The sequence below is a fragment of the Glycine max genome, chromosome 14 (genome assembly GCF_000004515.6).
Source record: "Glycine max cultivar Williams 82 chromosome 14, Glycine_max_v4.0, whole genome shotgun sequence".
Taxonomy (NCBI): domain Eukaryota; kingdom Viridiplantae; phylum Streptophyta; class Magnoliopsida; order Fabales; family Fabaceae; genus Glycine; species Glycine max.
Window position 1 is genome coordinate 9,072,365 of NC_038250.2, and position 144,179 is coordinate 9,216,543.

Sequence of the window (144,179 nt, forward strand, 5' to 3'; positions counted from 1 at the left end):
TGCAAGACTTGTACAAAGAGAAAACCTTCTCTACTTGCCATATATGTAGCACCTCATCGATGATGCAAAGAATGGGAGCTTTCGAGCTCAAAATCAACTTAAGATGGCGGGGATTGAGATTGTTAGTTCCGGTGATGGCTGAGAAAGAGGGTAGTAGCAAAACATACATTGTATGGGTTTAATGACGAGGATCGTTTGGATTGTGAATGGGTTGGAAGAGACCTTAAAAACTGGTTCTTTTAATTTGATTCAAAAATGAGAATATAGGCAATTTGATTTTGTTTGATTCATGATAATGCACGTGCTTGTAATTAATTAGTCACTAGAAGTCTTGAAGTAAGATACACACATTTGATAACAGTTTCTTTTACTCCTGAAGTGATTTTTTTTATATAAAAAAAGTGAAATAATTAATAGTCTTATGTATGTTTTTTTATTAGTGTAATGTATTTTTTTCACTTTATTATCTAGAAAATATTTATTTAATTTTATTATATGATATTTTTACTTTTGATATTTATCATTAGTTTTAGACTATTAAATAATTACATAATAAATAAATAAAATGTTACATCATCACACTTAAATAATCATCACACTTAAATAATGATATGATAGTGTATGATATCTTCTTTTAAGAGATTTAAATTAATAATAGGTAAAAAAAAGTAAACATTTAAAAATATCATATAGTAAAATTATATGAAAAATTAGATAGTAAACTAAAAAAATAAGTATGTTACAAATATGAAACGGCATGGCTTATAGACCCAACAACTGTAGTAATTGACATACCTCAAACATATACTTGTACTCGACAAACCTGAAAGTAGAATGCTAAGGCCCCATTTGCTTCACGGTTTATTTTTTTCAATTCTGAGAATATTTTTTCCCAAAAATGTAATGAAAATGTTATTCACGAATACTTTAAAAAATGTATTGTATATTTAACAATGATTATTCTATTATCTCATAACAAACTTAAAAATAAATTTTCTCAATCTCACATTCCCAAGAATAAAAAATAATCCATGAAACAAAAACCTTGAGTATTAATGTCAACAAAATTGTATGTGTTAAAAGACTAATTCTTTCGAATATTAAAATTTATTTAAGGAATTAACTTTTTCAAAATGCTAAGTGATAAATACACAAACTTAAAAATGGAAGTTTGACTATGCTTTTGTAAAAAAAAAAAAATTATTTATTAATTATATTATATTATTAAAAAGTGTGTTAGAAAAGGTATTTTAGAATACCTCATTATTCTCTCTTCACTTGTGGTGCAGTTTTGACACTGGGTGCTTGTGGCTGAATAGACTAATAGGGTAATTCAAATTTCAAACCAACAAGCCACCGAGGCAAGTAGGGAATACATGACGATAATAACATAAAAACAAATTTCATAAATAATTGAAAAAAATTAATATTAAATTTTTTAATTTTTTAATTTTTTAATTTCGCGTTGGATTCACTTTGTATGTGATTTTTATAATGTTCATCACTTTTTTCATTCAGAATTCAATTGAATTCTATAAGTGAATATAATAAAATAATTTTTACTCTCCAATTAGTCAAAAAGATTAAAAATCATGTCCCATAAATAGAAAAGTATCATTATTTTAAAATAATTATTTTGACTCACTTTAAAATCATAAAAGACTAAAATAAAGTTTCTAAAGCATAAATAATCAAATTGAACAAAAATTAAAACATAAACTACCATGTAAATTTTTCAATCTTAAATACAATTTTTTTTACAATACTTGCTTCAGCTAAGAACTATCTCCTTTTTTTAATTTGTTTTTAAGAACGATTTTTTTTTGTTTATTTATCCACTAATTAAAATATTTAAGGCTTGAATTTCGTAGGATCCACAAAACTCAAAACTCACGTGTCTTTCTTTCTTCTGTTGAACCGTACAACTATAAGAGAAAACCCAGATTGAAGAAAAACGGAACATAGACCTTCTGCCGCAGCGGTGGGAGAGAGAAAAATACACGAATTTTATGGAACTCACTTAACAAGTGAAATGCAAATAACACGTGTCTTCAGAAAATAATTCAAATCATTCCAAATTAGACACATGAATTTAAAACATGCCGACCCACCGATAAATTAGAAAAATATGGTAATGTGCAATTGCTCTGCAAAAACTAGCTAATCAAATCAAATATGCTGATGCATGAGCCAGTTCCAAAGTAACCACACCGATTGCAAATCTATGCAATAACATTAATAACATATATGCAGTTCATTCCAATGATGAACAACCACCCCAATTACCAGTTGCATTTCTGAATGTCTGTTGCTACATTGACATTTATTTTGCAACCTATGTGGTGATATGAAGATGATGCTAACCTAGGAGAGAACACCATTCTATTAACTAACTATTGAGGTAAGTGGGCTTAATATCATAATATTTTATTAAGTTAAATATGTTTTAATTCCTTAAATTTATAATATTTTAAATTTTGGTTTCTCAATTAAAAATAGGTTCCTTTTAATCCTAAATTTATAAAAATATTGTTTTTAGTCCATCAATTTAATTACGAAAGACTAAATTTTTTTTTTAGTCTTTTAAATTCATTCTAGGGACTAAAAGTAATATTTTCTGAATTTGACATATTAAAAAGAATAAATTTTTATTTGGAGAACTGAAATAAAAATATCTCAAATTTAAGAAACTAAAAGCAAATTTAAGTCTGTTTCATTTAGAGGGAGGCCTCGTATCATATTAATTGTGCAGTTGTAAGCTTAAAATTATACAATGAGAGCATTGACATTTTGAGTAGGGGTACCATTGGAACTACATATGATATTATGCTTTAATTGACAGCACACCCTTCGTAGCAATCTATCTTGATCGAGTAGCCTCTATATTTTTCTTGAGTTAATTACTAGTAGTTACAGAAATGAATATGACAACGCTAAAAACAATCAAGTTATATACTATCTCCATTCTTATTTGTATATAAAAAAAAAAAAAAAGTTATAGTTTAATCTTATAAAAACAAATGGAGGTAATACTAATTAATACTAACATTGGAAATTAATGTACAAGAACATTGGAAAGGATCATGCCCAAATTGCGAGGGAAGACATCAATCCAGCCCCAAGGAAAAGCAGACAGTAACATATTATCTGAAGCCTAAAGTTACAAGGCATTTTCTTGCTAAGAAAATCTGCAGCTATTAAGTCCACTAAAGCCATATACACTAAAATCCCAGCTGATAAGGAGTCCAAGATGCCTTCAGTGATGAGTGCTCCTGGACTGTAAGGGTTAAAAACTGAAGCAACACCAAGTGGCGTTGTTAGTGCAAAAAAACATGACATTATTGTTGCTGATAAGGTTTTGAATTGAGTTTGGGAGATGCAACCACCTAGTACAAATCCCTCAAAGAACTGATGGAAGGATAATGCCACAATCAGGGCTTTCATGGTACAAGGGCTTTGTGAAACTCCTAGAGATAACCCAATTATCATCGAATGTGATACAATCCCAAGTTCCAATACCTACATACAAGTTGGATATCAGAAATTTGCATAATTTTTTATTTGTGTGCTATTATTAATCAACAATACTTTAAGCAATCTTCACGCTTCCTTTTTATTTCAAAAGTCTTACGGGCAATAGATACTAAATGAGAAGTGCTAAGAATATATCTTTATTTGGTTTAAATTTAAAAACGACAATAATGAGTCCATTTTCGAAGCCTCAAACAAAATTAGTTCAGCCCAACGATAATTGATTCTGTTTGACACGGCTTTGTCCATCCATTTTCCATTGTTTTCAAAAAGTAAACAAAAACGGGTGGACGTACTTTAGCACTCGATCCCCTTAAAGACCAAGCGATGCTTGCACGTAATGACCAATGAATAATTGGTGACAATGAATATGTTTGGTTTTTCTGTTTGGGGTGTTCCAAACTTAATTTAAATAGTAAACTCAATTTTGTAACATATTAACTTAATTATTCTTAAATATATGTTTGCACATTAAAATTTTGGTTGAAAAACCAATTTTGTAGAAACAAGATATTGGTTGATATTGTAAATTGGTGATGGAAAGTAGGTTATTTATAATTCTAAAAAAACATATGCAAATAAATTTCCAAATATCAATAAGAAAATCTGACGTAACATACAGTCTCTCTTCATCACCCAATCACACTCAACTTCAACAAATATTCAGAGAAACTATAACGAGTCCAATCATTATTGAACAGTTTTCATAAAATCACAAAAATTATTAAAATTAATGTATGATTTGGTTACGCAGTATGGTATGAAAGAAGAACAATTGAGAAATTTATTTGAATTAAAAATTATGTTTGATAAAATTAACTGAAAGTTAAGAAAGTTAGTTGAAAAATTAAAAATTAGTCAATTGAATCATAAGTATATAAGTATTTAATAATATTATATGTTAAAGTAGCTAAAAAATATAAAATTAAATAAATAATAAAATAATAAAATTCACCAAAAATAAAAAAGATTATAAAAGAAATCTAATAAATATTTAAGAAAAGATTAAATATAAAAAAGTTAATGTTTTAGAATGATTAAAAACACTAAAATTACTATAAAAAATTGATCACCAAACAATCAAATTAGAAATTGACTTAAATATCTTACTAAAGAGTATGAAACTCACATTAAATAGTAAAAAAAAAATATTTTTCATCAATTTCATCAAAACCAAAAACTAATGGTAAGAAATTAAGTTTGTTTGAGTAGATATTAATAAAATTAATCTTAGTTGAAATTAATTTTAAAATAATATGATTAATGTTTAGATATTTTATTAAAAAAATTAGATTATAAATAAAATTTAGTATAAAATTTTAGATTAATATGAAAAACTATTCAAAGTTATTGATTCAATCTAAAATCATTTTTGAAATTTTCTTCTATAATTAAATATATAAAAATATATCGAAAATTAATTTTACACTCAAAAATTAATTTTTTAATATCAAATCAAACACTCCATGACATGACATAAGCAAAACAAGGGATATCATATTACCTGTGAAACGACGACGTGACGAACAACAGTATTTTCCACATCATCGCGGTGGTGAGAGTGGGAGTCTCTTCCCTCTTGCCCAACATCCACGATTCACGTTTCCAACAACGTCGCCTCGTCACTACCCTCATAATCAACAACCTTCCCATGCTCCACGCGTCCACGCGCCTCTCTGTACTCGTAATATTCCGTCGCCACAAAGTCAACGAAAAGAGTGAACAACGTCGACACCATGGCGAAGAAACCGGTGAAGGGAAACTTCGCCCACGCGCGCGAGTCTGTCCCCAAGCACGGATCCTTAAGCGCATCCCACGAGTCCCTCAGCATGTGCACGAACCCCGTCGCCAAAATCACCCCCGCCGCGAACGCCTTCGCCGCCGCGAAAACGTCGGCGTCCGACAGCAGAAACCGCCGCGATTTTCCAACCAGTGGGATCGCGATTCCCCTGAACCGCGGCATTGCTCCAACTCCGTTCTATCACAGCTCGAGCTCGTAAAGGATTCGCGTACAGACTTCAAATTAAGCGATTCTGTTTCAATAAAATAAAGTAAAATTAGAGTTGTTAACTTCATGCAGGGAAATGATCTGATCTGAATTTAATTTGTTTAGACTTTAGAATCCCTTTCAAGTGGATATATAAGATTGATTTAGTATCAGAAAAAAAAAATGAAGAGAGAAGAAAGAGTTCCTAATTTTTCAACTAATATTTCTAATAAAAATTAACAAATCAATATTTGCATCTACATGATTTTGAATAACAGTCTACAATCATAACTGTGTCTGTAACATCAAAACAAAATATTTTAACTTTCCGTATCATAATTACAATTGTGACCGTATTAGTCACATTTTTTGTTGTAATTGTAAGTAATATAAAATCATGTTTTTTCACTCACCATAATACAACTCCGTTTTAAGACCATGTTTGCCGATAAATATAAATCGCTTTGGAATTGTAAAAGTTGAATTAGAACTTCAATTCTCTAAGATTAACGACAAACGAACCCGAGAAGACGCGCGGGAGGGAGCAGAGATCCTGAGAATTGAAGAAGAATATAAGAATTGCAATTGAAGATGTAAATAATTGTTGAAAGCAGTGGAAAACGGGAAAAAAATAGAGCGAGAAGAAACCTCAATTAGAAACATGGAGAACACGGTGAACCAAAATAGAAATATTAAATCTGTTGTCTTATTTTCTATTTTTTGAGTTATAATTTAGTTTCGGGAAAAGGGAATTACGAAGATGTAGACTGTGTGGGCACTGAAATGAAGAAGAATAAAATGAGAAATGAGAATGTCGTCGTTAGGAAAGAACGAACGGAAGCAGAGAGATCAGAAAGTGGGCAAAATGACGTAAAAGGGGCGGTTTTAGAAACTTTTTCCCTCCAAGGATCTCTTTGCAAATTTATTCTAAAGGGGGTTCTTTTTTTAAAGGTGTTCCACTATTGGTACTGGTAGAACATACATGTACTAATTCTGTCATTGGGAAAAGCGGTTACCAATCAAAAGATTCCGCTGCTGACACTGGCGGGATACACATGTCATCCATTCATGTCATCCATCCATGTCATCCATCCAGCCAATGACCCATGCAGCATGCATCCAGGTTGCACTGATTCTGCCAATGGGCCTGGCGTTTTTGCTCATTGATACCACCAGTAGGACTGGCGTGTTCCAAATTGTAGAGGAAATAGGGATTCAGCGCAGTGTAGCAGGGGTTCATGCATGCTGTATGCTTTGTAGTTTTTGTAGGGTTTCAGGTATAGGGTTATGGTTGTAGAAGAAAAAAATTGAAGATGGTTCAAGGGTCTCAGAATGCTTTTTATTTATTTTACTGTAGAAGAAAAAATTGGAGGGGTTCAAAAGCTTTTTTTTTTAGGGGAAGGCAGTTTGCCTTTAAATAGGAGTGGTTACACCTACATTATCTACCATACCATTGCTTGAGGTTATTGAGAGCTTCAATCAGGTATCACTTAAATTTTCATATTATTATCATTGAATTTAAATTTTCATATTATTATTATTGAATTGTAAATTTTCATATTATTATTATTGAATTGTAGATAGTAATTGTTTTACTTAGTAATTATTTTAGTTACTATTAGATAGATGCATTTAATTTTTCGAAGTATTTTATAGTGTAAAAATGATGTAATGTTATTTGTTATAGATAGTAGTAGGTAGATGTGTTTAAAAAAAGTAGATAATATTAGGGAGGCGTGTTTAATTTGTGTATGACTAGTGTTTTAATAAATTAATTTTATTTGTTATAAAAAAGTGTAGATAATATTAGATAAGTGCGTTTATAAAATATTATAGGTATTTAATTTTTGATACATTGTAGTGTTAAAATAATATTTGAGTTTAAATTTTCATAATGTTATCTGTTATAAAAGAAATTATACATAGTATAACGTAGGTGCGTTAAAAAAATATTTGTGTTAAAATTTTCATAATTATTTGTAATGTAAAAATAAATTAATGTCATTTGTTTTAAAAAAAATTATAGATAATATTAGGTTACATCCATTTAAAAAAGAGTATTTGTTTTTAATTTTTTGTAGTTATTTGTAGTGTAAAAATAAATTAATGTCATTTGTTATAAAAAAAAATTATGTGTATAATTTTTTTTAGTTATTTATAATATAAAATTAATTCAATCTTATTTGTCATAAAAAATTTATAGATAGTACTAAGTTATGTGCATTTAAAAAATAGTATATGTTTTTAATTTTTTGTATTTATTTCTAGTGTAAAAATAAATTAATGTCATTTGTTATAAAAAAATTATCGATAGTATTATGTAGGTGCGTTTAAAAAATATTATCTATGTTTAATCTTTCGTAATTATTTTTTGTCATGATATAATTTTTTAGATTTTTTAATTGAGATGTTGAAATTACAATCCTGAGTGTATTTTGACAAGCCTTAGGACCAGAATTTGGTATTAATATAATCTTTATTTAAATATATTTGAAAATGAATAAGTAGGAAGACTTTTTTCTTTAGAAGACAATATTAATTTTTTAAACTAAACACATAATTTTTGTGGTGCAGTATTAATGGTTTCTTCTTCGTCATGTTCGTCAAATATGTCAATTAATTCTGGCTGCGTTGATGGTGACCTGTTGTGGATGCAAGATAAGCATGTTTCACAACATATTTGGAATGAGGAAGAAGATAAAAAACTGCATATTAGAAGAGTTGTCCCCACATATCAAGGTCAAGAAGAAATACCATAAGAGATTATTCCTCTATTTCGTTAATCTGGTTTTTACTGGATTATAAAGATGAGATATTTAAAAATAAATGCGGCATTAATCAATGCCTTGATAGAAAGATGGAAGCCGGAAACATATAACCTTCACATGAGATGCGGAGAGTGTACTATTACTCTTCAAGATGTCTCTGTTTTATTAGGTCTCTGTGCTGATGTGTTGCCATTAATTGGTCCAACAAACCTTAGTTAGGCTGATTTATGTGAAGAATTGTTAGGAGTCAGACCAGAAGAAGGTGAAATTCAAGGAGTATGATTAAATTAAGTTGGTTGGCTCACCATTTTCCAGATTTAAATAACGATGGCGGTAATTTAGAACAGGTAGAAAGGTTTACCCGTGCATGGATCCTTCAATTCATTGGAGGTGTCTTATTTGTTGACAAAAGCAATAACAAAGTTTCGGTAAGATACCTCCAATTTTTACGGGACTTTAGAGAGTGCAGCACGTATTCTTGGGGATCTGCCGTACTTGGTTATTTATATAGAGAGATGTGTAGCGCCACCAATTATACAACTAAATCAATTGGAGGTATGTGCATCTTACTACAAATGTGGGCATGAGAACGATGTACAACTCTGACTCCAAGAAGGACTCCTCCCATAATAGAAAACAAACCACTTGAGCTAATGATGATTTGATACTTTTTCGTCGCAAACTAGATATTATGAAACGACTTGAGGTAAAAACATTTAAATTTATTGGTTAAATAATAATTTGGCATTTCATATTTCATTGAAATTAATCAAAATTGGAACTATGTGCAGTTTTTCTGGGAGCCATACTCAGCAAATGTTATGTCAGTGTTGCCTCCAATTTGTTTAGTTGGAAGTGTTGCATGGTGCGCGGTGGTGCCACTAATTTGTTTCCAAAGTTATTGAGTGGCACCAACCCGATAGAGTTTTGAGACAATTTGGCATGCAACAACCAATTCCAAGTTCTCCTTCACAACCATTTAATATTCATGGCATATCTTTGAGAGGAAAATATGAGGAAAATTGGGGACAACTGTTAGGCCCAATGACCAATCAATGGAACAATCGGGCTGATTTTAGGGTCGACGTTTATCCACGACAAGAATGTCTGAGTTTTAACTCTGACTATATGGTGTGGTTTAAGCGTAAAAGAAAGATGTTTGTTGACCCGAAAAATGCAAACATGGCAGAAGAAATCCTGATAGACAGGCACGAAGATGAGATCGTCCATGCGGCACATCCTCACGACATCACCGCCATCAAGACGATTGATTTTCTATTTTAGTATTTAAATTTTTTTGTGTTTTTATTTTAAATTTTAGACTTGTATTATCATTTGTTTTATGAATGTTAACCAATTGATCAAGTTTATGGCGCACACAGAACTATAATAATAACTAATTTAAAAAACAAACTTATCATCGATAGGTTCCATTTCATTCAAGTAGACAAATAAAATACATAATTCAATTAATTTAAGAACTTCCACATTCAGATTGCATTAGACATCGACGTCTGTTGTGTCCTTCTCTTCCATATCTACTACATTTTTTGTCGGTGCTCAGATGCTTCCAGCCAATCCATCTCATTCCTTATCCTTGTTGATTTTGGCTCACCTTTCGCACGAATTGTACTTGGATATGGGATAAGTGTCCATGGCTCATCAGAAGGAGGAATAGCCGCTTCATTCCCAAGAGGCCGCCATTGCACGGAATAAGCTTTTAGGATATGCTCATTTGTGTAAACAACGTCTACATATTGAAAATAATTCATGCTCACGTAACCATGAACAGCAATAATGTGTGAACATGGATAGTGAAAAGCAGAATACTTTCTGCATTGACAATAATGGTCATTCAAGTTAATTGGCCACTTTTGTCCGCCACATTGCGTTCTAGGATTGAAGGTTTCCTCTACTTCAAACCTTGTCGAGTGAATATCATAAACGCGGACGATGTGCGAACAAGCTTGTTCTTGATTTTTTTGAAGTTCTTTAAAAACCTTAGAACAATATACTTGTCCTTCATTTAATTGTCTTTGGGCTTGGCGACCACGATCAACAAAGTATTTTCGACACCTACTATATGTGGATTTTCCCAAAGCTGTTATCGGTAGGTTGCGACAATCCTTCAATACCTTATCAACACATTCTGAGAGGTTGGTCGTCATGTGACCATATCTACATCCTTCTTTATCATAAGTCATGCTCCATTTTTCCTTTGAAATGCGATCAATCCATGTACATATGGCTGGACTCAATTGACTAAACTTTTCTAAATTATGGTCAAAGGTATGTTTGCAAGGAGTGTAGGCTGCATCAAAAGGTTTTGTTAGCAACAACAATTTGAAGTATATGTCAAACATAATTAACATCATATTATAAATTAAATCTTACCCAATTTCTTCAACATTTCTTTTTATTTGGCATTATTGAATTTTCGATTGAAATTGCTTGCTATGTGTCGGATGCAGTAAACATGATAACTGTGGGGAGGTTGCCAACCAAGATGTTCGTTAGCAACAACAGACTTTATACTCGCGTGACAATCAGATATGAGACAAATACCATTTTTATTTGTCACGTGTTCACGCAAGTGTGCCAAAAACCATGATCACGCTGTTAACGTTTCACCTTCGACTATGGCGAATGCTAGAGGAAGAACACCACCATTTCCATCTTGTGATGTGGCCATCAACAGGGTCCCACGGTATTTCCTGTATAAATGTGTGTTGTCAACTTGTATGATTGGCTTACAATAATTAAAAGTCTTTTTACATTGACCGAAAGTCCAAAATACTCTATCAAACTGATGGTGTTCACAACTCACCGTGTTGCCAACAATAAAATCGTCATGCAATATTTGAAAATAGGATCCAGGAGAGTGATTTTGCATGTGTTTTAGTCACGACGAAAGTTTCGCATATGACTCTTCCCAATCGCCATATTCAATTGCAATCGCTTTTTGTTTTACCATCCATGCTTTTTTGTATGAAACCTTATAGGAAAATGCATTGTTTATCCTTTCTTGAATCAAAGAAACTTTTATTGATGGATCTTCTCTAATCATGTCTATTAATAAAATAACAAAATTTAAATAACCAAAAAATGCAAAAGTAGGATAATATGAACATAAAACACGTACCTACTACACAAGTGACAATGAAATCTGAATCAAACTTCTCATGATCTTGTGTTACAGTCATATTCAGACATTGTGTCACTTTCCATGAATCGGTTTTTTTAGATAAAATTGCCCTTATATAAAATGGCTATGGACACTCTACGCTTTTATTTGGGTAACAAACGATATATTTGTGTGATTTGGTTTCAAGAACTTTAAAACTTTGATGCACCTTCATAACATATTGTTTGAGTTCATTTTGAAAGCATCTTTACTATCAAAATCCATACCAACATATAATTCTTGCCCAACATTAAAAGTAGATGGCATCTCCAAATCGCAAATATCCTCCTCATCGGGATGACTCCAATTGATATTGTTATAATGGAAAACATCATTCTAAAATGGATTTTGAATTCCATCTACACCAAATATGTAACAAAATAAAATTCATGTCAATTTCAGTAAAAATTTTATTTATCATTAAATACAAATGTTATAAAATGATTCATGTATTTAACTCTTTTTAAAATTGAAATAAATATATCTTGTCTTGGTTGAACAATGGTAACAGGTTGAACCATGTCTGTGACTTCATCGTCTGTATGAGATATGTCATCAACACTATCATCTTCATCTAAAGAGTCTTCAACATATGAATTAGACACAAGATAATCATCATCATCATCTTCATCTTCATCCTCATGTAAATTGCTTACATTTCTTGGCGGTTCCGTCTCATTATTAGATAAATTATGTCCACATATCTAACAGAATTTGCATAATGAAACGCAGAACCACCAGCAACATCATTTTCTATGTATAATTCTAAAACTGACATTTGTTCTTGTTGTCGAAAACATTCGATCATAGTTTCAACATCTTCGTCATCACAAATTTGTAATGCAATATATTTTCCTGAAACTAAAAATCTGCTGCTTATACAAGAAATAATTTCATTATTTGTTAACCTTACCTTTTCTCCTATTTTTTTTTCAACGCATTATAACTCATTCCACGATTAGTTTGAATTGTCTTTTTTACTGCCTTCAAATGTTATACCGGTATTCTCTTTATATACCCTGAAATACAAGACTGCTATAACAGAATTCATCTTATACCAAAATATACCTACAAAAAAAAATTATAAATAATTAATCAAATAATTAATCATACTAACAAAAATTCAACTCCGAATCAATTTTATTAACTCCAAAATTAAATACTCTAAATCTAAAAAATAACACACTACGGATTATAAGTTAATTCTAAAAAAATATATATAAATCTAATAAATACTACAGATCAAATAATCTTCAATTAAAATGGTAAACATACCAAAAAATAACAAATCTTCAATTAAAATCATTTATCTATATCTAATAAATACTACAGATTAAAACAAATGACATTGAATTATTTTTATATTAGAAATAACTAAAAAAATTATACACATATATTTTTTAAATGCACCTACCTAATACTATCTATAATTTATTTTTTTAAAACAAATGACATTAATTTATTTTTACAAAGTACAAAAAATTAAAAACAAATAGTATTTTTTACATGAACGTAACCTAATATTATCTAAAATTATTTTTATAACAAATGACATTAATTTTTTTTACACTACAAATAAGTAAAAAAAATTAAAAACGGATTGTATTTTTTAAACGGACATAACCTAATATTATCTATAATTGTTTTGTAATAAATTACATTAATTTATTTTTACACTAGAAATAATTAACAAAGTTTAAACACAAATATTTTTTTAATGCACCTATCTAATACTATCTATCATTTATTTTATAACAAATAACATTACCAAAATTTAAACTACAACTATTTTTTTAACACTAGATATATGTATAAAAATTTAAACACACTATTTTATAAACGCACTTATCTAATACTATCTATAATTTTTTAATAACAAATAAAATTAATTTATTTTTACACTAGTCATAACTACGACAAATTAAACACACATATGTAATATTATCTACTTTTTTTTAAACACATCTACCTACTCTTGACTGTATCAAATAACATCTATCTAACATCTATCTAATACTATCTAATATAACATTAGATTATTTTTACACTATAAAATACTTCGAAAAATTAAATACATCTATCTAATACTATCTAATATTTTCTTGAATTCACTTATATTTTATTTTAAATATAATTACTTACTAAAATAATTACAAATAATTAAATATCAATAATAATTATATTACCTGATTGAAAATTTAAGTAATATAATTACTAACTCAATTCATTACTAACTAAAGCAATTACTAACTAAAATTGAATAATAATAATAATATAAAAATTTACGTCATACCTAATTGAAACTTTGAATAACACCACCACCAGACCACCAGTCAAATTTTGTTTCAAACATCACAAACTTTAACTCCAAAAGCTCAAAACACAATCAGAAGAGAAGAGAAGAATGCGGTATTATAGGTGCAAAGACTCGTAGTATTTAAAGCCTTACAACGTAAAAAAATAAATTAAAGCCTGTTATTTCTGAAACCCTATTTAATTTTTTCTTCATTATTTCTGAAAAGCCTATGAACCCTAACAAAAAGACACGACCATGCATGAACTGAAACCTACCTTCATGGCACACTGGAGTAGCTTGCACCAATACCGCCAGTTTCAATGGCGGAACCAGTTTTTTTTTCTTTTCCTTCACAAATCTCGCCAGACCAACTGGCGGATCCACGTGGATCAGCAGCAACAATTCCACCACTTTGACTGACGGAAACTACATGATGATGGATGCACTGATGGATGCATGGGTAAAAAAGCATGTGGGCATAGGATATCTCGCCAATGGGAGTGGCGGAACCCCATGCATGAAGAAGCCGTTTTTGGTGTTGGCGGAATACTTGAACCCGCTATTGGTACTGGCGGGATCCCTTAAAAAAAAAAAGACTCCCTCCGAAAATTTTTTGCAAAGAGACCCTCTAAGAAAAAAAGTTTCTAAAACCACCCCTCTGAGGTCATTTTACCCACAAAGTGCACTTCAATGGTTACAACTTGTTACAAGGTAAAAAAAGGTGTTGATATGATGTGATATGTTATAATATTTAATAATTTTTTATAAATAAATAAAATAATATTTTAAATTCAACTAACAATAATATACTATAATTTATTTTTTTAATCATTCAATTATATATTTAATTAATATGTATAATTTTTACTTGACGGAAAAATATTATTATTAAAAATAACTTGTCTGAAAGAGGGAGATTGAATTGGTTATGTATGATTTTAATTTTCTTTAATAAGGTCTAATCCATCAACTGATGCATTAAATCAAGATAATTTTTTTTATAATATGTCAGGCGCACAGAATGTGCCTCTAATCCACCGTTTTCGGCAATCTTGGTTGATACAATAAAAGCAATGGACCAGAAATTTGTGCATTTATACATAGGGATATCTCATATCTGACCCTTTTTCTCAAATAAAATAATGTTTCATGGCACATCTCAATTTTCTGTAGACACCATAATTTGCATTTTTGGCAATTTGTTGAGATCTTGGAATAATCTTTAGAAGTTTTTGTTTTGAGTCGAGTAGTTTAGTATTAGTTATATTTAAAATTTATTATTCTTTTTTAAAGATATTTCACAAAAAATCAAATTCACGTCTTCTTTCATAAATTCAGCATATTGTTAACTTATTTACACTTATTTCATCTTATCATATAGTTATCTCATAACATGAAAGAACATCAACACACTTTCCTTTGTTTTATTTATAAATCATTTCCTTTGCCTTTTGCATTATAGAATACTTTTAACTTGATAATGAGAATTGATTTTGTCTACAGTCAAACTTGACGGTCTCATGGTAGAAATAAACCCAAATAATTTTAGAACTACTCATCCAAACGCACACAAAACCCAGTTATTTTGAGTTAAGACAATCAACTTTATTTGCATGTGCTAGCCTCATCACAATGTTATACACAATATACAATTTATTTTTGGATAAACTTATCCCTAAGTATTTCTGGGAGAAAAAAAAAATCTGTAAACAAAAATTAGTTAATACGTAAAATAGTTTCTAGAAATTATCTCATATTAGTTTCTCTAAAAAAAGTAATTAATTTATGTATAAATTAATTTTAATTTACAGAGAATTTTATTTTATTTTATTTTTTCCTCTTAAAGTGTTTATGAAAAAGTTGCAAATGATAGCTTCGAGCTAATGCGTAACTTAGCTATAATTATTTGATTCAAGATAATTCATTTGACTTATTGTAAAAACAACAATCTTTATAGTAAAATCATAAAAAGGAAATGGAAGTTATTTTTTGTAATTAATTTTATATTTAAATTGATTAATAGAAAAACAATAAATAAAAAATAATCTCTGAAATTATACTTGTTTGATAGAAAACTTTTTTTTCTTTGTAACTCTTTACACAGAAACATGAATATTTTACCAAGCAAAGGATTCAATGTCCTTTGACCAAATCAAAATTTAGAGCATGATTCGAATGCAACTCAACGAACGGCAAATGTTCATATGGCTACAAACTCCAATGTATTGAAGAAATATAATCTCAAAAACATAGAGAAATAAGCATTATTAGTAACTACGTCGTCAAATACGTATAACATAGAGGCCCAGAAAACCAATACCTGAGGTCCCAAAATGTCTCAACCCTACATGGCTTAAAGTATTAAAGAAAATTTCTGTGCAAACCGTTCATAGATAAAATTAGATTTTGATTTTCAAAAATCGTCATAAAGCAATATCTGCTACACTCCATTGCTTAATAACATTGACCACCCATTAGTTTCAATCAGCTGCTCTATAATCTTCTTTAACGCTGGAGCACTAACAACGCAATCTTTTTTAGCAAAGCAGGATGAACCCTCTTCAGCTGCCTTACAAAGCTGTGGATCTAAAGGAACTTTACCAAGAAAGGTTACCCCCATATCATTGCACATTTTCACTGCTCCACCACCACTACTATCAAATACTTCAGTGCAAGCAAGCAAATTCAGCATTTCTGGCGCTTTTTCTCTCATGTATTCCCAAACCCACTGTGTAACATCTTTCTGCTCACCATTATCAGTCAACTTCATAAACTTGAAATCTGTGATGGGCAGGCACAGGCCACTCATATTCTCTACAACCCCAAGAACTTTCACGCCAACTTTCTTGCAAAAATTCACTTCTTTTCTCACATCAATAAGAGAGATTTGTTGAGGAGTAGTGACTATGATTGCACCATCTATTCCAGTGGCATCAAGGCATTGAACAAGGGAAATGTGTTCATCTGAGGTTCCCGGTGGAGCATCCACAATTAGAAAATCAAGTTCACCCCAGTAGACATCTTTTAGAAACTGCTTGATAAGTCCATTTTTGCGAGGACCTCTCCATATAACAGCTTCATCTGGATTGGGAAGCATGAACCCAACTGACATGACCCCAAGGTTGGACTCCACATAGACAGGGGACCAACCAAGGTTGCTCTGATGTATCTCTTGACCTTCTAGGCCAAGCATCTTTGGAATGCTTGGACCACAGATATCAACGTCAAGAAGACCTACCTGAAAATCCCTTGCTGCTAAAGCAAATGCCAGCTGGGCAGAGAACGTGCTCTTGCCAACTCCCCCTTTTCCTGATAAGACCAATATCTTATGTTTCACAGTAGCCATTCTTTCTGCAATGGCAACCAGATCTGCAGAAAAAAATGTAGAAGACAAGGTCACCAAAAATTTTATATATGAAGGCAATTCAAATTAGAAAAACATTTTAAATTCTAAAATGCTTTAACATGCCCTACCAACCCAAGAATACTACAGGAAACAAAAAAATAAAAGAGCAAGAAAGCAAATGTTTTTGCCATTAACAAAAAATCTTTTATCATTGTTAACCAATAAAGGGAAAATAAGGGGAGCTAGAAAGAAGGCAGTACGGAAATTACATCATAAGCTAGCTAATTGCACAAGCCTTATGTCAATGAGAGCATGAGAAGAACACCAAACAGTGAAATACGATTCAACTGATACTTGTTACTTGTCAGTGCCATACGATATATATCTAAAAAAAATATTTTGTGAACTCCAAGGGATCAGATTTGATTAATTACCATATGATGTGTATTGATTAATACTCGGAAAACAAAAAGAATATCTTGATCTCATCTAGTATATTAAATAAATTTTGTGCTGTTGTATGACTCCCTATTTCTTAGTTTTGGCTATGAAGAATAAACCAGTACTGTTGAGACACTCAAGAAATAATGGAACATACTGAGCCACACCTAGGTTTGATTCAAACAGAAATCAGAAAAACATATAAAGAGCTATGGCAGAAAACACTTGGATGCAGAGCAGTTGCAGAATGCTCTTCAATGCAGTGCTGCAAACATCTTGACTGTGGAGGAAATGATTTGCTCACTTCCCTGGCTAATCAAACCACATAAACAAAGCTGGGGAGAAATCATACTACTAGCATTGTCTACTAAATAGGCACGCTAGGGTCACAACATACTGAGAAACAGTCCCAAATTCTAGAATCATTAGCTGTGGCATCACAGCATGCTTATATAGATCGTAAGGATTATTTACTGTTGTGTGTTGTCATATCAGACCACATGAAATACTCTTATTTATAATGAAGGAGGTTTACAAAATAAGGAAACTAAATAATGAGTAATAAGGAAAATAATTCCATACTAAACTGTTGTAATTAAAACATATCAAATCATATATTTCACATAGATAAATAATGCCATTTTGAAGAAGTTGATGGTTTCTGGGAAGAAGCATAAAATAATAAGATAAAGATGAAGAGTACCAGGGTCAGGGCCTTTGGGGGCAGTGGCACAAATTTGCTGATTCGGGCACCCTTCACATGCATCGGATTTTCCAGCAGATTCAGACTGAGGACCTGGGCAATCTGTAAATGCCACAGCAAAGCAAAACAATCATATTCATTGGTATATATAAAACCATAGAAGCAAAGTGAAATTCCAGAAACAAAACAAAAGTGAATACATACGCTCGTTGGCATTCTCAGGGATGTCTGCATTCTCCATGGAAGCTCCTCTGTTGTGTTGAAGAAAAAAGTGTAACTATCTGAAGAAAGAACGTGTCACAAATAAAGATGGGCAAAGGCGGCAGTGCTGTCAAATAGCATAGCGGGTTTTAGTGAAAATGCAATTGCAATGGCGTTGCATTGCGGACTCTGCAAAAATCGCAATCGCGGTGCCTTACGCGTCACGGAATCATATTGTGTCGCGGATGTTGCGTCGTTGGTTTACGACAAGCTTGAATCTAAAGAGAAATTGTGTCGACGGCATTTACGGTTCTTTGGTTCATTATTCTGAAAGAAATGAAACCAGGTCAAGTGCGGACTGCGGATTTGGATCGCGTCTTCACGACACTTTATAGTAGTTTTGGGCTTGAGTACAATGTTTTTTTTTGCTTTGTTAAGACTCATGTGCAGTAGTCCTGTGGGGTTTTAAAATTTTACTCTATTGGTTTTTAAAACATCAGAGTCAAATTTTATGTTTTTATTCTATTCTTTTTACTTTTTACTTATGGACTTGGGCTCTCTTCTAATAGGCCCGACAGTAAAATTTTCACTTCTACTTCATGCAAATTTTCAGTTTTCAGGATCATTTTAGAATCTCTTGGCATTTTCACTTCTACTTCATGTAACTTTTTATTATTATATGGCTTACTGAGACTTGTTTAGCTAATTAACTTTTAGCTTATTTTGATCATGTGCCTCAATAGGACTTGTTTAGTAATTAGCTTTTTAGCTGTTTTTAGCTTTTTTTTAATTATATTGAGGAAGGGACAGAGGAGAATGAACATATTTGTCTTGACCAATTTAACTTTTGAGATAATATTATGCTAATCTTTGTCCAGCTTATTCTTATTTGATAGCATGCTTCTTTATACATTTTCAATTGTTATATATATTCTATTTCAACCGCTATGCGGCTTCCGCTATTTGCCTGCAATGCTATCCACTATATTCTATAGCAGATTTTCAGCTTTTCGCAATTTTCCATGATCCACACTATTGACAACACTGATGGGCGGTGTAAGGGTTTCTTGGCAAACAACAAACTTGCAATGACAAGCAAAGAGTAAGGTCACAGAATCAAAGGACAGGTCAAACTCAAACAAAATGAGTTTGTCAAACCAGTGTATTAAACAATAAAACTAGCTCTGATTTAAGTTGGCATTGTAATCAAGTTTAGGACATTTTTGCCCTGTTCTGGCAATTCAGATGGATTAGGTTAAGAATCCCCAGAACAGTAAAAGGATGGGTTATAAGTTGATTGTATAAAAAAAATGTGATATTTCTGTAGGTGATGTTTATGAAAAATCTGAGGAATTTAAAATACTATGGAACTCAATTGTTAACAATTGAATACCCTACCTTTGTAAAAAAATTCATTGATTCATTCAGAAAAAGTAATTAGATTTCTCTCATTTACAAAATTTCTTGTTCGGACAAAGTAACTAAGGTTGTGTTTGGAATTTGGATAGAGAATTTTAAAATTCTAAAGAACTCAAATGCATAGAAATTTAAATGCATCAATTAAATTCCTTGAATTTTTAAAACACTTAGTTTAGGTAAAGCAATTTAAATTCCTAGTGCTTTAAATTCTTTTTTTTTTTTGGATATAACACATCAGCTACCAGCCTGTGGTATGTGCTATGATACATGGAGGCCAAGAAAGGCTCAAGAAGGGTGGCAAGTTACAGATGATAAGCTTTGGTGCTGGCTTTAAATGCAACAGCTGTTTGTGGGAGGTAAAGAAGGATCTGGGGGACACAAATCTGAGGGACAACAGCATTGATAATTGCACGTTTGAAATTACTTGATGCTTTAGAAACACAATTGGGTAAGATACTACCTTCTATAAATCACATTGAAGAGACCAGTTAAATAGTTACAAAAACAAATGGAAATAAAATAGTGAAGGAAAGATTAGCAGCCAATTAGGAACCTCCTTGCCATAGAAACCAGAACAGATAAAAAATAAGATGATAATCAACGATTTATACTTCATGTTAGCTCAGGCATTTCATCGAATAGGTCATAGGCAAGTATGCAAGTTGGTTAAACACTTAATCCCCAAAGTCCTCACAACCAGCCCAACACAAGGCATCCACAATCATTCAACATGATGTATTGTAGGGAGACTCGACCATCAATACAAACTAATATTATCAAGTCTCATTTTTCAGACCAGTAAAATAATAATAAGTGAGAAGCACAAGTCACAAATAAATATTATCAAGACTACTCAAACGGGGACTGCATGTTTAGTCTTTGCACTAAACATATTGTGAACATCACTTCAATAGTAGGACAAGTGAACAAGACCAATTAGTTAAAAAAATTCAAACACCACAGCAAGGTTCATATTGCTGTGATGGAAAGCAAACTTGACTGAAGAAAAAGAAAAAAAAAAAAAAAACAAAGAGAATGCCAGCCCGGTTCAAATCTAAAATTGATTTGTTTTTTTAAATAAAATCCATGTGAAACAACAATTGCATAGGCAAAAGCATTCAAAATTCTTTGAACACAAGAATGATAGAAACAAACATTGAAACCAACTACAAATTAGACCGACAAAATCTTATGAAACCACAAATTCAAACAAGAGAACAAATTATTAGCAATAGATCAAGAGAAGAAATCCTAAATCTAACAAGGGGATGAGAGAATATTAATATTAGAGCATCAGAGAGGGAGATGAACCTGAGATTTGAGAATAAGTAATGGGAGCTGAACAAGAGAGGAACTAGAGAAGACAATAGACGAACAAGAGTGAGATGCCTGAGAGCTCCAGCAGAGAAAAATGTCCAAACTCTCCTTTTTTTATTTAGAATTTTAAATTCTTTGTTTTTAGTTAATTGATAATTCTCACTAAATTTTTCTGAACTTTAAATAACAAGAAATTTTAAATTCTTTGTTTTTAGTTAATTGATAATTCTTTGTTTTCAATTAACACTAGAAGGATGATTATCAAATTCTTTGCATATTTTGTGGAGATGCACAGGTGAACTACTGCTCTGCATATGCTTAGGTTTATCTCATTGAAAAAAATCCTAAAAATAAAAAATAAAAAAAAACTGTTTATGTGCCTAGAGGGGCATGAATTGGATCCTAATTGAAAGAAAGTTATTGACAGTGAATCTTAGAGCGGAATCAGTTGAAGAAACATCATATCGTATCCTATCGAAAGACAAAACAAAAACAGACTGAAAAAGCATACAACGACATTGATACATATCATACCACAGAAAGTATAAAAGCAAACATTCTAAGAAGAAAAAGCTTTAGATGGAAAACCTGTGGTGACGCGGTTGGGCAACTACACAAGGCACAGCGTCGTGTTTGGCTCTTAGGGTTTGTGTTTTTATTAAGAGCTTTGTTATATATCCTCCGATATGCAAGAGACTGGAAAAACCTGCGACTCAATTAAAAATTGACATCTGTCAACGTTTTAAATTTTTATTTTTCTTTCCGAAATGACCCCTTTGCACAGCATCAGTTGACCACGCTCCCTAATTTCTCAATCTATGGTGTTTGCATTTGACGATGATGGTGCTGGTTATTGCCTTTGTGGCCGCAAGTTGAAGTCAATCGTGACTTTGCTCTTGGCCATGCCTTTTCTCAACGTCAATAACACGACCTGGGCTTGCACTTGCTTCAATTTCCATTGTTTGAATATGAAACACTGACATCGAACACGACACGGATACTGAACACCTGTAAAACACATTAAACTTAATCTGGACATGAACATTGATGATCGTGTAACAAACACAATAAAAGATTGAAATGTCCGTATTTCTTAATTTGAGACCGTTGGTGATAGTCTCAAATAAAATCAATTAGAGTTCTCACACTTTAAATGATTCCAAAGTTTTTCATTGTTATAATTGTTTCTTGATTACCAGTTTTATTTGTCCCTCTATCCTGAAATATTTTTAGATATTTAAAACAAAAATAACAACATGCATGTAGAACTGAAGATAAGAAAATGAAATTTTTTTACGGGTTTTCTATTTTTGTCTAGTTAATTTTATTTTTCTCTCTCACTTTTATCCACTTTCTATTTTTGTCTAGTTAATTTTATTTTTTTCTCTCACTTTTATCCACTCTCTCACCAATAGAGGTTACCCAATTAGCCAAATTGTAATTTTCTATCCCTTCAAACGTGGAAAACTACTCACTCTCTTTTTTATGCACATATAATATAAAATAATTTTTAGGGCTTTTTAATTTCTGCAATCACTCACCGCTTCTCTTTTCTTCGTTCTAGGGTTCCGATCTGCCGTTCCATTTGGTTTTCTGTTGTCCGAATTCTTGTTCCGTTCCTTTTCTCCTTAAAAATTGTTTTCTGGGTATCGATTTGTTTGAGGCTATTTTTTTGAGAATTTTTTTTTTAAATATCTTTTTTTCGGATATTTTTGAGTTGAGATCTGGGGGGCTCGAAAGGGGTGGGAGCATCATTGAAGCAATTCGGTGTCACAAAGCCCATATCAATGGCTAGCCCAACGGTTACTGATTTGCAGAGTTAGAAAAGTTACTTTCATTGTTTTGTTTATATAAAAATAACACACTTTTTTTTTGTTTTTCTAAGGGTCTGTTTATCATGTTTCTCACTGTTTCGGGGTTCTTCACCGACTTAGAGAGGTAAAGGGAGAGATACAGTTTTGTGTTGATGGTTCTTTGTTGTAATGATTGTTTGCAATGTTGAGTTGTTGTAATTGATTGTTTGATGACAAAGAACTTGTGTGATAACCAGACCTAGGAGTTATAGGGATAAAATATGGAACTATGTGTTTGAATTGATCGTGTTGTTGTTTATTTCTCCTGTGAGGAGATTAGTCTAATTTAGTGGTTAATACACACTTATTATTTATCATTAGCGGAAATACAATGTTGTCACACTTGTTTGTCTACATTTTTATTATGCTAATGCGTCAAAAATTAATATACTATAATAATTGTTAATTACAATTTCTAAATTTTGTTCAATGAATGACATTCCAAATGAAAAAATTAAAAACAAATTGAATAACACAACTAAAAATCAAAATAATTAATTGTCATAAAAAAATCACAATAATCTACACTTTGAAAAAATATGTTCTTTCTTCCTTTTTTCATAAATTATCTTCTCATTGATAAGGGTTGTTTTCAATTGCATATCTCATGAAAAATATGTTAAATTAATTAAAACAGTAATTAGTCATAAATAAAGAAAAATAAAATATAGAAAAATGTGTAAGTTGAAATAAAAAAAATTAAAAATAAATATATAAAGTGATAAGAAAGACGAATTGTGAAAGAAAAAATGTGTTATGTATCAAAAAAAATTGTCATTCAAAGAAAAAATTATAGAAAGAATGAAGAATGCAACAATATTAAAAAGAAAAAAGAATATAAATACGACTCAAGAGAGAAGAAAACTAGAAACAACCATGATTGAATGGGAACTTTGAGGAACAATTAAAACTACAATTGATTAATATTGACAGCAATTGACAGCAAGACAAAGTAAAAAAAAAAAAACTATTAACAAATGATAAATGATAAAAAGTGTGTATTAACCTCACCCTAATCAATTCAAACACATAGTTCCATATTTTATCCCTACAACTCCTAAGTTGGAGTCATCACATAAGTTCTTGTTATCAAACAATCAATTACAACAAAACAACATCGCAAACAATCATTACAACGAAGAATCATCAAAACAAAACTCTCTCTATCTCTCCATTTACCTCTCCAAGTCGATGAAAAACCTCTTCCCTTTTGGCAACTTCCTCCTTGCTCTCGTAAAGTCCAAAAACATCTAGAAAATTGCACGCAAAGCAAAGAATTTTCCAGAGAAATAAATAAACAAACCCTTAAAAAAATGTGTTATTATTATATAAAGGAAACTAACCTTCTCTAACTCACGAGTCCTCTACAAATCAGTAACTGTTGGGCCAGCCATTAATATGGGCTTTGTGACACCGAATTTTGCTTCGACGATGCTCCCACCCCTTCCGAGCCCCCCATGATCTCAACGCACAACTATTCGAAAAAAAGATATTTTAAGAAAAAAATTCTCAAAAAAATAGCATTAAATAAACTGACGCTCATAAAACAAATTTTAAGGAGAAAGAAAAACAGAAAGGAACAGATCGAGAATTTAGACATGGTCCGCACTGGAAAACTGAATTGAATGGCAAATTGGAATCCTAGAACGAAGAAAAAGAGAAGCGGTGCGAGTAATAGCAGAAATTAAAAAGCCCTAGAAATTATTTTTATAGATAGTGTGCATAAAAAAGAGTGTGTAATTTTGTATGTTTGAAGTGGTGAACAGTTACGATTAGGTAACCTGTGTTGGTAATAGGGTGAGTAGAAGTGAGAGAAGGGGATCAAATTGATTAGATGAAAGGAGATCATATTAAAGATTTTTCATTTTTTTTATTCCCCATTTGTACATGCTTGTTATTATTTTTGTTTTAAAAATGCTAAGATATTTGAGGGTAAAATGGACAAATAAAAATGGAGATCAAATAGTGGTGATAACTGTCTATATCGCCTTTATCTATTGTTATAGATTTGTTAATAATTCTTAGTTCTTTTTTTACTTTATATTACGTTAATTGCTCTTCAAAGTTCTCATTCAATTATTATTGCTTCTAATTTTCTTCTCTCCCCGAGTCATATTGGTAATTGGGTGAGTAGAAATGAAAAAAGGGGATCAAATTGATTAGATGAAAGGAGATCAAAGATTTTTCATTTTTTTCATTCCCCATCATGCTTGTTATTATTTTTGTTTTAAAAATGCTAAGATATTTGAGGGTAAAATGGACAAATAAAAGTGGAGACCAAATAGTGGTGATAACCGTCTATATCACCTTTATCTATTGTTATAGATTTGTTAATAGTTTTTAGTTCTTTTTTCACTTTATCTTACGTTAATCGACTGTAGTTGTAATTGTTTTCCAAAGTTCTCATTCAATTATTATTGCTTCTAATTTTCTTCTCTCCCCGAGTCATATTGGTGTTTTTTTTTATTTCAATGTTGTTGCATTCTTCATTTTTTTATAATTTTGATTAAAGACGTTTCCCTCAATTACAAGAATTTTCGTACGCAAGACATTTTTTTCTTTCACATCCTTCTCCTTTGGTCCTTCTCATCACTTTATGTATTTATTCTCATTTTTTTATTCCAACTCATTCTTACACATCTTTTTATAATTTATTTTCTTAGTTTGTTACTAATTATTGTTTTAATTAATTTAATAGGTTTTTCATGAAATATTGGAAACTATCATTGTCAATGAGGAGACACTTTATGAAAAAAGAAGGAGACAGAATATTTTTTCAAAGTCAAAATTATTATGATTTTTCTATGACAGTTAATTATTTTTATATTTAGTTTTGTTATCCAGATTGTTTTTAATTTTTTCATTTAGAGTGTGTCATTTATTGAACAAAATTAAAAAATTATAATTAAAAATTATTATAGTATATTATTTTTTTTATGCAATTGCATGATAGAAATGCGAGCAGACAGACACGATAATGCCGGTAATTCCGCTAGTAATAATAAGTAGGGAGGGAAATAGGTTTGAGAACAACATATGGTCTATCCTATATAAGGTGCAAATTAGATAAGACTTTTTGAGAAAATAAGTTAGACCAAGACTTTTGATAAAATCTATTTAGTTAAATAAGCCAGATTATATATTATTAAAAAAATCTTTTAAGCCTAATATGACTTATCTATTTAAAAAATTATAATTATTATTAAATTAAATTTGTTATAATTTATTAAAATCTTACATTTATTTATCTTTTTAAATATTAATCATTTGATCTAAATAAAAAGTTAACTTGTTTTTTTCATTTATGTAAAAAGTCAAGTTAAAGTTATAATTAAAGTTTATTGAAAAATAAATTTATGTCATATTTAAATATCTTATTGCAAGATATATTTTTAAATTACATTGTTAATGTTATATTAAACCTTAAAAATATATTTATCTCATATAAATAAGTTAAATTTGATTCCTATAAAGTTTTACATACATATTTTTATCTTTATTTTAGTGTTAAATTATCATAAAATCGTTCTTTAAAATAGACTTATAGGTCAAGTCAAACTAAAACTGTTAATAAAGTCTTTGACATGTAAATAGGTCAAGCTCAAGCTTTGAACCCACATCAAACTCAGGCCTAGCAATGTCTAACTCGAATGGGTCTATTTCTTCCCCAGTTTTTATTTAACTCAAATTGAAAAATAAACATGGCTACAAATAATAATAATAATAATAATAATAATAATAATAATAATAATAATAATAAATCGTTTTGGATCAAATTTTTGGAGTTTTTTGTTTGACCCGAAACTGCTAACATCATCATCCCAAAATCAACTCGTAACTAGGGCAGTGCAAAAACTCTAAATGTATAAAACCAATCCATATCCAATCCAATGTAATTCACTTTAAATCCATTTAAATGGTTTGGTTTCATATCCAAATCCAATTTTTCAGATTTTAAATCCAATCCAATTAATTGGATATGGATTGGATATTTCTTTAGAATTTTAAATCCAATTCAATTTTTCAGACGATGACGGTTAGGTTTTTTGGCCAACTTCGGTAGGAGCTATTTTTTGGTCAATGTCGTCTAGAGTTATTTTCGTCGATGTCAACTGATGATGTTTTTAAGGTGTCATTAGTTGAGACAGTTTTTCGATTAAATGTCGATAATGGTTTTTTTTTTGCTGATGTTGGTCGAGACTATTTTTTGGTCGATGTCGTCAAAAGTTTTTTCGGCCGACATATGTTGAGGCTATTTTTGGGTCAATGTTAGCAAGGGCTTTTTTTGCTAATGTTTGTCGAAATTATTTTTTGATCGATATCGAGTAGGTTTTTTGGCCGACATCGACTATGTTTTTTTTTGTCAATGTCAGACGAGACTATTTTTTTGCCGATGTTGATTAGGATTTTTTTGTCCGACATCGGCCAAGAAACATCATCAACCGACATCGACAAACAAAACCTAGATGATGTCGGCCAAAATATTCTCCCAATTGATGTTGATAAAAAAAAATCTTAGTTGATGTCAACAAAAAATATCCCAAGTCGACACCGGCCAAAAGAAATAGTCATGCTGATGTTGGTCAATAAACCCTAGCCGGCACCAACAAAAAAATAGTTTCAACCAATGTCAGCAAAAAAACTTGGCCAACGTCGACCAAAAACTAGTCCCAGCTAATGTTGGCCAAAAAATATCAACGACCGACGTCGACAAAAAAGAACCTAATCGATGTCATCCACAAAAACTCTAACCAACATCGACTAAAAAATAGTCACATTCAACGCTGACCAAAAACCCTAGTCAATGTCAACAAAAAAGTATTACCAACTAACATTGACTAAAAATCATAGTCGACCTCAACCAATAAATAACCCTAACTGAGATTGATCAAAAACATCCTTGATCGGTGTCGACCAAAAAATGAAACTAGCAAGGTACTTTAATGTTACACTTTGCATGTGAATTCCTTTTGGTTTTGTTTTGAATTTTTGTGTATAAATTGTTGATTTTGGTTTTGGGCATAGGTAGCATTAAGGCTGGTGAAAGGCATGCATTATGTTGTTGGTTGCATAGGATATATCCGAGTGAAGCTAATGGCTCATTTGATGGATGGATGGACTCTTGGATTTTGATGTTGCTTTTAAAATTTAAAAAATATAGTTTCGTTATTTTTTATAGAATAATTCTCTAAACAACGAGGATTAGATGGATGAATTGTTCTAAATCACATTTGGTTTGATTTACTACTTTAAGGATATGTAGTTGTTATTGTGCTTCAACCTTCAGACTTTTAAATTGTTTATTTTTTTGAGTGTTTATATTACATTTTATTTTAGTAACTTGAGTATGATTAAGATAGAACCATACAAATTGGTATTTGAAGTATATGGTTAATTCCTTTTAATGATCTTTAAATTAACGCATTTGGTATTTGAAGTAATTCTTATCAAGTTCAAGTAGGCAGGTGCCAAGTTTTCCCTTTTAGCATTTAAGAGTATAGAGGAAATATGACAATTAAGAGTATATACATACAACGTTGCAATTAAAACCAACCACCCCTTTGGGCAAAGATCATTATTTACATGTATAATAATAAATGTGTTTTTTTTATATATAGAAGATCATTATTTACATGTATAATAATAAATGTGTTTTAGATAGTCGCACAATTTGTTGCGTACTTGCTTCATTTGTTTGACAATACTTACATGCCAAAAGAATCAGAATCAAAATCAGAATATTAGACATATCAAGTTGTCTGCATATTCTTGGAGAGTTCCACAGTGCACTCTAGTATATAATGCCGCAAAACTCAAACTGTTTCCACCCGGCAGGCATGCATTCATTAAAAATCAATACATAATATTTCACCTCAATGGATTATAGGTTTCAAGGGATGAGCTCTAAGTTTTGAAAAATCCATACTAGAATCCAGATCTTCATCTAGTTCACCAACAACACTTCTGCAATGACCAAAGGAAAACCATACAAATTTTAGGGTATGTAAATAGTGCAACGATATGAAATCTTAATGATACACAAAATGAAAAAGGATGGAGTAAGGGACTTACATGTTGTCACCCCTATTGATGTACAGACCAAAAACAAGTTGTACACCTTCCTGTAGTTATAAACAAGAATGATGATGGCATTAGGAAGACATAAAAATTGTGAAAGGCTAAAAGGAATTTTCAAGAAAAAATCTGTAGTTAAAACAAAATTCAAGTGAAGCAAAGATTCAAAGTCACAATTATGGTGGGGAGAGATGGTATAGCAAAATTAACAAATTAAGAATTGATTCATTCCTGGTACAACAATCTATAATTCGAAGCCAGGGATTTGACTTTTCTAAAGTGAGCACTCTCACTTTAGAGGAAGTAAACATCTCTTTACAGTCTGATGTTTTAATGGCAAAGATTAACACTTGCCATTGTAATTTTTTTTCTTTCAAAAAACATATATATAAAGATTATCCCTCTCCCCAGTCCCTAACCATTCCATATTCCACCTGTTACATGATTAGCAAATCCCCAATGAGGATTAGGGCGTCAGGAGACAACCAAGCAACAGACTTTGTGACCCCAAAACCAAAAGGCTTTTGTTCATTTTACTCTCATTGTTAATCCAACAATCCCTCTTCCATTTCGTTTTTCTTCACATTTCTTGCACTTTAATTCCCTTACACACAAAGTTGCTTGTACTCAAGGATCCATTTATGAAGAATAAGATCGAAGCTATGTATAATACAAAATAGAGAAGTATAGCTACAACCATTATTGAGGTAGAGATAAATATTGCAAAGATAATTTTCAAGATAGAAGTAGCAATAATAACAGAAAACGATCTATCTATCAAATGAACAAAAATATCACTGCAAACATTGATCTAATGCAAAGACAATAAATTTCCTTCAATCAAACGGATGGAATTTTACAACCAGCTATACTCTGGTATAGAATATTGGGGCTTTAAAGGAACAATAAGAGAAAAAAGTGAATAACACTGTAACAAAAATGAAAATACTAAAATGGATGTGTGGTCACACAAAAAAGAACAAGACACAAAATGATTATATACAAAGAAGTTTCGTATGACACCTATTAAGGAAAAGAGGACAAAACATTAGTTAAGGACTAATGTGGTTTGGACATGTGCAAATAAGGCTACTAGAGACACTGATGAAGAGAGTGTACCGCATGATATACAGCCATGTGAAAAGTGGTAAAGGGACACCTAGAAGGACATTGGAGGAAACTACTAAAAGGAGTCTCATGATGAGTATATCCTTGAGAATTGGGTTTTTAACCAAACCCAATGGTGTACTCACTGTAGTGTAATCCATGTAATAGACCTTTCCTAGTAACATAAGGTTATTGTTGTTGGGATTACAAAACCAGTTTTGCAACAACTGGTCTTTCTTAACCATGGACAGATGCTTCTCAGTCTCAAATATATCTAACATCTAGCGTAGTCGACATGGATTTTGCCCATCACCTTATGCAGAATCTAATGTTACATGGTAGCTTGCTTGTCATCTTATAGAGAGAACAAGTGGGCAAGAGGAATAAGTTTTATGTGTTTTGTATTTAATAATTTAAGCTTTATGTGGTAAAGATGTGCTGACTTTACCCTCAAAAGTGAGAATGCCCATTTTAGAGGAGCCATGTCCGAGAGCTAAATATAAATATTAAGTTCATTTAAGTCATGACTCATTCATATTTGAAGGAATGTTTATGTAATTGCATCATTTCAACATACCTTTGTAGAATAAACTCGTTCATGGGACTCATCAAGAATTATATTTGTTGCCTGGTCAAAACCTTTCAAGACTCACTCAATAAAAAAACATTGTAATTAGAACTTAGAGCAATGACACTAACTAACACACTACAAATTGTCAATAGCTAATTATGTTCACATACAAAAGCTTACCAATATATTCCGTCCATCATTTGTAATGACTGAAATTGTCTCTGTCAACAACCAAAAAATTCGGTAAAGGATAACAACTACTAACTATTAGAATAATATGACTCATGTGAATTAAGAGTTTAAACTTGATTTAATAAAATAAAGGGACCTATTGGAAAATATGGAAAGTTAGTAAACTTCTGATAACTAACTTGTGGAGGTTTGTTAAACTTATGGGAAGTTAGTAAACTTCCGATAACTAATTTGATGGGAGTTGGTTAATAAAAAGCAAAGGGTTATATCTCTACTATAAGCGTTTTTCCTCTAATTACCATCAAGAACGTGAGAGGAAAATAACAAAAAGGAAAGAGATAGATTGGGACAAAGAAAATTGAAGAACTTATGTCTTTCATGAATCAAGGTAAGTTCTACTTATTTTCAAACTGTATGAAGGAATCATATCCTTACAGTATGTTATAGATTCATTGAACATAAACGTATGGAATCTATAACCAACATGTGGTATCAGAGCCTTTGGTTATTGAATTTATGATTCTCCATGAATGATGTTTCTTCCATACATTGTATGAATCTGATTCTAATTGGAAAATTATTCAATCCATTTTATTTTCCGTTGTGCATATTATAATTGTTTTCAAGTATGGAATGCCCTGAATCCAATTTTTGAATGTCTTGAATTGAAATTTAATATCTCTCTCTTACGTCAATTTCAATTCAAAATTGGATCAAGTAATTTGGATTAAATGTATGATAGATTTATAATCACCAAAGTGGTCAAATCTTTATGTTTTGTTTAATTCCAAATTAGTGAAGATTGTATTTCAATTACCCATAGAATAGATGCTAAATTATAGATTATTGGTTTATGGGTTAATTGAAGTTCATTATTATAAGACATTTGGTAATTGAAATTCATTGTTATAAGGCATTTATGGATCGCCCAAAGGTTGATTAGTTGTTCTTATAATTTATGGATATGACTGTTGGTAGTATGTATGCATTATTAGTTTTATTTATATATCCAAAGATAATAAGTATTTCTTATTAATGCATATGTCTTACCGTATTAATGTATCACCCAAAGGAGAACAATAGTATACATAGAATGTTTGTTTGTTGTTTGAATCTGTATTGTATGTTTAATTTATGACTCAAAGTATCAATGTTAAGCATGTGTTAATTGCAGTATCCCTTTTTGTATCTTTGCATTCTCTTGGTATGTTTGTTCCGGTTTTTAATGGATTAAATTTCTCTGATTGGAGCGAATAAGTCCAATTTCACTTATGTGTGATGGATCTTGATTTGACTCTTCAAGTTGAAAAACCTGCTGCTATTACTGATGCTAGTAGCAATGAAGAGAAAAACTCATTATAAGGCCTGAGAAAAGTCAAACATAATTTGTTTGATGCTTATGCACATGAGCATAGCAAATAACATTAAGTCTGCTCTTCCCAAAACTAAAAGTGCAAAAGAATTTATGAAATCTATGGAAGAGTGCTCCCAAACTGCTGATAAGTCTCTTGCTAGGACATTAATGAATACTTTAACCACCATGAAGTTTGATGGTTCTCGTACTATGCATGAATATGCCATTGAGTTGACAAATATTGCAGCAAAACTTAAGAAATCAATATATGGACTTGAACAACTTTCCAAAAATGGTATATTAAGTTCAATGATACTATTACGTCCATTGGATTTAAGGAAAACACTGTTGATCGGGGTATATATCTGAAGGTCAGTGGGATCAAATTTATATTTCTTGTTATGTATGTTGATGACATCTTGCTTGCAACTAATGATCTTGGTCTATTAAGTGAGACTAAGAAGTTTCTCTCTAACAACTTTGAAATGAAAGATACAGGTGAGGTAGGCTATGTGATAGGAATAGAAATATTCTGTGATAGATCACAAGGACTATTAGACTTGTCTTAGAAATCATATATTAATAAAGTTTTAGAGAGATTCAAAATGCATAAATGTTCAGCATCACCCATTCCAATATAGAAAGGAAACAAATTTAGTCTCTGCAATGTCCAAAGAATGATCTGAAACGGAAACAAATGGAAAATATCCTTTATGCATCTATTGTTGGGAGTCTGATGTATGCTCAAACATGCACAAGGCCAGATATTAGCTTTGTAGTTGGTATACTTGGTAGATACCAAAGTAATCCATGATTTGATTGTTGGAAAGCTACAAAGAAAGTCTTAAGATACTTGCAAGGGAAAAAGGATCACATACTTACTTATAGGAGATCTGGTCATCTTGAGGTGATTGGATATACAGATTCAGACATGGAGGCTGAATTTGTGGCATGCTTTGAGGCCACAATTTAGACTAATTGGTTGCGGAATTTTATTTCAGGACTTGGAGTAGTTAACAGTATTGCCAAGCCGCTGAAAATTTATTGTGATAATACCGCAATTGTCTTCTTTTCTAAAAACGATAAGTATTCTAAAGGTGTTAAGCATATGAAATTGAAATACTTTGTCGTTAAAGAAGAAGTTCAAAAACATAGAGTGTCAATAGAACATATTAGCACTAATGTAATGATTGTTGACCCTTTAACAAAAGGGTTACTGCCCAAAGTATTTACTGGCCATGTAGTGAATACGGGCATTATGTTTGCTAGTGAATGTTGAATGTTATTATTATTAGTGATGTCTATTTGACACTTTGAGCTCATTATTGTGTAAGTTTCTGAAATTTGTGTTTTCCACTTTATGTGTATATGCATGCAAATTATGATGTGGAAAACATATTATGTTTTTTAAAGAATGACTTTTGTTTGAACCCATTATGAACTTCTCATTTTACAATCATATTAAAGAGAATGATAATATAGTAGTACATGGAAGGGAATATGTTGATTAAATGACATGTAACCGCCATGACTCTTATTGTTCTTATCTTTAATTATGATTAATGATGGAGCCAATTAATCTAAAGTCTTTTAATGTGCATTATGATTTATGTAATTATTAAATCATGAAGTGTTATGGCATCACATGAGTCAAGTGAGAGAATGTTAGAATAATGTGACTCATGTGAATTAAGGGCCTAAACTTGATTTAATAAAATAAAGGGGCCTATTGGCAAATATGGGAAGTTAGTAAACTTCTGATAACTAACTTGTGGAGGTTTGTTAAACTTATGGGAAGTTAGTAAACTTTCGATAACTAACTTGATGGAAGTTGGTTAATAAAAGGCAAAGGGTTCTATCTTTGCCATAAGCGTTTTTCCTCTAATTACCATCAAGAACGTGAAAGGAAAATAACAGAAAGAAAAAAGATAGATTGAGACAAAGAAGATTGAAGAACTTATGTCTTTCATGGATCAAGGTAAGTTATATTTATTTTCAAACTGTATGAGAGAATCATAGATTCTAAGATCCTTACAGTATGTTATAGATTCATTGAACATAAACGTATGGAATCTATAACCAACACTAACATGGTTTAAAGTATATCTATGGATGACAGAAACACAATTTGATAGTTCACCTTTTATATTTTGAATGGAAAAAATAGTTGTAGCCTGTCATATTAGAATATATAATATATGTGACCTAAAAAATTGAGTATAAAATATAGTTCATTCATTATCATAGTCATATTGAAGTATATAAAATAAAAGATAAAATAAAAATATCTAATTTCATCCTAAATTTTGGTAAAATAAAATGATCCATTTTGTATCTCTTTGCTTTTTAATTGTCTCCTTAATTAAATAAATATAATAACTTTTAAAAATAAATCATTGGTTGGTATCTAGGTATTTACATAATACACATTTTTAATTTGATTCTTATAAAAAAATAATTTAATTTTTAGATGTTTAATTATTTTCAATTTAGTTATATTATTGTTTTTCATCGTTATAGTATTATTTGTTAGAATTTTCACTCAATAAAATATGATAAATGAATTAATAGTGATTTGAAATATAAAATATAATATTTCTGATTTCTATACTTGAGAATTATTTTCATTCAATTTTCATCATCGTAAATAATTATTATCACTATAAACAAATGTCATTTATTATCATTGTACTAACAATTTATATGTAGTATGACACTTAATTAAAAATTTAAAAGTATTTTCAGAAATCAAAATGGCATTACATAGTTAAGTTCATGAACCAAAGTGTTAGGAAATGATTAAGTTTAGGGACTAAAATGAAAACAAATTTTTAAGTTCATAAATCAAATTCACAATTCAACTTTTAGACACGTGGTAACAATGTGTATGACACGTGACAACCGTCCGTCATCATGTCATTACGGAAAGAGCCAAGTAGATACATCTATTTGAGTTAACGGAAAAAATTAACGGTATAACTAATTTGTTATACTTTTTGCAATTCAGGGATAAAATTTAATTTTTTTTATCTTTCAATGACCTAACTATTAGCACTTAACAAATTCAAGGACGAAAATAAAATATTTGCCTTTTTTTCCTTCTTTGCACTTTTTACCCTCAACCTTTTAATTTTTGGTGAGTTTTATCTCTAATAAATTAATTTAGCGTATTTTATCTCCAATCTTTTAGAATCATGCAAATTATATCCTCTATCATTTTACTTATAACATAATTATACTTTTTATCCTCAATTTTTTTATTTATTTCTATGTCACATTTTGCACCCAACTTTTTGGCCAATTTTACTACTAACTTTTATTTTTGACAAATTTTACTCCCAATTTTTGTATTGATTAATAGATAAATGATGAAGGATAAAATTCATAAGTTTTTTAAAAGTTTGGATAAAATACGTCAAATTAATTTTTTAGAAGTAAAATTCATGAAAAAAATTAAGGATTAAAAATGCATTAAGCCTTTCTTTTAAATCATTTTGGAATAGATTTTTGGTCTTTATTAGTTTGACCCGAATCCACAAAAGTCTAACACCCGAGATAGATGTCTCCAACACTTGTCTAAAAAATCAAACTAATTCAATGTTTTTAAAATTGGACCAGTTAAGATATTGATTTAAGATTTAATATTTTAGTTGTAATTGAACTATGATCAAATTGATATTAATAAAATAATAAATATAAAGATAATAATTAATAGTAATTTAATACATTAAATGAATATAATATTATAAATTTATAAATCTAAAACCTAAATTAAACATATAGAGATAATATATCATGTCATTCGTGATTATGCACAAAAAGGTATTTTTGACATAAAGTTTGTCGATATAGATCATCAATAAGCAAATATTTGTACTAAGTCTTTGTCTGAAGATCACTTTGTCTGCATAAGAGAATATTTAAATATGGTTAGTTTATCACATTGTTTCAATCTTTAACTTGTTGGCTCTAACATGTGTTCAAGCGTACATACAAAAAAGGAAGTGTGTTCATAAAGATAAAAACATTGTGTATTCTCTTAAAAAATGTGCATCACCCTTTTTGCCATGATTGAAAAATTGTTTTCGAAAAATATTAAATGTGATTTGAACCGTTATTTTGCTCTTTTTAAACATATAAAAGGCTAGGGCAAGTATTCAAGAGGTTCTTTTGAAATCTTCAATTCTCAAAACTATTTATGCGTGTTTTTCTTGCATTCAACAACTCAAACTTTAAAAAATTCAACCTTCTCTTACAAAATTTTCATCTTTGTGAAACAATGGCACCAAAGAGAAGTGAAGTTGTTGTGATTCCAGGAATTAACTTTGAAGAAGAGGCCAAGAATGTCTTTCCCTTGGGCTCTTTCATCCCTAGACGACGGGTGAACTTCCAAACCCTAGAAGAAGAAGGTTTCCCCATCAAAGGTCTTTTTGATCGTGTTGTATGGACCAACATCCTTAAGAACTTCAGTTTAATGCATTATGGTCCATATGCCTTGTTATGGGGAACTGCAAGACAAAATCGTGCAAGCATAAGAGGAACTATTAGAGGGAAGGAAGTGGTGATCTCCTCATCAACTATTGGTGTTGTGTCTGGTTGCGCTAAAGAAGAGTCTTTGATGAAGACTGGGAGAAGGAAATAACCTAGAAGACTATGAATATCATGCTTTATGGTACCCCATGATCCGTTACAAATGACAAGAAGGCGATGATAAACTTTCTTAGAATTGCATATTTGACCTATATATGTAGATTGATCCATAGTTTCCTTTTTAACTTGGTGATGCCTAGACTGGGGTCACGAGACTATGTAAGTGACAGAGTCAAATTTTGCATGTACAAAGTCATGGTAGAATAAAAGATGAATATGCATGAGATCATCTTCTTCTATTGGATGCAAGCCTTTAACCCAAAAGTGAAGAAGAACCATGTTCCTTTTGGAATGATGTTTACTCAGATTATGAGAAACGCTAAAATGAACGTGTTTGACATGGAAGCGTCTGTTGGAGCTTCCTAGTTAAAATGAGTGACCTTTGTGAATATGAGCATTGTTGAAAAATTCCCAGAATATACCTAGAAACACATAAAGAAGAAAGTCAAGAAGGAACCCAATGAGGAACCACAATCTGTGGTAGGTTAGACAATAAGAACACAAGATAAACTTGTTGACCTTAAATCTAAAGTTGCATTTCTATAGACACGGGGGGAGTAAGCCTAGCCTTCAAACCAACCAACCTAGACCCAAACTTCTCACCAAAAGAAAAGACAATCCACCTTCATCTAAACCTAACCCTTTTGTCTTAACCAAAAAGCCTAAAAGACAACCACCCTTAGATATTAAACCTTCAAACCTTAGAGCCACCCTAAAGAGGGAGGCTCCAGACTCTATGTCTGAACCTGAATCTAAAACATCCAACAAACAACCAATCATCAAAATTAAACATCCTTAGCCAACACTTTTTTCTCCTCTAAAACCTTTACTAGCCTCACCTCCAAAAGACCAAGAATTTGATGATGCAATTCTTAAAACCTTTACTCCTCAATCCTCTCCTAAGCCCTTCCACCTCAATAACAACCTCACCTTATATCTCAACCCAAACCTGCTTTATCCTTTGTCAACAAAAAGGCAACTGCAACCTTTGCCATGGCAAGGAAGCAATCCTTGGTTGAAGCATGTAAGAAGGCCAAGATAGATGAACAACTTGAGAAGAAAGAAGTCTTTTGAGCTGGAAGAGGGAGTGTTTGTGTATGTTAAAACAGTCTTTGAAGAGGAACACAAGAAAAAGATAGAGGAAAATGTCAAACTTGTTGCCTTAGCAGGCAAGCTATCTTAAGAAATTCTAGACGAAGTCATTCTAGAATCTTTGAAGACATTGTATGTTGAGAAAGAGTGAGGCATAGTGCTGAGAAGGCTACCATAATGGAAGTAGATGTCCAGAAGTTTTCATTGTTGAATCAATATAGGCACAATTTGAAATCAAGATGAAGAATGATCAGATGGAAGAACTGGAGAGAGTTTAATCTGCAGTAGAACTCGCAACATAAATTCTCTCTCTAGTTATTGCTCAACTACAAGTTGAAATAGACACTGCCACTATTCCTAAAGATATGGACCCTCTTGAAAGGGAAGCTCTTGAGGCGGTCATGCTTCAGTCAGTCATTGAAGCATCTCTTGTGGAAGTAAATGATGATATCATTGAGATAGATTTGTGCGCCGCTCTCGTTCCTCTTAAGCCGATATTTGATGTTGATGAATAGCTTTTTGCTGATCAATCTAATACAATTGATAAAGACAAGATAAGATGACAGAAAGAGATCTATGGAGGTTTAGAATTTGTTTCTTTAGCGATAATGAAAGAGCATCTATAAGCAAGGAAACAAATGATGATGTTTGAAGAACCCTTACGGGTTTTGAAAATCTTCCACAAGCTCAACTACAAATTGATGAAGCCAACAAAACAAGAAGCCACATCATGGATCTTACCTTCAAGACCACATGATCAGACACAACCAAATGTTCAAGTGCATCCCTACCTTCACACCAGAGTGTATCATGGTTTCAGAGGATACAAAGTTCTCAAGTGGCAGACTTGCAATACAGTTTAGAAGGAAAATGTTGATATTGGGACTTACATTCTTCATCCAGAGATGCAACAATTAGAGCTAGAAAAGCTCAACCTCACCAACATTGCGAAGTATGCGTCTAATGTTCCAAACGATAGCAAGATAGAATCATGATCTGATACAACATTAAAGATGACATTTAAGAATTTATTTAATACTTTGTCAGAGATCTATTTTATAGAGACATTCTCCTAGGATCTATCAAATCTTATGAAGAATAAATGAATTCAAGCTCTAAAATTCCTCAATTGCCATAAAAAAAAGAGCTTTGCTACACATACTTGCTTTGATATAAAAGGAAGTGATTTCCTGTTGTAGTATTCAACACGCTAGCGACGAAGAGTGATTTCTCAGCATGAAGAAGTACGTGTATTTAATGCATGCATTTAATATCCCAACGACTATAATCTTCAGATACAAGCTTAAAAGAGGAGATATGTCTGTTTAGAGACAGCATATACCTGATTGAATGAGGCCTATATATACTAGAAGCTTTGAAGACATGAAGCATGACTTTGAAGCACTCATTATTTCATTCTTTGTGTAAAAAGCTCTTTAAGTTAATTCTTGTAAAGTTTAGAAAAACTCAAAATACTTTGTTCATCTTGAGAGAAAAGACTAAGTGTTGAAATTATTTATCCGTCTGTAAGACAATAGATTGTTAGTCATTGTGTAATCAAACCAACAAATCTTTTGATTTGTGTTAGAGCCAACAATGACTTGGTAAATTAAGCAATACCGGTTGTAACAAGCTTAATGTAAAGCTTGAGTTAAGGAGTTAGAAGTGACAGTGATAAATACTTGTTGAAATTAATGAATTTGGTGGTTTGCCAAGAACTAAACATAGTCTCGTAGTTGAGAGGAACCAATATAAATCTTTTGTGTCTTATTCTATTTATTCTTTTTATGTTATTTGAACTAACTTAGGTTTTGAATTTGATCTTTACTTTTGAAAAACTCTATTAATTTTACAAAAGATCTAAAACTGTCGTCTAATCTATCTTGAGAAAAATTGTTATTTATTTTTCTTAAGTGTTACTTCATCATACGATAACTTTGTTATTTTAGAGAAAAAAAAGTTTTAAATTTAATAAAAAAACACAATTTAACCCTATTTCTTGTAATATTTGCCTTTACAAGTAGCTTAGCATGAAAACTTCAATTCATTGAGTGTTAGAAAACTCTTTAGAATAGACTAGGAACCCAATTGAGGAACCGAACCCCTTCTTCAAGTTAATCCGCCTATGTGTGTGACTCTTTTAGAGTTATTTCTCATTGTCATCATTTATTTTCTTAAGCTATAATGATTAAGATTAGTTACTTATTATAATCATTAAATATATCTTATGATAATAAATGATAAGAACTAGAAATAATTCTAAAAGAGTTCTTCTAGAATAAGTGGATTCCTCCTCTCTCTATATATATAGAGAGGGATTTTCTATTTCTATTTATCAATTTAAAATAAATGCTTGAATTTTGTTTTTTAAAAAAAAGTAGGCAACGTAAGTCATGACAACTCTAAACCAACACTACATCCAACCTAAAGTAACGCCAGCCTTATCAAACAAGACAATAACGGCAGTTACAATGTTTGTCTAATTGGTGATACACATTAGATTTATTAAGTTTGATTCGACCAAAATAGTGTTGACGCCAAGTCAATGCCAAATTTTCATTTACACTGGCTTTAGGCCTGTACCAAATAATCTTTTTTAGCGAATAATAATAGTCATCTAAAAGCTCTTTATTGTTGTTACAAATGGAAATAAAAAAGAAACAATATCATAAACATTATCGATAATTTTTTTTTTATTATTATTAGCTTTCTCTATAATTTAATTATTTTTTTCACCGAGGCTTTTTAAATAATAAGTACCTAGATAATACACAAAGGCTAAGATAAGAAAATAAATGAGTTTATGAGTATATATAAAAATACATGAAAAATTATCTATGGATATAAAAAACTAAATGCTTGTCATATATTTGGGTGGCATGGTGGCTTAACCTACTAGGCCACCCTACCTAACCTAGCGAGCCACAGACGTTTGGGACTGGTTAGCCCACTAAGCTATTATTGTTTTTTAAATGTGTTATTACTTTTAGTTCTAGTATTGCTATGATTATAAGAGGGGTGCCTTTTTTTTGGAAGGGTAATGATCAGGTGGTTGAGGACAGAAAAGGGCGAATTAGAGGCACAACATAGAGAAAGAAGCGATTTTATATTGTTCGCACAATTCCTTGCAAGTATAGCATTAGCAAGCGCACAGTGTAGGGGAGTACAAATTAAAGCGATGAAAGCATCTCAAATATTGGATCTCTTAACTCTGTGACTTTAGTCTTGAGTCGTTGTTCCTGTAATGGATCCATGGTTCAAGGTTGTTGAATCTTTGGCTCATTTGTGTTGTGCCTTTACTTGTGGGGCAATTGCTTCACTTCCTAAATTGCTTCCGAAATTATCATTTCGGAAGTAACATAAGAAATGCAAAATGTAGGAAGCAATTCCAAAAGTACAAAAAAAAAAAAAACACCCTACTTGTGGTCGAGTGATTTGGCTTGAGCTTTTTTTATTATTACTGGCAAGCCAACCAATCACTCACAAACAGGGTGGACTAAAACTTTCAAGTTTCAACCCACTAACCGGGGCTTGCCCTAGCCTATTTTTGGCAGGTGAGATGAGCCAAAATAGGTTGAGTTAACCCTTTTGGTCATTAACAAATGTTATTTTTGCACCTATTATTTTTATACTAATGCATGTCCTTTTTAGTTTTTGTAATTTTTTTTTTCAAAACTACCTTGTTTTCATAAACAACTTTCTTGAAGTCAATTTCAACATACCTTTCCACTTGATAGAGTTTCAGGGCTTATAGATTTCAAACCAACAACACAATTATAACAATAGTGTGATGATGCAATATATGAAAACAATTGTATGTTAATTACGTGAATGTTGAATCTTAGATCACATAAAGATCAGTGTGTGGAGCGTTTTAAAAAAAAAAACATTTGGCAAAGCAATCATAGATCTGTAGAAAAAATAATTTTCATTCAAGGTAGGAGTTGTCCAAACCTTGTGCAGAGGGCCATTGTACACGTTGTAGAAGAAGTCAATACTCAGCACTGTTGTCTCATGACATTGGTTTTTAAGCCATTGTTAAAGCTATCTCCAATGGAGATTTCTTTCTAGTTGCTTAAGATGAAGAAACCGTTTCTTGAAAACTTTTATCACGGTAGAGAATCTACGTGACACACTCCGTTCCTTCACCTCAAGATATGTTTCTTATATAAGATATGTTTCTTAGGGAAGTTTTTTTTTTTTTTTATTAAAAATAATTGAATCTCTCAAAAGCTCAATTGAAGAGAGAAATTGGTTATGACTTTTTTTTAAGCGTTGTCTATCAATGGTCATGTCCGCCATTGTTACGTTTGAATTAATTATTTTATTTGAATCATAATTAGGTGGGGGAAAAAATATGAAAATGAGTTTTTTTGAAACTTTTTTATTATTAGAGTAAAATTATATATATATATATATATATATATATATATATATATATATTATGAATGATAAGTCATTATTGGAACCAAAAAAATAATTTCATGTGTTAAGAAATCCACTTGAAAAACTTGCATTAGAAATTCTTAAGGATCATCCACATAAGCGTTTTTACCCTATGTGGCCCTTTTCCAGTCCCATATTTTCTTCCACTTAGAACTAGGATTGCTAGACAGTTTTTCTGCTATTTTCTAAATCTTAACTTTATCTTGTATGAATCTTTAATAGTTTTTATGCATTGTAGAGGCAATTGGTTTTCGAGTCCGTTGAGATTCACTTCCAAAACATATCTTCTGGAAGTATTAAAATTTTGTCACATTCCGAAATCATTTCCAAGTATATTTTTAAATGTATTAAAATTTTAACACTTATAGAAAGTAATTTATAAATTGAGTATATTTTTTAAAAAAAAAATTGTAAAAAAATGCATAAGAGAGGTGCATTGATAAAAAAGGGAGGTGTGACTAACAATTACCTTTGCCACCCTGTCACACTTACAATAAGTTAAAAAAAAAAGGAAAATGAAAAAAATCACAACCTCATTTACTAATGGAGAAATATAAAAAGAATAATAAGGACTAAATGACATTAGCATAGCTACTCATAATACTTCTATTCATGCAAGTCTGGATATTATAATGATCACAAAAATTTAAAGGATGTAAAATATCCTAGTGGATTTTGCTTTAGCAATACTTAAACTATAATATTAGTATAAATAGAAAGTATTAGATTAGGCTTTTGTAACACATAAGTATTTAGTATGATCACTAAAATATGTTCTCTGTTTTTTTTTCCTTCACACTCAATCCCTAAAATACCAACAACTCATTTTGTTTTCCTTCAAAGTGGAAGATAAATACTTATACCTGCATGGTATTCCTACATTGCTTCCTCCAGCCAAGTTCTAGTATTATAATTAGGGTCATGATAATAACCAGTGTCCTAAGAACATTAGTTAAAAAAATTAAAAGAAAAAATATTTATTAAATAAATCATAAAAGAATGTAAAAAAAAAATCATATGTAACATAATTTTTTGCTTTTCAATAAAAATATTTTTACTTCAAATTTTTTAACCAATATCCTTAATTAAGGGTTTTGCAGACCAATACCCTTAGGATATTAGATAAAAAACTAAAAAAAATTATTTATTGTATAAAATATAAGAGAACAATAAAGTACAATTTTACACATTCTAATAAAAAAATATTTCTCTTTTTAATTTCTTAATAAATATCCTAAAAATACTATCTAGCATATGCCAAAACTAAATATAGCAAGGCCATGTTTCATGTTTGACTAGGATGTATGTTACGATAACAAGGTAAGCAAAGTAACATCAAGAAAGGTAGCTAGTATTATACTTGCATTCTAATTTTGTGACAACTAACAGCGCGTTGTAAGCATGGGAGAAAGCAATACACTGACCGACACTAACCTCATACGTAAGTTCATGTGCAAATAAATGTATGAAGAAAATGGCAATTTGGACCAAAATAGACAACGTACTTTTTCTATAATAAAGTTTAAGTGAGTTGAGTTTTAGAAATTTATGAAGATATTATAAAGAATTGAAGATATTAATCCAATTCATTCTACACATGTTAATTAAGTCACCAAATAAGGAATTGCATAATACGGGAAATTAAAGTTGGTTTGTAGATTTGTTTTTGCATTTTAAAAATGGCCAAACTCATATTCAACTTGAGAAGGAGATGTTGATTTTGATCTCACAAGCTGAAAGAAACAAAGTTGTTAATGTGGACAGTAGGCAAAAAGCTTAACGTGCATTTAATCTCAATTTGGTAAGGTCAATCAAAATAGAAATTTCCATAAAAGTATATCATTATGTTGATTGAATGAATAAAAGACGTAAATGAGAGTATATCTACAAACTTTATTTATACAACTTATTTGAAAGGTAGTTAGCAGTAAAAAAAAAAAAACATTTCCAACAATCAAACTAACAAATTTTAATTAACTAAGACAATAACCTAGCTAATTACTTGTGCTTTTAAAATATTTCCGTGAAGAGAGTAATTTGATAAGATCCACCTTTGCTGTATTTTTGTCAAACGATCCGAACTAGTACAAAGTTGTATAGGCAAGAACCCATTGACTTTAATCAAAAGCATTGTGATTGTAATTAATATGAAATAATACGCAAAGGGAAGTAGACCGACATAAATGTCTACGGTCATCATCAAATGAGTTGTATTACCTATATAATATTTTTTTATAAATTATTAATATCTTTAATATACATTTTTCTTTTTTATCTATATCCCTTTTTTATTGCATACAAAATAATACAAAAGTAATCTATAAACAATTTTTTTCATTAAGTAATTATGACCCATGAGTAAGTAAAGAGAGACATGAAAGAATAATTTATTATTTTTAAGTAAATATTAAATTTTTATTTTCATCATCTTCAATGTCCAATCAAATGATTAAATACAAATTATTAATATCTTAAAGTTAAGATTAAATAATTTAAATAATATTTAAATTTAATCTTTGATAAAAATATTTATTAATCAAACTTTAATTATCTTTTTATGCACCTCCCGATCTAGATTAATTAGAATTTGTTTTTCTTTTTTTCTTGATGAGCAGAAGGTTTAAAACCGAAAAATCATGTCAAAGGCCTATTCCATACATAACAATAACAATAGCTTGAAATTGAATTCACGGGTGTCTTTTTTATTGAAGTCAAGGCTGAAATGAATATCCCGAAACCCAACAACAACTGCCTCACGTTGCACAAATCTACCCTCCTATTTTGTCCCTTTGCAGCAGACCCATCATATGCCACCACGTGTTTCTCGAGATGCGAATCTCCCTCCCCCACAATTAAAACTCCAAAATCCACGACCATACCATGCCATTAAACACAAATCCCCTAGATAAGGGTAAAAGGCTATTTTAGTATCCGAAAGTGTATATAGTCTCTCAAAATATAAAACTTCAAAAATAATCTTTGAATGGTAAAATTGTAAATTTGATCTTTTATTTTATCTTTAATTTTGGATTTTGTTTCTTCTATAAAATTATTTATGAATTTTGTTCTCCTAACTCATAATTGGACGTTGACTATTACACAATATTAATCACCACATGTTACGTTTTTATTTAATAACGACTATCACATGTCATGTTTTGATTGATCAATAAAAATAATAATGTATTTCATTTTTCATGAAGTTGACATCCAATCAAACACGTGACGGTCATCGTTCAATAAAAATGTGACAGTAACCATCTACATTAATTTTTGTAATGGTAAGCTGGAGACCAATATTGCGTGATTTAATTAAATATGAGAATACAATTTATAAATAATTTTATTAGAAGACAAAATATGAAATTGATCATAAAATAAAAGACCAAAAATACAATTTTAACTTTTTAAAAATATAATTCATCAATTATCATAGTCTAATTGTAAATTTACACCCAAGTGACCCAACCCAATACTTAGCTAACCATCATAAAAAAAAACCCACAAGTACATACACTACACCACAGAATCAAACAAAACAAAACCCCTTCCCTTCCACATACACTCTTCTCCAATCTCACCCCAAAAAAACTTGCAACAAACCAAAAACCATGCTTGATGAATCAGTCTCATCCACCCCAACATTCTTGGGCAGCCTGTACAGCTGGTTCACCCCCACTGTCTTCTTCCTCCTCCTCCAACTAGTCATTGGCACCATTTTCATCATCTCAAACCTTGCCAACACCCACAAACACCAACAACAAGAACCACAACAAGCACATGACTTTCCACACCACCATCTTCCCAGATCCCCTTCCATGCTCCAAAGACTCAAATCCATCAACTTTTACCCTTCTTCCCCTTTCAGATCCCAAGACCTTCAAAACCCTCATTTTCACAACGCTCATGAAAATGAACAACCTCAACTTGCTAGATCTCCCTCCGTTCTCCAGAGACTCAAATCCATCAACCTCTACAGTTACTTCCCTACCGAACCCTTCACTTCCAAACTCACACCCGACCAGCACGTGCCGGAGAAACCGTACGTGCGAGAACAAAACCAACCGCAACAAGTGGTGGAAACGGACGAGGAAAAAGAAGAGGGTTATGATGACTATGTTGTCGAAGATGACAACAACATCATTATGAGCACGCACAATTACAATTATAACCTCGGAGTCTCCGAAGAGGGTGGTGCTGGTTCTTCCTCGCTGGACGAGATTTACTGCAAGCTGCAGCAGCAGGGGCAAGAGGGTCATTTCGAGCGGACGCACTCCGACACGAAGCCGGCGTCCGGGGAGGTTCCGGTGAAGCTTCCGAGGAAGATGAAGAAGTCGGCGAGCAGCAAGTCGGCGTTCTCGCACTTCAAGGAGGACGACATCGTGGAGACTCGCCGGCCGGCCACCGTGAGGGAGGCCAAGGTAACCGGCGGCGCCGCCGAGGACGACGCCGAGGTGGACGCCAAGGCCGACGACTTCATCAACAAGTTCAAGCAACAGCTGAAGCTCCAGAGGCTGGATTCCATCATCAGGTACAAGGAAATGATTGGCAGAGGGTCTGCTAAGTAAGTACTAGTTATTAACAATTATTATTATTATCATAATACTATTTTTGTTTTACTATGTTATTGATAACAATTATCTACTAGTTTTATGGATGAGTAATCTAATTTTCATTGGATAACTTAATTGGTCACGTCTAGCAGGATTATCCGTTTATTACATTTTAGTGTAATATTTTATTTTTTTGTTAGTTTTTAATTAGGTTTTTTTGTTTCTTTTTTTGTAAAATTAGTGAGCTTTTTTGGGGGGTTGGTTATGTGAAGTAGGGTGCTGAGTGTGGCTTGTTCATTTTCAGCCACTACTTGTGGGATGTTGGGAATTAGTTGTAAGTTGTTGCTTTATGTTGATGACTCCTTAGTCCTTATTGTTTCTATTTCTATATAACATAATATATTCTTGCTCCACTAGATTTGGGTAATGGGGAGTGGGGAAACTTCTTTGACTTGGCTCATTAATTTATTCAAGATCTAGCTCAGATTAACATGGACATGAGGGAGTGACATGTGGGAGTTATATCAAAAGATTCAAAATTAATTTAATTTTAGTTTGTTTGGATTAAGGTGATGATCTAACATTATGTTTGAAATAGTAATTGGCGTAATCTTATAAGTAAATGTTTATATGTTTAATTTTATGTTGAGAAGTTAGTTTTAAGTTTAAAATTGGTTTTTATGTTGAGAAATAGTAATTGGCGTAATCTTATAAGTAAATGATTATATGTTTAATTTTATGTTGAGAAATTAGTTTTTAGTTTAAAATTTGTTTTAACTTTGAAAATACTTGTGTAAATAACACTCACTCAAGGACAAAAATGATCATGATGTGTTGGTAGTCTCATTATCAAACATATAGACCAAGGTTCTTCAAATCCTGTTACGACTATGTTTGGAAATATTATGATGCTAGGGTGGTGAACATATGTTGAGGAAGGAGTTCGTGTGTATTTTTTGAGTTAAACGAACTCCTGGGAAAGTTGAAACTGGTTTCCAATTATGCATTTAGTGTTTTTTTATTATTTTTAGTGAAAATTAAGTAAAATTGAAGTTGGGAAAAAATACTTCATGAAAAATAGCTAAACCACAATGACAGATACTTGTACTTACTATAACTCAAAAAAAAAAAATGCTCTGTACTTGCAACATGCCAACTAAAAAAAATGACACACAAGGAATCATGGGATTTTTTATTTCAAATTTCATTGACAATAGTGTGTTCTTGGCTTCTTGTTATGCTTTGTGTGTACCTATCGATACCTGATGGAGTAATTAGGATAAGAGAAAGTGGAAGGAAAATTCTGATTACCCTTGGTAACTTTCTATGGGAAGAGAGATTTTTTATATTTTTTATGGGAGCGGCAGAGAAAGTGAAAGTAAAAAGTTGGAGTTTTATGAAGGTGAAGAGAGAGAAAGGAAAAAAGTTGTGCCAGTTGGGTTGCACAGACTGAGAAAGCATATTTAATTTACGCCATTAATGGAGTGTTGGGTTGTTTGCTCGTGGGAACGTGGACTGTGAAATCGTGCCTATATTTCGGGCTTAAATGTTGTTTTTCACGTGCCATCTTTTGTGTCTTTTCTCTGGATGTACATTTTATCAATGTTCTGTTACTAGTAATTTTTAAATGATTTCTTTTCAAAGAAAGAAACAAGTATTTTTAAATGATTATGCCGCAAGAGAATTGTCATTGGTTCTTTTTTGGGTTAAATGATTTTGTGTCTTTTTTCTTATTATTTACACATTAATTTTTTTTATATTTTAATTATTTAACCTATAATCTACAAAGGGGAAGTAGAAGACCATGAAAAAATTGCACTGATACTAAGTTAGATCCTAACGTAGCTAAAATCTACACGGGGAAGTAGACAAAATCCTAAATTTGCGCCGTTAGTTGGGGTGGGTAAACGGGTTGGCTTGTTCCGCGTAAAGTCTGTCCACATTAGTAGCGGATGAGGTTAGTCCGTCCTGATGACCCTGTCCTGTGGACCCCACGGGTCAAACGAGTCAGTTCGCGGACCTAATTTTAAAAGAATTTTAATTATAATAAAAAATACAATACAATCAAATTAAGTTCAATACAAATGTAAATAAAATTTCAATAATTAGTCAATTACATCAATAAAATAAATAATATCTTAATAAAAGAAAATTCAAGCAATAAATCTAAAATATGAAATTTAAACATCTCCAATAACAAATGATTCTATATTTGAAGTAGCTTGAGCCTTTTCTATCTCCACATTTAAGAGTACAACAACAATGAATTAGTCCCAACAAAAATAGGATAAAAACAAATTCTAGAGGAAGAAGAGATGTACTTTGCGTGGTGGTGGGTCGAGGTTGTGTCGCTATGGGGTGTCGCGTGACTGCGTAAGTGAGAGTCGTGTTTTGTTTTCCTTGTAAGGGAAGAAGTCACATGACTTGCGCACGTGCGTGACTCCATGATGGAGAAAAACCGTGAGCAGAAAAAGTGTTCTTAGTCTGCTACAATCATAACTGCTGAATATGATGTGAGTTATTTTTTATAATAAAAATATATTGAAATATCTTTAAAAATATTTATTTAACAATTATTTTTAGCTTAAATGATAAGAATTGATATTTTTATTATTTATGACTTGCAGATATGAAAATGATAGATTAAATGAAAAAAAGATCGAAAAAATATAAAAAAGAAAGATTTCTAGCATGTTATTACATATCTTTAAATATTTTATTTTTATCTTTAAATCTTTATCTTATCTAATATATTTCTTTATTTGTTATTTTAAAAGAAAAGTTTAAAGTGAAAAAGAAAAAATCAAACTTAATATAATTGGGTCAGGGTCACACAAATCAAACATAATGTGGGCTACGGGCAACCCGCGAATTTCGTGGGTCAAACCCGCATAGTCCGCGGGTTAAGCAGGGCAGGTTAAAAAATATGACATAATCATGGACCGTTTAAAAAAATTGATTCGTAACCCCTGCAGACCGCAAGTCCTGCGGGCCAGTCCATGAACCTGTACCTATTTACCCACCCCTAATCATTAGAAGAACCCCAGGTAACTTTTGAATATTACTCATGAAATATTAACATTGATAATTACAATAATAATTGTTAGGAATTTTGAATATGAGAAAATAAATTATAGGATAAGATATACTTTTTAATCTTTTATAAATTTAACTATATGCAGGTTGATTTTTTTATCTTTAAAAAATTTAACTTAATCTTTTATATTTTTAAAGTGAATCAAAATAATTTAATGGTCGTTTCCAATTTTGAAAAATGATTTAAATTATTTTTTATTGATTCAAGACATAAAATTTATTTCATTAAATTCATATACATAAAAAATTATATAACTAAATTGATGTTCAAGTTAAAAATGACCATAAATATGATAAAAAAATGTGTGAAAAATTAGTCGAATGAGCAATAAAAAATAAAAAAATTTAATATATATTCTTTTCTGGTTGTTTGACATATATGTTTTAAGTCTTGTGTATCAAAATTGGAAATAATTATTGTGTCGGAATGAATAATTTGACTAACTTTAAATATATAAAGGACTATTTTGATGATTTTAAAAAATATATAAAGAACTGAGTTGAATTTTTAAAAAAATATAGAATTAAATTAAATTTAATAAAAAAATATAAGATTAAAAGTGTAGTTTTGTCCAAGATTATACAATAACGTGTAAACACAACTATTCAATAACAAATTAACATTTATAAACAAGTTTGTCCTTTTTTTACTATTATTTATTTTAATTAATTACTCATATTGTTATTGTACAGAAACTAAATTTTTTAAATTTAATTAGGAATTCAATTTTCATGTAAAGATTCTTTTTATAGGATAAATTAATTAAAAATTATTTTAAATATGATTTTTAAAATAATTATTATAAAAAATAAACTTATTATACATGTGATGAAATGATGGAAACCTTTTATATAGTCGTTTGTCTCATAATTTTAGTTAAATTATGGATATGTATTACACTTTTTATTGTACAATTGTAGTTTTTCTAATCTGTTAGATAGTACCACCTAATGGTATGATAAATGACATAAATCGTGACATGTCGGTGACTTTGTGTTGTGATGTGTCATGAAAAAATGAAAGAAGTTTTCAAAGTGGTCCTAGTTGGTTTCAAACCCCACATCTTAGATTCTAATAAGAACTCTTAACTGTTAAACTAATGATATTTTTTTGGTATGTGTATGAAATTAAAACATATGTAACTTAACAGAGATTAAAATTGCACATATATTTATTATTATTAAATAAAAGTATTTACTATATATATATATATATATATATATATATATATATATATATATATATATATTAAAATATTAATAATATTATCTATAAATTAAAACTAATAATATTATCATTATAAATGATTAGTGCATTAATAGATAAAATAATAATTTAATAAAATTAATTACTAAAAAGATGATATAAATATAAATTTTAGTAATTAAAATATGCAAATAAGATGTTCAACATCACATGGATCTCACGTGCCTCAACATTAATATTATTAATATTAGTTTATACTTCTACACAAATATATTATTAAAATAATAATGCTAATATTATAATATATTTTAGGATTATTGTTTCATTAATATTTTTCTTCACCAAGTATATTAATGACATTTCTTCTTCTCACTCTTTCATCCCAAAGTTCTAATTTTGATATTATCGATGTACTCGGAAATTTTAATAAGCATAAAAAGTTGATAATTAAGTACTTTTATTTACATCTTAGAATTTTAAAAACTCATACATGATTGTTCGGCTATTGCTATATTCACTTTGTTTTTTTTTTTTTTTATATAAGTACACTATCCTTTCCTTTCTTAAAACCAAATTACTTTAAGTAGTTTTTCTTTTCAAACCTTTTTCTCTCCCTTGAACACTTTCTCTATCATAGCAAAATACTAGATTGAATGACCCATATCAATTATATGTTTATCCACTTCAGTTGCTTCACTATTGTACAATTTTCCCTTTATATAAGATTTTTAATGGTCCTAGTGTTTTGCTTGAATTTTTTGATTTTTTTAACACTATCAAAAGTTTTTTCTAGAACACAAACTAGTGTTTCAAAAAGTACTTTTATGAGCAAAACTTTATTTTTCAACATTCTGAAAAATATTTTTTGGAATACAATAATAGTATTCTAGAAAGTACTTTTTGGAATATTAAAAATAAAACATTGTTCTGTGTCCCCTGTTGAGGCCAACATCCTTATTGTTTGGATGGGTTGTGTTCTGTGTCCCCTGTTGAGGCCCAAAAGGGAGAAGAACGGTTGTAGTTAAGGTTCAATGGGGATCTCCTTGCTCTAGTTAAGTTTTTTTAACATAAACAATTATGTTTTAGTAATAAAAATTTAATTTTTAATAAATAATATTTTATAAAAAATATATTACTTCTATGAAAATTATTTAGCTTGGAATATGTATATGGTAAGTTATACTTAAACTATAGTTTTATAATTTTTTAATACTACTATTTTTTTTATACAATCCTACAATTTAATGCATACTATTAAAATAGATATATTAATCAAGAAATCAAGTTGACATAGTCTTATAACATATTATATGTTCTTAATCAAATCAAGCTTAAGTTTTAAAAAATGACTTTATCAAAATTTTGGATTGGATAAAAATAAAGATAAACCTATTTCAACTAATTGTACAAACACCCCCAATATATTATATTAAATGTTCCTTAACCAATGTTTGTAGGACAATGAATTTTCTCATATTATATTTAATCGCTTAAAAATTATTTTAGTAAATCTCTTAAAATAAATATTAAAAAGTTGGTAAATTTTATCTATATGATAATTTATGATTAATTGACAGTAAAAAAAAAGTTTTTCGTACAAAATTTAAATAAATAATTAACTATGTACATACCTGTTTCAAAACAATACCCATATATTGCACGAACTTCTAATAATACTGTTTAGAGGTCAAAAGATAATTTAACATTTTGTGACAATAGATTCATATCATCTAAAATGTTTTTTAAAGTTAAATTTACAATGTTGTGAATCCTAATGTCGTATATTTAGTGGTTGAACGTTGAAATGGCATCAAAACCAATTTCAACTTCCCAAGTCTTGAGAGAGACTACTGAATTGAAGAATCAAATCAAGTCAAGGGCTTTTCACATCAGAAAATTATTATTATTTTTTTTAATAACTTTAACTTTTCTAAAATCTTTGATTTGCCTCCCAACTAATTTATTTGCGTTTTACTACTGCATGGTTATATCTTTTTACTTTCTACGTTTTAAATAATGCATCACATCAGTGAGAAGCAATACATTAATACTTCATTGTTCAGAAAAACAAAACATTTTCACAATGTTCCGGATCTAACTTTCAACCACAGAAATGAAGAAATAATGTCATTCGCATTGATTTTTCCCATGTATGATAATTTATTCAACTTAAAAGTGGATTGATGGTTACCCATGATGTTCCTTCAATCGGATATATAAGTAGTGGCTGTGTGTATGGATTTGAACTTGTGCACAGACCGTTTATATTTCAGTCTAAGCAGATACAGATTAGTTAAAATGTTGGTCTATTTAAATTCAGATTTATTTGGCTCAGTTCGTTGAATATTGTATTTCAAACAAGTTTGGTTAATGAAAAAAATAACATTTTTGAGCACATGAGCTGCCCCAAACTTATAAGGGTAGAAGTTAACGATATGTTCCTGGAAAGTGGGGACGTCGTCCCGTCACATTCACCAACAAAATCATGAGGTTCCGTGAAGTCAAGAAAAAATGTAATGTTCTTGTCCCATACTTGCACCCAAGATGATGAACTTTCCATCTCAACTTTTCCTAACAGGACAAGAATGCAGGTTCTGCCCTAAGGCTTGCTAATTGCTAATGCTATCCAAGATAAGACAAATCACCATAACATGCAGATGGCCCAGCAAAAGAACACAATTGACAATTCACTCTAACCATCAATCAGACTTCAGATTTTAGAGCTGCACAAAAATGTGCACAAATTCTCACCCTAAGTCAGCAGTAGAGTTACTACAAAGGCAATTATCTAAATTCTGAAGTTCAAGACACTAATCTAAAGTCCTTGACAAATGTACAAGACATATTACTCGGCAGCCAACTATCTAGCTGATAACAAACATCATAGAACTTCTAGTTGATCTATAAATCATGGATACCAGCAAACACATTAGGCTACCTTCCTGCACCAGCACAACACATTATTATGTTTATTCAAGCTCATGCAGCGTAAATAAACATAATTGACCATGGCACAAGTCCACTAGCAAGAGTAATCAAGCATTGATCATACAAATCAAATTACAACAACAAAGTTCGAATCTAAATCAATGAACCATAGAACAAAGATACTAAATGCCATGCACTGTTCTAATTTTCCTATCACCCTCACAAAATCTCTCATATTTGATGGCCATTTGATCCATATACCCAAAGAGAAGATTTTTACTTGGGCATGCAAGTTTACAAAATCTTAGTAGCTAATTCTCTAGTTCTGTCACTAGAACCTGGGCATTCTCTAGTTCTCGATGACTATCGTTGACACACTTTGACTATGCCTTAACCTATAATAAAAGAAATTAAGTCTAATCTCTGTTCGTACTTAACCATGGACATGTTCATGCTTGTGTCTTGCAAACAATAAGAATGTCCTATGACCGATTTCATTTACTCATCTGGTTGTAAACTGGACATTTCCACAGCATAGTAATAGTACTTTCATGGAAATATCATAGTATGCTAGTCCATTAAGGATGTAGGAAATATGCCTCCTACTCAACCATCAAAAGTCAGCTAACTATCAATCCATCCATCCATAAAAGGCTAAATTTAACCATCAATAATACAGCACAATGATAGAGACATGTACATGAAAGAAACGAGCAGGAAATGACTGCAAGTAGTCACAACACCACAGATAATAAGTTAACAAAAAGGCACAGGGTTTCTAAGACAATAGGTTACACTTTTCAGTGTTATTACACATGAAAAGTATATTCAGATGTCATGAACCAACTTATCCCCAAAACATAATCTGTAAGATGAAGACACATGAATCATGAAAAGTATATTCAGATGTCATGAACCAACTTATCCCCAAAACATAATCTGTAAGATGAAGACACATGAATGGCTATATATTACAACTTTAAAATGCCCCTTCACTTAAGAGCCCTTTGGGCTAGAAAAATGGATAATGCACAAGTCAACCTACCTTCTCGTTAGAATAATGGGAGCAGCAAGAATTGAACTCTAGACACTTGGTCATAGAGGCTCTAATACCATTGTAAACCTACACAATTTCAAAAGCTTCAAGTTATTAGCAAAGACGCATGAATGATTTTATATTACATCTCTTATATAAGACAAACAAGCCAGTAGGTCCCACTCCACAAGCTTGTTGCCATGTCTCAGCACAAGTTTGTTTCCTAGTTTTTTCATTGGTATTTCCTGTTCTAATTTTCAAAAGTTTGTAAATGAGTACGTACAAAGCTAGCCTTTTTTTTTTCTTTTCCCTTTTAAGTTCAACAAAGCCATGCATTTTGAGTTTGCAAGTTTCAAGAGAACTTAGATTGTGGCAAAGTTGCGAAATCTATGCACCAGATTTAAATGAAAATGCCTCTGCTTTCCTCAAAATATAAGTTCCAAATTCCAAGTTATAAAATATTGGCTGTTTTCTGTCCAGAATCCATACATATATATTCTTAGCTCCACTAACACATAGAAAAATGAAAAAAATTAAAAAAAATTCAATACTATACAAATGCAAATTTGAATTAAGTTGGAGATTCAAAAGTAGTTAGTTTTGAGGGTATATAATTTGCGTGAGAAAATATAGTTAAAGTTTCAAATTGGCATTTCATACCTACTTGCAAGTGCAAATATCAGGTCACCTCCATCCGTAAAGATAAATTGAAAAAAAAGACCTTTTTATAAATAACAAACTTTATTTCATAATAGAAGCTACAATTTGCTACCATCTAGTTGTACAACAACAAAGAGTTATACTAAACTGATTGGAGAACTAAACAAGAAGCAGGAAATGACATTCATCTAGAGAATTTGAAATTAACGTAAGGTACATTTCTTGCTCCAAATGACAATGTATTCAAAGACATAATACAAATGGTTATATAATAATATAGAGACCCTTGGGCTCATAATGAAACTGCCAAAGGCCAAAGCAGGATAAACCGTTCTTACATTCTCAAGCATGAAGTGCTGAGCATTACTAAACCACATATGACAAGTGTCAGTAGTTTCTTTCTTACCCATTTCCAAAAGGAGATTAGCCAATCCCCTGCCAAGACAATGAGTAACCGTTGCAAATCAATTATTCTCTCTTCAAAACCAAGGACACCTACGGGACAAAACTTATATGCAGTTTCTTGGATGCGTTTGGTTTTTTCCTCCAATCAGATTTGAAGTTTTATGTTGGTAATCCACATAATAATGATAGAAAAACTCCAATTCTGATAGGAGAACAACACCAAGAGCACCTATGCAACTATATATAACTTTCATCCCTACCTACCAATGCACCTCCATCAAACCATCAATGACAGCAAAACCACAGGAAGCTCCACTCAAATCCCCTTCATCCATGAGTGTTAACAGCCTCCCAAACCAAGTTCTTGGGAACCGGCTTGGAACCATCTCTTGCCTGCAAAGCAGCATTCCTCAGAGTCTGAATCGTCAGCACATTGGCCTTCCAGAACGACACACAATTATAAGGAAGATTATGCTTCTTGCAAAGATCCTTAACCAATGGCGCAATCTTCCTCAAATGGCACCGTGGCAGCCGGGGAAACAGATGGTGCTCCACCTGAAACTGCAAGCCGCCGTGAAACCAGTCCATCCAAGGAGAGCAGTCCACACCAAGAGTCCCTTTGGTCTGCTTCTCGAACCAATCGCCGCCGCTCGGTGGCCCTAGGTACACCTCCGAGGAGAAATGGTTCAAACAGAACTGCACATGCTGAATACCCGTAACAGAAAAGCTCACAAAAACAAACAAAACCCTCTCCCACCAATTGGGCAAGAAGGAAACCAACAAAGGGTACCAAACCCAGAACGCAAGCAGCCCCAAAAGCTCACTCCATCTGTTCTCCACCTTCCTCTTAGACAATAACAAGAAAAAAGACTGTGCAAACAAGTTAATCCTAGCGAAACACATCACGGGGTAAAAAGTCCAGTGCTGATAACTAACCAAAAACCTAGAGAAGGAATCGAAATTCATCTTTCTTTCATAGAATCTGGAAGTGAGGGAGTTGAAAAAGCTAGAGGAGACGACGAAGAAGGGCAAATGCTGGAGATCGGGGTCGAAGTCGAGGCTGTTGCATGCAATGTGGTGGGCGTTGTGGTTCCACTTCCACCAGCCGATGCTGATTCCGGAGAGGACATTGCCGGAGAGAATCTGGATTGCTCTGTTGAGGCGGGGGTTGAGCATGACATTGTAATGGCCGGAGTCGTGGCCTATCCAGCCGCTCTGAATCCAGAGGAAGCCTACTAATGCTCCGGACAGCACGTGCACGCACGTGCTGTCAGAGAGCAGGACTCCACAGAGGGAGAGAGGGAAAAGGACGAGTATAAGGGAGAGGAGGATGGAAGTGGTGTGGCCCTTGCGGTTGAAGAGGTTGAGAGAGGAGAGGTCGGAGAAGAGCTTGCGGTAGTCGGAGGAGGCGGGGGAGACGGAGTGGTCCGAGAGGAGGTGGGGGGTGGCGAAGGCGGGGAGGAGGAGGGAGGCGGAGTTCGGGGGGTGCAAGGCGAGGAAGGCGTCAGTGGCGTCGGTGCCGGCGAGGCTGAGGAGGGGGAGGGGGCCGCCGGGGTGGCGGTGGAGCCAGGAGGAGACGTCGTAGACCTTGCCGTGGATGGAGATCCAGGCGTCGTGGCGCGTGTTGTGCTTGCGGAGCTCATCGGAGGAAATGTAGGATGTGGGAGGGTCCATTGAGTGAGAATGGAATAGAAGTGGTGAGGTGAGTGGGTGAGTGAGTGAGGGAAAGGGTAGGCTTTATGTAACAACACTTGCTAAGACACACTATCGTCGTGTCCCGGGAAGAAAAGCTCACTTCAAATTGTGCCTTAACTAACCATTTTTATTTTTCAAATTTTTAAATAAGCTAAGTCTTTATCATTATTGTCAGCAATGGTCGATACTGGTGTTAGTTAACAAGAAACATATTCATGTATTACAGGAACATAGAGTTTGATGTGACAGTCATCAATAATACACAAATATTTTTTTAGTTTTAAGATATCTTTTCAGCCTAATGAGTTAGAATGATTCAATTTACCTAAACATTTATAAAAAAAAAAAAATCTTGATCCTATTAATTCCGAAATCGATTTTCTTAATAAAGTTTTTAAATTTAAGTTTTGGGGATAAAAAAATATATTTGAAAGAAAAGATTATATTAGAATGTTTGGTAGGAAAAAAAATATTTTCCAAAAATCATAAATTTAGAAACCTAATTTTTCATGTATTATATATATATATATATATTTTTAAAAAATAATATTCTTTGGAAATGATGTTTCATGGAAAAGTTTCTTAACCAATTTTTCAGGAAAACTTTTCCATAGGAAGAGAAGAATTTTATTTTCCTAAGTTTTTTTTTATAGTAAAACATCATGGTATTTTTTTTATTAAAAGATATAATATGTTAAATAATTAAAATAATCAATAAAAATATGCATAATTTTTTAATTATTAGAAAATTTATCTAAAGATTCAAAATCATCAATCAAATAAATTTTATTTATTCTTAATAAATATGAGAATCAAGTTAAAATATTTTTTTTCCAAATAAATTGAATTAGCCAGTGGGCAATTAATGAGTAACTTGTCCCAAACATTTACGGAAAATATAAAATAATTGAGTGGAAGATTCATGTTTTATGTACTCCTATCCTCTTAGGAATCTTCCTCCCTTACTCCTTCTGTTTTATTTCTTTTTTTAACGTTTTAGCAAGATTTTTTTATTGTGATTTTTTATGATATTAATTAAGCATTAATTTTTTTCTCTATTGTAATCTTACATATTTATTGTGGAATCGGAAAACAAAAAAAAATATGAATGTAAGAAAATCTAATTAGATTAATGCTTATATAAGAAAAGGAATATATTAAAAAGTGTTAAAATATTAAAGTCAAACAAAATAGAGGAAAATAGATATATTTAATACCTTAAAAATGAAAAATGCCTTCAATATTTATCATATAAAGAAAGTAAAAAACAATAATATAAAACCTTTTTTCCTACAAAAGAATAAATACAAAGATGTTATATAACGATTTAAATTTATTATTGCTTACAATGGAGAGGAGTGGCATCTCTAATTTTTATTATATTTGAGTTCAAAAGGAATGATTTGTATATTTTCTTTTATATTTTATTACTTAGGGAAAATATAAAGAAAATTTCACAAAAAGTTTTATGCTTTTAGTTTTTTTAACGTATATCTTTTTTTAATAATTAAATATGAATGTTTCTTTCAGTAAAATTCAAAATGTAATTTATGACATTGTGAGAGACTAATCCTTTATTCAAATTTTCATTGTGTTGTAATAGCAATACACAATTATTAGCTTTATATATAAAGTAATTATTGTTTATTATAATTATGTATTATTTTATATTATTTGAGTTATATTGTATCAAAATTAAATAATTACACGTACATATCAAAATGATTATTTTTATGGATTTTAAAAATATAATTTTAATGTATATTAATATGATACTAAATCATCATTTTATGTTTAATGATAATGTTTGCCTTTTTTCAAAAAAAAGTATGATATTAAATCATTTTATATCAATATAAAATTCTTTAGATATAATTTATACAATAAAATATTTGAATTTGAGGATATATTTTTAAAAAACTGTCAAATAAGAATATCACTACAATCATGTGATTATTCATCCTGCTTTCAAATAAAAGAAAAAGAAAAAGAAAAGTTTGATTCATCCCATCCCATGTGTCCTTTGAAAGCGAAAAGAAGAGTGATTATTACCCAATCAAAAGAAAACTTGTGGCACAGAGCGATTTGAAAACGACACGTTTGGCAGAGTGGGGCTCTCTGCGTGTAACAAAAAGATTCTTTTCTCGTAAAGCTAGCAAACTCAGCCAGCCACAATCAATCCAACACGAAAAATTATCAGTGTTTTAAACTTTAAAAAGTTTAAACAAAGTTCTGTATTTTGATCCAAAATGAATATAACTGATAATATATACTCATTTTATGAGAAAGAATTTGACTTTACGAGAAAAAAATATGAGTTTGATTTTTTTTTTTGTTTGGAAGAGATGAATAAATAAAATAAAATAAAATAATAATTTAAAAAAAATTAAATTTATTAAATAAAAAAAATAATATTAATATTACATTTAAAGTGAAACTTACTAAAAATATTAATAAAAAAATCAATATCATATTAAAAAGCTAAAATAATACTTATTTAATTACATTTAGGCTTCTAACTTTCATTCTCTTTCTTCTCCTTTTGGTACCAAGAAGATAACCTCATAACTCCTGCACACTAGTTGGTCATTGTGTTACTTGCTCATTCTCTCTTGTTATTCCGATAATATTGCAAGATATTAATAATCATAAATAATAAATTTATTTAATTTTTTTTCTAGTATTATTTTTAGACATTTTTATATGACACTATTTGTTTTAAACATTATATTATTTCTAAATTTTTTTAGTATTATATTTTAAGATAATGATAATGATACTTGTTTTTTGCAATGGTTTTTAAGAATATTTCTTTTGGTATTACATTGTTTCAATCATTATATTGTTTATATTATGTATTCTATTATTTTAGCATTATACTTCAAAATATTTTAATCATTATACTGATCAACATAATAAGAATATGATGTTTGTCAAAATGTATATTATTTTTCTTTTATTTTAAATTTGATTGATAATAGAATATACAACATAAAAAATAAATAAAATAAAACTAAAAAAGCTTAATTATCAATTTAGTTTTTTTAATTATTTTAAAATATTCAATTGTGTCCCTTTATTTTTAGACACTTTAATCAGGTCCTTTAATTTTAAAAAAATACTTCAATCCATTCATTTCGTCCAATTTGGAGATGACATCATTAGATTTTGCAAATTTTAGTGATTTTTGTTCACAAACAATGACAGTTAAAAACCCATGTCTGATAACGGATTAAATTAAGAAAATATTTTTTCAAAACAATTTTAGCACCACGTTGATTTAAGGGATTGATTGTATAGTAATTGTAATAGATTTTAAATGATAAAAAATGGTGGAGGATTTTTTTTCCCTTTTTCAAAAGTAAAATAGTTTGACAGTTTTTTTTTTTACATTACCATTAAATCACAAATTATCACTATTTATAATAAGTTTTTTGAGTTTGATAATAACCATCTTAAAAGATCACATCAAATTGATTTTTAATTAGTCGAGACTGTAAAATATTTTACATTAACAATTAAATTCTTCTAAGTAAATATAAGCACGTAGTACTCAATTTAAAAAGTGAGGTCAAACTCTAGTTTTCAAACTCCACTTTTTTTGTCTTTTTTCTTTTTTTATTAAAAACTACTTATTTCAACCACTCCACGATCACATCTTAAAAACAAAAAAAATATAATATATTCCATATTTCTAAAACTAAAAATAGAACTGCAAATAAGAAAAACAGGAACAAAAGCAAAATGCAATGCGTGTCGTTTTAAATTTAAGTTAAAATAAAAATCCCAACGACAGACACTGATAACATGTACATAAAACAACTGTCAGCGGAGAAAATTATTAGCTGTAATAACAGGCTGTCCCCTGAAAAATAATAGCATCTCTCTATCATAGTAGCAAACAAGTAAAAATAAAAAATGTGCCTATGATAAGAGGAAGTTAAAGCTCAGTGAGATTGAATGGTTGTTAGCATCTTGCAAGATAAACCAACATTGGAATGTCAGATACTCTTAGAGCATCTTTAACACTAGTATCTTTGAACATTGTTTTATACAAACATAAAATTAATAGATATTACATATTAATAATATGATAAAAAAAATTAATCTGTCATAAAAAATATAAATAACGAAGGATTAATTAAGATTTTAGTTTGTCATCTTTTTTTTTTTGTTAGATTCTAACTTTTAATTCTTCAAAATTTATTTATTAACTTTTAGCTCTTTATTAATTTTTTTATAGCATTTTTAGTTCCTAATTTTTTTGGATCATTTTTAGCTTTTTATTTATTTTTATTGTTTAAAATTAGTCTAAATATATAAAAATGGGAAATTAAAAATGAATAAAACAAGAATTAATTTTGAGGAATAAAAATAAATGAGAGAGTAAAAATAGACAAAAAAAAAAACTTGAAAGACTAAACATATTGATGAAAAACTTTTGAATAATAAGAAAAAATCAAGAGATTAAAAGCTTAATTAACGAAAAGGAAAAGGTTAGAACTGTGTAACGTGTTTTCTAAGGCATAAAGTTTGAATGGCCCACTAGTTTGTTGAGTCAGTTGCATATGAAGGCGAAAAACAAAAAGTGAATGATGCAATGTAGTATCTAATAAAATCTGTTAGAATATGCCACATGCAGATGCTTCGCCAAAGGCATTTTTTATGCAAAATATCTTCATGCATTATCCGTGAGATTGTACCGTTACATAGGATGCTTCAGTTATTCATCATATGATATCATTTACTATCTTTTACCAAAAATAAATATGTAGAGAGTACTTGGTACGCCACGAATGTTTGGTTATAGTGAAAAATAATATTATTTAATTAAAATAAAAAATTATAATTTAAATTATGTACTTAATTACCAATTCCTAATCATATGGGATTTTTAACAGATTACGCAAGACGTGAACAATTAAAAGAACTACAAACCACGTTTTGTAGTGGAATGGGCGAATGGCCGAATTCATTGTCTAGATGGACCACCTTATCTGTAGTTCAGTATCCTTATGATTGTCTTTGATGTTTTTTTTTTTTTTTTATTATTATTACTAAATCTCCGATGTCAATAGTTCCTCCATTCAATTTTATCTATTATTTTATTTATCCTTTTAAGGTTATAACACATTTTTTTTATAGATAAGGTTATAATTAAAAACATAATAAAAAAATTTTTGAAAGAAAAAAACATAATAAACTGATTTATATTATTTTTTAATTTTCTATTATTTTGTTTTATGTCTCTGATTGTATAAAATTTAATATTTCTTCCACCTTTATTTGTCTTATATTTAGGATATATGTATAAAACATTTAAAATTAATGATACTATAGAAAAAAATAATCAATATCATTTTGAAATTTAAAGAGAGTAAATAAATTAAGAGTATTTATTCTCAAAAGATGAATAACAAATGAAGATATTAATTATTATCTACATTGTCCAAATTTAATTATATGTAAAAAATAGGAATGATAAAAGTAAAAGGGAAACAGAGTAAAAAGAATGTGTTGTTTGGATTAACAAAATAAAAAGAAGTGGATAAATTTTTTTCAATTGTGTGGATGAGTGGAAGAAAGGATGTAATTAAATAAATTGTATAACAAAGGTTTTAACAAATTAAAAATAAATAAATTTAACTCAAAATTTAAAATTTTTACTGTATTTTTTTTCCTTGATATAAAGTTATTTATTATTTTTATGTTAAATAGATTTCTTTAATTTTTTTTCAAAAAGCAACAAACACTTATCCCTCTTTTAGAAGGATTTTTTTGGTAAGACTAATTGATTTTTTTTGTTTCTCTCAAATAAATAATAAAAATCTGATATTTCCATGTGATCCTTTTTATTTTTTTATTTTCTCTCATTTTTTCCATCTGATTTTTTATGTTTTTATTTGATTAGGTTTTTATTTGATTAGGTTGTGACCTTAATTGTACCTTAACTTCAAATAGACCTTCTAGGATACGAAAAAGGTCCTGAATCAAGTGGTTTCGAAAGAAAAGAGGTAAGAGGCATTTGCATTTATTTTGTTTCTTAGGTTTAAATACCTTTTTGGTTCCAACAATTTTGTGAAATTTTGTTTTTCATCCTTGTAAATTTTTTACCACTTTAGTCCTTGCCATTTAGCATTGTTACACTTATAGTCCTTGTTGTCTTCCTCTGGTAAAAAAATATGATGTGACATAGTTACATAACAAAATCACAATGTCACATTAATATTGGTTGTTTTGTAAGTAGATGTGGCTCAGTTCATTTTCATAATTTTAATGTAATATGAAAAATAAAAATATTCAGATTAATACATTAGAAATTAGAATTTTCAAATTGACAATGAAGAGGCAAAGCTTGTGTTTGGGTTTTGAAGAGTATGAAATTAGGATTTTTGCTAAGAATCATTCATCCCTCTCTTTGAAGTGTGAAGACTACATTTGAGACACAATTCATGAACCTACGTTTCTGGTGCAGTGCGTGGCCAGACACCACGCAAAGGACGTGAGTAAATTTAAGAGATTTTGTTTCGTGAATCATGTGTTTTTACTATTCTTTTATTTTATTTATCTGTGTTTGGGGCACTTGGAATTTTTGTTGTGGTTTTGTTCATTTATGGTTTCTTGTAAGGACCACATGCATATATTGTTGGTGAGTGTGTTTGATACTTGTGAAGAACGATTCTATGCGTTGAAGGTGGATGACACATGTGTATTGACTTTTGTTCTTGTATTTTTGTGTGTTTAGGTTTTGAATCATATGATGTCTTTCTTTGTCATTTTCATCAAAGGGGTATTTTTCGCAAGGATGGTTAGGATGTGGTGTATGACAATGGTACTAAAACTGCTAAGGAATTTACTGATCTGAACAAGTGGAGTTATTTTGAAGTTTTTGGTATTGTGAAGGACTTAAAATGTGATATTGAAGTTAGACTATGGTGGACAAACGATGGTCCTAAGTCTATTGCTGGATATAGAGCCATCAAGTTGGATATAGATGCAACTGAGCTTGGGAAATATTTTGTTGAACATTAATGTCCTGCTGATATTTATGTGGAACATGTAGTTAGAGATGTTAGCTAGTCTAAAAACAAACTTCCTTGAAGTGTTGAGGGTGCAATTGGTTCTCAAACTACCCAAGGTGGTGGGAGTGACAAGGGTACTACTGAAGTTAAGGTCTTTGAAAATGATGGTCTAGTTAGGAGTGAGTCTGATGATAGTGATGAGGCAAATGATGTATACCTTGATGATAGTGAGGATGAAAGGGATCTGGGTTTGGATGATGATGCAACCCTTGTCTATTAGGAAAGAATATAAATGTGAATGCAACAACTGTGAACTTGACTCCATAAGAAATTATTGAGAAGTTGAGTAATAGTTTGCAAGTTGATCCTACATTCACTAAAGACATGGACCAATTTGACTATGAAAGTGAAGAATTGACCAATTTTGATGGTTCAAGTGTTGAAGAGGAAAGAGACAAGAATGATAAATTTCCTAAGTTCTTAAAAGAAGAATTAGAAATCAACTTCAAATTTCAATTGAGAATGGAGTTTAGCATGTTGGCTGAATTTAAAGATGCAATAAGGAGTATTCGATTCTTAATGGAAGAGATGTTAATTTCCCCAAAAATGACAAAACTAGAGTCAGAGGGTTGTGTAAGTTAAAAGGTTGTCCATTTAAGGCATTGGTCAGTCAAGTGGATGACACCACCACATTCAAAATGAAGACATTTTATAGGAAGCACACGTGTGGGAGGGTCTTCAATAACAAGACTACAAATTCAAAGTGGATGGCTAAGAAGGTTGCTAAAAAGTTATTAACAACTAAAAGAGTAACGCTCGATGACATTGTTAATGGAATGAGGAGGGCCTACTCTATCAGAGTCATTGCATCTTGAGGTTAGAGAGCAAAGAAAATGGTTGAAGATGAGATTGAAGGAGACGCAACAAAGCAGTATAGCTTGTTGTGGAGGTACAATCAGGTGTTGACATTAGATTTCAAACATGTCCATGTGGAGCATATAACCCTTACATGGTCTCGAATGTTTCAGATTTTGTATATATGTCTAGATGGATGTAAGAAAGGTTTTGTAGAGGATTGTTGACTATTTATTGGAGTGGATGGTTTCCATTTGAAGACTAAATATGGGATATACTATTGATTACTATTGGAAAGAACCCTAATTTCCAACATTATCCAACTGCCTTTGTTGTGGTTGAGACTGAGACCAAGGACTCTTGGAGATGGTTTCTTACATGCATGTTGGAGGACATTGGTATAGAAAAAAAGGTGAGTCTTTATCAGTGACCAACAAAAAATGAGTTTCTAATTTTGTGAGTTTGATCTTTATTGTTTTGTTGAAATGGTTGAATATTTTGATTTAATTTTTTGTTTTGTTTTTAGGGCCTAGCCAATGTGTGTCAAGAGATGTTTGACAATGTCTAATACAAGGTGTGTGTTAGATACTTATACACAAATTTCAAGAAAAACTTTGGAGGAGGAACCTTGGTAAGAAATCTGATGATGGGTACTACAAAAGCAACTTATTATCAAGCATTTGAATAAAAATACTTGGAACTGAAGAAGGTCACTGTGAAGGCACGAAAGTGACTAGAAGGTAAATGTAAAAAAACTTGGTGTAAGCATGTTTTCTCTTATTATCTTAAGTGTGATGTGTTAATGAACAACCTTTCAAATGCCTTTAATATCATTATCTTAGTTGCTAGGGACAAACCTATAATTTCAATGCGTGAATGGATCATAAAGTATTTGATGTCTAGGATTGTTAGCCAGAGAGGAACATATGCAAACTATGAACATAGAATAATGCCTAGATAAAAAAGATTGGATGTTGAAGTTCATGCAAGTGGATACTAGCATGCTAGTCATGCAACAAAGCACACTTTTGAGATGACAAACATACAATTTAAGCATAGATTTGTGATTGATTTAAAAAAGATGAGATGTTCTTGCAATTTGCAAGAATTGGTAGGAATACCATGTAGGCATGTTGTGGTTGTCATTTCTTTGAAAATGCAAACACCAATGGACTATGTGGAGTAGTGTTATTCAAAGGAGATGTTTGATGTGTGCTATAAACATAATGTTACTCCTCTTAATGGACAATATATGTGGCCTTCTTCTAATATGGAGATGCCAACACCAAAATACAAAAAGGTCTAGGGAGACCAAAAAAACTTAGAAGAAGGGAGTTTGATGAGAATCCAAATCCAACAAAGTTGAGCAGAAAAAAATACACAATACAGGTGCACTAGATGTGATGTGTACGAACATAATAGTAAGGGTTGCTCTAATCTTAATATCAATCCAAAATCACAATTAAGAAATTTATCATTGTTTAACTACTGATTATGTTAATCTTATTGTTTTTGTAGATTATATTACTGATTATCATATATGTTGATTTTCAGAAGAAGCCTAAAATTTATTATATATGTTGATTTTCAAAAGAAGCCTAAAATAGGAACAATGAACACAAGTTAGAAATGTTCCTAATGTTGGAGATGGCAATATTGAAGCTGGTGGAGATGTCAATGCTAAACATGCTGAAGCATCAAAGGAAACCGTGACTGGTGACACCAACCCAAATTCAACCGAGAGGATTTTAACTTAAGAATCACTAACAACCAATAACGAAAGTAATGCAAACAAATCTACAGTTATGAAGATCATGAGCAATGACAAGAAGAATGGAAACAAGGGCATTAGCAAAGGCGACAAAGGGAAAGAAAAAGGGAAGTGACATACAATTTAATTAGGGTAGAATATATTTGGTTGTAATAATTGCATTATCTTAGGATTATGGGGTTATTGGTTGCTATGTTATTGAATTTTTGGGCAACGACTTTGGTTTATGTTTAATTAAGTTTGAAAGTTTAGTATTTCTAATGGCCAATGACAATTTGGTTCAATTTCTTTATTTTGTTTATATCTACAATTTTGTGTACTACTGTGTAATGGTCAATGACAATTTCGTCTATATTATGGTTTGATACATGGGACTTGCCAATGTTGTCTACAGTTTGGTGTGCTATTGTTTATGTCTACAATTCATACATGATGTTTATAAGTTGCAAAAGCAAAATTTTGTAGTTAAAGCTCTAAAAACATTGTGGAAGCTTAGAGACTCGTTACAAAAAGAACTATTAATAAAAAAATCTATTATATAACTGATATAATTGATTAAGACCATTTTGTAATCGATTAAACCGCTAAAAACATATATGGATTTCCATCTAAGATCAATGTAATCGATTACCAATACCTTGTAATCAATTAATTTGATCTTACAAAGTCATTTAAGAAAATCAGAAACATTGTAACAAATTACTAGAATCTATAATCGATTACCAAATCTTATAATCGATTACAGAGAATTTACAAAGACTCTTTCTAATATGAAAAACAATGTAATTAATTACCATAATGTTATAATTGATTAATTCGATAAATTTCACTTTGAATGAGTAGTAAACCTCTTTGAATCAATCTCGACTTGTGTAATTGGTTACACACATGTTGTAATTGATTAACAAGTTCATAAATTGTTCAATGAACTTCTAATTTTCAAAGATAACTAATCCAAACACAAAGGTGATAAAACTAAACAAGATTGATATAAACTAAACACTTATGGCTAGCCAAATAATTAATACAATGTCATACCTATTAAATGCATTTTGACATGTAAAATTATCAAAATCAAAACTAAACTAAAAAGAGATAGAAACTTCAATCTTTAACAAACACATAATTGTTGTTGCCTTACTTTAAGTACCTCTTGTACTGAATTTTTAACTAATGTTTATGGAAGCAGTTCATACATTAACGTTCACCAGATTTTTAACCAACTTTATGGCTCCAAATTTCCAACCAATTTAAATGACAAATACTATGACCATCCAAATGACAACTTTCATTCATTAATTCATCACTTAGAACCACACAAAGACACATTTGAGATTCAATAGTCATTACAGTGGCAACATACTTTATCATTTTTCTTTAAAAAAAACTACAACAATACATAAATGTATTACCACTAAATTTCCTAATTACATACATTCCAAAAAAACCCATGAAATAAACAACAACAAATTATGCTTTCATCTCTCCTTTCCAATTTTTAGCTTCATCTTCTCAATTTTCTTCAAATACATGTCCATCATTAGTAGTGAACACCTACATCTTCCATCCATAAATATTATGCTTTGTTCTCTCCTATTTTCTTCTTTACTAGAGACAATTGTGTTGCCCAGTTGATCATCCTAGAAAAAAATCTTACAACTTCTATTGCCCTAAAACATTGCAAAATCAGAACAATTTAGCACACTAAAATCAACAGGCAAACACCTGTTTGAAAATATGAGATTTAAAAAAACTTGCTACATTTTGACTTTTTAAAAAACTGATTTCAAGCACTTAAAATAAGAAACATGAGAAGGTGAAATTAATTCAAAAATAAGAGACATTAAAAAATGGATTTCAAGCATATAAAGAATAAACAACATCAGAACATGGAATTAGTTGTCTCTATAAACCCACTTTCCAATTTGCACATTTCCAGAATCTCCTATTTTGATTATCAAGCATGTTTGCAATGTAGAGGTGTATGGGTTTTCAAACCCACAAAGTGGGATAGACAACCTTGAATTCGCAGACCCATCACCGACTCACCACCACCTAATCCCATACACAACCACATTGCCACACTCACCACTATAACCTTGCCAAAACCCATCAACCCCAATCAAAACACCAAATGTCTACCGTCACTGCCGCACCACTACCACCACTAATCATCTGCCATCTTCATCTTCCAAACCCTCACTACCACATCCATTGTCTATTCTCATGAATACAGAGAGGTAGAAAGTTTCTCATAGGGGTTCATTGAATGGGGAAGGCCAAGATTCTTCATCTTCTCAGGGTAGTGCAAAGGTCAAAATCCCCCACCTCCACCCCTTGCATTCTGGGATCCTGAGCATCGAAAGAAAGATGTATAATTCTTTGATTAAGAAATCAGAGGTTTTGACTACCAAATATTTAAAATCTACTTTGTTTTGATAAGGATGATACAAAATATGACTGATTTGTTGACCCTATGCTTTTTCCCACCCTCTTATTAAGATTGTGTATCCATTTACGACCCTTTAGTATTTTTCCATTTCATAAGACCGAGGTAACAAATCTCAATCATGTCAATATTTCCAAGATATTTTACATCATTCTCAAGGTCTAATTTTGTCAACAATAGGGTCTAAATATTTGGTAGTCAAAATTTCTGATATTTGTTGATCAAAGAATTATACCTCTTTAGAATCCTAGAATGCAAGAGGTCAAGGTGGGGCATTCTGACCTTTTTTAAATCATGATTTTGATGGGTGACCCTCTAGCTTTCTTCATTGTTTAGTATCATTATTGCCGTTCAAGTTTTTGGGATCCCTATAGGGGCAAATCATAGACGTGTTGTGATTTGAGAACCGCTTGTCTTTGGGTGGATGAGTAACCTTACTTAATTCAGTCTTAACAACTTTACCTTTGTATTATTTTTCTTTTTCAAAGCTCCAAGTGGAAAGTGGTATGTAAGTCAAAAGCTGAAGGTGGTTTAATTGTGAAGAGTCTGGAGTCTTCTAACAAAAGTTTATTGGCCAAGTGCTGTTAGCGTTTTCGAAATGACCAAGATGCAATTTGGTTCAAATGGTTAAGTTTCTGGTATGGTAGATTGTCTTCTGGTGGCAAGATTTATGGCTTCCTGATGCTCATGATGGGTCATTTAAAAATTCTATTGGTGATGGTCAAGATACCTTATTTTTTCATGATTGATAAATAAAAATGCACAAGTTTAATAGGTCTCGTATGATGCACAAGTTTTTCAAACCCTTGGCTACAACAATAAAATAACAAAGGGTGAAGATCTTGAAGTTGTACCATATACACAAGTACTTCTCTCTTTGCACACTATTATGGTGATTTTTTTTTGAGTGATTTACCCTTTTGGATCTCTTTTAGAAACTTATTATCAAAATGAGTTTGTTTTTAAAACATATTACTAGCATGATCTATTTTTTGACCAAGGACTAGATGAATCAACAATCTTGACTTGCTATTTTATTTCCACATAATTATTTGCAAGAAAATAAAAGAGAATGTGGACGTAGCATCCACGTAAACCAACAATTTTAATTTACTAGTTCATTAATTAGTTTTTTCAACTTGATGCAACTAACAATTTCAATTTACTAGTTCCTTGGGCTGTGCAGGAACACTAACCAACAATTTCATTTTGCTGTTTCACACCTTACAAGACACGTGTCAATGGCTACGCGAACCAACGAATACATTTTAATGTTTCAAACGCAATTTTGAAGTGTTGAAAACGCAAATTAATATTGCTGGTTTACGTGGATGTCACATTCCCATTTCCCTTTATTTATTTTTTTTGCAAATAATTACGTAGAGTAAGTCAAAATTGTTGGTTTACCTATTCCTTGGTAAAAAACGGTCCAATGTCAATATCGCCTAAGCCACCGAAAAACGCCACAAGCCCACAAGCCAACCGGAAATGGAACACGGCAACACATTTCTCTCTCTAGCTTTTTTTTTTCCAGGAAAGCAGACAAGCCCTGTTGTTTTTTCACCACACTATATATATATATATATATATATATATAACACATCTTTTTTAATTGTTAAAATCCATATGGGTGTTATTTAAGTTAAAATAAAAAATTGTTAGCAATGTTACCCCCGCCTTAAGGTCTTGCATCGGATCCATCTATTTTTTTAACCATGGATCACACAACCTAAAATAACTTGTGTATAATGCAGACCTAATACACTTGTGCATGGTAGAAATGGCCCTCAGACTGAATATTTTAAGTTACACGTAATCAAATGAAAAGGAAATAAATGAAAAATTGGATTATTTTTTAAGAGTAATATGAAGGGAAAATGGGCAGGTACAAAACTTCGACGTAACCCTCATACATAAACTTTTTTAAACGTTTTATGTGGGGTCAAAAGATGTCAGTCAATAAGAACTTTAAAAAGAACACCATCAAATTGATCCTTTTGGAAGATCATTAACATAACACAGTAACCTACCAATTTGATGTAAAAAATGAACATTGAATGAAAGTTTTGATGTATTTATTATTAGATCAAAGTACAGAAGCTTATATCTTTTGGTGACCACAGACCAAACTCCCCAAAGTGGATAGCGAGTGTCCCCCCGTCCATTTCCTAGTCTCTTTCCTAATAGTGGGAATGAGCTTCCATCCCATTCCCTTGCTTCCTCTCTTCTATCCCCATCCATTCATATTCTATATTTTATTTGGAGGCAGAAGAAGCATACGAGAAGCAAGTTTGAACCTAGACCATAGTTGCACTTTTATAGTCTTTTCTGAACAAAATTCTGAAATATGATATTGAGTTGAGTTCATGTTTATCCCAAAAGAATATAGAGGTAATGAAAAGGAAAGAATTATGGTGGACATAGAGGAAATGGACATAATGTTATGGCCATAAGTAAATTTTTACACGGCAGTCTGTATAGTCTGAAATCTGCAAAATTACAAACGTAGACCAATTGTTTTGATTTATACCCTTTTTAATTAATTACTGGCTAGCCGTGGCTACTCACCTGTGATAACCAACATTCAATCAGCAGTGCTTCATATATCATATCCACCAGATGAGCCAGGTTCATGCTTGTTATGTCCAATTATTCATTTCATCACTCATCTGTAGTAACTGCAAGAGCATAAACTTTTAACAGTAGTCATAAGAGTTTAAATTCAGATTGACAACCCGGCATGTGGCTATGATGATGCAACAATACTTGTCAGATGGGTACCATTGAAGTTTAATTGTGAGAAACTTAGCATTGTCAATATTCTTTTGGCGGTGGCTATGATGATGCAACAATACTTGTCAGATGGGTACTATTGAGGTTTAATTGTGAGAAACTTAGCATTGTCAATATTCTTTTAACTCTTGCAAATGCTAATTATCGGCTCTCAGGTGGGCACTTGGAATGTTAGAAATGGGATGAGGTTCGTCCATCTTTTCTTGGTGATCTATTTATGAAGGCTGTGTCTTTATTTGTAAGAAAGATGGTTTCAAAAGAAATACTGGATCTACACATATTTGCACAAACTACAACCGGGAATGAATAGGTTTATGTACTCTTCCAAATCGTGCCTGCTTCGATGTATCTTTGTCTTTGTCAATATGAATCTTGATGAATTCCAAAACTAAGCTGGTCAACTCATCTTGATGATAAGTATATTCATGATCAGCTCCTTCTATGAAGCACAATTCATGATTAGATATGAACTTAGCGAACTCTAAAGCATCTTCTGCAGGTACAATTTCATCCATGGATCCATGAATTGTCAACACACTGTATCAACGTTGATGAAGTGACTAGCAGTGGTAAGTGGTAACAGTTAAACATGAGGCAACTGATTTTGCTAAATTTTCAATGATGCCTGTTATTAGATGTAATAACAAACTGTACCTGCAATCTTGGGGAATCAATAAGCAGGCAAGATGGGTTATAGTAGATAGGCGGTCCATCAAACTTTCTTCAGTAACACGGTACATAATCTTCCCTATCATAAGAAAAGGAATATGTGAATGGAATTGTTTTAAGTATATTGACAACAATTAAAATACAAGTGCTGGCCAACGACACTTTTTAGTAGCTTTTTGGTAGCCACTATGATGCAATGTCAAGTGGAAACCAGAGAGGCAGATAAGTGATGACCATGGAACATAATGCAACACATTAATAAAGAGATGTGATTCAACACAAAAACAAGATTATTAGAATCACAAGGAGCAGTCACATCTAATAGCTCTCACCTTCATTTTTAACGTAAACTAAAAAGTGTTTGTGGCAACAAAAGGACAAAGAAGCATGAAAAAATTGGCCAAGACATGTTGATTAAAAACCATAGAAGAATAGAACTCAGAAGATTATTCACATTTTGTTGCTCACCTCTTTTATTCTTAACATCTATATATCCATCTTGTTTGATCCTTTGTATAAATTTTTTGCCCAAACGACCTTCCATGCCTCTCGCTAGATTGAACCGGCCAGATATATTGACTACAATATGAATATCCTTATATTTTGAGGCATATAAGAGCACCACATTACCCCCTGCAGAAACCATAATAGTCAGTGATTTACAAGAGGAATTGAGTATTGTGAAAGATTTATATAAGAAAATTCTATTACATTCACATAGAACTTAAGTTTCAGTTTACCATCTATTGGCAAAAACTTGAGTCCCACATTGACTAGAGATAGTTCCAAGATAGAATAAATAAGTAAGGGTAACTCTCACCCTGTAAGCTAACTTTTGGAATTGAGTTAAGTCCAAATTTCGCATTGAACAATGTCATCATATGTTTTCTCCACAGAAATGAAAAACCAAATAAAGATTTAAACCTTTCTCTCTTTGCATTTTCCACAGACCACAGATCTTCTCAGCCAACACAGTTTCAAAAAATTACCTTGAGATATGTAAGGCCTGCAGTCTTACCTCTATTCTACCCACTCAATATAAAATACTTCTGACAATATTAATAACCTTACAGAATAACTGAAATTAAAAATTATGCAACCAAATCTGTAACATTGGACAGAAGAGAAAACAATTTCAAACTGCCACTGAAGAATTCCACATATGTTGTCTGTTCAGTCCACAAATAACTTCAGTTACATATAATAAAGATAATTGTAATCTGACCTTTACTGTGACCAACAATTGCTTTAATTGCATATTTCTGCTCACAGAAGTGTTGAACTACAGCTCGCAGATCTTCAGCCTCTCTGTAGTAGTTACCATACTGAAATGAACCTTCACTTTCCCTAGAAGACAATGATATGAGTGGTTAGCAATAGCAAACATAACGACAATTCAATAAACTATTTTTCTTTTAGTATTAGAAAAATACTTACACCCTTAGGTTACCTAAAAAGTAGAATCACTTCTACATTCATATTTATAATAGATTGGTCCCTTTTGAATATGGCTTCATAAGTTTCAGTCTCTAGTTATTTTAGAAAAAATAAAGCCATGAATGGAAGACAGTATATTGTTTATGTGAAATAAGACATAATACAATATTACAGCAAAGTGCAATTTATGCTATTATTTGGTGCATTTGTCTGTATTCTAGCAGAACACTTGTATCTTCAAGTAAGTTTCTTTGACAAAGCAGTTGATTTGGGATAAGATTAGTTGTTTAGATTCTATTTGGCAAGCATGTGATGATTTAAGACGTTTTCTTTTCTCCAACATATTGTTTGGTTGGAGGGAATTGAGGAGAGAGGAGAGAATTAGAGGACCAAAATCCCTGACCCTCCTTTGAAATTTTGTTGAGGGATTGGGCAGCTCATGTCTCTGTTGTTTGTGTTTGCTAGAGATGTAAGAACTAATAGAGCCATTCATGTACCTTTACTTAACTGCTTAGGCTTTTAGGGGAGTTGGTCTATGACAGCATTCTGCATTTTAGTCAAGGAGGATCCCTTATCCTCCAAAATCATTACAAGTTTCTTCTCTTTGTTTAATCAAATTTTTTCTTCAAAAAATAAAGTTCCAAGATTCATACTCACAGGGATGGATCCAGAAATATATTAGAGGGGGGACTAGATTATTTTTTTTCTTCCTTTGTAATTTTTAAAATTTTAACTTTTAATAGATCATTTTTTAAAAATTATTTACTATTTTTACACATAAAATCAAAATAAATTTTTATTTTTAATGATAATAATCTTAACCATTATCATAATAACAAAAAACAAACAACTACTTTTACACAACTTTACACTAGTTATCACCTTAACTATTGTTGTAATAACAACAAACAACTAATTTTTCACAATTTTATATATCTAACCTTAACAATTAATTTTACCCTAACTTAAAAACTACATATGTATATACATAAGGGGCACCAAGAGAGGGGCTAGGACCCCTTCCTGCGCCCCTCTAAATCCGTTACTGCATACTAATATGAACATGCCAAAAATTTCAAACTTAAGTTACTAAATATTCTTAGACTTCATGACACCATACAGATAAAAAAATAAATAATTAAATAGAAAAGACGAATCATATACAAACAAATCAGTTTGACTCAGCTCCGGACCAAAGATTAGTCCATAGCTGGTCCAAAGAACCGAAACTTGTGAGACTCTCGGGTTCCACCGGGGAGCCAAATGCCCAATATTCATATTCATTTAATAAATTAGTAATGCATTAATTTATTTTATCGTTCATTTTCCTTCTCAAAGAAGCTAACCCATTTCCTGCAAAGTCAAAGCGGAAAGCACTGAATCCATCTTTTCCTAGAGCAGCAGCAAGGTTCACCATGGGAATCCTTTCCTACAGATAATAAAACCATTACACCCTTTAGTTCAACAGTACACTGTCAGCATTCTTATACTGTTATCAATCACAAATTGGCATGACATGTATGTTAAGCAACCAGCTTCGCTAAATTTACAGTTATGAAAATTCATGAGCATAATTTATTGTTCTTATTATTTTTATTTTTTTGGAAATAGTATTATCTTAAGTAAGTTTATTAAGGGAAACAACAATTGGCATGAAAGATGTGAAGAGCAGCAATAACCTTGGAAGATTGGAAGCCATGGCACACGATAACAAGCGAAATTGAAGCCGCGTTATGTAAGATCCCCACGAGATTTTCGCCATGGTTGTTGCGTATCGTAACTTTCCTTTCTCTTTCAGCACCACAATCGGCCATCATATTACACCTTCGAATTAAACAACAAGATCTCGTACCGTCTCGCGATTTGCAGGAAGGAATTCCGATACTCAATCACTTGGGTGAAAATCTCTGCGAACCCTAATTTGAAGACAAAATTTTGCATAATCTTCGAAGCACTCAAGGACAAGTAAAGGGTGCTACGTACTCCAAAAACATTTTTGAGTAAAAATAAAATAATAGTTACTTTTAATTAATTGAACGATAATATAAAATTATAGGTTTAAGAAAAATATTAATTACAAGGAGGGTCATCACATATAATCACTACTTAGGGGAGTGTATTGGATTAAGATTTCAAAGGATTTTAAAAGACTTTTTTATGATTAAAAAGTTTTGTGGTATTCAATCAAGACTTTTATAAAATATAAACTGGTATTCAATTAAGACAATAAAGATTTTTTTTTCAGGGCAACAAAATCTGTTGATATTCAATTGAGATTTCTTACCACTTTTAAAATGTCTTTTGGTATTCAAAAGTAAATAGATTTTGATGGATTCTTTTGTGGAATGGATTTTGAGAGACTTTTTAGTTAGAAATACACATAAAATACTCCTCCAACAATCTCACCCAAACCCTTGAGACTTTTCATAATCTTCCAAAGACTTTTTCTTCTTCTGCCGAACAAGACACAAACCATTACCAGGTTCATTCTCTTACAACTTTTCAATCAATTTTACCTATTTTTTTAATGGCAATCGATAGTCAATATTGTTCATACTATATGTATATTACGCAAATCAAAAGAAAATGGTACTGTATATGCTTCAAGATTTCGTATTCATATTGTTTTCAACGTCCAGGCAATGAATATGCATCAAAAGAATGGCAATTGATATGCATCAAGATTTCATATTGCTTTTTTTTAGTACTGTATATGCAAATCAAAATAAAAAACTCTTTTTTTTTTTTTTCTGTTTCTTCAACTTGTTTTTTTACAACGTCCATTATTATTATTATTATTTTCTTGTGTTATTATTAAAATGTTAATTATTAATGTGTTATTATTATTTTTTTGACAGCGTGTTATTATTATTATTATTGTGTTAATAATTTTTTAATTGTTATTGTGTTATTATTATTGTTATTTTGTTAATAGTTTTTTTTTTTAAAATGATTTTATGATATATGAGTATTATTTTTATGGAAAATGCTAACATGTGTCCTTAAGACACTTGTTAGTGTATTATGTATAGAAATTTTGTATTGAAAGTTGTGCAATTTACTTTTTTAAAAGTAAAAAATTGTTGTTTTTAAGACATAGTTACTATTGGAAGTATCCTTAACATGTGCCCTAAGTGCGCATGTTAGCATGACCCTTATTTTATTATTAGGTAGTTTTTTATTGGTTTTTCTATTGAATTGTATATTATTCGGGATATAGTCACTATACTTTTGACAATTAGGAAACAATAACTATTTTTGTCAAATAACTAGTTTCTTATATATATATTAGCGATCAAATGGGGGATTCACAAGAAAATAACAAAGGAAAGAGTAGAGACAAAGATAATTATGTATCTTGGACTATGGAGGATACCAATGAGTTATTGCACCTCTTGGTGGATGCTATGAATAGGGGATTGCGTGATGCCAATGGGTCACTTAGCAAACAAAATGTAGAACGAATAATACTTCCTCAACTCAATGCAAAAACTAAATTCCCTAAAACTTATAGTCATTATTTGAGTCGGATGAAGTGGTTTCGAAACCAGTATAACATGATGTCAACCCTTATGCGCAACAACTCTGGCTTTGGATGGGACCCAATTGGAAAAACTTTCACTGCTCATGAGGATGTATGGAAAGATTACTTAAAGGTGAGCTAAGTTCATAATCTTTTAAATATATTAATAGTTATAAATTTAGTAAATTATAATATTTGTAGTATATTAACAATGATTTTTTTTTTAGTCCCACCCAAGTCACAGCAAACTTCGAGGAAAAAGTATGGTTGATTATGAGTATTTGAAGATCGTTGTTGAGGGTGGAGTTTCTAGCGGGAATAATTCTATATCAGTCGATCCAGATGATACTGATGCAACAACTTTTGAGCCAGAAAATAGAACTGTTGGGATAGAAGAATTTTCATATGATCCTAATAGTGATACATTCATAACACCAAATAACTATGAACCAGCATATCAGCCTCCATCACCAAACCAACCAAGTCCACCATCCCACCCCCCTTTAGATTCAGAGGTTCCCATAGAAAAACAAAACTGTCACAAGCGAAGGAGATCCGAGTATGGAGGGAGTTCAAGCGCTGTTGGGATCAACAATCAAGGCAACGTTCTGGAAAATCTTTCTGTTGGCATTGAGACTATTGCTGTGAATTTTGAAAAAATATCCAACATGATGGAGAAAAGAGAAAAAGATAGAGATAGAGATAGAGAGCTCGAGGGTATTATTTGGGATGTTATAAAAGAAATTCCAAATTTGGATGACATAACGCGTTTCAAGACAGCTGAATTGTTAAATACTAAAGCAAAAAAGGATTTTTTTTCTTGAAGATGTCACCGGAAGAACGCTCATCTTGGATAAACTTTAAGTTAGGGAATAATTAATATTTTGATCATCTATTATTAACATATTATTTTAAACATCGTGAGTTTGTTGAACTATATCTTTTGGGTCTCTATTTTGGTTATTGTATTTGGTTTGTTTTTTGGTCGAACTATTATGGTTGTATTTTGGTTAAAATATTTGGTTTGTTTTTTGGTTGAACTATTATGGTTGAAGTATTTAGGTTATATATTTTGTGAAATTGTTGTGGTTAAACTTTAGTTATATTTATTTTATATATGAATTTGTATTAACTTTGATATTAACTTTGATATTGACTTATAACCATGACCATGACATAAAGAACGAAGAAATGGATGGAGATATATATAATGAAGATACAAATGATGAAGATATAGATGACGAGGAAACAAATGAAGAATTTTATGAAGCCACATACACATATGTGATGGCAATTTATGCTTTAATAGATATATTAAATCAGTTTTTGAATATGATGCGTGGTGAACATATTGAACGTCCATTAACTCGACGACAAATTACTAGTCGGGGATATGACTATATACACAAAGCATTAAACGATGATCCTGCAATCTTTCGACAAGTATATAGGATATATCCTGATGTATTTCGAAAATTGTGCACGATTATAAGAGAAAAAACACCTTTGGAGGATACAAGATTTATTTGTGTTGAAGAAATGCTTGCATCATTCCTACAGATTGTCGGCCAGAACACTCGATATTGTGTAATCCGCAATACATTTGGCCGATCACAATTTGCTACAAGTGAAAATTTTCACAAGATTTTGAAAGCTCTGAACTCATTAGCACCTGATTTAATGGTTAGACCAGGCTCAACTGTGCCTGCAAAAATAAGGGAAAGCACAAGGTTTTATCCTTATTTTAAGGTATGTGATCATTATCTAATTATAACAAAATTATAATTATAATTGTGATTATTATAATAATATTTATGATTATTGATACACACACTTTAGGATTGCATTGGAGCTATTGATGCTACACATATTCCCGCATCAGTAAAAGGACGAGATGTAAGCAGTTATCGTGATCGTCATGGAAATATATCACAAAATGTATTAGCTGCTTGTAACTTTGATTTGGAATTCATGTACGTTCTTAGCGGGTGGGAGGGTTCAGCACATGATTCCAAGGTGTTAAGTGATGCTTTGACAAGGAAGAATGGACTTAAAGTGCCCCAAGGTAAGTATTATCTGGTGGATTGTGGATTTCCTAATCGACGCAAATTTTTAGCCCCATATCGAGGTGTACGATATCATCTACAAGATTTTGCAGGTCACGGTAATGACCCTGAAAATGAAAAGGAATTATTTAATCTTCGGCATGCATCCTTAAGGAATGTGATTGAGAGGATATTTGGTATTTTTAAATCGCGGTTCACAATTTTTAAGTCAGCACCTCCATTTCTATTTAAAACACAAGCAGAGCTTTTGTTGGCATGTGCAGCACTTCATAATTTTCTTCGCAAAGAATGTCGTTCTGATGAATTTCCAGTGGAACCTACTGACGAGTCTTCATCTTCATCTTCAGTGTTACCAAATTACGAAGACAATGATCATGAACCCATTGTTCAAACACAAGAGCAGGAACGAGAAGATGCTAATATATGGAGGACTAATATAGGTTCAGATATGTGGAGAAATGCTAATAATTAGGCGAACATGAAGTGAGAATCACTTTGTTATTATTTTTTTAGGCAATAATGACTTTGTTATTAAAAGGTTTAAAATTTCTATCGTTTTTATTTTCTTTATTCAAACATTATAATTTATTTATCATCTTTTTCATTCACTTTTGTAACTTCCGTTATTTTTTTGTTTAAAATGTATTAATCTTTCAAAATCTTAAAAATCCATAAAGTACTTTGAAATTTTAAAAATCTGTGTTAGAAATCCATTAAAATCTTGGGTTAAGAATCCTGATTGTAAAAAGTCTTTTAAAAAAAATCTTTTAAAATCCCACAAAATCAATACAATCCCACGTAATCTTTTAAAATCTTCAAGATTGTTTTTGTCAAAATATTCTCTCAAAATCTCAATCCAATACACCCCCCTTAAAGTAATTTAATTTTAAAGATATTTTTTTAAAAATTTAAATTTATATTATTATAAAATGAAATTAAGTATTTTGTTTGAAAGGCATGGATAACAATGCCCTTGAAATTAATTAATTTAATTGTTTTATTAGTTTTAATGAATTAATTATTTATAATGTTGATTTGACCTGTGTCAATTATCATCACTAGTACATGTGACATTTATGTCAATTGAAAATAAAATAAATAATTCAATATATTTATTTAAAAATTCTTTTTTTACATAAATCTTGTTCAAGATCCTATTAAATATTTAATTTTAAATAACAATAAGTAAATACAACATGTTTATCTCTTATTCACCTAATTTTCTAAGTGAATTTTTGTATACGCATGATTAATAGTCACTAAAATTCTTTTATTCTCTTTATCTCTTTTTCAAATAGTAAAAAATTGATGTTATTTTTTTTTATATGTCCTATTTTCCTTCCTCTTTATTTACACCTAATCAAGTAATAGATTATTGTTCAATCATTTTCTCTTAAAACTTTATTAATTTATAATTATTTTACTCTTTTATTCAATGAAATATATTAGGGTACATACAAAAAATGTTTGCATTAGAAAAATAATATTATATGACTGATGATGTGTATAAATATATTTCAGAGATTTTTACTCTTTTATTTTACTCTTAAAACTTTACTAATGTTTGCATTTCAGTAAAGTCCCAACTAACATATTTCAGAGATTTTCCATCCAACATATATGTCTGCTGATGTGTATAAATATAAGAGTAAGTGAACATGATTGTATGCAATTATTGATATGGGTTGACAATGTCATGATAAATGTCTAATGAAAGTTAACTTTGTCATACAAATATTTAATAATGTGAAGAGATTATTAATTATTAACGTGGTTAACTACATGTGTAAATATGATTAACTTTTCCTCATAAGTGATTAACAATAAATGAACATTGTTATACATAGTGTGTGATTAATAACTATTTTGTCTTACTAGTGATTAATAATTTCATGAGATTATTAACTATCACATGCTTATAAGGGTGAACACATGTCCAAGTTGATCCAATAACTTGGTCAATCCCAAATCAAACAAAGGAAAAAATTTGAGTTGGTTTCAGAGCATTAATTTGATTCAAAATTTAAAATTGTAATCTTGATCTTATCGATTTGAGTATTAGATGTAAGTACATGAAATTCAACATGACTCAAACCAACTTGAATCTATAATCATTTAGAAAATATTTGATTTTTTATGTTATGTAATTTTATGACTTAATTTTTATATGTTGTAATTTTATAATTCTAACTTTTCATATTATTCATCAAATTTCTTTAATTTTACTATGATTTCTTATTTTTTCCTATTTTTTCAATGGTTTTTTAATTACTTTATATTAGTCAACCCTTTGACCCCACATGAACATCATTAATTTGGTTTGGTTCAGTTGTAAAAAATGTTATAAAAAAAATCAAAATCAATTAACATTGATTTATTTATATCTAAATATCTCAAACTCAATTCGTGTCCACCCTAAATGGTTAATTATATTTATAAATATAAGAATTAATTATCTATTTAATCCATATAGTTTTCAAACTTATCTCTTTTAGTCTCTATAGTTAATAAGTTAATTTTTTAGTCACTAAAATTTACATTTTTATTCTTAAAAGGTCCATGCCATTAAAATTCTTTAACTAAGGAAGCTAAACAATTCAATGACAAAGAGTTTCTAGGAATTAAAATGTAAACTTAGGAGACTAAAAAATCTACTTATTTAACTATAGGAATTAAAAGAAATAAGTTTAGAAACTATAGGAATTAAATAAGTAATTAAACCTAAATATAAATATAATTAACTTTGTCTCATAAATTGTTAAAAGTAAATTGAATGTGATTGTATTCAGCTATCAATATGATCAATAGTATCTTTAGATTATTAACATGTCTAATAGTAGTTAGCTTTATCTCACAAAAATGGTTAATGTCAACATATTAATAATTGTATACAACCATGTTCATTTATTCTTAACCGCTTATAAAGTAAAATTAACCATATTTGCATATTATTAATCATGTGTCCAAATGGATGCCAAGTAGACATAATCAAGCGAGACTTTCATCTTTTTCCTTTAGGGAAACTCCTATAAATTTTAAATGCTCTCACGTACACAAGTGAAAGAGTACTCATAAACACACAACTCGTTCTCTTCCAGCTCATTCTCTTCAAATTATAAAAATATATATTAATAAAAACAAGCCTTACAATTTCTTGGCATTTTACAAAATTCAAACTAATATTCGATTTTTAGCTTTAGGAAAGTAGATCATTTAAAGATAAGAAGTAGTGGCAAATCAACCTTTTATTTAATTTGTTTGATAGTTTAAAGTAATAATTGACTTTACAGGGCATTTCAGAAAAGGGGAATTAGTAGTTACCACGGATAAGAAAAAAAGAAACAATAGAGGAAATTGAATTGAACAAGGTAATTTGTTATAATTTATAGTCAGAAAAAGATCGAGTGAGAGTACCAGATTGAGTTGGGGGAAAACTGATAATCTCTTAATTTATCATTGTACACTACAAACAATGAGAAAAGAAAATGTATATACTTTAATGTCAACTAGACTCCGAGGTGCATGAGTTGAGTTCCTCCAACTGAGAAAACCTGAAAAAAAAAAAAATACCATAAGCTCATCTCAATCTGGCAGTACAAAGTTATGTTTGCTTCACCTCTTTCTCAACAAGAAGCCTAGTCTCTGAGCTCATGCTCCTACCATCATCTTCGTAATCGTGAGTGACTAGTCCAACTTCATTGCCCATGCCATATTCGGTAACCATCTCCCTTGCCAGACTAGTTGCTTCCCTGAGATCTGAGGATGCACCAGAAGTGACTTCGTTCTCTCCCATGCAAACATCAAGATCAGCAAGCATCTGTTTACGGGAAATGCTGGTCTGGTCCTTGTCAGGCAATTGAGTAACCATGCCAAGAGCCATTCCACTGGGAACTACAGTTGCCTTGTGAACAGGGAAGGCCCCATCAGTATGTATGGCCACAAGGGCATGGCCACCCTCGTGGAAAGCTGTCAACTTCCGTGACTCCTCAGATATGACAGCTGACTTGCGTTCACTTCCCATCCGGATCTTGTCTCTTGCATGCTCTAAATCAGCCATGCTCACAGCTTTAGCACCATCCATTGCCGCCTTGATAGCAGCAATGTTAATCAAGTTTGCAAGGTCAGCACCAGAGAACCCAGGTGTTACTCGGGCAATGATCATTAGATCAACATCATCAACCTTCAGAACCTGTATTTGATTGGAAACAAAAATCCAGCATAACAAATAGGTAACACTGATCAAGAAGCTCACACAATCATCTAAGATCATAGTTATACATTTAATGGATATAACAAATGCCATCTTACGTAAACTTCAAAATAAATGGGGGTGAGCTCATACACAAAAGTATCCAATGGATTGCCAATCATAGCCCAAAGAAAGAAGCTTAAAACAGCAACATTTTACACCAATATAATGAGAGCACTAACCATGTAACTCTGAAAAAGGCGTCATATGCCATCCAATTCAGTCTACCAAATAAGATACATTCTGTTAAGGGATCAGACCACCAAAAGAGACCAATTATTTGGAAAGTCTATTCAAGGAAATATATATATAGGACTTAGTTTTAATAATTATAGCAGTTTAAAATACTGCAGTGTTAGGACTTAGTTTTAATAACTGTCATTTGACAGTTTCTGTATGTATTTGTGTGTGTTGTTTGGGGGAGGGAGGACAGTTATCTAATGTGTTTGGTAATTTTCTGGACAGAGATAACCTTGCTAGGAGTTTCTGAGCTTTGAGACAGCAAGAAGTTGCTGTAATTTCTGTAATCTGGTGTGGTTTAAAGGGAACCTGTAGATTTTAACAGTATTGTAGGGAGTCCTACAAGGGAGATCGGATGATATCTATGGGCTACTGAAGTTCAGTCAAATGATGCGGCAATCAATCACTTAACTGCAGATCAAGACAGCGAGTTGTATTATTAGAGCCTTTTCTGGAGTTTTCAAGGAGTTAGAAGGGTTGCCACCACATAGGAATTTAGTGCAATCAATTACCTTACAAGTTACAACCACATAGAAAGGCTGGACCAGTTAGTGTTCTTCCATATCAGTACCCTCATCACCACAAGATTGACATAGAGCAGTAAGTGTAGTCTATGCTAAAGTAGGGTATAATCAAACATAGTGGAAGTGCTTTTTCTAGTCCTGTAATTTTGGTCAAGATTCAAGAAAAATTGTCATGGTGAATGTGTTCTGATTATTGAGTGTTAGGATCCAATAGCAAGGTATGGGACTTGAGTCCCACATTGAAAGTTTGGGATTCTAGTGTGGGGTTTATGTAGGCCTCTGGTTCTCCAACTACTACAAGTAGCTTTTGTGCTGTAGTTCTCCAAGGCTCTTATTAATATCTCAATGAATTTTATCACTTGACTTTTTAAATCTAAGGGTTCTGATGAGGTGTTGGTAGTAGTTGTTCAACTTTCTAGGCAAAGACAAAATATCTGATCATGTCCGCTAGTAGTTTATTGGAGCCTTTGCCTATGCCAACTCAAGAATTAAATTGTGGGAGGATATATCTATGGATTTTATCACTTGATTTTTAAATGTAAAGGGTTATAGTTGATCAACTTTCTATATATGGTCACTTCATTCAATCATTTCCTTAAAACATCCATATACTGCACAAAATGTGGCTGCCATATTTGTTGATCTAAAAGAAATGATTCAGTACTTTAGTTTCATAGGATTCCATAATCCATTGATAACCACGATACATTATTTGTCAGTAATTCTTGGAAGAAATTATTTCTATAGGGAAGAGTTTTAAAGAAAAGCAAGACACTTGACATGGAAAAACAAAATGGTCAAACTGAAGTTGTAAACTGCACCATGGAAGTTAATCTATGTTGTGTGTGAAATATATGATTTGATATGTTTTAATTATATCGATTTAGTATGTGATTATTTCTCATATTACTTATTATTTTCTAAACCTCATTCATTATCAATAAGAGTATTTTGTGTGGTCTGAAAAACACACAACAGGAAATAATTCTTACATTTTGCATATGAACAATGGAAATTTTTCCTGAAGTATGTACTATTTCCCCTTTAAAGTTATGTAGGGAAGACGGGGTGTTACGGGACAATTATGTTTGGTAGTTTTCTGGACAGAGATAACCTCAGTAAGAGTTTCTTAATATGAAACAAAAGAAATTGCTGAAACTTCTATAATTTGGTGTGATTTAATCCTATTTTTATCCTTTTCAAATCAGTGTTCTATAACATGTAAGAATTAATGTCTCATGTGAGAGACATGTGACTTATGTAGAGACTAATAAGTAAATAATTAACGATTAAGGGATAAATTATAATTGGGCTTAATAGGAGAAGTTTCTAGAACTAACTAGTACTTGATGGGAGTAGTGGTTATAAAAGGGGCTTAATACCCACTAACGTGAAATAAGGTCTCCTTCCTGACCAGAAAGTGTTCTCTCTCACCCATAGCCATCACGAACGGAGAGAGGCAGAAAAGAAAGGCCTAAGGAAGTGAAATCTTATTTCTCTCCTCTTTCAAGGAAATCAAAGTGCACTGGAGAGAAGTTCCTATGGAGAAAGGTACAAGTCTTCCTATGGAGAAAGGTACACATCATTATCTATTGTTGTTTATTGATTGTTTGTGAGAACCATAGGCTTCAAGATCCTGTTGTTTCCTATCATTGATAGTCTAGGAAAACCCTTAAGAATTTTTACATGTGGTATCAGAGCATGTGTTATGAAATTTATGATTCTCCAAGAATGATTTAATTTCTCCCAATTATGCATGAACCCTAATTATGAAATTTAGGGATAATTTAATTTCTTCAGATTATGCATCAAACCTAATTATGAAATTTAGGAATTTTAATTTCTATTACATGTATTTTCAATTAAAGTACATGTTTGGATAGTGTGTTTTTGACATTAATTATGTTTTTCCGCTGCAAAGTATGAAATTTTGTATGAAAGAAATATTATACAAAACTTCAAAGAGAAAGCTTCTGCTGCCAATTTTATTTCTAATGGAGAAAGTTGCCTTTCCATTAACGTTATTTATGTATTAAATTATGGAGAAAGAATGAGGCATTATGCTGTGAATTGGTTTTGTAAAGTTGTGCGGCTGCATGTACCTTTCTTTCAATTCCAATTAAAAAGCCGCTGCTACGTGTACCTTCCTGGTAGGAGAATTAGAAATTTTGGATATTTCTATTTGCAACCCATTTTGCTATTTCCAGTTCTACTTGTGTTTTTTTTTCCTGGAAATTATTGTTAAACGTAATTGAAGGATTGAAAGTTTATATCATGTAATTAAATTAACGTGAATGCTTTGAAATTATTGGTAGTAGTAAATATATGTATATGCTACATATTTGCTTGAACGTGTTTGAATGCAAAAACATAAATAAATACAAATATTATTTTATGGCCTGGAACAAAATTAATAGAATGACTATGAATTGTTAATAGTAATAAGTATGTACAGACCATATATATTTGGTTGAAATTAAATGTATGTTGAATTTGTTAGTCACCAAAGTGGCCAAATTTGTAAGGTTATTTAATTCCAAATTAATGATTTTTTCAATAATATTTGGTTGGAATTAAATGTATGTTGAATTTGTTAGTCACCAAAGTGGCCAAATTTGTAAGGTTATTTAATTCCAACTTAATGATTATTCCAATTACTCATAGAATAATGAATGCTAAATTATATGATTATTGGTTTATGGGTAATTGAAATTCATTGTTATAAGGCATTTATGGATCGCCCAAAGGTTGATTAGTTGTTCTTATAATTAATGAATATAATTGTAGGCAATTTGTGTGTTTCATTAGTTTTATTTATATGCCCAAAGAAAATAGATACTACTAATTGATGCATATTTAATTGCCAAATAATGTTAAAATTTTATTAGCATCATTATGTTTGTATGTTGTATGTTGGTGTATCACCCAAAGGAGAACATCAATATACATTGTCTGTTATATGAATGAATCATATGTATGACATGTATTTTATGTCTCAAAACACTTATGTGAATTTTATTATGTAATACATGTTTTGAATTCATTGGATTCTTATGTATCATCTGAGCCAATTTTAATGGGCTTAACTTCTCTGACTGAAATGAGCAAGTCCAATTTCACCTCGGTGTTTTGGATCATGATCTTGCTATGTTGGAAGAGAAGTTTGTTACTATTATTGATGTTAGTAGCAATGAAGAGAAAGTTCATTATAAAACTTGGGAAAGATCTAACAGACTCAGCCTAATGTTGATGAGAATGACTGTTGCATACGGTATTAAGACAACTCTCCCTAAAATCGAAAGTGCTAAAAAGTTTATGGGATTAGTGGGAGAGTATTCTCAAACAGCTGATAAGTCTATAGTTGGGACATTAATGAGTACATTGACCACCATGAAGTTTGATGGTTCACGTACTATGTATGAACATGTCATTGAGATGACAAACATTGCAGCAAGACTTAAGACCTTGGGAATATAATGGCTGTGAATGAAAACTTTCTTGTTCAGTTTATTCTAAACTCATTACCGTCTGAGTTTGGCCTGTTCTAAATGAACTATAATACCATGAAAGATAAATGGAATGTGCATGAATTGCACAGTATGTTAGTTCAGAAAGAAACGAGGCTTAAGAATCAAGGAAGTCACTTAGTCCATTATGTTAGCCACCAAGGGAATCAAGGAGCTTGAAAAGAAATTTATGAAAAGCATGATAAAGGCAAAGGGTCATTAAAGAACATTGACAACTCTTTGCAAATCCAGAAGAAAGGTATCAAAGGGCAATAATTGTCAATTTTGTGAAATTAAGACATTTCCAAAAGGATTGCCTAAAGTGTAAGTCTTGGTTCGAAAAGAATGGTGAGCTTAATGCTCATGTATGTTTTGAATCAAACTTAATTGTAGTTTCCCATGATACATGATGGATTAACTCTGGATGTATGAGTCATGTTTCTAACATTATGCAGAGATTCCTTACAATCCAAACCATAAGCCCAAATGAGAAGTTCATTTTCATGGGGAATGAAGTGAAAGCTCCAGTGGAAATAGTTGAGACTTATTGTTTAAAACGCAACACTGGACATCATTTAGATTTACTGGAAACTCCTTATGTACCTAGTTTATCTAGGAATTTAGTTTCATTATCTAAACTTGATGTTACTGCATACTCTTTTAATTTTGGTAATGAATGTTTCAATTTATTTAAGCATAATCATCTCATTGGTACTGGTATTCTTGTGATGGTTTATATAAATTGGAAATAGACAGTTTGTATGCAGAAACTGTTTTAACTCTACATCATAATGTTGGCACTAAACATAGTTTAGTGAGTGAACGATCTACTTTCTTGTGGCATAAACGTTTAGGTCACATTTCTAGAGAAAGGATGGAAAGATTAATAAAGAATAAAATTCTTCCTTATCTAGATTTTACGGATCTAAATATTTGTGTGGGTTGTATTAAGGGAAAACAAGCAAAACATACAAAGAAAGGAGCTACAAGAAGCACTCAGCTTCTTGAAATTGTGCATACTGATATTTGTGGACCTTTTGATGTTAGTTCTTTCGGAAAGGAATGATACTTTATCACCATTATTGATGATTATTCACGTTACGGTTATGTCTACTTACTGCCCGAGATTTCTTAGGCAATGGATGCCTTAGAAATTTACTACAATGAAGTAAAAGAGCAATTAGACATAAATGTGAAAATTATTAGATATGATAGAGGTGATGAGTATTACGGAAGATATAATGAAACTGGGCAACACCCAGGTCCATTTGCTAAGCTTGTTCAGAAACGTGCATTTGTGTGCAATACACAATTCCTGGTACACCACAACAAAATGGTGTATCAGAAAGGTGTAATAGAACCTTAATGGATATGATTAAAAGTATGTTAGTCAATTAGGCTTTACCCGTATCTTTGTGGATGTATGCCTTGAAAACTGTCATGTATTTGTTGAATAGGGTTCCTAGTAAGGCAGTTCCAAAGACATCTTTTAAACTATGGACAAATAGGACACCCAGTATAAGGCACCTGCATGTTTGGGGTTGCCAGACAGAAATAAGAATTTACAATCCGCAAGAAAGAAAATTGGATGCAAGAACAATCAATGGATATTTCATTGGTTATCCAGAAAAGTCAAAGGGGTATATGTTTTATTATCCTAATCATAGTATGAGAATTGTCGAAACTGGAAATGCAAGGTTCATTGAAAACGGTGAAATCGGTGGGAGTACAGTTCCACGAGAAGTGGAAATTAAAGAAGTTAGAGTGCAAGTCCCTTTAACTTTTGCCTCTAGCAGTAAGGTGATTACTACTTCAGTTATTGCTACAAACAGTAATGAAGAAGTACAACACAATGATGAGCCCATGATACATAATGAATCCATTATGGAAGAACCATAAGAAGTAGCATTAAGAAGGTCTCAAAGAGAAAGGAGACCAGCTATTTCGAATGATTATGTGGTATACCTACATGAAACGGAAACAAACTTAAGCATTAATGATAATGACCCAGTTTTGTTTTCACTAGCTATAAGTTGTGATAATTCTGAGAAGTGGTTAAATGCCATGAAAGAAGAGATAAATTCCATGGAACATAATAGTGTTTAGGACCTTTTAGAATTACCAAAGGGTTGTAAGAGAGTTGGTTGTAAGTGGGTCTTCAAGACTAAACGTGACTCTCATGGCAACCTTGAACGTTACAAGGCTAGACTTGTTGCTAAGGAATTTACTCAGAAAGATGACATTGATTATAAAGAGACATTTTACTGGTCTCACGAAAGGATTCTTTCAGGATTATCATGACATTAGTAGCCCATTATGACTTGGAGCAACATCAAATAGATGTGAAAACCGCCTTTCTAAATGGAGATTTAAAGGAGAATGTTTGTATGGACCAACCAATGGGGTTCTCAGTTGAAGGAAATGAACACATGGTGTGCATACTAAAGAAATCAATATACAGTATTAAAGCAAGCTTCCCGCCAATGGTATTTGAGGTTTAATGATACCATTATTTCCTTTAGATTTAAGGAAAATACTGTTTATCGGTGTGTGTATCTGAAGGTCAGTGGGAGTAAGGTTATTTTCTAATTCTGTATATTGATGATATCTTGCTTGCAGCTAACGATCTTGGTCTTCTTCATGAGACTAAGAAATTTCTCTCTAAAAACTTTGAAGTGAAAGATATGGGTGAGGTAAGCTATGTGATAGGGATAGAAATATTCTATAATAGATCACAAGGATTGTTAGGCTTATCCCAGAAAGTATATATATCGATAAAGTGCTAGAGAGATTCAAGATGGAAAGGTGTTTAACATTGCCTATTTTAATTTAGAAATGAGACAGAGTTAGTCTCGCACAATGTCCTAGAAATGATATGGAACGAAAACAAATGAAAGTAATTTTGTATGCATCAGTTGTTGTTGCATCTTAGAGTTGAATTTGTAGTATGTTTTGAGGCTACAATTCAGGCTAATTGGCTGCGGAACTTTATTTCAGGGCTTGGAATTGTCGACAGTATTGCTAGGCCGCTGAAAATGTATTGTGATAACTCCGCAGCAATATTTTTTTGTAAAAACAACAAGTACTTTAAGGGTGCTAAGCATATGAAATTGAGGTACTTTGTCGTGAAGGAAGAACTTCAGAAACAAAAAGTGTCAATAGAACATACTAGCACAAACCTTATGATAGTTGGCCCTTTGAATAAGGGATTATTGCCCAAGACATTATAGAACATGTTGAAAGTATGGGCATTATTATTGTTATTGATGATCATTAAGTGTAATTTACCTTATGTAATTTTGCTGACACTCTGAGCTCAATTATGATATGTTTCTGATTACCTGTTCTCTATGTTTGCATGCATGTTTGTGTTAGAGTAATGTTAACAGGTTTTGTCTTGAATGAAGATATTATGTTGGACCAATTATGTACTCTTAACTAATGGTCATATTAAGGAGAAGAATAATTTGTAGTACATGGAAGGGACTATGTCGATTAGATGATGTACAACCGCCATGACTCGAATTGATTCCTATTCTTAATCATGAAATTATGATGTACCCAATGTATAGAACAATTTAGTCAATTTTTAATGTGCATTATGTTAGTTAATCTATTTATTTATTTAGTCCATAATGTTTATTAATGTCACATGAGCCAAGTGGGAGAATGTAAGAATTAATGTCTCATGTGAGAGGCATGTGACTTATGTAGGGACTAATAAGTAAATAATTAACGATTAAGGGCTAAATTATAATTGGGCTTAATAGGAGAAGTTTCTAGAACTAACTAGTACTTGATGGGAGTAGTGGTTATAAAAAGGGCTTAATACCCACTAACGTGAAATAAGGTCCCCTTTCTAACCAGAAAGTGTTCTCTCTCACCCATAGCCATCATAAACGGAGAGAGGCAGAAAAGAAAGACCTAAGGAAGTGAAATCTTATTTCTCTCCTCTTTCAAGGAAATCAAAGTGCACTGGAGAGAAGTTCCTATGGAGAAAGGTACAAGTCTTCCTATGGAGAAAGGTACACATCATTATCTATTGTTGTTTATTGATTTTTTGTGAGAACCATAGGCTTCAAGATCCTGTTGTTTCCTATCATTGATAGTCTAGGAAACCCCTTAAGAATTTTTACATAACATTCTTAGCACGACATAAAATAATACCTTTGACATGTGTGATTCCAAAATCTGTTGTCTTCCTTTTACATCAGGATTGGGAACAACAACATTATGATCAAACCGCCCTGGTCTCACCAATGCGTTATCCAATGATTATGGAAAGTTAGTAGCGCCAATCACAATTATGCCCTCATTTTGCATGAATCCATCTAGCTCAACCTGTAACTGACTTAACGTCATCTTCATGTACATTTGGTCCTTTGCATTTCGTTTTCCTCCAATAACATCTATCTCATCAATGAATATTATAGCAGGTGCTCGCTTCCTTGCAGCAGAAAAAAGATTCCTCACCCTTCATGAACCAACACCAACATACATCTCTTCAAATTCACTACCACTGCAGGAGAAGAATGGAACCCCAGCCTCTCCAGCAATAACTCTTGCTAACATAGTGTTTCCAGTGCCAGGTGGACCAGCAAGCAAAACTCCTTTTGGAAGCTTACCACCAAGATGAGTAAACCGCTGTGATAAGGGAAAAAAAGTCATACAATTACAAAGATGATAAAGAAAACTGGAAAAGTACAAGCCGGTATATGCAGGAAAGAAGCATATAAAATGTAACAAAATAGTATGAAAGGGGATGTGACATCAAGAGGAATCAAACATGATTAAGGTACTGCTAATGAATAGCCCATTTAAGCAATTATCTTGGATATGCCACCCAGTTTTAGATTCTCATATGGAATTATCAGTTCACCACCACCAATGGAAGTAGTAACTAATAAGCATATGTTAAACAAGTGTGATTTTATTGAAGTTTGGTAGGGGTATCATCCTGATGTAAAAACCAAAATCCAGTTACCCAGTTTGCTCCAGCACAAACATATTTGGTATGAAAGCTAAGGAACCAAGGTACCTAATGAATAGTGACACAGAAACATCTATAAAAAAGCAACACATTAGAAGTGTGTGCATTATGTCCAAGTTATTTGAGTTTTAGAATTTAGGCAATTATCCAAAGAAAGAGATCCAACTTATTCACAAGTTTCTCCAATTTTTTACCCATCAATTGATAATGACATATTCCATCTGCATCCCCAAGTCCACACAATTGCTGTTAGATTTCTGAAAATGAACCCACTTTATTTGATTGGGGAATAATTCCCTATTTACACAGGAACTGTTACATTGGCTAAGAAGCTAATAAAGCTGTAAAACAGAATTAGTCTATTAACAGATGCAGAGTTAGTTGTAACTAACTATGCTAATTGCATAATTAATTGACAGCTAATCTAACTACAATAATAACCAATAAGTGAGCTGTACAATAAAAATATTGGCTCATTCTAACAGCCCCCCTCAAGCTGGATCATGGATATCAATCATATTCAGCTTGGAAAGAATAGTAGAAAAGCTAGTAAATGGAAGAGTCTTGGTGTGAATATCAGCCAATTGATCCTTGGAGGCAATAGGCATGAGATGAATGATTCCATTTTGTACTTTCTCTCTGATTAAGTGACAATCAATCTCTATGTGCTTGGTCCGTTCATGGAAAGTTGGATTTTGGGCAATTTTGATGGCGGATTGATTATCACAATATAAGTGAATTGGGAGAGATGCAGTATGATGTAAATCAGTAAGAAGGTACTGCAACCACTGAACTTCACATGCAATATTTGTGAGTGCTCTATACTCAACTTCACTTGAACTTCTTGAAATTGTAGGTTGCTTCTTGAACTTCCATGAAATCAAAGAAGGACCAAGAAATACACAATAACCAGTTATAGATTTTCTGGTATCCAGACAAGCTGCCCAGTCCGAATCACTGAAGGCCGTGAGCTTAAGATCATTAGTGGAAGAGAAGAAAAGACCTTTCCCTGGACAACCCTTGACATACCTAAGTATATGAAGTGCTGCATCAGAATGACTTTGATGAGGAGAAGCAAGGTATTGGTTGAGTTTATGAACAGAAAAACACAGATCTGGCCGAGTATTTGTAAGGTAGATAAGCCTCCCAATGAGTCTCCTATAGCTTGTTGGATCGGGCAGCAGAGTATCAACAGAAATCTCAGGCTTAAAATTAGACATCATGGGAACCAAGGCTGGTTTGCAGCCCAAAAGACCAGCATCATCCAACAATTCAAGCGCATATTTTCTTTGAGATAACACTATGCCTGATTTTGATCGAGCAACCTCCTAGCCTAAAAAGAATTTAAGAGATCCGAGGTCCTTAATTTTGAATTGCTGATCCATAAAGGCTTTAACGACCACAATTTTTCCAAATTGTTCCCAGTCAAGACTATGTCATCCACATAGACCAAGAGAATAGTAATCAACTTGTCTTGGGTCTTAACAAACATAGAATGATCGAGGAAGACTGGTGGTACCCCAAAAATAGTAGTGCAGCGGTAAGTTTGGCATTCCACTGCCTGCTTGCTTGCTTCAAATCGTAAAGAGACTTTTGAAGCTTGCACACTAAACCTTCTTTAGGAGTTTGAAAACTAGGTGGCACCATCATGTAAACATCTTCAATTAGATCACCATGTAAAAATGCGTTATTTACATCGAGTTGATGTAATAACCAATTTTTAGCTGCTGCTAAGACAAGAACTAGTCGAACCGTGGTAAGTTTAACAACCGGAGAAAAAGTCTCACTGTAATCAACACCCTCAAGTTGCGTATATCCCTTGGCAACCAAACAAGCCTTATACCTCTCTATACTTCTATCTGCTTTCCTCTTGATCTTATAAACCCATTTAGAACCAATAGGCTTTTTACGAAAAGGTAAGGCAGTAAGAGTCCAGATTCTATTATTCTCCAAGACTGCAATTTCTTTGTCCATAGCATCTCTCCAACAAGCATGTTACACAGCTTGAGTATATGTCTGAGGCTTAGGGACAATGGACAAAGAAAGTAAATATGCAATGTGAGGAGAAGATAAATGAGTAAAAGAGGTAAAATCTGTGAGGGGATAAGGTGTACCTAAATGATGATGTGCACTGCCCAAGGAATTAAGTACATTACATTTGTATTCATTCAGGTATTTAAGAGTAGTTTTGATTTAGAAAATCTGGTTGGGATAGGGGCTGCAGGAAAAATAGAATCTGCAGGGACTGCAATTGAAGCTGCAGAATCAGCAGGCAATGAGGCCGAAACAGGAGAAGAAGGGGATTATACAGAGTAATCATCAATGGAGGATGATACAACAATGGGTGCCTTTGTACCAGAAGAGTTAGACTCGGTTAAGGGAATGCAAGAGACTGGAGCAGAATTAACAACATCAAAATTGATGTCAATAACAGGTAGATTGAGTGGGAAAACAGAATCAACAGAGAAAGAAAATGTATTGTCATGATAAGGAAAAATAGTCTCATAGAAAATAACATGTCTATACATAAATATTTCTCTAGTATGTAAATCAACAAGTAAGAAACCCTTGGTACCAAAGGAATGAACAAGGTATATGCATTTCTTGGCTCTAGGCTGAAACTTAGTCCTATGGGCCTGAAGAGTGGAAGCAAAGCAAAGAGTACCAAAAACTCTAAGATTACTCAGATCAGGATGAGCATGGTAAACATGAAAATGAGGAGAGTGATTGTTTAAGAGTGGTGTGGGCAGCATGTTAATGATATGGACAACATGTGTTACGAAAAGGACCAAAAACATATAGGTAGGTGAGATTGAAACATAAAAGATCTAGCAATATTACGAATGTGTTGATGCTTTCTCTCAACTACACCATTTTGTTGAGGAGTTTCAACACATGATGTGTGATGAATGATGCCTTTAGATTGGAAAAATGAAGGCATGGCAAACCCAAGACCATTATCACTCCTAATGATTTTAATTACTTTATGAAATTGAGTTTCAACTAAAGCAATAAAATCAATAAGATGTTGTCTAGTTTCAGCTTTAGTCTTCATGAGTTTAAGCCAAGTGTACTTAGATTTCTCATCAACTAAGGTAAGAAAGTATTTGTGACCTTGAATGGAAGGAGTGGCATAAGGCCCCCAAATGTCAACATGTATTAAATCAAATGTAGACTCAATTAATGTTGTGCTGGAATTAAAAGATAAATGCTTTTGTTTGGACAAGTGACAAGTATCACACGGTTTATTGATATATGTGGGAATATTACAATGGAATTGCTACATAATTTTGTAACAAGAATGAGAAGGGTGACTTAATCTATAATGCCACACATCATGAGTGGAAATATGACTAGTAGTGGTGTTTACATTGTGTAATTGAGAAACTGTCTGACAATTAAAATGCTCAGGAAGAATCAAATAGTAAAGACCTTTGAATTCCTTAGCAGTACCAATCATCTTCAGGCATGTATTCATCTGCAAAAGACACAGATTATGAGTGAAGACAGCTCTACAATCAAGGGCTTTGGTGAGTTTGGTCACAAAAATGATATTCACAGAAAAATGTTCAACATAAAGAACATTGTGCAACATCAAAGAATCGGTTAGAACAATGGTGCCCTTATATAAAGCCACAACAGTTTTTCCATTTGGCAAAGAGACATAAACTGGTTTAATGGATTGAAAAGAGGAAAACCAGTGTAGTGAACATGTAAAGTGATCTGTAGCACCAGAATCTAAAAGCCAAGGGGTTGTACCTGAAGATGGTTGAACAGATATATTGTAGTTACATTACTTTAAGTGGCATCAAATCAACAATCACATGAAGTAATCAACAAGACCAAAATAGCTCAGGACATGTATCAATGAATATAGTTAAATTGATATGTTAAAAAGCATATTATATCTACATATACAATACAAGTTTAAGGGCTCAAGCTAGGGTGCACAGTGCTAGAAATGTATGCAATAGGGAGAGCATGAACTTATGCAAGAGATGTCTACCTTAGGATCTCAAAGGTAGTGAACAATTTCTTCCAGCTCTTCCTTTGCCTCATCGACACCTTTTACATCACTAAATTTTGTACTTGATTCCATGCTAGGTTGCACTTCTTCATTTATACCAAGTCCTGGGAAATATGAAAAAAAAAACCAAAGAACATGTCTGCTAAATTCAGATTCAATAAAAAAAGAATACAAACAGGTTACACTAACAAGGAATACCTTTACTAATTTCTTCATCTTCAATGAGTGCTCCTACACCAGAAATCATGAAAAGGGACACCACAATGAACCTAAATGTACGCCATAGCTGATATTTTATATTCCCACCTTCTCTAGCCACCATATGGATTGGATTACTAGCAATTCCAATAGTATTGTCTTTTGTTGATTTTCTCGAATTTCTTAAAGCAGAAAGACCAACTACAATTTTTTCCTCAACCACTGAATTGGACATGCCTGAAAATCCACATCACCTTTGGTCATAATTTATATTTTGAAAAATATGCTAAAGAATGTGCAAATGGCTAATGCAGTAAGATTAATATCACTTTTGAGACAGCTATTACTTGTCCTAGGACTACATAAAAGGTCAAAAGAGGCATCACATTCTTGATGCAAAATTTCATCACAGAGAAAAACAAGATTCTTTATTAATTTGAATATTTGATTAATAGTACAAGACCTTTATTGAACTTCATAATCCCTGGAAAAGATTATAGACTAACAGTACAAACAGAAAATGGATTATTGGCACAAAGCAAACGAAAGTACAAAGAGTGCCACACAAGTACAAAGAGAACCAAGCCGTGTATTAGACAAAAATCGAGGCATGTCACTGGATTGTAGCATGTTAGACAAGTGGCCTCAGATATCTTAAGAAGGGGGGGTTGAATTAAGATATTCCAAACTACTTCCCCAATTAGAAATCTATTTCACTTTCTATTCAATTTATAAATTCCCTTAACAATGAACTTCTTAAATATTAATTCAAATAAAAACAATTTGAATATGAATATAAAGCAATAATTAACAAAGGAGTTTAAGGGAAGAGAAAGTGCAAACTCAGATTTATACTGGTTCGGCCACACCCTTGTGCCTACGTCCAGTCCCCAAGCAACCCGCTTGAGAGTTCCACTATCTTGTAAATTCCTTTTACAAGTTCTAAACACACAAGGACAATCCTTCCTTTGTGTCTAGAATTTCTTTACAACAAGAGACCCTCAGTCTCTTAATCCCTTAGAGAATTAAAAGGAGAAGAAGAATGAATCTCTCTAGAAAGAGATAGATTTTACAGATTGAGCACTCAAATAATTCCTTAATGAATTGCAATTGAATTGGCCAAGGAATTCTTAAGAGGATAAAATGATTTTGCTCTTTGAGAGGATAAACACTTTTGTTCTGAAAAACTCTCTTAGAAAATTCGTGTTATAAGCCACATATATATATATAGACCATTGGTGGTCATGAAAAAGCCCTTTGAGAAGTTGTGACTCTTAGAAATATATTTCTGAAAATCTTGTCTGGTAATCGATTACAGGAATTGGGTAATCGATTACAGCTTTTAAAATTTGAATTAAAACGTTTATTAACTGCTAGTAATCGATTACCAAAATTGTGTAATCGATTACACAGTCTAAAATTTAAATTCAAATTTTAGTAGCTGTTGTAAAACATATTTGGCCACTGGTAATCGATTACATCCTCTGGTAATCGATTACCAGAGAGTAAATCCTTTGAAAAACACTTTTTAATTTAAATTACTTGGCCAAACCTTTTGCTAATTCAATTAGGAATTCCCTTCCTAATATACTAGTGATCATCTTAATGTTGTGACTTGTAATCTTGAAGTATTATCTTGAATTTAATCTTGAAAAGTCCATTTGCATTAATTGCATCATATCATCATGATCATCATCAAAACACCAAAGGCAATTGCATCTACATAGTAGTGCGAACATATTTGTTGCATCTGCTTGGATGCACACTCTTTGAAAACAAGAGTGCCACACACGTGCACATGATATTCTTGGATGCATTGCATGACTTGACCCAGAGTGTGAATTACGCTTGGGGTGCTGCTGCACTTGTGCACATGTATGATAATTTAAATAACACGTCAAAGAGCACGGCGAGGCAGCTTGCAGGATATATCACTTGTTTATAGGTTAGTTCAAATGTTAATAAAACATTATTTCATTGGCGTTGTTTATTACATGTTGTCGATTTTTGTAATGAATATTTTTTGAAAATATATCTAGTGTTGGATCTGTGAGCATTTCCCGATTGTTGGTTCCGCCCTAACTGTCGAGGATTATGACGAGAGGAGACCACGTGCATGCCGATGGACTTCTTGCAAGGTGTTGCCTGTGTCGACATATCGCAAGCGTCTGGACAGACTGACCCCTGACGTTGTGAGCTGGATTCTGTATGGTGACCACCATTCATTTAGAGAATTTGAGATCATCTCATTGTTTTCTGGCCATCTCAGATGGGGTCCCTTGATGGTCATTCATTGACTGAAGAAGGTTGTACAACAGTTTGGATACATCTAGACTATTTTGCCACATCCTATTGTGCCTTCGGTTTCTATTGAAGAAATGGATGATAGATGGATGTAGTTCAGTGACTACATTGCACTTGTAGGGCAAATCTGTGTAGTGCCTGGCCAGTGTTCGTCAGATTACATGGATTGGTTCTACATGATTTCGCACCCATTCATGAGTCCGGCATAGCCAGGGGATACTCCTAGAGTTCCGCTGGTTCAGCAATATGACACATTTGTTGAAGCAGATGTGCATCAACAACCGATGGCAGCATCGACACTTGATGAAGTAGACGTCGATGTACATCATCTTGGACATGTAGTGGTAATATATTTTTTTTGGTATTTTGTGTTTGTTGTTTGCTTTTTTATAACAATTGTTATGTTTGTTTTTTCTCACTTACTAGATGGTTTTGTAGCAATCGTTGATAAGTTGGAGAGGCTACTGAATCTGAGGATTCTGACCGAAGGAACAAAAGCCTAAATTGTTACTGAAGAATGTCTGGGCCTCGCAAGAAGCTACATTTGCCAACCAACTGTAGGTCATAGATCGAGGTGTAGGCGACGTACGGACGACCATTAAAGTTTTTTTTCCTTATATATGTCATTTTTAATTTTTTGGATAATTTATTTATTTGGTACATTTATGTATTGACAGTAACATTTGGTTAATTTATAATTTTGGTGCCTTAGTTACGGACACGTTTTTAATTATGCTATACAAATTTTTCACATCCGTTTATCATTAATTAGCCGTTAATGTTGATTTGGGGAATAAATTAATTTGTCCATAGCAAATTACGAAGGTACGTTTTTTGTAACATTGAAGCATCATAAGTCATTGTCAAAGTTGACAACACACTGTGAATTGCATGTGTCTTTTTAAAAAAACGAATTGCATGCATCGAAGTTGACACGTACATACTGACATAGAAATAACTACTTAGCTGTTTTAGTTCTAATAGTAACAATGCATGTCTGATGCAAAATTAAAGCATCATTGTTGTACTTGACAACACATAGGAAATGACACGCGTCTATTTAAAAAAAAATAACACAAGTATTCTAGTGAACAACATCTATATATACTACACCAACACTCTCAAAAATCACACATTCTCGCCCAATCTACCTTTATAAACCAAATTTTATGAGAAACTATGATATTTTTTGGAGAAACAAGCAATCAAACCATTGTCAACTCCAGATTAGGTTTTATTTTTCCGAATTGATTGATTATTCACAACGAATCTGGTGTTTATTTTCAAAATTTCACTTCGATACCCATTCAAGTACCTAATGATTTGGTTTTGAAATGCTAAAAAGCAGAATGCATAATACCTTTCAACTAACTGATGATCAATATTTGGATGATATTTACTACCCGTAGCCATTTGCAGATGCAGGTAACCAATTTGCCTTTCAATCTATGCAATTGAAAAATGATGATGATGTTAACACAATGTTAATGTGTAATGATCAATACTTGTGTGTTGGCCCGATTGAGTTATTATGTACCATTGGTAGAACACCGGATGGTATATTAAACTTAGTTCAAGCCACAATGACTCCTACTCATGATGCTGCTATATTACAACTAGAGGTGAAACATGCCACACCAACATGACTTTGTGTGTTACTCGTTCACAGGAAAAAATCCAAAAAGATTTGACATTCCTTCAGGATGTAGCATTGATAGACTGAATGATGTGATCAAGCAAGTTGCACCTCAAGGAATTCCCTCTTATGGTATTCATGAATCACAAACAATAAGGTGATTGTTTTTTTTTTTACAGCCAAGTCATTCTGAGTATTCAAAAAAAGTAATCAAATTTGAAATTATTGAGTTGAAAACTGATGATGACATGTTGGAGGTCTTAGTATAGTCTAATTACTGGAAATAATTTGGCCCAATAGAAACTTTAGTTGTTTTTAGTATACCAATAATCAAAATGGAAGGCGATATGTCTCGATCGCAACATGATTAAATACAAAATTAGTATTATTTAATTATAGTTTTTGATGCATTTTCTGTTTGTTTCAACTATGTTGTAAGTTAATGTAAAGTTTAAACTCGTGTCCATTAGCTAATGAAACTATATGTTTATTATTTTCAAAATACTTACTTATGGATTAACCTTTTAAAATAATTAGTGGAAATAAATTATTATTTATAGAAATGTCAACAAAATTACGAATGTTAACAAAATAATTATTTACAGAAACGTCAGTGGAAATAACATATTTTATGTTCATTCTTCACCTAAACCAACAAATTCAGTTTTCAGCCTAGACAAATTTGTGTAACATTACATTCTACCTATGTATGGGGTGAGCCACTTCTTTGCCTGATAATGACAATGTGTATTCCACAATAAACGCCAATGGTGGTAAAGGACACTGGTCTCGTAAAAAAACCTGTTACATAATGACAAACAAATTCAATGTAAGATAACCAACTACATTGTCAGCACTTATACTAATATCATAAATATGTAATTACCTGTACAAAATGATTTCCATACACATGACCAATGCATATTACGCGATGCACAGAAGAATCTGGTGGCGGCTGACTTCTAAGAGGAAAAAATGTCATGTTTTGTTGTCGTGGTAGAGAAACAACGTTCACGTTGTATCGTGAAGCAATGACACATCCCATATCCGTAATATTCGTCCACTTGTCCATGGTAACCTACACGTAACAGACAAAAAATAGCGGTTACTTAAATGTTATTTTAAGAAAACCGACATAACAATAAACTTACGCACCATAGATAATCCGTCAACAAGTAGGGAATGCTTTAATTCCTCAAATCTCTCCATGCCACCAAGCACGTTGATATACTTTTCCGACCAGCTTATCAGTTCTTTATGCAGATGGTTGCGCACCAATGATCATGATTCTTCATCCATACTCAATAAGACAACTATTGCCCGATAACCACAGTTACCATCCGCTTTGACATCAATAATGTTTTCAATAGAATCCTGGATGCACGGATGAAATTGATCCAACTTAAAAAAATTATACAATCACCTCATTTGTTATCGACACAAATATAACTCTATACAAAAATAAAATAAAAATGTATTGTATATCATATAACCACAGACTACATTTTTACTACATATATTCATTAAAATATCATATAAATTCTAATAAATACATCATTCAATAAATATCACATAAATTCTAATAAATATATCATTCAATAAAATATCAAATTTGTTTAATTATTAATAACTGTAATAAACATTAAAATACATAATTCAATGAAACATGTAAATACATAATACAATTAAATGTATACACAAAATTGTTTTGGCAATCTAACATTAATTTTATCAATCTAATTACTAAATTATTTTCAATTAATTACTAAATTAATTTTTAAGCAATCTAATGTTAGTTTTAACAATTTTTAAAAGTTTATATATATTATCATTTTTTTACCGATCTAATTACTAAATACATTTTTTTATTTCTTTATACCACTATAAAATAATATCACCAAATCAAAATTTCTAAAATTGCTAAAACTATTACAAAAAAATTACACTACAAAATAAATTAAATATATAATTCAAAAAAAAACCTATGGATTAACAATTTGTAGAAACGTATAGATTGACAATCCGTATGTTTCTAAAACATTTTCACGTACCTCTTTTTTTTCGGCGACGAATAACGACCCAACTTCATCGTATACTCTTGAACTACGCACGTACAGACCGGAGACCAAACACGCTTAAAAATGAGCCTAACAAAAGCAACTTACACTAAGGGAGTGAGATTTTGCGAAAAAAAAAGCGCTGCAGAAATGAAAAACGGATGCTGCTATTTATAACTGAAAATACCCATAAGGGTATTTTTGGCATTTACGAAAACTACTGGGTGTCCCAGTAAAAATATTGGGTGCCCCAAGCAATTGATTTCTTACAAAGGTGCTAAAGTCTCTACTATGTCGGTCGTTCCCCTAATTCTAAAGAAGACAACATTAAGGTGGTTCCAAGCACTCATATTTGAGCTAATAAACACAAGGAGAAATGTCTAAGACAAAAGTTTGCGAACCACTTCTCAATAAGCCGAGTCCAACCCAAGTCTAAAGCCACCTTAATGGTCTTCAAACAAAAACCTCATGAGCCACTCAAATAATATATCGACTACTTCAACAAGAAGGCTTTATACGTTCAAGGGTTGATGCCCAAGAAAAAAGTCACAACTATAAATGAATTCCTTACGAGATCCTTTAAGTACATCAACTTGAAGAAAGAAGTTAGGGTGTTCCAATTAAAGACTATCCTTGCCAACCACGGGAAAGCAGGATCATTTAGGATTAATGGCCAATTCTGGATGATTTTTATCCATGCTTAAAGAATGCTATGCATTTAGGGAGTGACATGATAGGTTTGACATTCACAACATTTATGTATGATTGTATTAATGATTAGGTGACAACATAAAAATATTTTATATTGTTAATATATTGTCTATTTTTTCTCTCCCTTATTGCTCCTGTAATTTTATTTCAAGTGGCCGAAAGGTGAAGAAGCTTAAGGGGAGATTAAAAAAATATAAAAATATTTTTTTATATAAATGTGTTCAAATATATTTTTCATCTTCCAAAAATATTTTTTGTTAGTTTAAATTTTGAAATATTGAAATTTAAAAAAAAAATTTATCATGATTTATTAATAACATCACATACATTTTAACATTTTGTTACATGTTAGCTTAAAATGATGATCGAAACCATTTTTAAATTTTAAAGATTTGTTCAGATCATGTATTCTTATTTCATTTTTTTTTGTTTTAAATATAAATGAAGAGAGAACATAACATACAATATAAAATATATAAAATATCTAGACAAAATTTTAAATGAGTATCAAAATCCTTTTAGTTACAGCTAAATTATGCTTTCTTCCTGACCAAATTCTGCTTGCTTCATGCTCCAAGCATTCAGTTCAAAGATCACTGCACTCTGGCTTCCATTGGAGAAAACATAAAGATGGGCATCTTTGTCAATAACCAACGAGGGATAAACTCTACTAGTTATACAAATTCTCCCTTTCTCCCCAAAACTTTCTATTATTGAGCGGTCAATCTGCATAATATGAACCTATATATATCAAACTAGCTAGCATGATATTGGAAAAAATCCAATTCCACGTCGATTCAAATTAGGTTGGAATTCAAATTCTAAGATATGATGCAACAAGTAGGATAATATTTATTATCAGCAATAAAGATACCAAACTTCTAAGCGAAATTGTTTTGACATTAGGGTCAATGCCAAAGATTGTTCCATATAGGGTTTTATCAAGGTCCTGCCTCAATCAAGTCTCAACCATAAATAACTATTGAAAATAAAATATAAGGACCATAATTTACAAATTAAATAATGAGAATAACAGAAAAAACCTGTTTTGGTCACAACACATGAGACATAAACTGTTGAATTTTTTGGGTTCTCGTCCTCTGTGGAATAAAGACCTTTTTGTCTCACTTGTTTAAGTGGAGAGAGGTCAGATTAGGATATAAGAGAGAGACTCATTTGTGAGGAAAAACAGTTATAAAACATTGAGAGAAAAAGGAGAGAAAAAAGTCATTGTGACTTTTGGACATTCAGCAGAGAACATTTTTCAGATTGCAGCTGTGGATTCGTGTACCGTTGGATCAGGCTATTTTTGGATAGTAGGTTCTCCACACGTGATACTTAAAATTGTTCAATTGAAATTTCAAAACAATATTTGGAGAGAGAGATAAGTGATTTGAATTTCCAATTTTAATTATTTCAGGTAGCTCAAACAACACTTCTACATCGATCTTGAAATGTTAAGTTTTAAAGAAAAATCTCATTGATGTTGTCCTAGGTTATAAAGTTCATAAAAAAAGAATGTAAGAAAATACAGCACCAGTTTACTTACTTGTGATGCAGGGATACCAGAGACTTCAATAGTTGATTCTCCAACCAGTTTCTCTCTCATTATGCTAACTTGTTTGTCACGTAGTTTTTCTACCTCTTCAATTGGCCACTGCATCAACCACTTCCCACTTTTATGAAGCCAAACTTGCCTTGGAATACTCTACATAGCCAAACAGCACACTATCTCTATCTCAAAATATGTAGATCACTTTATGATGATAATATGGTCCTAAAACAAATTTTAACATGGAGGGTGCTGAAATAATTAAAAGAAAATACCCAACATGGAGATAAAATACCTGTAGACCAGCCCATCCTTTCTCATAATCATCTTGTGTGGATTCACACTCCTTTGACCATCCCCATAATATCCTTCTGTTCTTGGCATAGTTAAAAAATGACTTGGAAGCATAAAACATCCCATGGTCCAATAATAAGTTCAGGTTAGTTCCTTCCAAATCATCAGCATCAGGAGTAAACTTTTCCTGATCAGGAAAATATTCACCTAGAAAATTGTACTCTAGTTGTTTGTTTTGATAACTCATTTCCAAGACATGCTTAACACTGGAGTTTTGGACTGATGTATCAACCCCACTCTTTGAGCCACTTATGTAGACTGGAAAAAATCTAGAGACTCAAACATTCCAGTATTGTCTGATGCATGATTGGGATGTAGTTTCCAATTAACAAAATCCTCACTGTGGTAGAGAAGAGCCTTCCCATCATCACCATTTTTGGCACCAATATTTACTCCCCATTTTCCATCAACTCCTTGCCATGCAATTGTTATGTCTCTGAAACCCTCCAATTCAAATTTCACTAGGTGGAATCAAGATAGGTTTTGGGGGTGTTTCACCCATTACCTTAAGCAGGGGTCAGATAGATTCTTTGGCATAGCCAAGTTCTGAATTTGATGTTTGTTAGTATCATTCCCTGTATACATAATAACAGGTTTTTCCCCAGGGAGGGTTGTGATCAAGCCTGAATAGCAGTCGTTAATGTCATAGGACTCACTTGGTTCAAGAGCATGGTTTAGATGAATCCAGTTGATGAGATCATAGGATACGGAATGACCCCGTACCGTATGCCTACCAAAGGGTTATGTTGGTAGAAAAAGTGGTAAACTCCTTTGCAGTACATTGGTCCTGTGACAATTAAATCAACACTTGTCATTAGATCATATTTTGGATGTGTTTCATTGAATTAATAGTTGACAAGTAGATGGGATAATAGTTGCATTAGCTCTTATTTTGGGGAAGAAATTATTGTATAGTCTAAAATTATCGAGGTCCCGGTCAATCTTCACATAACATGTAATCAAATTTTATAAACTCTTTCTAATAAATTGAAAATTTCGACTACATGTCACACATAAAGATTAAACATGAACAAGGAGTGAGTGTTTGTTTCTCTAAATAATTTCTCATTGGGGAGCTAGAGGGGTAACATGGACAAGAGATAAATATTAATTTAACTGAAAGTCTGAGAAGTTCACTAGCATACCATTTGGATCTGCAAGATGAAGGCAACCATGTTCGATTTTCATCAACAAGCAAAACATGTCAAATGGCAAGGAAAATAATTAGACAGAGACAGTGATTTAGAACATAAGCATGTGTGTGCTAGAAGTGAATGGACAATATACGAGAGTGCTAAGGATAATGCCATTCATCCAATTTTGTGGCCTTGTGGGGGCTGAAAGTGGTACCAAGTTCGGTAAGGCTGTTTTTCATGTACCCTGTACTTGACTGAATTAATGCTGTGGGGGGATGCATTGATCTCCATGACGATATTTGCAATTATGCATTGATCACCAAAGTTATTGGAAAGTCAACAAGAGCCAGATGGGTAGTGGCTTAGTTTGATCAAGGGCTAATATTTGCAATTATGCACACTATGAATCTTTCCCTTTGTGGAAGAAACGCCACAGATAAATAACATGAATTGCGTACACAAATGAGCATAGATTAATCCCTTGCGATCTCAGGATAGAGACTAATTTATCCTAAAATGTTTTTTATACAGACTCTGATTATGTGCTTAAGTAAAATTATACATCTTTGTTTAGCTGTTTCCTCCAACTTGCAGTTGCATATAACATGGAGTTCGAAACAAGCAAGGACAGAGTATCTGGAGTTTGAGTTCTGTTTTTCTCTTGCAATGACACCGTACACTTGCCTTAACATTGACGTTATAATTAATAACAGAGATTTAGTAGTGGTAATAAAGAATTGATAAATAAAAGTATTTTATTACAAATTTTGATTAAAAAATATTATATGTTAATGATATTAAATATTATACTTTCTAATATTTTTTAATTCTCAACTAAAACCAAATTAAATATGTTTAGTTAGTGATTTTCTATTCCATTAATATTGAAAGAAATATATAATATGCATTTTTGAATTATTTATTGATTTAAATTTTCCTCTTAAAATTAAGAAAAAAAAATGCACAACTTGTGCTATATTGGAATTATTAATAAAATTATTTTTCTTATAAATTATTAATGGTCATACTCGTAAGCATCTTTTTATTTCAAATTAATGGAGTATTATTTATTTAATGATTATAAGCACAAGAATTAACACATACAGTTTTTAACTTTTTATTTATAATCCAACTAATTTATAAATTTATTATATTTTATAATATTAAAAAAATTAAAGAATTTAAAGTCATGTGCATATATATGTCATGCTAAATAATACTTTAAAGATATATTAAATATTAAGTTTCAAAATTACAATTAAAGTAAACACATGCTAAAAAATCTTGGCGGGGATCGAGAAATCTATCAGGGAGGCTGATTTTATTTTCCTTTGTAAATTTTTAAATATATAACTTTTTACACATAAAATTGATATAAATTTTTATTTTAAATGATAATAATCTTAATCATCATGATAATAACAATAAACATACAACTAATTTTACATAATTTTATACTAGTTATTATAATAATAACAAACACAATTAATTTGTCAAGGTTTTATACTAACGTTAACAATTATTATTTTACACCATTTCCTAAAAAAATAAAAATCATTATTTTATATCATGAAATTAATTTTATACTAATTTAAAAATATATATGTATACACATAAGAAGTACCAAGAGTGGGAGGGAGGCTAGGACCCCTTTCTCTTCCCCTCTAAATCCCCTTTTGGTGCAATTTCTATAAAGTAATTGTCCAATAATTTATTTGTGTTGATTATAGTATTAGAACGAAATAGTTGTATAGATTGTGAACATATACAAGATAAATATTTCTCTTTTAATATGATTTATTTCAATTAGAATTAGAACCCTTAACTATTTAATTAAAGAAAATAATCAAAGCTTTTGACTAAGATCACCACACATATTACAAGGAAAAAATCTTTCAATAGATATGTAGGGAGAGAAAGGAAAAAAGGAAGTAATAATATAAGTAATTGATATAATTAATATTATGATTTGATAAGAAAAGAATTTTTTTTTAAAATGTTAATAAGGTCTTTGTATTGTCTGGATGTCAAAAATTAGGATTCATATATCAAAGACTGAGGTCAATTGATGCCAAATAGGATTGTTTTAAATAATAATAATAATAATAATTACGAGGTGATAAAGAGTCAAAGACCACAAAAGCTTGATAGCTTTCCACATGCTTCAATTTCTTATTGGCAAACGGACGATCATTTTGCTTTTAGGTTAGCGTTAGCCAGCTACATGTTACAAACCAACATATTCTTCTGTCTTTGTGAAAGTGACGTATTTGACATCAAATATATATAATTGCGATATCAAACGTACAAGGTTGCTCTGATAGGGTGAACGCCGACACTCAAATCTCCATTAAATTTTGATGCTCCAAAACTCTCTACTAAGTCTTCAAAGGTTTGAATAATTTCTAAGAAAGCCTGAATTTTAACTTTCGTGTCGTTATTAAATAATTTTTCAATGAAGTTGTTACCAAAAAATTCTATAAATTATTTTTTCTAATGAAATGAAATTAAGGGGTATATTGAATTTAATTTAAAAAATTATTTTGAAAAAAAAAAAGTTCTTGCAAATTTTAAAGAAAATAGGGTTGTAATTAAAAGGGAAATAATTTTCTTTACCGGGAAATTAGGTTAGACATTTATAGTGAACTTAAGGAGACTGCCCATGATTGAAAGAGAGGTGATATTATATTAGGAGAAAGTAGAATATTATTATAATTAACTTGATGATATTATATTAGGTGAAAGTAGAAGAATTATGATTATCAATTTATTAGTCATCCACATACTTGTTCGAATTGTCCATCCCTTATGCATTGCATTACATAATGCATTTTATTGTTTATTTAGGGACAACTAGATTATTAATATAACTATGACTTAATAGTATTTAGTAATACTGGTGCAAAATTCATAGTAAGAATGATATTCTTATTTTTTTATTATGTTATTTATATGATTGATATACTTATTAATATAGTAATTTAATTTGTATTAGGAAGGAACTTAATACTAAAGTGTAACTCACTTGGAAAATAATTTCTAAGCTTAGTTCTCTAATATAATTAGGAGTGCCTTTTGAGCTTTTACTAACACAAAATATTGAATTTCATCCACACTATTTAGTTACCTATTTATTACAAACTCACATGATGAAATACCTAATTGTTTTTAGTATAATTAGATTCTTTATTTTTCTTATATTTTTTTGAGGATAAATAAAAGAACTTATTGTCTAATATCTTCATGCTAGGGAGTACTTTCTTAATATTTATATACATGATTACATACTAACTAACGCTACTCTGTTTTTCTGTGTGATGCCAAATGAATACGAATAAACAATTGAACATCATTTGACAATAGTTGTTAGAGAGAAATTAATTGTACCAATATACGTACTTAACATTTTTGTCAATATTAAATTATGTGTCTCTTACATTTATGTAAATGTAGTTGAATTAAATTTAATTGATGGGGTTCACCACTTGATTACCACTCGGTTACACTACATACAAGAGATATTTCTACATATTTATATATATATTTTTATAAAATTTAATGTTTATAACGGTGTAAACTGATTTTACATCATCATTAAATTATAAATTATCATTTGAATTACTTTAAAAATTAATAAACTTACAATATATGATGAGATATGATTGGATGATTGTGTAAAATATTTTACATAATCAACACATAACTTTTTTTCAATTTATTTTTAAATATATAAATTATTAAAGTTTATGTATATAAACTAGTGATTTTGTATGCATGTCCATTATCTAAAATATTATCCATGCATGAAGAATGGACTTTGATACATACCTATGATGAAGAGATGCAATACCTATTTTATATGACGATTAGGCATCGAAATGGGGCCCAAAATCACGAGACCCGTCTCGGACCCGTTCTGATTTTGATGGGGAAAATCCGAGTTGACCGGGATCGGGGTCGGGATTGGGTTTTTCCCGATAGCCAAAGTCGGGTTCGAGGAGGAGATTATTAATACCCGACCCGAGCCTGCCCCCAAACCCGCCCTACTAATAATTAATTTACAAAAATATCATTACATATATATAACACACTAAAATATGAAACTATTGAATTAAATTTTATGCTAGTGTTAGATTGCATTTTATGTTGTCATGTATAATCTAAAAATATGTTATGATTGCTATTTAAAATTATATTTTTTATTCTATAAAAAATTATATTTTTTATAGAATTTTATAAGCATGTTGGGGTGGGGAAAACTTGACCCGTCAGGGACAGGGGTGGAGGTAAATCTACACCCCCGTTGGATTTCAGGGGTAGGGTGGGGAAATGAGGAGTCGAGGGCGGGGTAGGGTGGGGAAATGAGGAGTGAGGGCGGGGTGAGGTAAGCAAAACCTGGTCTCAACCCGCCCTGTTACCATGCCTAATGACAATACGTCAATTCTTAAAAATATAAGATATGATACGTTTAAGATACATATTAAAAAAATTAAAAGTATATTCATTAAACATTAATAAAAATATTAGAAATTACATATTAAAATAAAAACATTAATAGTAATAGTAATATGACAGAAAGTACAGAACGCATATTAAAATTAAGAGTACAATCCTAGAATTAACAGATAAATATTAATAGTTAGTTCATTAATTTAGTTTATTATATCATATATTATGTTTAACTTAGTTTTTATTATTACTATTAGTTAGTTGATTATATTTATTATTATTATAATATATTACATTTTATTTAGTTGATTATATTAACGATAGGGTGGATATTCAGGTTCAAGTCCGCGGGTCGAGCCGTTAAACTCATCAATTGGGTGGATTATGAGTCTTTTTTTTTTTTTTTACAAATTTGTATAATTATAAACAATACTTGAGCTCAATCCGTTAAGTCCGCAGACTGACAAGTAGTCCATATAAGACAATTAATTTTAAAATAAAAGTTACATAAATTGAATATTTGAATTGAGAGTTGAGACTTTAGAGTGTCTAGGCGGCTATAGTAGGAGGGTGGTTGGCAGGGGCATGAGGGAGGTCGCAGAGTGTCCAAGCGGCTATAGCAGCCAAACACTTTAGAAATGCTCTACAATAGACCTTTCCGTCATGCCAGAGGACATGTCCGTCTCACCACGATCGTGGCTATGATGACCGCTATTTACAATATAGATCTTATTTTCAAAAATTACGTATTGAAACATATCTAATACGTATTAGGTGTTTTTTTTCATTTTAAATATCTTTTTTTTTTTGCGAAAAATGTAAATTATATTAAAACCAAAATGATACAACAATAGACAAGGCATACCCCGTAGCTAGAGAAAATTAAAAGTCTCCCTAATACAAGAAGGCTTATGTCAAGATGTTAAAACAAATGCAACAGATGCGCTTGTCTATACATAAGAAATTTAATCTTGCTAATAACCTCTATTACAAAAAATTAATAATCTTAAAAAATCAGCTTGTTCCTAGACAGCCAAATACAATAGATTGTAATTACTATAACCAGATAACGAAATTTTCCTTAAATACCTGATGTGGATCTGTCTCTAATTAAATTCATTTCATTTTAAATATCTTGGTTAGGGATATGAATGCATATCCAATATGTATTCGATATGGATATGGAGGCAATGTTGACATATCCATGCATCATAGCTACAAAAACTATACATGACAGACATATATAGTCTCGTTCAATTACTATTGTCAAAATATAAGACATTGAAATATCTTATATACACAAAAAAAAAATGAAATAAAATATATATCAAAATATCTAAATTGATAATATATTTATAATTTTAATAGACAGTATATCAAAACATGAGCTTTACATATGCTACTAGCTAATGGTTCCAAATTCCAGTCCATGATTACGAACTATCCGGGGTTATGGCTGTCACAGGCTGTGTGAGTACTGATAGAGGAAAGCAGATTCGCTTTTTAGTTTTTATCGCTTTTACCAAATACTTACCAGGGATGTTAAAAGTTCATAATCAGCAACTCTTCAATCTTATCTTTCACACTCTAGCTCACGGACCATATGATTTACTTTATCGCTCCTTTTTAGGAGGAGAGAATGTTTGCCTTGAATGAATAATCAATCAATGTCAGACATCTATCTATCTACCGTTTAACAAAACATATAGAAACATAATAATATTTTTTGTATATCCTAATCGTGTATATATAATTTATATTATACTACTTATATATATATATATATATATATTTAATAATCATAAGAAAAATTATGAAATAATTTTATAAGATTCAAACAAAATTATTTTATGTAATTAAGGAAAAAAATATTTATTGATGTAAAGTTGTCCATACATCATTATATAGCATGTGTCAAACTGTTATACTTATACTATTTAATAAGGTTTTGCAAATGCAAAATTAATTAGTTAATTTAGTCCTTGAATTATTTAATTTTATTAAATTTCATTTGATTTGTATTTATTTTTTTGCTATATATGTTATACAATGAAAAGGTTTAATCCAAGTTTTGGTCTTGTATTATAATTATGTAATTTTAATCTTATATGTTTCAATTGTATGAATTAAATCACTCAATTATTATTGCAAATGTATTATTTCGACTCCAAATTTCAATTGCACCAATTGAGCTCCTCAAGTGTAGATAGCAAAGTCATCCAAGATCGATTTTTCTAATTTTTTGAGGTTTAAATAATAAAACTAAAAAAATCAATAATGAAAAAGTTGACAGACACGGGAAGAAAATCATAACGTTATTATGCAATGCAATTATTGAGGAAGGAAAAATTTTGAAGAATGGAAGAAAATCATAATGATATTATGCAATGCAATAATTGAGGAAGAATTTTTAAAAAAAAAAACTGAAGGAAGAGAGAAAAAAAAAGAGGGGGAAAAGACAGAAAGTGCACTTCAGAACAAGCCAGTTTGGCTTGTGTTTTGGTCTCTTGTACGTGCGAGAGCTTCAAAGACATCCTTTTCCTCATCCACATTCTTCCAACCTCTCTCCTCTCTCTCTCTCTCTCTCTCTCTCGCTTCACACACACACACACTGAAACTTCCTCAAGTAGCTATAGCAAGTAAAATTAACTGTTCTTAGCATTCTCTTGAAGCATATACTTTGATGATGATGATGCTAGTTGATTACCAACAAGGTGTGGTTGTTTAAGAGCTAATTAAATTGTGGCTAGTTATATAGGTTTGAAGTCAATCCATCTCGGGATCCATTCACCTTTCTCTCGGCTTTTTCCTCTTTCTCTCTCTCACTCTTTGTGGCATGTTCTCAATAATATCTGAAAAGTTTGAAGAATAGAGAAATTAAAGCTATATATTAGTAAGCAGGATCCATGAGCTGAAGAGATCAGATCCATTCATTCCCTATCTCGTATTATCCTTTTCAGTGTAAGCAGTCCTTAATTTGGTTAAGATAACTTTAAGATCTCACAAATTCTTTTGGTGCAAATGAAGTTAAGTTGTTTCTCATGAACGTGTACTATAAGGCTATTGTTATTATTGTGTGTGTGTGAGTGTATAATTATATATATCTCACCTATATGTAGAGTACTTTGGTTTCTTTCTTACCTAATTAATTTTACTTATATAAGGTTTGGTGGTGGAAGAAAATATGTCCAATTTGACGTCTGCATCCAGTGAAATAAGTGCTTCTTCAGGAATCAGGAATGACAACGGTTCTTCTCTCTATGCTCAATATTCCTCTACTTCAATAAGTCAAGAACCACAACCTAAAAAGAAGCGAAGTCTTCCAGGTCACCCAGGTCATACATAAATAATCAACCATATATACTACTATTTTCTATTTTCTTTTAATTGATAGTGGATTTGCTGCAAAAACCAACATTTAATTTATTTCCTACAACTAGTGCCAATTTAATTCACCTTATTCTGAAAAATAATAATTTGCCTTTTTCAGTTTTACCAGAGAATTTTTTTATAGGACATTTTGTTTTGCAATATACAGCAAAACTCAAGTGCTATTTGTTAAATGTTTTTAGTGTTGTTCTTGACTGAGAATCGGTGTTTCATTTCAGTAATTTATGTAATAAAATATTGTAATAAATATATCATCTACAGTAGTTATGAAAGTAAAATTCCACTTCTAGTTAAAGAATAATACTATAAAGGTACCTAAGTAATTGCATCTAGATTTTTCATTTGATATGACAAATATCTTCTACAGAGTTTAATCCGGATAAAAATTATATACAATAAAACTCTTCCTCTGACTATTACAAAGACGTACAATCCTACATCTAGATTTTATCTTATATTATATATATCTGCGAACAAACACTTAATTAGTTGTATATATAATAATATATGCTGTTTTAGAATTAAATCATGTTGTAGTATGCCTGATCTGATGGCATAGCTAGATTTGAATCTTAGAATTGTGTCGGTCTAAATTTTTTTCACTAATTAATTGCTGGTTTAATATGGTACAGACCCTGAGGCAGAAGTGATAGCATTGACTCCGCGGACCCTTTTGGCAACAAACAGGTTCGTTTGTGAGATATGTCACAAAGGGTTTCAGAGAGACCAGAACTTGCAGCTTCATAGAAGAGGGCACAATTTGCCATGGAAGCTGAAGAAAAAGAGCAGCAAAGACGACGTGAGAAAGAAAGTGTATGTGTGCCCAGAGGCAACATGCGTTCACCATGACCCTTCAAGGGCCCTTGGGGACCTCACTGGAATCAAGAAGCACTTTTTCAGGAAACACGGAGAGAAGAAATGGAGGTGTGAGAAGTGCTCCAAACTCTACGCGGTTCAATCAGATTGGAAAGCCCACTCCAAAATCTGTGGCACCAAAGAATATAAATGCGACTGTGGTACCCTTTTCTCTAGGTAATTCAGTTAAACAATATGATTAATGAAGAATCAAATTACCTATAAATTTTTTACATCATCTTAGGTTCATTATTTAATCAACTTTTGATTAAATTCCAAAATCAAATCAGTTGATCTTCAAAACCCATTCTAAATTGCTTATCCAAAAAAAAGTTTACTCGTTAAGCTTGGCATTGGGTTTACCCTCATTGTTATAGACTTTTGTATAATAAAAATTAAAATACTAATTATATAGATATTTTGAATTTATATTATTGATATAATTAAAATAAAATATTATTGGAAAAGTTTTTTGAACCTGTTGTCTCAATCATAGATTGTCATCATGTATAAATTATTGATTTTTTGAAACGATTACTTTAGAAGATATATCTATAATGCTTTTTAATTGATTAATAATGTATAAATATTTTCATTAATAATATAATAAATAATTTTTTTAGTTTAAAAAGTTACAAAATATTATCAAATTATATATATATATATATATATATATATATATATATATTAGTAGAATATATTTTATGGTTAATGTAAACTCATGAAGATTATATTGATAATCTAAATTTTGTTCGAAAGTCTATAGGAGGTAATCAAATGTCAAAAACAATTAATAAATAAATATCAAAACTAAATTACCAAAAACACCATTTTCTTTTCTCTTTCTTTATCTTTCTAGTTAAATTCTGGCATGTGAATGAATAAAATAAAATAAAATAATGAAGAGAAATTAAGAGTATTCTTTCTAACCATATATCAGTTTTAATAACAAATAAAAGGCATAAGAATATCGAAATATGAAATATCAATACGAGACAACGTGTATCTGAGTATCAATATTGCAGTTACATTATAATATATATTTCAAATTTTAAGATGTTTTCCATATCACTTTTTTTTTTTTTTTAGTTATATCACACTTGTTTTCACTATTCTTTCTATCTTACACCTTTTCACATAAACGTACATTTTTTTTTATCAGAAAAAATTCTAAATCTAAAATTTTCTTATAACAGACTTTTATTTTTACTCTCAAAATGTGCAAATAAAATATATATACAACCACTTGGGGGAAGGAGTACTGAGGAGACAGTTGAGTTTAACAAAGTCCAAAAAGATAAGAAGGGAAAGAGTGTAAAACAGTACGTACAAACAACAAAAGATTGTACTCTATCAAATGCGTGTGTATTTATATATGAAAAAATTAATAATTATAAGCAATATTATATTGAAGATCAATTATTGATTGAGGCTTAAATAGATAGTTGCGTTACATATTCAGATAAAAAAATTTGCTACTCACAGTCAAATTTTCTATCCATCTGGAAGAGAATTATCGTCCGTGATATACTTGCAGTTGTACCAAAAATAAAAAGTATTAAGCATCAATTTTGCTATGCTAAAAAAAAATATTAAGCTTCAATTGTGTTATGCTAAAAAAAAAATATATTTATTTTCTTGGTTTGCCTTTTTCTGTGGTTGCAGGAGGGACAGCTTTATCACTCACAGAGCCTTCTGTGATGCCTTAGCACAGGAAAGTAGTAGAGTAGTGAACCCTCACCCTCTTCTATCAACTCAATTTCGTAGTCATGGCCTTCAGCTTCAAGCACCATCACTTCTGAAAAGAGAACATGATCACTTCAACTTATTAACCTCAGAAATTCCATCATGGTTAACTTCTCCAACAGTGGTAGAAGAAGCAATATTGCTAAACAATCAAACCATAAGAACCACCTCAGATTACTTCTCCAAACCACAGTTATTCCCAACAGCACATGTCAACAATAACCACTCCTTACTCCATGATCAAAACCCTAACCCTAATACTACTACAACAACCACTTTTCTTTCTTCTTTGAGTTCCTTCCCTAATTATTCCACTTCTTCTTCTTCTTCTCCTCACATGTCAGCGGCTTTGTTGCAAAAAGCCTCACAAATAGGCGAAACAGTGAGCAGTGCACCTTCACAAGCGATGCTGGTTAGACCCCACTTGTTACTGCAGCAGCAGGTTCACGTGCCCGAATGTACAACAACAACAGCAATTGCAACAACAGGGTATAATATCAATATGGCTTCATCTTCAGCCGTTTCTGGAATGGTTATTATGCCTTCACGTGAAGAAATAGGGGCTCTTGGGTTTGCTAGTGGCATGGCATCTTGATCAGGGAATAAAGCTGCTGCAATTGCCTCTGATTACTTGGAAAGAAGGTGCTGCCAACGTTGCAGAAGCTAGCTAGCTATATATATCATCCAGCATCTTCTCTCTTTTCCATGATATATGATGGCTATAGTAGTATAATAGTACTGTGCCTTCTGCCAGTGGCTAAATTTGTGGAAGCTATATTATGAATAAGTCTGAGGGACATGTTTAATCTACCAAGAGATGGATAATGTTAACTTTCAGGAGCTTGTTTAAAAAAAACAACACATCATATAAATTTTGACCAATTTTCATTTAAATTTTAAAATATAATTTTTGGGGTTATAAAACCACCATAAATTACAGAAAAATCACCCCAATTTTGAACCCCTCTCCATAAGATTCATCATCTTCTTTGAAACTTTCTACCATCATAGCCAACCTCCTCAAAACGCACCCGTGTAAGCCAACTCGTATCAAATTGAACTAGACTAAGTGTTTCCAAACCTGATGAGCAGTGTCATCCTCCTTAGGGTACACACACATATATATATAGAAAGGTGAATAATGGATGCAATGATTTTTTTCGGCCCATATGAATGATAATTGTATAATTTTATGTCATTGTATTAAAATAAATTATTGTAATATATTTTATATATTTCAATCGCGATTAATTTTTTAATTGAGGTGTATAATAAATACACAAATTCACTGTTTTTCAAGATCACCCATATATGTATATAATATACATTTTTATGAGACTAGTACAATTTTTTATCTCTCTCTCTTGTGTCACTATCAATGATCAATGAGAACATTGAAAACCCACTTCTAATCTTAGGTGAAAAACACCATATGTCAAACTTTAGTTGCATTGTGTATTAGAGATATGGATTATTAGCATTAGTTAGTTAGTAGGTTGTTTAATTAGTTACAAATTAGTTATTAGTTTAGTTAGTTATAAGTTAATTACTAGCATCAATTATATAAGGCGCAATATATTCATGTGATAAGTGAGTTTTGCTCATTTCAGCATTACCCCAATATTAATCAGTTTTACTTTTTTCCATTTTTTTCTTCCATTTGCACTCATTCATTCATGGCAAACATGAGATTTATCATGGTATTAGAGCTATGAATCCATTCTAATTTTTCCTTTCTCTGTTGTACTTATCTTTTCCGCAGCTCCGTTCATCCTTTTCATTTAGAAATCTATCATGGTTCTCCACTTTCTTTCATCTCCATTTTTTCGCTGCATCGTTTATTCTTTTTATTATCTACTTTCCTAAGAAAATCAAAATTCTTTCAATTGTTAAAGTTGATAATCACCACTGCCTCCACCTATAATAAAAAATTGAAGGCACATGAGGTGGTCTAGAGAAATAAAAATCACCTTCAACTTTGTCTTCTTTTTAGGTATTGTTAAGAAAGTTGTTGAACTAGGTGGATGGCATTGGCTGGTTCTTACAAGTGGTATTGAAGTGAAACTACAAAGGAATGATCTTAGCGTGATTGAAGCACAAAACCTCTTTGATGGTTGCTGCAACTTATGGTAGCATTGATGTTATGGAGATTATACTGTTGTGCCCCAATGCAGATGTGAATTTCGTGTGTGGGGCAAACAAAGACACTACCTAATTTTTACCTACAAGGTGTTGGATTAAATGCTTCTGAATTTTGAAGGTATTGACTATTGTTTGAAGTTCTCCACTATTTCAGAAAGGTGCATACCAACTGTTTGGTGAATAATCTTTTCATTATTTTGTTGATATTTGGCCCGTGTTGGCTTATTGTTTTCAGCCTTTTAGGCTTGTTTTGATGATTTTAGTTTCTACCATGTGTGATTGTTAAGCATTGTTCATTTGTTTGCTTCTGTTCATGGTGGTTAAGTATTGTTTTTAGTTTCTATCATGGATGGTTAAGCCTTGGTTGCTGCTACTTCACAAAGTATTTGTGAAAAGTCCTCACTAAAGACATATTTTATGTTCTTCTTGCTTTATGTTGATGTGATCTTTTGTCCATGGTGATTAAGCATTGTTTGAGCTTTTGTCATGGATGGTTAAGCATTGGATTGTTGTTTTACTTCTGTCTTGAGTTGTTAAGCATTGTTTTGGCTTCTGCTCTTGATGGTTAAGCCTTGTTACTTCTGCCAAGTGGTTAAACTTTGAGGTATAGTTTCTACTTGGTGGTTAAGCTTTGACAGTTTCCTGGATTGATGATTTGATATTCTGGTGGTTAAACTTTGAGGTATAGTTTCTACTTGATGGTTAAACTTTGATGCTTGCTTTGGACTCTTGGAAGAAGATTGAGAAAGTCAATGTTAGTTGAAGATTTCTAGAAGCTATGCACCATGGCCGCACCTACATTTTGATTTGTTTCTAAATTTCTATTTTAGTCGATGTATTTCTAGCATGTTTAGCTATATTCGAATTTTTCAGAGTTTATTTTTGTTTCCTTTTATGTAAATGTATTATCTTCTCCAAACTGAAAGTGTTTTCAACACCTTTCAGCTTACGGGGGTATTAGAGATATAGATTACTAGCATTAGTTAGTTATAAGTTAGTTATTAGTTTAGTTAGTTACAAGTTAGTTACTTTTCTCCATTTTTCTCTCTTCCATTTGCACTCATTCGTTCATGAAAAACATGAGATTTATCATCTTGCATTGGGCATTGGAAGAGATTCTTGGTTTTCCACAAAGCATGCAATGGAATAATTGTTCCACTTCCCATTGTATTCTTTACTTCTTCATCTTCCTCACAATCCTTTCTTTATTCACGCTGAGTATGATTCTATGATATCAAATTAATCCTCTTAATCACACATTGGATGTACTCGATGAATTGTCTTAGTGAAACTTAAAAATTAAAATGGTTGTTTATTTTTGCAAAAGTGAAGTCTTCAATTCTTCTCCTGCATTGATACAATCTTCTTCCATTTTCTATCATTACTTTTTTGTCCATTAATATGTTCTCAAATTTACAATGTGACTTTAATGTAACAATAAGCATATTTTTTTTCTCTTTTTCCTCTCAAAGTTGAATGTGCTATTTTATTGGAAGTTGATTTTTCTTCTTCCGATTAGCCTTTTACAAAAGTGCAAAGTCATCGGTTATGAAAGTTCACATCCATTGCTTAATACTTGAATATGCTTATATATATTTCATACTCCTTTTCAATATGTATGGAAACAAAACATGTATCATGAAGACAAGACACAAATGAAAGATACAATAATGTCATCCTGACATGATAATATACCCTTAATCATGATATATATTTCATACTTTTACCATTTTTTAGGCTTGAACTTGGTTGCTGAATTTTGATTTTTGAAGATTATTTTTTTACAGGACACAAATTAAAGATACTATAAAATCAAATAAGGTAGGTGTTATAAAGATATTCATTGTATTTTATTTCGAATTAGTTATTTCACAATTTAAGTATGTCAAAATAATTTTTGTATTTGATTTTTTTTTCCTTTTCTTTTCTGGATTCGAATTTGTAACTAATTGTTTTTAGGCATGATTTATACCCAGATGTGGTATCAATGATAACTGATTCTTTGTGGATGTTGCGTGCCTATGTGACTCGGTATCATTGTGTGGAAAATGGAGTCAGGTTCTAATTTTCTTGGAAAACGGTATCATTGCGTGCCTAACATCAATTGTTTATCCAAATTTCGTGTTAATTTTCCTTTCCTTCTTTTAAATAGAGAAAGCCATGATGGTAAGTCAGGTTCTAATTTTCTCTCCTATGCAAATGCTGAAATACAATATTTTTAATGTATGATGTTTGAATTTATTTTTATATCAAAGTTGTAATGGTGTGCTTTATTAATTGATTATTCAAGTGATTTAACTAGATATAAGTAAGTGTTTGAATGAATGAATTAATTAATGAGTTAGTGATGTTGAGTATTAGTGAGTTTTTGGTGTGTTTGGACTTAGAGGGATGAGATTTCAATTTATGAAAGAGGTAGGTGTGTTTAGTAGAAATCAAGGTATAAAAAGAGAAAGCTAGAGAGTAAAAAATCTCTCATGAAACCTCTATTTCAAAAAATTTGTCTCAAAAGAAACCCTTCATTACACTCACTTTCTCTTCTTCAAGAAACTACCATTGGAAAAACTTAGAGTTTGGTGATGTGAAAAAAAGAGTTTTTTTCTCCTTCTTTTAGTGGTTGTTGACTATTCCTAGGCGAGGTAATATCTCATTCTTCTTCTCTTTGAGTTCATTTTCGTTTTCCTCCATGAACACTTTTCAAAGCTTCCAAAAAGTGGTTATCTTCAAGGTTTTAATATGTTTTTTGTTGGTTTTGGGGTTTGGGGGTGTGGATGATGTAGAACTACTGTAGAAGTGAAAAAAAGCTTTCATCTTGAATCCAAAATCTTCCCCTTTATTCTTTTTCTTCATCTCAAAACTAACTCATTGAGTTTCATAGGTAAGGGAAGCTTAAACCATCTTTAATCTTATGTTTTATGTGTGTTGAATCACTGTTTTTGGTTCCTTTAATGTGTGTTGATTTGACGTCCATGTTTGAAAATGAAATATTTGAACTGAAATTCAATATAAGATCCATTAGAGGAGATTTGAGAGAAATCACATAAGCTTGTAGATCTATCACGCTTAAGCACCATTCAGGGTGCGCTTAAGCGAGATAGGGGAGTTAGCTATTATAAGTCGGCGCTTAAGTGCCACCAGGGTGTGTTCAAGCGAGACAAGAGTTTGCTATTGTAAGTTTGTGCTTAAGTGCCACACAGGGTGAGCTTAAGCGAGATAATAAAGATCACGCTTAAGCCTAGGATAAGTCACGCTTAAAGGAGATTGTCTGTCAAGTTTTCTTTCCACATATCATTTGAATTTCAATCTTAAATGCTTCTTGAAGTGCATGTCAACCTTAAATGGGATGAATGAAGTTGACATATCTTGTTATTCTCATGTAATTCATATTCATATGATCGGTGTTTGATTATGGAAACTTGCAGTGTGAAAAGTCTCATGATGTTTAGATGAACTATGTTAGAATGATATGAATGATGAATCGACGATGAATTGGACAATATGTGAATAATGAATCGATGATATGTTGAATGTGATATCATGTATGATCATGACAAACATGCATTGATGAATGACTACTTGTGCTCATCCATTTTCGATAAAATCACATCCTCCATAAAATTAATTTGAGTCTTCTCAAATGGTCAGATTATAGAATACAACTATGTTAAGAGATCTACTTGGGTTAATCGCTCAATAGGTGAAATCTTATGGAGTAAAGAGTCAACATGATATCACATAATAGTTAGACATGTGCATTGATAATTGTAACTTGAGAATGTTGTGTTACTTGATGAGTTGTACAACTACATTGTTGTCGAAAATGTGAAGAATTTTCTATATCTCTTTTGAAAGGGTGATCTTGTGATATATTTTCAATTATATGATGTTTCTTTTAAAATGACCTTATCCTTGCATTTTTCTATTGAATTGTGATGATCATGTCATTTGACATAGGAGCAGATTATGATGTAATTTCTAAGAAACATGTCACTAAGGGTTGAGGTGGACGTGGTGGTGGGCTCAAGGGCAAAATCTAACTCTCAAGTCATTTATTTATGCTTTCTCTTAGTGAGGACCAACTTAAGATTTAGATATGATTTTGAATCTATATTGTATTCATTTCCTTAATGAGACACTTAGGATTTGTTTGGAGACTTGTTTATGCTGCTTTGATGATGTAGTGTCTTAGGACACATGTACATATATGTTTTATGATTTGAGTACGTTTTTTGGGTAATGTTTATATGGCATGTTTGTATTCATGAAAAAAAATTATACATATTTCGTTAATTAAATTAATTCAAGAGTTTTATAAGGAATAAAAGAAAATATTTTTGTGTTAAAATCTTGGTGTTGCATGTGATGACATTCAAGATCGTTACAAAAGTATCTTTTATTTTTATTTCATTTGAAAATATAAAAATTATATTAATTTTTAAAAAATTATATATAATATTTATATTGCACTAATCATTTTTTATGTTATCAATGTTTTTTATTTCAAAAGACTCTTGAATATTTATATTTAAATTTAATGTATATAAATTTTATGCGAGTGATGCATTTTTTTATCAAAACATTATTATTTTTTTTAGTTCGAAAGTATATAAAATTATATTTTTTAAAGTATTATCTTTTCTATTTATACTATGTTAATCCATATTTATATTTTTTTAAAGTACATTTATATTTGAACAAATCTATTGGAATGATTATTTTTTTTATAATCATTGATTTTTTTATTAAAAGACTTTTAGATGTCAATATTTAAATTAAATGTAAATAACTTTTATATGAATGGTGTTTAAATTATTTTATATAGAAATATCATTTTTTAATTCAAAATATAAAATTATATTTTTTAATCTATCATATATTTTAATTATGTTGCGTTTATTTATACACGAGTAATCGTACTAAGACAATTAAATTTTTTTAATCTATTATATATTCTATTGGTTACTCGAACAATTTATCCATAGTTAATAAGTTAGATTTATAAGCTTTAATAATATACATCATCTTAATCAACAAGTTAAATTTATACAATTAATTAAAAATAAAGTTAGATTGGAGGTCAACTAAAAAAAATACTTTTTTGAATAGTGTCGATGCTGAATAGTGTTTTTGGGTACACTTTCTGCCTTAAAAATCAGCAATATATTATGTCAGCCATTTTGTTTTAATTGCCGTTCAAACCAAAACAAGCAATATACTTTTAATTAAAAGTTCAACCAGATTAATTAATTAAAAAAACTATACATTCACAGTATAAAATATTTTTCTTCTGTCATTTAATTACAAACTACTCCAACATCATATTTATCATTTTTTTTTAATTCAAAGAATAAAAACATAAAAGTTCGGAAAGTAAAATTGCACCTCTAAATTTTAAAATAAGACAAATTTCTGAATTTTCGTAAAATAGAAAGTGAGACAAGGGGAAAGAAATATTCTTGCTTTGATGTGACTTCTCAGTTCTTACCGTTCATTTGATAGGGGTAGAAAACCTACTTGACTACTTCAACTGATATAGTTGAATAGTAGGAGACTAATTTTTCAAAAGTATATAAATATATATTAACTAAATTAATTAAAAATAATAATTGTTTATTTTTTAATTTTTTAACTTGTATTTTTTAACTACTAGTAGTTTTTTAATTAAATTTTCATTCTTAATATATTTTTAATATATATATATATATTATTAGTTTGAGATGTATTTATAAATATTCACATTATGCTTAAGTTATTTACTAGTTTGGAATTAAATTAAAAAAAATAGTATACTAAATTAGTCATTGAAATAATAAACAACGAATAATTTAATTTTAAATTATAATAGTTCCATTTTATCCCTAAAGTTATCAAGCATTGGTTATTTGATTTATGTATTTTTATATTTTAAAAATTTTAAATAACCATCATTTAATAATATTAACTACTATATTAAATTTTTTGAATAATTTTGAATTTTAAAAATATCGGATATTTTTTTAAATAATTTGCTAAAGTGATTATTTCTTTTGTTAGCAATGGTTGCCAAAAAATAGTTACTGAAAGTGTAAAGAATAATAGCAGTAGGCGAAGAAAGAAAAGGTAAACATTCAATCAAAGGCAGAGATACATCCTCATTTCATCTCCATCCAAAATCAATACAAATAAAATTTCAGCATTTAACATCCACCAAACAGAACAAAATAAATAAAAATGTATTATAAAAAAAGAAGGAAATAGGATGACTCAACTGCTTGGGGGCACCCAGCATTTTTCGTAAATGTCGAAATGGGTATTTTTGGTTATAAATAGCAGCATATGCTTTTCATTTTTGTAGTGTTTTTTTTTTCTGCAAAATCTCACTCCCTTAGTTTAAGTTGCTTTCGTTAGATTATTTTTTAAGTGTGTTTAGTCTCCGATGGTGTACGTGCGTTGTTCAGGAGTACGGTGAAGTTGGGTCGTTATTCATTGCCGGAGAAAGAGAGGTACGTGAAATTTTTTTAGAAACATACGGATTGACATTCTGTATGGTTCATACGAATCAACAATCCGAATGGTTCATATGGATTGCTGATCCATAGGTTTTAATTGTAAATAAAATTTTCTGAATTATATATTTAATTTGTTATGTAGTGTAGTTTTTTTTGTAATAGTTTTAGAAATTTTAGAAATTTTGATTTGGTGATATTATTTTATAATGGTATAAAAAAATCTATTTAGTAATTAGATTGGTAAAAAAGATAATAATATATATAAACTTTTAAAAATTGCTAAAACTAACATTAGATTGCTTAAAATTAATTTAGTAATTAATTGAAAATAATTTAGTAATTAGATTGGTAAAAGTAATATTAGATTGCTAAAACAATTTTGTGTATACATTTAACTGAATTATGTATTTACATGTTTAACTGAATTATGTATTTTAATGTTTATTACAGTGATTAATAATTAAATAAATTTGATATTTTATTGAATGATTTATTTATTAGTATTTATATGATATTTATTGAATGATGTATTTATTAGAATTTATATGATATTTTAATGAACATATGTAGTAAAAATGTAGTATGTGGTTATATGATGTACAATACATTTTTATTTTATTTTTGTATAGAGTTATATTTGTGTCAATAACAAATGAGATTATTATATAATTTTTTAAAGTTGTATTTTTTTGTCATTGAATTTGTTAAATATTTTATTAAGATGGACAAAGAACAGTCGATGTATGACAATATCATGTCTAAAGAAGTTGATATGAATGTTGAAAATGAGGAAGATGGTGGCGTGAAAGTAGAACACATCGATTGCTCTGATGCCTTTAATACTCCTTAGGTATTTGTCTAATTTATTGTTGGTATAGTAATTATATTACATAGATATTTATTGATATCAAACCTTTTTTGAATTGTTTTATAGTTGTTTGCTAGTCATGATGAAGTTTTACATTGGGCTCGATTGGTGAATCATGACATTGGATTTGTTGTCATGATAATGAGGTCAGACACCAATACTGGTGTTAGAGGAAGGGCTTCATTTTTGTTAATAGCTTGCGAAAGGAGTGGTGAGTATAGGCCTAAGAAGAATGATTTGGTAAGAACATGCACTAGTAATAGAAAATGTGGATGCCCGTTTAAGTTGCATACGAAACCAGTTTTGGGAGGAGAATGATGGATGATAAAGTTAATTTGTGGGGTTTACAATCATGAAATGACAAAGTCATTAGTTGGGCATCCATATGCGGGTCGACTGACAAAGGATGACAAAATTGTTGTTGTTGATATGACGAAGTCCATGGTGAAGTCAAGAAATATTCTCTTGACGTTGAAGAAGCACGATGCCAACAGTTATACAACAATCAAACAAATTTACAATGTCAGACATGCTTACCATTCTTCCATAAGAGGGAGTGACACCGAAATATAACAGCTCATGATGTTGCTTGATCGAGATCAATATATTCACTGGCATAGGATGAAAGATGATAATGTTGTACGTGACTTATTCTGGAGTCATCCTGATGTAGTAAAATTAACCAATTATTGTAATTTGGTTTTCTTGATTGATAGTACCTACAAAACAAATGAGTACAAACTGTTGTTGTTTGATATTGTTGGTGTTACACCAACAGGAATGACATTCTCTGCTACTTTTGCTTACTTAGAAGGAGAATGTCTTAATAATGTTATTTGAGCTCTACAACATTTTCGGGGTCTTTTCATGAGAGTTGATGCCCTCCTTGGGGTTATTGTCACCGATAGAGATTTGTCTTTGATGAATGCAGTGAAAACTATATTTCCGAATACTACGAATTTGTTGTGTCGGTTTCACATTGACAAGAATGTGAAGGCAAAGTGCAAAACCCTGGTTACTCAAAAAAATGCATGGGATTATGTGATGAAGGCTTAGGGGAGTTTGGTTGACTGTCCATGTGAGAGTTCTTTTGATGAGTAGCTTAAAAATTTGAAATGGCTTGCTCTCTGTGGCCTATTTTTGTGGACTATGTGTGTCAAACATGGGTGATTCCGCACAAAGAAAATTTTGTGAAAGCTTGGACCAACAAAGTGATGCATCTAGAAAACACAACCACTAACAGGTATGAATATTGTTTTCTGTTTGTGTTGATTTTTTTAAGTGTTGAGTTAAATGAAAATGTCACGATTGTTTATACGTTGTTGTATATTTCATTTGTAAGGTTGAGAGTGCTCATTAGTCATTAAAGAGACTCCTACAAAACTCCCTTGGTGACATATGTAATGTTTGGGAAGCAATGAACAACATGATGACACTTCAACACACCCACATTAAAGCTTCTTTTGAGACAAGCACACACGTGGTTGGGCATGTGTTTAAAGTTACCTTGTACAAAAAACTACTTGGCATGGTATTAAGGTACGCTTTAAATGAAATTGCTGCTGAGTATGAGTGTGTGTACCTTATGCAGGCAAAAACCCTTTATGTTGTGAATGTGTCATAAGGAGTACCCACGGTCTTCCATGTGCATGTTAACTGTCTAAATATGTTGTTGGCTCCATACCACTAGAGACAATCCACATTTTTTGGTGGAGACTTAATTTTTCAGATCAAGGGTTATGTGAGGAAAAGGTGACCATAACTGAGGAGATGGAAACCATATGGAAACGATTTGAGCAGCTCAATGTTTGTGGCAAAGTACATTTGAAGACAAAGCTGCGAGAAATTGCTTATCCTGAAAAGGTGAAGACCAAAGGTGCTCCAAAAAAATTGATGACCAAACAACAAAAGTCGACAAAATGTGATCTATCTTATTGGGAGTATGTTGATGCGTTACACTCTGTGCAAAATATTAATTCTTCAGTGAAACGTAGTGCATCATCATCTGAGCAACCAATACAAAAACAAAATATTCCAATGTTGGATCAATTTCATCCGTGCATCTAGGATTCTATTGAAAACATTATTGATGTCAAAGCGGATGATAGTTGTGGTTATTGGGCAATAGCTGCCTTATTGGGTATGGGTGAAGAATCGTGGTCATTGGTGTGCAACCATCTGCATAAAGAACTGACAAGCTGATCGGAAGAGTATATCAACCTGCTTGGTGACATAAAGAGATTTGAGGAATTAAAGTGTTCCCTACTTGTTGACGGATTATTTATGGTGTGTAAGTTTATTGTTATGTTGGTTTTCTTAAAATAACATTTAAGTAACCGCTATTTTTTGTTTGTTACATGTAGGTTACCATGGGCAAGTGGATGAATGTTACAGATATGGGATATGTCTTGCTTCACGATACAATGTGATCGTTGTTTCTCTATCACGATAACAAAACATGACATTTTTTCCTCTTAGAAGTCAGTCGCCACTAGATTCTTCTGTGCATTGCGTAATATGCATTGGTCATGTGTATGAGAATCATTTTGTACATGTAATTGCATAATTATGATGTTAGTATAAGTGCTGACAATGTAGTTGATTATCTTACATTGAATTTGTTTGTCGTTATGTAACAAGTTTTTTTACGAGATCATTGTCCTTTACAACCATTGGCGTTGTTGTGGAATACATATTGTTATTATCAGGCAAAGCAGTGGCCTATCCCATACATAGGTAGAATACAACGTTACAAAAATTTGTCTAGGTTGAAAATCGAATTTGTTGATTTAGGTGAAGAATGAACATAAAATATGTTATTTCCACTGACGTTTGTGTAAATAATTATTTTGTTGAAATTCATAATTTTTTTGACATTTCTATAAATAATAATTTATTTCCACTAATTATTTTAAAAAGTTAATCCATAAGTAAGTATTTTGAAAATAATAATCATACTGTTTCATTAGCTAATGGACACGAATTTAAACATTACATTAACTTACAACATAGTTGAAACAAACAGAAAATGCATCAAAAACTACAATTAACTAATACTAATTTTGCATTTAATCAAGTTGTGACTGAGACATGTCGTCTTCCATTTTGATTATTGCTTTACTAAAAACAGTTAAAATTTCTATTGGGCCAAATTGTTTCCAGTAATTAGGCTATACTAAGACCTTCAGCACGTCATCATTGGTTTTCAGCTCAATAATTTCAAATTTGATTACTTTTTCTGAATACTCATAATGATCTGACTGTCGAAAAAACAATCGTCTTACTGTTTGTGATTCATGAATACCATAAGGGAGAATCCCTTGAAGTGCAACTTGCTTGATCACATCCTTTAGTCCATCGATATTACATCCCGAAGGAATGTCAAATCTTTTTGGATTTTTTCCTGTGAAAGAGTAACCCACAAAGTCGTGTTGGTGTGGCATGTTCCACCTCCCGTTGTAATATGGCAGGGCATCATGAGTAGAATTCATAGTGGCTTGAAGTAAGTTTAATATACCATTTGGTGTTCTACCAATGGTACATAATAACTCAATCGGGCCAACACACGAGTATTGATCATTACACATTAACATTGTGTTAACATCATCATTATTTTTCAATTGCATAGATTGAAAGACAAATTGGTTACCTGCATCTACGAATGACTACCGATAGTAAATATCATCCAAATATTGATCGTTGGTTAGGTTAAGGGTATTGTGCATTCTGCTTTTTATCATTTCAAAACCACAATCATTAGGTACTCAAATGGTTATCAGAGTGGAACTTTGGAAATAAACATCAAATTCGTTGTGAATAATCAATCCATTTGGAAAAATAAAACCTAATAAGGAGTTGAAAATGGTTTAACTACTTGTTTCTCCCAAAAATGCCATAGTTTCTCGTAAAATTTGGTTTCTAAAGGTAGATTGGGCAAGAATGTGTGATTTTTAAGAATGTTGGTGTGGTATATATAGATGTTATTCACTGAGACTACTTGTGCTTTTTTTTTAAATAGATGTGTCACTTCCTATTTGTTTTCAAGTACAACAATGTTATGTCATGCTTTAATTTTGCATCAAACATGCATTGTTACTATTAAAACTAAAACAATTGAGTAATCATTTCTATGCCAGTATGTACGTGTCAACTTTGGTGCATGCGATTCATTTTCTAAAAAAAGACGCATGCAATTCAGAGAGTGTTGCTAATTTTGACAATGACTTATGATGCTTCAATGTTACAAAAAACGTACATTCGTAATTTGTTATGGACGAATTAATTTATTCCCTAAATCAAAATTAATGACTAATTAACGATAAACGGATGACAAAAATTTGTATAACATAATTAAAAACGTGTCTGTAACTAAGGCACCAAATTAATAAATTAACCAAATATTATTGTCAATACATAAGTGTACCAAATAAATAAATTATCCAAAAAAAATAAAAATGACATATATAAGGAAAAAAAACCTTAATGACCGTCTGTACGCCGCCTACACCTTGATCTATGGCCTACAGTTGGTTGGTGAATGTAGCTTCTTGCGATGCCCATACATTCTTCAGCAACAATATAGGCTTATGTTCCTTCGGACAAAATCCTCAGGTTCAGTAGCCTCTCCAACTTAACAGCAATTGCTACAAAACCATCCTAGTAAGTGAAAAAAAACAAACATAACAATTGTTAGTAATAAAATAAAAAAACAAACACAAAATACCAAAAAACAATATTACCACTGATGTCCAAGATGATGTACATCGACGTCTGCTTCATCAGATGTCGTTGCCGCCATCCATTGTTGATGCACATCTGGTTCAACAAATGTGTCATATTGCTGAACTGATGGAACTCTAGGAGGATCCCCTGACTATGTCGGACTCATGAATGGGTGCGAAATCATGTGGAACCCAAAGGCACAATAGGATGTGGTGGAATAGTCTGGATGTATACAAACTGTCATACAACCGTCTTTGGTTGGTGAATGACCGTTAAGGGACCCCATCTGAGATGACCAGAAAACAATGAGATGATCTCAAATTTTCTAAATGAACAGTGGTCACCGTACAGAATCCAACACACTACGTTAGGGCAGTCTATCCAGACGCCTGCGATATGTCGACACGAGCAGTGCCTTGCCAGAGGTCCATCGGCATGCACGTGGTCTCCTCTCGTCATAATCCTCAAAAACTAGGGCGGAACCAACAGACGAGAAATGTTCGTAGATCCAACACTGGATATATTTTCAAAAAATATTCATTACAATAATCGACAACATGTAATAAGCAATGCCAATGAAATAATGTTTTATTAACATTTGAACTAACCTGTAACAAAGTGATATATCCTGCAAGCTGCCTCGTCGTGCTCTTTGGCGCGTCATTTAAATTATCATACATGTGCACAAGTGCAGCAGCGTCCTAAGCATAATTCACACTGTGCGTCAAGTCACGCAGTGCATTCAAGAATACCACGTGCACGTGTGTGACACTCTTATTAGCAAAGAGTGTGCATCCAAGCAGATACAACAAATATGCTCGCGTTGCTACAATCTAGTGACATGCCTCGATTTTCATCTGATACAAATCTCGCAGCCATGATAGTCGAACATAAGAGCCATGACATTGAATTGTCTCAGCTCTCGCCTCTGCAACACTGACTTCAAGTAATTCTACTAACATATCGATAGCGTCGTTGATAGGAAGTTGTTTGAATCTGTAAAACGTCCCTGCGATAGGCAGATGTAGCAACAATGTCACATTATCCAAGGTGATAGTCACCTCTCTATCGGGCAAATGCAAACTACTAGTTTCCTTATGCCAGCGTTCCATAAAAGCAGACATTAGTCCTCGATCGCCCGTATCTAGGGAACATGCGATTAGAGGACTTAGTCCGCTAGCAGCCACAAGGCCTTCAATCTCTGGAGCAGACCTCCCAAACTTAGTCATTTTCCTTCCATGGGAAGATAGCTTCAGCTCAGGACGTTCTTGCAAACAATAATATCGACCATGTAAAAAAAAGTATTAAGTTGTAAATTACGTGTTTTATGTTTTTTAAGAATTACATTCCTTTCTATTCCAGACTCTCAGAGCAATGTGATGTTCAAAATCTCTCAGAACTAATGTGTTATAGGGTCCACTTGAAAAACCCTCAACATCAATAACAGCTTCTTCAACAGGTGCTTATTGCTGCTCCTTGTTCAATTCCTTTGCGCTTGTAGGAAGATCCTCAACAACACGCTCCTGTTGTAGCTGCCTACGGGCAGATGCAATAGGCCTTCGCCGCTAGGGGCATCATCGTCACTCGCCTCTCTCCTTCCCAAGACTTTTTCTATTGCTCGGCCTAAAACACAACCATGACCTCTAGTTCTAACCATTATCTGCACAATATTTTATTGTGTATTTTTATTTCAATCATTTTTTAAAACTAACTAACAATGTTAAACTATTTTGAATTTTTGTTTCAATCATTTTTGAAATATTTTAAATTTTTCTTTCAATCATTTTTAACTAACTAACAATGTTAAATTATTTTGAATTTTCAATCATTTTTTAAAACTAACTAACAATGTTAAAATATCCTTTTAACTAACTAACAATTTTAAAATCTTTTACATTTTCGTTTAAATCATTTTTGAAAACAAACAATTTTAATATATTTTAAATTTTGGTTTCAACAATTGTTTTAAACTAACTAACAATTTTAAATTATTTTAAATATTTGTTTCAAATTTTTTTAAAACTAACAAAATTTAATTATTTTCAATGTTTGTTTCAATATTTTATAAAACTAACAAAATTAAATTATTTTAAATATTTGTTTCATTAATTTTTAAAACTATCAAAATTAAATTAATTTAAATATTTGTTTCAATATTTTTGAAAACTAACAATCTTAATATATTTTAAATTTTGGTTTCAATATCTTTTATAACTACCAAATTTAATATATTTTAAAATTTAGTTTCAATCATTTTTTAAAACTAGCAATCTTAATATATTTTAAATTTTGATTTCATCAAATTTTTAAATTTAAATTCAATTTTCATTTCAATCATTTTTTTTAAAACTAACTAACAATTTTAAAACCTTTTAAATTTTCGTGTAAATATTTTTTTATAACTAACAAATTTAGTATATTTTAAAAAAAATTCAATCATTTTTTACAACTTACAAATTTGTTATACAGCTAAAATATTTGTTTCAATATTTTGTATAAAAAATTTAAATAATTTAAAATTTTTGTTTGAATTATTTTTATAACTAACAAATTTAAATTATTTTAAATATTTTTTATAATTTCAATATTTTTATAACTAGCAGATTCAAATATTTGTTTCAATTTTTTTAGAAGTTAAACAAATATAATATCACAATATACCTTCGAATCAAAGAACAAGATCTCGTACCGTCTCCCGAATTGCAGGAAGGAATTCCGATACTCAATCACTTGGGTGAAAATCTCTGCGAACCCTAATTTGAAGACAAAATTTTGCATAATCTTCGAAGCACTCAGGACAAGTAAAGGGTGCTACGTACGCATTGCGTACTCCAAAAACATTTTTTAGTAAAAATAAAATAATACTTACTTTTAATTAATTGAACGATAATATAAAATTATTGGTTGAAGAAAAATATTAATTCCAAGAATTACATGGAGTGTCATCACATATAATCACTACTTAAAGTAATTTAATTTTGAAGATATTTTTAAAAAAATTAAATTTATATTATTGTCAAATGAAATTAAGTATTTTTCTGAAAGGAATGAACAACAATACCCTTGAAATTAATTAAATTAATTATTTTTATTATTTTTAATGAATTAATTATTTAGAATGTTAATTTGACCTGTTAATAATGTGTCAATTATCATCCCTACTACATGTGACATTTATGTCAATTGAAACTAAAATAAATAATTAAACATATCTCTTTAAAAAATCTTTTACTACATAAACTCTCTCCAGGATCCTATTAAAAATATTTAATTTTAAATAACAATAAATAAATACAACATGTTTATCTCCTGTTCACTTAATTTTTTGGATGAATTATTTTATACGCAGGATTAATAGTCACTAAAAATTTTCTATTCTTTCTATTTCTCCGTTCAAATAGTCAAAAATTGATGTTATTTTTTTTATATCTCATATTTTCCTTCCTCTTTATTTACACCTAATCAAGTAATAGATTATTGCTCAATCATCTTCTCTTAAAACTTTATTAATCTATAACTGTTTTACTCTTTTATTCAAGGAAATATATTGGGGTACATATCAAAATATTTGCATTAGAAAAATAATATTATATTTGAAAAATTACTACATTATTGTCCTATATTTTAGTAAAGTCCCAATTAACATACGGCTGAGATTTTTCATCCAACATATATGATTAATGACGTGTATAAATATGGCTAAGGGTAAGTGAACATGATTGTATACAATTATTGATATGGATTGACAATGTCATGATAAATATCTAATGGAAGTTAATTCTGTCTTACATATATTTAATAATGTGAAGAGATTATTAATTATTAATGTGATTAACTACATGCGTAAATATGATTAGCCTTTCCTCATAAGTGATTAAGAATAAATGAACATTATTGTACATATGGGTTATTTAAATATCTAATAATAGTTATTTTGTCTTACTAGTGATGAATAATTTCATGAGATTACTAATGTCACATGATTATTATAAGGGTGAGCATATGTTCAAGTTGACCCAATAACTTCATCAATCCCAAATCAAACAAAGGAGAAAATTTGAGTTGATTTCAAATCATTAGTTTGATTCGAAATTTAAAAATTGTAAACTTGATTTTATCAGTTTAAGTATTAGATATAATCACATGAAATTCAACATAACTCAAACTAACTCGAACCTATAACCATTTAGAAAATACATAATTTTTTATGTTGTGTAATTTTATGACTTAATTTTTATATGATGTAATTTTATAATTCTAACTTTTCATATTATTCATCAAATTTCTTTAATTTTATTATGATTTCTTATTTTCTCCAATTTTTTTAACGGTTTTTAATTACTTTATATTAGTCTACCCTTTGACCCCACTTGAACATCATTAATTTGGTTCTGTTCAATTGTAAAAAATGTTATAAAAAAATCAAAATCAATTAACATTGATAAATATATATCTAAATATCTCAAACTCAATTTGTGTCCACCCTAAATGGTTAATTATATTTATAAATATAAAGATTAATTATCTATTTAATCCATATAGTTTTTAAACTTATCCCTTTTAGTCTCTATAGTTAACAAGTAAATTTTTTAGTCCATAAAATTTACATTTTAATTATCAAAAAGCTCATACCTTCTAGGAATTAAAATGTAAATTTTGGAGACTAAAAAAATCTACTTATTAAACTTCAGGACTAAAACAATCTACTTATTAATTATAGGGACTAAAAGAGATAAGTTTAGAAAGTATAGGAATTAAATGGCTAATTGAACCTAAATATAAATATAATTGACTTTGTGTCACAAGTTGTTAAAAGTAAATTGAATGTGATTGTATTCGGCTATCAATATGTGATTAATAGTATCTTTAGATTATTAACATTAGTTAGATTTATCTCACAAAAATGGTTAATGTCAACATATTAATAATTGTATACAACCATGTTCATTTATTCTTAACCGCTTATAAAGTCAAATTAACCATATTTGCATATTACTAATCATGTGTCCAAATGGGTACCAAGTAGACATAATCAAGCGAGACTTTCATCTTTTTCCTTTAGGGAAACTCCTATAAATTTTAAATGCTCTCACGTACACAAGTGAAAGAGTACTCATAAACATACAAATCATTCTCTTCCAACTCATTCTCTTCAAATTATAAAAATTATTAATAAAAACAAGCCATATAATTTCTTGGCATTTTACAAAATTCAAACTAATACTCGATTTTTAGCTTTAGGAAAGTAGATCATTTAAAGATAAGAAGTAGTGGCAAAGCAACTTTTTATTTAGTTTGTTTGATAGTTTAAAGTATTAATTGACTTTACAGGGCATTTCAGAAAAGGGGAATTAGTTGTTACCACGGATAAGAAAAAAAGAAACAATAGAGGAAATTGAATTGAACAAGGTAATTTGTTATAATTTATAGTCAGAAAAAGATCGAGTGAGAGTACCAGATTGAGTTGGGGACAAACAATGAGAAAAGAAAATGTATATACTTTAATGTCAACTAGTCTCCGAGGTGCATGAGTTGAGTTCCTCCAACTGAGAAAACCTGAAAAAAAAATACCTAAGCACATCTCAATCTGGCAGTACAAAGTTATGTTTGCTACACGTCTCCAGCATATCTTGTCCTGCTAAGATCCCACTGGAGCACTTTTAGCCTTGGCGGCAGCAGCAGTAGCTGTAGCTGCGGCTGTGGTGGCGGCGGCAGCTGCAGCAGCAGCAGCAGCAGATGCCGGGTTGCTAGATGATGGAGGCACTGTGTTGGATTGTGAACTGTTCTGAGCTTCAAGTGTTTGGGGCTGCTGCTGCTGCATCTGAGATCTAACTTGGGCAAGCAATGCCTTTATCTGAGTTCCTGAAAGGGTTTCATGCTCCAGAAGGGCATTCGCAAGTGCATGAAGCTCCTTGTTGTGAGTGGTCAGAATAGTTTTTGCATTGTTGTAGGCCCTCTCCAGGAATTGCTTCACCTCTTTCTCAATAAGAAGCCTAGTCTCTGAGCTCATGCTCCTACCATCATCTTCATAATCGTGAGTGACTAGTCCAACTTCATTGCCCATGCCATATTCGGTAACCATCTCCCTTGCCAGACTAGTTGCTTTCCTGAGATCTGAGGATGCACCAGAAGTGACTTCGTTCTCTCCGAAAATTAGCTCTTCAGCGACACGACCTCCCATGCAAACATCAAGCGTAGCAAGCATCTGTTTACGGGAAATGCTGGTCTCGTCCTTGTCAGGCAATTGAGTAACCATGCCAAGAGCCATTCCACGGGGAACTATAGTTGCCTTGTGAACAGGGAGGGCCCCATCAGTATGTATGGCCACAAGGGCATGGCCACCCTCGTGGAAAGCAGTCAACTTCCGTGACTCCTCAGATATGACAGCTGACTTGCGTTCACTTCCCATCTGGATCTTGTCTTTTGCATGCTCTAAATCAGCCATGCTCACAGCTTTAGCACCATCCATTGCCGCCTTGATAGCAGCAATGTTAATCAAGTTTGCAAGGTCAGCACCAGAGAACCCCGGTGTTCCTCGGGCAATGATCATTAGATCAACATCATCAGCCTTCAGAACCTGTATTTGATGGGAAACAAAAATCCAGCATAAGAAATAGGTAACCCTGATCAAGAAGCTCACACAATCATCTAAGATCATAGTTATACATTTAATGGATATAATAAATGCCATCTTACGTAAACTTCAAAATAAATGGGTGTGGGCTCATACACAAAAGTATCCAATGGATAGCCAATCATAGCCCAAAGAAAGAAGCTTAAAACAGCAACATTTTGCACCAATATAATGACAGCACTAACTATGTAACTCTGAAAAAGGCGTCATATGCCATCCAATTCAATCTACCAAATAAGATACATTCTGTTAACCCAAAGAGACCAATTATTTGGAAAGCCTATTCAAGGAAATATAGGACTTGGTTTTAATAATTATAGCAGTTTAAAATACTGCAATGTTAGGACTTAGTTTTAATAACTGTCATTTGACAGTTTCTGTGTGTATTTGTGTGTTATTTGGGGGAGGGGGGAGAGTTATCTAATGTGTTTGGTAATTTTCTGGACAGAGATAACCTTGCTAGGAGTTTTTGAGCTTTGAGACAGCAAGAAATTGCTGTAATTTCTGTAATCTGGTGTGGTTTAAAGGGAACCTGTAGGTTTTAACAGTATTGTAGGGAGTCATACAAGGGAGATCGGATGATATAGAGCAGTAAGTGTAGTCTATGCTAAAGTAGGGTATAATCAAACATAGTGGAATTGCTTTTTCTAGTCCTGTAATTTTTGTCAAGATTCAAGAAAAATTATCATGGTGAATGTGTTCTGATTATTGAGTTTTAGGATCCAATAGCAAGGTATGGGACTAGTCCCACATTGGAAGTATGGGATTCTAGTGTGGGGTTTATAAAGGCCTCTGGTTCTCCAACTACAATAACTGGCTTTTGTGCTGTAGTTCTCCAAGGCTCTTATCAATATCTCTATGGATTTTATCACTTGACTTTTTAAATCTAAGGGTTCTGATGAGGTGTTGGTAGTAGTTGTTCAACTTTCTAGGTCAAAGACAAAATATATGATCATGCCTGCTAGTAGTCTATTGGAGCCTTTGCCTATGCCAACTCAAGACTTAAAGTGTGGGAGGATATATCTATGGATTTTATCACTTGATTTTTAAATCTAAAGGGTTATGACGTGGTGTTGGTAGTAGTTGATCAACTTTCTATATATGATCACTTCATTCAATCATTCCCTTAAAACATCCATATACTGCACAAAGTGTGGCTGCCATATTTGTTAATCTAAAAGAAGTGATTCAGTACTGTAGTTTCACAGGGTTCCATAATCCATTGATGACCACGATACATTATTTGTCAGTAATTCTTGGAAGAAATTATTTCTGTAGGGAAGAGTTTTAAAGAAAAGCAAGACACTTGGCATGGAAAAACAAAATGGTCAAACTGAAGTTGTAAACTGCAGCATGGAAGTTAATCTATGTTGTGTGTGAAATATATGATTTGATATGTTTTAATTACAGCAGTTTAGTATGTGATTATTTCCATTATTACTTATTATTTTGTAAACCCCATTCATTATAAATAAGAGTATTTCGTGTGGTCTGAACAACACACAACAGTAAATAATTCTTACATTTTGCATAAGAACAATGGAAATTTTTGCTGAAGTATGTACTACTTCCCCTTTAAAGTTATGTAGGGAAGACAGGGATGTTATGGGACAATAGTGTTTGGTAGTTTTCTGGACAGAGATAACCTCAGTAAGAGTTTCTTAATATGAAACAAAAGAAATTGCTGAAACTTCTGTAATTTGGTGTGATTTAATCCTATTTTTATCCTTTTCAAATCAGTGTTCTACAACATTCTTAGCACGGCATAAAATAATACCTTTGACATGTGTGATTCCAAAATCTGTTGTCTTCCTTTTACATCAGGATTGGGAACAACAACATGGCGATCAAACCGCCCAGGTCTCACCAATGCGTTATCCAATGATTGTGGAAAATTAGTAGCACCAATCACAATTATGCCCTCATTTTGCTTGAATCCATCTAGCTCAACCAGTAACTGATTTAACGTCATCTTCATGTACATTTGGTCCTTTGCATTTCGTTTTCCTCCAATAGCATCTATCTCATCAATGAATATTATAGCAGGTGCTCGCTTCCTTGCAGCAGAAAAAAGATCCCTCACCCTTCGTGCACCAACACCAACATACATCTCTTCAAATTCACTACCACTGCAGGAGAAGAATGGAACCCCAGCCTCTCCAGCAATAGCTCTTGCTAACATAGTTTTTCCAGTGCCAGGTGGACCAACAAGCAAAACTCCTTTTGGAAGCTTACCACCAAGACGAGTAAAGCGCTGTCACAAGGGAAAAAAAGTCATACAATTACAAAGATGATAAGGAAAAGTACAAGCCACTATATGCAGTCAGGAAAGAAGCATATAAAATGTAACAAAGAAGTATGAAAGGGGATGTGACATCAAGAGGGTACTGCTAATGAATAGCCCATTTAAGCAATTATCTTGGATATGCCACCCAGTTTTAGATTCTAATGAAATTATCAGTTCACTACCACCAATGGAAGTAGTACCTAGTAAGCACATGTTAAACAAGTGTGATTTTATTGATGTTTGGTAGGGGTATCATCCTGATGTAAAAACCAAAATCCAGTTACCCAGTTTGCTCCAGCACAAACAGATTTGGTATGAAAGCTAAGGAACCAAGGTACCTACTGAATAGTGACACAGAAGCATCTAAAAAAAGCAACACATTAGAAGTGTGTGCATTATGTCCAAGTTATTTGACTTTAGAATTTAGGCAATTATCCAAAGAAAGAGATCAAACTTATTCACAAGTTTCTCCAACTTTTTACCCATCAATTGATAATGACATATTCCATCTGCATCCCCAAGTCCACACAATTGCAGTTACATTACTTTAAGTGGCATCAAATCAACAATCACATGAAGTAATCAACAAGACCAAAATAGCTCAGGACATGTATCAATGAATATAGTTAAATTGATATGTTAAAAAGCATATTATATCTACATATACAATACAAGTTTAAGTGCTCAAGCTAGGGTGCACAGTGCTAGAAATGTATGCAATGGGGAGAACATGAACTTATGCAAGAGATGTCTACCTTAGGATCTCGAAGGTAGTGAACAATTTCTTCCAGCTCTTCCTTTGCCTCATCGACACCTTTTACATCACTAAATTTTGTACTTGATTCCATGCTAGGTTGCACTTCTTCATTTATACCAAGTCCTGGGAAATATGAAAAATCAAACCAAAGAACATGTCTGCTAAATTCAGATTCAATAAAATAAAATAAAAATACAAAAAGGTTACACTAACAAGGAATACCTTTACTAATTCCTTTATCTTCAATGAGTGCTCCTACACCAGAAATCATGAAAAAGGACACCACAATGAACCTAAATGTACGCCATAGCTGATCTTTTATATTCCCACCTTCTCTAGCCACCATATGAATTGGATTACTAGCAGTTCCAATAGTATTGTCTTTTGTTGATTTTCCCAAATTTCTTAAAGCAGAAAGACCACCTACAGTTTTTTCCTCAGTCACTGAATTGGACATGCCTGAAAATCCACATCACCTCTGGTCATAATTTATATTCTGAAAAATATGCTAAAGAATGTCCAAATGGCTAATGCAGTAAGATTAATAACAGTACAAACAGAAAATGGATTATCGGCACAAAGCAAACGAAAGTACAAAATTATTTACTACAATACTATTTTACACAAAGATTTATTTACTGGCTTGAGAGAAATAGATAAGTACAGAAAAATTAACCCACTAGTTCTATTATTTCAATAATACATCAATATCCTACTGATTTCCCTCAATATTAAAGTCATCAAGGAATTTCAGATAAATGAGAGAAGATATCAAAGTACACCTTTAAAAGAGTGTGGATGTGTCGGTGAGGGGGAAGAGGAGACTACACAGAATGCATTTAGAAGAGTCTTTAACATCAAATCCTAACAGTCAGCAAATGAGGAGTTCCCACCGAAATGGAAATAAAGTCATGCCTTGGGACTGTTTCCTTAGTGCACAGGCAGGAAAAAATACTTACTTTTCACAGATTAGTAAGTAACCCAGCTTTCTAATCAAAATATTAACACGGTGTATGAAATCTGAAGTTAGGAAAACAACTGCCTGGCCAGTGAACTTTGGCAGAGACAAGTTGGCCATCTCTACACCCCTATGAAACATAATACCCCAGAAAGAAAGCAGAGGCAAGAGAACCAAATACGGTTGCTTGCTTAGCAAAAATCATTGAATAATGAATAAGATTAACAGGTCAGTTAAATAATATTGACAAGAAATATAAATCAAACAGACCACACTACATGCATTGACAAATATAGGGTAATCAATCACACAAAAATGAGCAGTTCAAGTCAAACAACCACCTCTCCTTAATGTCTTCAGTAATTCACTTTCATCAAGCCTATCAACTTTCACCAATGCTTTTACGTATTCAGATAGAGCTGAGGGACTATTGTGCAGAGATGGCTGGCTTTCAAATACTCTAATCACAGCCTCAGGATCATTCTGATGGTAAAGTTCTTTGAGATAAGCAACTTCAGCGGCTTCATCTGCATCACGTGCTCGACGAGCAATACTGCCAAGGTAGCTAGATTGAAATCTCTCTTGAGCACCCAAAAGTCTATTTCCTACAGTATTTTTAAAAGTAAATGAAAAAAATAGAGCTAAGAGCCAAATGGGACATAATATCCAGGTACTATGAATTTGAACATATATTGAAAAGG

At 31.5% G+C, this 144,179-nt stretch overlaps 10 protein-coding genes, 1 long non-coding RNA gene and 2 pseudogenes across 14 annotated transcripts in view; 4 read left to right on the top strand and 9 right to left on the bottom strand.

Annotated features, from left to right (window-relative positions):
- Positions 1–2,623: 2,623 nt before the first annotated feature.
- LOC100780864 (zinc transporter 4, chloroplastic) lies at positions 2,624–6,339 on the bottom strand. The gene is made up of 5 exons (XM_041009017.1): positions 6,167–6,339; positions 5,932–6,071; positions 5,133–5,564; positions 5,036–5,102; positions 2,624–3,519 (listed from the first exon to the last, which is right to left on the bottom strand). Exons 3-5 carry the CDS (start codon positions 5,492–5,494, stop codon positions 3,082–3,084), a joined length of 867 nt encoding a protein of 288 aa, XP_040864951.1. The 5' UTR covers positions 5,495–5,564; positions 5,932–6,071; positions 6,167–6,339; the 3' UTR covers positions 2,624–3,081.
- A 9,632-nt stretch (positions 6,340–15,971) lies between these two features.
- On the bottom strand, positions 15,972–22,362 carry LOC100820246 (cytosolic Fe-S cluster assembly factor NBP35). Of its 3 annotated transcripts, none has more exons than XM_006595955.4 (4): positions 21,782–22,362; positions 18,461–18,507; positions 18,257–18,358; positions 15,972–17,135 (listed from the first exon to the last, which is right to left on the bottom strand). In XM_006595955.4, the coding sequence occupies exons 2-4, from the start codon at positions 18,495–18,497 to the stop codon at positions 16,207–16,209; spliced, it is 1,068 nt and encodes a 355-aa protein (XP_006596018.1). In that variant the 5' UTR covers positions 18,498–18,507; positions 21,782–22,362; the 3' UTR covers positions 15,972–16,206. The 3 variants fall into 3 exon arrangements, with proteins under 3 accessions (XP_006596018.1, XP_014622543.1, XP_040865272.1); XM_014767057.3 differs by having other exon boundaries at positions 18,461–18,537; XM_041009338.1 differs by having other exon boundaries at positions 18,461–18,784.
- Positions 22,363–23,884: 1,522 nt separating this feature from the next.
- LOC121173489 (uncharacterized) lies at positions 23,885–25,013 on the bottom strand. Its single transcript, XR_005888497.1, has 2 exons — positions 24,390–25,013; positions 23,885–24,296 (listed from the first exon to the last, which is right to left on the bottom strand). It is a non-coding gene; the product is annotated as an uncharacterized lncRNA (long non-coding RNA).
- Positions 25,014–28,919: 3,906 nt separating this feature from the next.
- Positions 28,920–32,572, bottom strand: LOC100781397 (sm-like protein LSM8; annotated as a pseudogene).
- Positions 32,573–45,869: 13,297 nt separating this feature from the next.
- LOC100775337 (pathogen-associated molecular patterns-induced protein A70) lies at positions 45,870–47,499 on the top strand. Its single transcript, XM_003544487.5, has one exon. It carries the CDS (start codon positions 46,145–46,147, stop codon positions 47,099–47,101), a length of 957 nt encoding a protein of 318 aa, XP_003544535.1. The 5' UTR covers positions 45,870–46,144; the 3' UTR covers positions 47,102–47,499.
- Positions 47,500–56,173: 8,674 nt separating this feature from the next.
- SLD1.4 (sphingolipid delta-8 desaturase) lies at positions 56,174–58,215 on the bottom strand. The gene has a single exon (XM_003544488.5). It carries the CDS (start codon positions 58,090–58,092, stop codon positions 56,746–56,748), a length of 1,347 nt encoding a protein of 448 aa, XP_003544536.1. The 5' UTR covers positions 58,093–58,215; the 3' UTR covers positions 56,174–56,745.
- Positions 58,216–72,631: 14,416 nt separating this feature from the next.
- On the bottom strand, positions 72,632–77,104 carry LOC100776424 (uncharacterized). Of its 2 annotated transcripts, none has more exons than XM_014766925.3 (6): positions 76,789–77,104; positions 76,456–76,538; positions 74,898–75,019; positions 74,141–74,305; positions 73,658–73,751; positions 72,632–73,563 (listed from the first exon to the last, which is right to left on the bottom strand). In XM_014766925.3, the coding sequence occupies exons 1-6, from the start codon at positions 76,924–76,926 to the stop codon at positions 73,533–73,535; spliced, it is 633 nt and encodes a 210-aa protein (XP_014622411.1). In that variant the 5' UTR covers positions 76,927–77,104; the 3' UTR covers positions 72,632–73,532. The 2 variants fall into 2 exon arrangements, with proteins under 2 accessions (XP_014622411.1, XP_003544537.1); XM_003544489.5 differs by having other exon boundaries at positions 72,632–73,540; positions 76,789–77,102.
- Positions 77,105–78,033: 929 nt separating this feature from the next.
- Positions 78,034–79,732, top strand: LOC100781945 (uncharacterized protein At2g29880). Its single transcript, XM_006596572.2, has 3 exons — positions 78,034–78,765; positions 78,860–79,276; positions 79,688–79,732. Exons 1-3 carry the CDS (start codon positions 78,409–78,411, stop codon positions 79,730–79,732), a joined length of 819 nt encoding a protein of 272 aa, XP_006596635.2. The 5' UTR covers positions 78,034–78,408.
- A 387-nt stretch (positions 79,733–80,119) lies between these two features.
- LOC102665599 (protein ALP1-like) lies at positions 80,120–81,306 on the top strand. Its single transcript, XM_006595956.3, has 2 exons — positions 80,120–80,381; positions 80,472–81,306. The coding sequence occupies exons 1-2, from the start codon at positions 80,172–80,174 to the stop codon at positions 81,168–81,170; spliced, it is 909 nt and encodes a 302-aa protein (XP_006596019.2). The 5' UTR covers positions 80,120–80,171; the 3' UTR covers positions 81,171–81,306.
- A 2,705-nt stretch (positions 81,307–84,011) lies between these two features.
- LOC100782477 (ATP-dependent zinc metalloprotease FTSH 5, mitochondrial-like) lies at positions 84,012–98,667 on the bottom strand (annotated as a pseudogene).
- Positions 98,668–105,600: 6,933 nt separating this feature from the next.
- LOC100783021 (beta-fructofuranosidase, insoluble isoenzyme 1) lies at positions 105,601–108,829 on the bottom strand. The gene is made up of 4 exons (XM_041009339.1): positions 108,192–108,829; positions 106,988–107,833; positions 106,690–106,848; positions 105,601–105,866 (listed from the first exon to the last, which is right to left on the bottom strand). Exons 2-4 carry the CDS (start codon positions 107,231–107,233, stop codon positions 105,669–105,671), a joined length of 603 nt encoding a protein of 200 aa, XP_040865273.1. The 5' UTR covers positions 107,234–107,833; positions 108,192–108,829; the 3' UTR covers positions 105,601–105,668.
- Positions 108,830–115,013: 6,184 nt separating this feature from the next.
- On the top strand, positions 115,014–119,494 carry LOC100783557 (protein indeterminate-domain 7). The gene is made up of 4 exons (XM_006595957.4): positions 115,014–115,592; positions 115,796–115,966; positions 116,654–117,053; positions 118,542–119,494. The coding sequence occupies exons 2-4, from the start codon at positions 115,816–115,818 to the stop codon at positions 119,215–119,217; spliced, it is 1,227 nt and encodes a 408-aa protein (XP_006596020.1). The 5' UTR covers positions 115,014–115,592; positions 115,796–115,815; the 3' UTR covers positions 119,218–119,494.
- An 18,748-nt stretch (positions 119,495–138,242) lies between these two features.
- LOC100776957 (ATP-dependent zinc metalloprotease FTSH 4, mitochondrial) overlaps positions 138,243–144,179 on the bottom strand; it is a 7,106-nt gene continuing 1,169 nt past the window's right edge. The window contains exons 3-7 of the mRNA XM_003544490.5: positions 143,820–144,083; positions 142,743–142,979; positions 142,519–142,643; positions 141,254–141,730; positions 138,243–139,419 (exon numbers count right to left, since the gene is read on the bottom strand). Coding sequence (XP_003544538.1) covers positions 138,481–139,419; positions 141,254–141,730; positions 142,519–142,643; positions 142,743–142,979; positions 143,820–144,083 — 2,042 coding nt within the window. The 3' untranslated portion in view covers positions 138,243–138,480. The remainder of the gene's footprint in view (positions 139,420–141,253; positions 141,731–142,518; positions 142,644–142,742; positions 142,980–143,819; positions 144,084–144,179) is intronic.

Coding starts and splice junctions, on each gene's coding strand:
- LOC100780864 (XM_041009017.1), bottom strand. CDS start 5,494: ATGCCGCGGTTCAGGGGAATCGCGATCCCACTGGTTGGAAAATCGCGG. Junction 5,103..5,132: donor GAGGCGACGTTGTTGGAAAC/GTGAATCGTGGA, acceptor GCAAGAGGGAAG/AGACTCCCACTCTCACCACC. Junction 3,520..5,035: donor GTCACGTCGTCGTTTCACAG/GTAATATGATAT, acceptor ACTTGTATGTAG/GTATTGGAACTTGGGATTGT.
- LOC100820246 (XM_006595955.4), bottom strand. CDS start 18,497: ATGGAGAATGCAGACATCCCTGAGAATGCCAACGAGC. Junction 18,359..18,460: donor CCCTGAGAATGCCAACGAGC/GTATGTATTCAC, acceptor TGGCATTTACAG/ATTGCCCAGGTCCTCAGTCT. Junction 17,136..18,256: donor CCCCAAAGGCCCTGACCCTG/GTACTCTTCATC, acceptor TTTTTTCTGCAG/ATCTGGTTGCCATTGCAGAA.
- LOC100775337 (XM_003544487.5), top strand. CDS start 46,145: ATGCTTGATGAATCAGTCTCATCCACCCCAACATTCTTGGGCAGCCTG.
- SLD1.4 (XM_003544488.5), bottom strand. CDS start 58,092: ATGGACCCTCCCACATCCTACATTTCCTCCGATGAGCTCCGCAAGCAC.
- LOC100776424 (XM_003544489.5), bottom strand. CDS start 76,926: ATGATGGCCGATTGTGGTGCTGAAAGAGAAAGGAAAGTTACGATACGC. Junction 76,539..76,788: donor ATGGCTTCCAATCTTCCAAG/GTTATTGCTGCT, acceptor TATTATCTGTAG/GAAAGGATTCCCATGGTGAA. Junction 75,020..76,455: donor TTTGACTTTGCAGGAAATGG/GTTAGCTTCTTT, acceptor ATTGTCTTCTAG/GGAAAGTGAAGGTTCATTTC.
- LOC100781945 (XM_006596572.2), top strand. CDS start 78,409: ATGGGGGATTCACAAGAAAATAACAAAGGAAAGAGTAGAGACAAAGAT. Junction 78,766..78,859: donor TATGGAAAGATTACTTAAAG/GTGAGCTAAGTT, acceptor TTTTTTTTTTAG/TCCCACCCAAGTCACAGCAA. Junction 79,277..79,687: donor TTGGCATTGAGACTATTGCT/GTGAATTTTGAA, acceptor TTATGGTTGAAG/TATTTAGGTTATATATTTTG.
- LOC102665599 (XM_006595956.3), top strand. CDS start 80,172: ATGCTTGCATCATTCCTACAGATTGTCGGCCAGAACACTCGATATTGT. Junction 80,382..80,471: donor GGTTTTATCCTTATTTTAAG/GTATGTGATCAT, acceptor CACACACTTTAG/GATTGCATTGGAGCTATTGA.
- LOC100783021 (XM_041009339.1), bottom strand. CDS start 107,233: ATGAGTTATCAAAACAAACAACTAGAGTACAATTTTCTAGGTGAATAT. Junction 106,849..106,987: donor AAGGATGGGCTGGTCTACAG/GTATTTTATCTC, acceptor TTGGCTATGTAG/AGTATTCCAAGGCAAGTTTG. Junction 105,867..106,689: donor CTGGTATCCCTGCATCACAA/GTAAGTAAACTG, acceptor CATATTATGCAG/ATTGACCGCTCAATAATAGA.
- LOC100783557 (XM_006595957.4), top strand. CDS start 115,816: ATGTCCAATTTGACGTCTGCATCCAGTGAAATAAGTGCTTCTTCAGGA. Junction 115,967..116,653: donor AAGTCTTCCAGGTCACCCAG/GTCATACATAAA, acceptor AATATGGTACAG/ACCCTGAGGCAGAAGTGATA. Junction 117,054..118,541: donor TGTGGTACCCTTTTCTCTAG/GTAATTCAGTTA, acceptor CTGTGGTTGCAG/GAGGGACAGCTTTATCACTC.